The sequence below is a fragment of the Mytilus edulis genome, chromosome 6 (assembly GCF_963676685.1).
Source record: "Mytilus edulis chromosome 6, xbMytEdul2.2, whole genome shotgun sequence".
Lineage (NCBI taxonomy): Eukaryota > Metazoa > Mollusca > Bivalvia > Mytilida > Mytilidae > Mytilus > Mytilus edulis.
Window position 1 is genome coordinate 27,359,561 of NC_092349.1, and position 144,179 is coordinate 27,503,739.

General features: G+C 33.2%; 3 protein-coding genes across 8 annotated transcripts in view; 2 read left to right on the forward strand and 1 right to left on the reverse strand.

Annotated features, from left to right (window-relative positions):
- The window catches only part of LOC139527451 (actophorin-like), a 5,981-nt gene extending 3,875 nt beyond the window's left edge, over positions 1-2,106 (forward strand). The window contains exon 3 of the mRNA XM_071322919.1: positions 1-2,106. This exon is cut by the window's left edge and continues 215 nt beyond it. The gene's annotated coding sequence lies outside the window, so the exon portion shown is untranslated.
- A 1,224-nt stretch (positions 2,107-3,330) lies between these two features.
- Positions 3,331-112,485, reverse strand: LOC139527469 (dynein axonemal heavy chain 10-like). Of its 5 annotated transcripts, XM_071322945.1 has the most exons (71): positions 112,178-112,485; positions 110,218-110,376; positions 107,141-107,295; positions 103,173-103,403; positions 102,002-102,810; positions 101,454-101,652; positions 100,901-101,017; positions 99,981-100,229; positions 99,419-99,595; positions 98,640-98,799; positions 97,685-97,732; positions 95,046-95,167; positions 93,950-94,036; positions 92,394-92,507; positions 91,867-92,007; positions 90,854-91,042; positions 90,232-90,392; positions 88,939-89,425; positions 87,981-88,139; positions 86,531-86,647; positions 85,944-86,046; positions 84,036-84,214; positions 83,153-83,364; positions 82,346-82,502; positions 81,460-81,693; positions 80,642-80,764; positions 65,400-65,633; positions 64,674-64,900; positions 63,560-63,829; positions 62,643-62,826; positions 60,689-60,823; positions 59,872-60,024; positions 58,709-59,044; positions 58,068-58,259; positions 53,482-53,600; positions 52,478-52,772; positions 51,530-51,787; positions 50,834-51,041; positions 48,880-49,157; positions 46,998-47,150; positions 46,157-46,482; positions 45,307-45,514; positions 41,094-41,258; positions 39,570-39,891; positions 39,091-39,179; positions 38,054-38,204; positions 37,554-37,642; positions 37,090-37,287; positions 23,475-23,708; positions 22,991-23,088; positions 22,197-22,378; positions 21,462-21,604; positions 20,388-20,605; positions 19,204-19,425; positions 18,818-18,965; positions 18,273-18,408; positions 16,197-16,351; positions 15,438-15,656; positions 14,563-14,940; positions 14,148-14,303; positions 13,479-13,817; positions 12,930-13,130; positions 11,328-11,633; positions 10,557-10,728; positions 9,986-10,117; positions 9,135-9,346; positions 8,036-8,203; positions 7,355-7,535; positions 5,223-5,368; positions 3,892-4,045; positions 3,712-3,839 (listed from the first exon to the last, which is right to left on the reverse strand). In XM_071322945.1, exons 1-70 carry the CDS (start codon positions 112,392-112,394, stop codon positions 3,899-3,901), a joined length of 13,989 nt encoding a protein of 4,662 aa, XP_071179046.1. In that variant the 5' UTR covers positions 112,395-112,485; the 3' UTR covers positions 3,712-3,839; positions 3,892-3,898. The 5 variants fall into 5 exon arrangements, with proteins under 5 accessions (XP_071179045.1, XP_071179047.1, XP_071179048.1 ...); XM_071322944.1 differs by having other exon boundaries at positions 3,331-4,045; XM_071322946.1 differs by lacking the exon at positions 97,685-97,732 and adding an exon at positions 96,897-96,911 and having other exon boundaries at positions 3,331-4,045; positions 112,178-112,483.
- A 382-nt stretch (positions 112,486-112,867) lies between these two features.
- LOC139527452 (aspartate beta-hydroxylase domain-containing protein 2-like) lies at positions 112,868-114,808 on the forward strand. Of its 2 annotated transcripts, none has more exons than XM_071322922.1 (2): positions 112,868-113,402; positions 114,568-114,808. In XM_071322922.1, exons 1-2 carry the CDS (start codon positions 112,922-112,924, stop codon positions 114,789-114,791), a joined length of 705 nt encoding a protein of 234 aa, XP_071179023.1. In that variant the 5' UTR covers positions 112,868-112,921; the 3' UTR covers positions 114,792-114,808. The 2 variants fall into 2 exon arrangements, with proteins under 2 accessions (XP_071179023.1, XP_071179022.1); XM_071322921.1 differs by having other exon boundaries at positions 112,871-113,579.
- Positions 114,809-144,179: the final 29,371 nt, after the last annotated feature.

The window sequence follows — 144,179 nt, forward strand, 5'->3', positions numbered from 1 at the left end:
TTTACTGCTTAAACTTTGTGTCACTAACAAGTGGCAGTGCAGTTATTCAAATTGGTGCACTCAATGACTGTTGCCATGGAAATACCACGACCTTTTAAAGTACAGCAAGAACTATCAGCTTACAAGAAGAATTAAGACTTTATCTAAACATTGAATTATCTAATGTTTGTTATTTAAATATTGTTTTTTCCTATACTTTCTATTTTATACATGTATGTGTGTTGAGATTGTCATTTTAAGACATATCTGATATCAACAGTAATACGTCCTCCCAATGGAAATGTGTGGTATGATCAGATAGCCATGAACAATAGTAAATATAAACAATGAAGGAAATAGACGAGATTTTTTTCTACAAATTTTGTATAAATGCCAATTTACATATGTCAAAAGTATTATAAAATGCAGAACAAAGAATTAATTTTTCCTCTCTATTTTTTTCTAACATGTTTTTTTAATACATGCTTATATTTGCTGGTGTATTTTACGAATTTGAATGAGTTTTTTTTTAAATTTGCACAAAAGAATGATTTGAAATAACCATGATAACAACGTATAATGTAAATTGTATTTGGTTATAATTGTTTTGTTTGTACTTTGGCAACACTCAGATTCTGTTTCTGTCAGAAATAAATTATTGAGCAGGTCTTTTTAACTGAAGAGACAAGTTCCAGTATTGTGAATTATATAAAGTAGAAATGATAGGGCCTTCCACCTCATTAATCTTTGAATATTTGACTTAGTTTTGACAATAAAATTTTATGAGCCGGAATCAATTTGCAGGGTCGGTCGGGTTTGGGGAAACAAACAATATTTTATGTTGGGCCTAGTTTTAACATACATGCTAACTTTTCAGCATCTCCATAGTGATTTTAACTACAAGAGGACTTTTAAGATGAACCTCATAAGTATTTTAGGACCCTGTAGACGAAGTCAAAAACACGACTTTAGGCTCGCACTCTGTCCATCTGTTAGTCTTGACAAGTCAGTTCTCAAAATCTTTCATGCTTGAAGATGTTGATTTGATATTTTTTGTGTTGTTTTATCATGACAAGTTACATATCAAGTTTCAAATTTGGTCTGGTCTGAAGATTGATAGAGTCCACTATATATGGTGTATGCAAATATTTTAAGATATACATATCAGTGTGGTTTTATTTGTCCTTGACCTAACTTTCACAGTTTCATTGCTGATTGTTTTTATGTCTTGATCTGTTTTTCTTAAAACTTAACAATCAGATCAGCTATATTTGTTGTATGGGATGTTTGTAAGGTGTATATGTCTGTCTGGCAGGTATCATCTAATTACCTTGACCTCATTTTCATGATTCATTTGTCAATGTTAAGTTTTTATGGTTTAGTTTGTTTCTTGAATACTATAAGTAAAAAATGTCAACTATAGTGATAGTAAGGTGTACACGTCTTCTATCATGGTTCATTGGTCAATGATTTGTTTTCCTGTTTAAGACTGTTTTTAAGAAACTACAAGCAAAAGATCAACTATATTTGGCGTATTGAATGATTGTAAGGTGAACATGTACATGTAATTCCGGTTTGGTTAATTTCACCTTGACCTCATTTTCTCATGTTAGATTTTTGTGACAGATGAGCTAAAAAGGTGTCTTTATGGTATTCATTGTTAGATACTTTTAATTGTGATATACTGCAAGTATAATTATTAAAACTTTTATTTGTCATGAATAACTGATAGAGCATTGTGTTATATAGCTTCAACATATAGTTTCATGATTTTAAAGATTTAGACAGTAACACTATTTTCATTGTTCATAGAAGTAAAAATGTTATTACTTTATATTTTCCAGATACTATTTCGTAGGCTGAATAAGCATACTGTTACTGATATATATTACCAGGATAATACCAGGTCCCATACACAGGTTATCACATGTTCTTGTATTTGTCTTGTGTCATTTCAGATTTGAATGGATTGTTTGAATGGTTGTATTTTATGTAATTTTTCAAATACTTAGTTTCATAAGTAAGTACCAATCATATTGTGCAAAGATCATTTCGATAAGCAGCATGTATTTTTGTATACTTGATTTAGTGTATTGTATTGTATTTTATAAAAGTTTTGACATGTAATCTAGTCTGCTTTACCGCCCACTGTACCCTACTACAAATCCAGGGATTGCAATAACTCACATGGCCATATGAGCCTTTATGAAGTCAATACAAATTGACCCCTTCAGATCAAGTATGACTGCTTGTAAGTTTGAATTAACTTATTTAACCAAGAAAATGGGCACTAAAATCAGAGGCTCTAAGGAGCGTGGTCTATGTTCATATTAAACAAAGGACACAGATGGATTCGTAACAAAATTGTGTTGTGATGATGGTGATGTGATTGTAGATCTACTTCACTGAACATTCTTGGTACTTACAATTTTCTCTATCTAAAATAAACTTGGCCCTTTAGCTGTATAATTTTACAAAAATTTACCAATTAGTGAAAATTGTTAAAAATTGACTATAATGGGCAATAACTCCTTAAGGGGTCAACTGACCATTTTGATCATGTTGACTTATTTGTAGATCTTACTTTGCTGAACATTATTGCTGTTTACAGTTTATCTCTATTTATAATAGTATTCAGGATAACAACCAACAAGAGCTGTCAAAATGACAGTAAACCGGATTCTTTTTGTGTTCTGGCATTTATCAATATTACAAGGACCTCCTGAACGGTAAAAGTCAAAATCGTCATTATTGAACTTGACCTCGTGACCTCCATTTTGTTGTCAGTAACAACATATAAAAATTTTAAAAGATTTGGTAGAATGCTTCATGAGTAAATGCACAGACATCATTTGGTTGAAGCCCGCCCGACCTGACACCCGCCCGCCGTACATCCCCAAATCAATAACCAACATTTTTTTGGGCGGGCGGGCAGCAATCCAACAACCAGTTGTCCAATTCATCTGAAAATTTCAGGGCAGATAGATATTGACTTGATAAACAATGTCAACCTTTATCAGATTTGCTTTAAATGCTTTGCTTTCAGAATTATAAGCCAAAATCTACATTTTACCCCTATGTTTTATTTTTAGCTATGGTGGCCATCTTGGTTAGTTGGCTGGGTCACCAGACACATTTTTAAACTAGATATCCTAGTGAAGATTGTGGCAAAGTTTGGTTAAATTTAGTCCAGTAGTTTCAGAGGAGAAGAATTTTGTAAAAGTTAACGACGACAGACGCCAAGTGATGGGAAAAGCTCACTTGGCTCAAAGGGCCAGGTGAGCTTAAAACTGACTACATCTTAAAATCAAAAACCTTTTAAATCAGCGCTGCTAATAAACAAAACACATATTTTTATTATTAATTTTTATTTAACTTCAACTTTAAAATATTGGTTTTAAAGTAAATTGTAACAGATAACAACAGTATAAATATAAAAAAAATCACAAATTATCTCGCTTGAAATCAGTTTTTTTCTGGACGGATGACAGGTTTATATTGTATTTGTCACAAAACTGTACATATACATCATACATTAAACAATATTTGAATAGATATGTAACAAGTTATTCTATTGTCAGATATAAATATGGACGGATAATTCAGTAAATTCATCTTCTTTCACTAAACAAAAGGAAAAAAAAATGCAAATAAGTTAGAATGTAGTAAAAATGTATAAAATCTGTTAAAAATATATCACAAAAGCTCAAAATATATGTATAAAAATAAATATACACACTTATCATAAATAGTAACATTAACATTTTGAGTTTATGGACTTGATCATCTTAATTTGTCCAGCTTAATATATAGAATGATAAAGCACTTGTTGATTGTCTTAATGAATGAACATTAAATATGTCCAATAGCTATATCTCTCTTTCTTTATTGTTATTATGCAGCATTATAAAGTGTCTATTTAGTCTGTGTTTAGAGTAAGACACACTCCTTGCAGTGTCCAGTGACTTATATGTTCTGTTGTGGCCAGATCAGCTTCAAATACCAGACCAACACCCATTGCATTCCTTCTCTGTGATGTCACATAGACTGGGGTCTTAAAGGTATTCTGAAATAAAAACATTAAAATAAGAACTAAATAACTAAATAAATGAGAACAAGAATGTGTCCACAGTACACGGATGCCCCACTCACACTATCATTTTCTATGTTTAAAGGACTGTGAAATTGGAATAAATTCTCTAATTTGGCATTAAAATTAGAATGATCTTATCAAAGGGAACATGTATACTAAGTTTCAAGTTGATTGGACTTCTACTTTATCAAAAACTACCTTGACCAAAAACTTTAACCTGAAATTTGCACTATCATTTTCTATGTTCAGTGAACCGTAAAATTGGGGTCAAAACTCTAATTTGGCATTTAAATTAGAAAGATCATATCATAGGGCACATGTATACTAAGTTTCAAGTTGATTGGACTTCAACTTCATCAAAAACTACCTTGACCAAAAACTTTAACCTGAAATTTGCACTATCATTTTCTATGTTCAGTGAACCGTAAAATTGGGGTCAAAACTCTAATTTGGCATTTAAATTAGAAAGATCATATCATAGGGCACATGTATACTAAGTTTCAAGTTGATTGGACTTCAACTTCATCAAAAACTACCTTGACCAAAAACTTTAACCTGAAGCCAAAAACTTTAACCTGAAATTTGCACTATCATTTTCTATGTTCAGTGGACCGTGAAATTGGGGTCAAAACTTAAATTTGGAATTAAAATTAGAAAGATCATATCATAGGGCACATGTATACTAAGTTTCAAGTTGATTGGACTTCAACTTCATCAAAAACTACCTTGACCAAAAACTTTAACCTGAAGCCAAAAACTTTAACCTGAAATTTGCACTATCATTTTCTATCAGTGAACCGTAAAATTGGGGTCAAAACTCTAATTTGGCATTTAAATTAGAAAGATCATATCATAAGGAACATGTGTACTAAGTTTGAAGTCGATTGGACTTACACTTCATCAAAAACTACCTCGACCAAAAACTTTAACCTGAAGCGGGACAGACGGACGAACGAACGGACGAACGAACGGACGAACGGACGCACAGACCAGAACACATAATGCCCCTCTACTATCGTAGGTGGGGCATAAAAATGTAGGAAGTCATAATTAATATACAAATTTCAATTGTCTTTATAGATATTCTTTCAATGAGATCTCCCCTAAATTAAATAGAAATTTTAAGTTCACAAAGTTGAACTAATTTTACCTGTAGTTTGAGCCTGTGTGCCTCTATTGGTATGATCTTTAAGACAGGTAATTCCTCTATCAATTGTTTTGGATTTTGTCTTATTAAACAGCTGTTTTCGTTGTCCCATCCTGCACCTTCTAAGAACAAACCATCCACAAAGCAACCTAAAAAACAAATTGGAGTTATCAAATTAGTTTCAGTATGAAAATACACAAATATGTCTTTAAACATAAGATATTCAAATGATATTTGTACACCATTTGTTTTTCAAAATACAGAGAAAAATCAACCCAAACAGAGTAAAATTCCCAATTTTCTGCTTATTTTACAGTGGCGGATCTAGATATTTTCATAAATGGGGGCCCACTGGCAGCTGTTTGCGTCACAATTCAGCGATTTTCTATATAATAAACCAAATTTTTTTCTCAAAAAGGGGGCCCAGGGGACAGGCCCCCTAGCCCCCCTAAATCTGCCTCTGATTTAGGTTCATATTTAAAGGCTTAGCATTATCATCCTTATAAAATAGTAAAATATATAAATACATTGTTTAGCAGACATGCTAATGCTTTATTATTTAGTTGACAAGCCATCCAAGTACTTGTATAAAGTTAAAACAAGAATGTGTCCATAGTACACGGATGCCCCACTCGCACAATCATTTTCTATGTTCAGTGGACCGTGAAATTGGGGTCAAAACTTAAATTTGGAATTAAAATTAGAAAGATCATATCATAGGGAACATGTGTACTAAGTTTCAAGTTGATGTAACTTTCACTTCATCAAAAACTACCTTGACCAAAAACTTTAACCTGAACTTCGCAATATCATTTTCTTTGTTCAGTGGACCATGAAATTGGGGTAAAAACTATATTTTAGCATTAAAATTAGAAAGATCATATTATGGGGAACATGTGTACTAAGTTTCAAATTGATTGAACTTCAACTTCTTCAAAAACTACCTTGACCAAAAACTTTAACCTGAGGCGAACGGACGCACAGACGGACGAACGAACGAACGAACGAACGAACGAACGGAGGCACAGACCAGAAAACATAATGCCCCTCTACTATCGTAGGTGGGGCATAAAAATGAGTTACAGATGTTGACTTGAGGTTAATATAAAAGTTACATCATCAAACAATTGGTTCTTACTATGACATAAAAACATAAGCATTTTGACTTAGGAAATTTATTGGAAAGATTTCAATTTAGTAATACATAGAGTATACTACATGGCAAAATCCGTATCCTATGCCGTATCATCCTGAGATACCAATATCAGCCAGAGGGCCTTTAGGCCCGAGGGATGATATTGGTCGAGGGTGATAGGGCATGTGATACAGATTTTGCCATGTTTTATGGGCATTATCATATATTTCTACATGAGACTTATATATGAACTGCTTTCTGATCCTTAGCACCTGGGTTACCGTCAGTTCTACTTTTGTCTTGTTTTAAAAGCTTTAAAAAAACTGCTCAAATACTCATCCAAAGCACCTGGGTTACCTTACAATTTGTTTTAAAAATATTTTGTTTATTGTATTTTTGTGTGTTTTGTATGGTATTTAATGAGTTCTTTTTTATAGTTGCATTTCGTGTGTCAGAAATATGAAAACTCGACGTTTGTGACGTCACATTCCAAACACTGGCATCATTTAATAAATTGCCTCACACCCAAATAACTGTTCCCTAAGGACCCATTTTGAGGAAAAAAAATTCTGAAGAAGCATAAATTAGAACAACAAACTATTCTCTCTATCTTTCTCTTTCTATCTCTCTCTCTCTTTCTCTCTATGGTGTTCAAACTGCTTTACTCTTTATCTTATATTTGTATATTTGTATATAAAAAAAATGCTTCCTAATAGAAAAAGATGTATTGATTAGATAATATCTATAGATTTATATATTATATATTGCGATTATATTTGAGTATATTGTGTTGAAAATTGGAAGTTTAATAAATAATAAAAATTAAAAAATTAAAAAAGAAGAACAGAGTTTTTGTAAAAATGAAAAAAATAATTAGTAGGGGTGTGATAAAGGGTGCGCATCAAAGTTGCTCGATATGGATTAAACAGCAGTCTATATATCAAACATTCAAATCTACTGTATTTACTACTAAATGTATGATAAAGTAAGATATACTAACCTTGATGAGCTCTCTCTGTGACATCCTCCGCCTTCTTCCAGTGTGTAACTGATGTGTACAGTGTAGATTTATCTAGTGGCCACCCATTCTTACGACATGTGGCCTGTACTAAAGCTGTTAAATAGGATTCTGGGATATGTAACCCTGACAACCACATCACCTGGGGTTCACTTTCATTTACCTACAAAATTAGTGATATATTTATAGAAAAATCTTCCATTTTATACAATCTGTGGTATTACAGATAGAAACATACCCCATTTGGTACTATAACAAGTTTTCATGTTGTATGAAAACAAGTTATATAATTTGTTTTTAACATTGTTGGGTTGCTGTTTCATTGACCTATTACCCATATATCATTTGAATAGCTCTCAACGTCACAATAAATCAGAGTTCTTATCTAATGGCAAGTTTTAGGGAGAATATCTTTACATAGATAAATGTTTAAGTCTATCTTTATGTTATACATGTACTTCAAATAGTACCAATGCAGGATCAATTTAGTCTCATTACATGACTCAATTACAGGCTAGACATCAAAACACAGATTTACTATAACTATAGACTTTTATGCAGAATATGTAAAAAAATACTATTTTTTCAAGCTATAACTAATTCAATTTTGTGATTGAAAGATTACTGGATACCACAATGTGAGCCATTGGTTTATATACTTACCCAGCCGTAATACTGCTTATATCTTCTTTCAAAATGGATCATCCAGTTACCAAGAGACTTAAGTGTATCTGGAGCCAGTCTTCTCCAAATGAATGGAATGAGACCATTAAACAATGCTCTAGCTACATCATCTAACTCACTACTCATACCAACTTCACCAATCAGGGCCTGAAAAATAGTCACATGACAAATAAAACATCATCTAACTCACTACTCATACCAACTTCACCAATCAATGCCTGAAAAATAGTCAATCAAATATCAAAATCTCCTTAATTTGAAAATGAACATACATGTTCAAACTTAATGGAATAAAAAATCTATTTATTTTATAAATTATCAGTTACCCTGTACTCATGTGTATACCTAAACCTGTGTGTACATTATAGTAAAGTTTTTTTTTATTTCAGAATTTTTTAGTGTAATTTTTAATCTAATGACATGCAACAGCTTTTACAGCATTTCAGGCTTCAATAATTATTTTTAAAAAGGAGGCCCCATGTCATATATCTTAAAAGGTCACCCCCATGTCTTATCTTATAGTTACAATCTTTCAGAGTAGCTATAAGGCATGTCTTGAAAATATCATAACAAGACTTTCATGAATCAACTTGCTTAAGTATAAAATGGATGTTTGTATAATTTATGAAAATAATGTTTACGTTTAAAGAGAAGGATTCAATCAGGTTTCCATCTAACTTTTGGTATTGCAGATATTGACAGACCTTCAAATATTTATCAATTAAATGAGATTGTGTTAAATATCTTATCTATGTTGAAGAAAAGAAGAAAAATGAACAATTACAGTTTTTTTCTGCAAATCCCAGCCACAAAGAAAAGTCACTGGAAATGGGATTGTCACTGAATTACAAGGGTATGTTTAAAGGAGCAGTAATTTTGCAATGCAACAGGTCACCTTGCAGCCTTGATAAGAATTGTAAGTGTTCTTTCACATTCAGAGAACACATCCTATTTCTAGGTATTTACAGTGGAGGATCCAGATGGGGTTCTGGGGGTTGGAACCCCCCTTTTTATTTGGGGGGGGGGGGGGGGGGGGGGGGGGGTCTGTATCTGCCACTGTATTTATATTGACACCTACCTTTTGTAGAGTGTTGAGTGACTTCCTCATTCTGTTCAGTAGGTTGTTAAACCTCTCAAGTTCCTGTAACAGTACCACGGTGGTCGGTGAGATCTCTAAGCCATACTTCTTTTTAATCTTGTCCAATTCAAACTCTTGTGGAATCTTGTTGAGTACTTCCTGTGCAACCTTGCCAATAAATTCCTCTCTACTAATTCCACCAGTATCACCTCCTGTTAGTATTAAAATCAAATATAACGTAAATCTAATGAAAACAAATTTAAATTTTGTCTAAATCTAAAATGTGACATTTGTTATAGACATTATCCTGGGCTCAGCAGTTAATCTATGTGCTAAAACCTGAGTACATGCAGAATTATTATTATAATGGTCAAATCATTACCTATTTTTGTTAATGAACTTGTTACTATAGCAAAGGAATTTAGTTCCGTGGAATATTATATACAGTTTATATCTAACGACTGTAAACCAACTTATTTTCACAGATACTTTATTTTGCATTTAGCCCTTTCTAGTACATTTCACAGCGTTATATTTTCATAATTTACTTGAAGTTGTGAAGTAAAGAAAAATCAAATTTCATATTCTCAACGAGGGATATTTTTCTACTCACAAAAGTCATGAAAATAAATTGCTAAGAAAATTAGAATTGAGAATGGAAATGGGGAATATGTCAAATAGACAACAACCCAACCAAAGAGCAGAAAAACATCCGAAGGCCAGCAATTGGTCTTCAATACAGTAAGAAAATCCTGCACCTGGAGTCATGTTTTAGCTAGCCCCTACACAAAAATGTGTAGTTTACAGTATAATAATATATATATATAATAAGTATATTGACTTTAACAAACCTGTTTGTGGTTGTAGTTCTATCAAGTTCATCCACATGTCTCTAGCAGCCTGAGTGTAGTAACCAATCTCAGCATTAGGATGGAGACCAAATACTTCTGGTGTGTTAGCATGGGGTAGTCCTTCAATGAAGTCTGAAAAAATCATATTATATTTTATTATTTCCATTAGGATGGAGATCTAGACCAAATACTTCTGGGGTTTTAGCATGGGGCAGTCCTTCAATGAAGTCTGAAAAAATCATATTATATTTTATTATTTCCATTAGGATGGAGACCAAATACTTCTGGTGTGTTAGCATGGGGTAGTCCTTCAATGAAGTCTGAAAAAATCATATTATATTTTATTATTTCCATTAGGATGGAGACCAAATACTTCTGGTGTGTTAGCATGGGGCAGTCCTTCAATGAAGTCTGAAAAAAAAATCATATTATATTTTATCATTATATGTTTGTTATTTGTTGTGGCACTAACAAGTTATTTAAGGAATGAATGCAACTCCAAAAAAAAAGGGTTGGGTTCCAACCCCCAGAACCCCGCCCCTGGATCAGCCACTGGGTTGTCTATACTCACCAACATAATTATCCCTAGGACCATCTTCTGGTATCCTGTAATCTACATTCTCATTGACGTAGAAATGGAACGGTTGGAACGTATCAAATATAAAGTCTCCCATGTACTCATCCATATAGGTCCTCAATACACGTCTGTCAAAATCATCAATAGCTCGACCTCCATACATTACCTACAACAAAAATATAAATATACATGAATGAGCTTTTGTGATAAAGAAAATTGAGAATGAAAATGGGGAATGTGTAAAATAGAGAACAATCAGACAAAATAGCAGACAACAGTTGAAGGCCACCAATTGGTCTTCAACGAAGCCAGAAAATCCTGCACCTAGAGTTGGACTACAGCTGGCCCTTATATATTTTTTTAAACCTAATAATTACTTAAAATTCTAACTATTTTAAAGTTTATAGAAACAGAAATTTGGAGCTCTAAAATTCTTGACCGATGAAAGCACATAAAAATATACTTAGAATATTCAGTATTTTCTATCAGATTGATAACTAAAATTTTGAGAACAATAGTAATGGCATAGACATTTATTCTTGGAGTCTTTACATCTCCTATGAGGTATGTCAACCTGTTCCTTCTTTCCCCTCCCCATGAGTTATTCTGTGCTATTCCTCACTTCTCCTATGAGGTATGTCAACCTGTTCCTTCTTTCCCCCTCCCCCTGAGTTATTCTGTGCTATTCCTCACTTCTCCTATAAAATATTTCAAGCTGTTCCTTCTACCCCCTCTCCCCATGAGTTATTTGTTGCTATTCCTTACCTCTCCTATAAGATATTTCAAGCTGTTCCATGGTATCTTGACTTCAGCCTGTTCGTGAGCCTTGGTCAGATAAGTGTTGAGAATCTGCATACAGACACGGTGGTCAGATTCATTGAAGTCATAACCAATGTTCCATCCAATCTTTCCATACTTCCTCCTCTCCTGGACGACAGCGTGGAAGAATCCCAGTACAAATACCAGTGCTGGGAAGGCTGGATGTGGACATTCTGATAGGGCGGTAGCTGATATCTTGTGGTATGTTCCTCTCAGGTTTAACTTCAAACCATTAGGTGGTTCTGTCACAACCTATAATAAATAATATTCTTTATTTATGATCATCTGCAAATTAGAAAAAACAAGAGGCTGTCACAATGACAGCAAACCGGATTTATTAACATTTATTTGTGTCCTGGCAATATCACAAGAACCATTACTGATGAATGGTGAAAGTGAAAATCGTCAATATCAAATTTGACCTCCATTTTGTCATCAGTATCAACATATTAAAATTTGAAAAGCTTAGATTGAATGGTTCATGAGTAAATGCAATAAAGTGAATGGAAAAGCCATTTTAGGTTCTTTCAAGAACCATAACTCCTGAACGGTAAAAGTCAAAATCGTCATTATTAAACTTGACCTCTATTTTGTCATCAGTAACAACATATAAAAATTTAAAAAGCTTTGGTTGAATGGTTCATGAGAAAATGCAAGGACACGACTGGAAACACCATTTTTCAATCTTTCAAGAACCATAACTCCTGAACGGTAAAAGTCAAAATCGTCATTATTGAACTTGACCTCCATTTTGTCATCAGTAACAACATATTAAAATTTGGGAAGCTTTGGTAGAACAGTTCATGTGTAAATACACGGACACGACTGGAAACTCCATTTTTCAATCTTTCAAGAACCATAACTCCTGAACGGTAAAAGTCAAAATCGTCATTATTGAACTTGACCTCCATTTTGTCATCAGTAACAACATATTAAAATTTGGAAAGCTTTGGTAAAACAGTTCATGCGTAAATGCACGGACACGACTGGAAAAACCATTTTTCATTCTTTCAAGAACCATAACTCCTGAACGGTAAAAGTCAAAATCACCATTATTGAACTTGACCTTCATTTAGTTGTCAGTAACAACATATTAAAATTTTAAAAGCTTTGGTTCAACGGTTCATGAGTTAATGCACGGACAACATTTGATTGCCGCCCGCCCGCCGTACATCCCCAAATCAATAACAGACATTTTTGTCACAAAAATCCGGTTAAAAATTGGGAAAATTCTGTACAAGACAAAATAAGAATGAACTTTCTTAGCATAACCCAACTCTTTTTTTTCGGATTATTGAAAAACAGGAAGTTTGAGTCTGACATATCCACAAAAAATACACAACTCCTTATTGCACTCAGTGCATGTTACAAATCAGCAATGTCAACATTGTATGAGGTTTGGGTGTGTTTGCTTTCTCCCCCTATGTATAGTTCACATCCTGGGTGTTATCTGTAACACTCCTATAGGGGTATGTGTTGTTGTTTAATAGTAAGGTATACATATAGTCTTGGTATTGTTTGTTTACTCCTCTTTGTTATAAACCTTACCTTCAGTGATCTTTGGAGGATTCCTATAGGGAAGCTTGGTGTTGGTTCTGTGGTCAACCAAAGTCTGAAGTCTGGATGAGGTTTGGTCAGTTTCTCAAGTTGTTTCTCCAAATCCCTTAACCATTTCACCAACAAGTGACAGTTCTGTAACATCAACCACTGTCCTCTAGCAACAGCTGTTTCTAGGTATTGTAGTGCAAGCTTAAATTATAAAATTATAAAGATAATCAAAATTTTTCAAATTATTCATATAAATTGTTATAAAGGTTTCTACTTATTTAGCCATGTGGTTTAGATAATTTCCATTTGATTTTATGTTTACATTATCATTTTACCTTTTACAAATACCCTTTTTTAATTTTGATGTTTTGCACAGTATGCATACATTCCTTAAGAAAATTTGTTATTTGTTGAACACTAAAATTCGTGGTTCTCTGGTACCCACGAAATTGCTATCCATTGAATGATAATGAATCTGCAGTATTGGCCTGTAGAAGTATTTACAGGCCCTATAGTAATTTTACAGGTTGTTGGTCAAAAGTGTTTTACCTTTTCTTGACCTTGTCCCATAGACAAAAACTTCAATTTGTTAGATCCAAATTCAATTCTTTCGGCCAGTTTGACCAAGTCACTTGCAGGATCGGAACCAGGACTCAATATAAACACGATTGGTGATGTCGGCATACTCTGTTCAAAGACTGTCTCAAAACTAATGATTGGGGGTGTGACATATTTCTCTCCCATAGATTTAGTGACATACTCCTCTACAGCTCTGTAAATACGGTCAATTCTGAAACATCTTAGGAGTACAAGTCTCTGGAAATGAGTGAGGGAGTCCTCATACTTCAGTGGGTATTTTTGGGACTCGGGTGTATCATGGTCAAACCACTGTCAATAGAAAACATTTTATTCATTTAAAATCTCCCATGAAAAAATGTAGGGCTAAAAGATAGAAAATACAAAAAACTTTGAAAAAAGTGAATGATGAATGAATTAATGCACTTTTCTTCAATCTTTCAACTAATTCCTAATTTTAAGTTTAATAACTTTATTCCATTGTCAACCAGGAGTGCAGTTTGAGAAAGTATTAAATCATCATGGTTATTTTACTAGTTGTTTTAACAAATTCAGAATTTTATTTGTTATTGAGCATTTTTTCCATTTCAATTTTACATATTTTGATCACTAAGGATTAATTATTTTCCGTGTGTTTCTTACCTTTTTCCATAATTTTTCATTCCTTTCTATATCTTCTAGCAGTGATCCAAACCTGTCAGGTAAAACCTCCACTAGCCTGATACAGTCTTCCCAACCTTCTTCTGGGAACCAGGTAAATGGCTTCTTCCTTTTACTCTTCTCTAGAGCAATGTTACCCTGAAATATGTAAAAATATATTAGGTTTAATTCATAATTGATTTTACAAATATTTTGTATTGGTTATATAAATAAGAATGAAGGGATTTGTCTACATTAAAATCTAATATGACGGCATATCAAAATAACTCTTACTCAAATAACTTTAATGTAAACTTTATTACAGTAACATAATGAGGCAGTTTGTGATTTGAATATATATGGGAAAGCTACGATGTGAAACTGATCTCAAATGGGAGACAACTTTTCTAAAACGAACCTTTATAAAGAAGTCGAGTTCCTCCTGTGTGACATTTCCCTGATCCTGCTCCAACTTGATGGCAATTTGGAAGGAGAAAAGTAGCTTGTGTTTCTCAAAAATACCAGTACATCCATAGTTATACATGTTATGTGTTAGTGTGTCCATGATGTTACGTAAACGTTTCTGTAACATGGCGTCCGGTAATGATTTCTTCAGTGAGAATTGGAACACTTCCAAATAAGATGAGAGAGAATATTGGTACATAGTGTTTATAGAGGACATCTCCGCCAGGATGAAAAACAAGATGGCTCCTCTCCTAGCAGCTGGACGATAACCATCACGAAGTTTGTCAATGTCCAAAGCTGTCTTCGCTCCAAGTTTTAATTTTTCTGAAACCTAAAAAAGAAAGCAACATCAATCTTAATCGTCTGTGTATGCCTTTGAAAGATATAAAAAATCCACAAAAAACTGTGAATGTTCACAATTATATAAAAGCTAGTCATAATCTTCAATATTGTGGTTGTCCTGAACATGCATGAAATATATTCCACTGGATGTTAAGCAACCAACAATTAATCAATCAATATTGTGAGGATCTCGATTTTAAATTACTATTTCTTCTTTATTAGTTTTTTTTCTACTAATACAGCCATTTTAAATGGAATTTTCCTATGTGCAATTAAGTTTCCTATTACATATTTGAAAAAAATAGGGTAGGTAGTAAAAAGTTATTTTAATTTTTACAACTTTTTTTTTACATTTTTATGGAGAGAAATTCTGACTTAAACAGTGCTGATTGAAAATGACAAAATACTATTAGGTAGGCCATTTCTAAGCTTAAATATAAAGCAGTTAGGGAAATAGGAATCACACATTTTTTTATTTGGCCTTACCTCTGTAGCCTTAGTTTTAGTCTCTTCTAGAGTCTGAATCAGTTCTGAGTTGTCCAACATGTTGCCTTGAGACTGTGCTAATTCTCTCAACAAAGCATCTTCTAAATCCTTCAGTAATTTTTTATTATCGCTGGTTTCCTGAATGAGACGTTCTCTTTGTTCCTCCAACTCTCGTCTTTCAAATTTCACAATAACACTCAACAATTGATCTTCAAGTCCCTGAAATGTGACAACTATATAATTATCAAATTCCTAAAATCATGAAAATAGCATTCTGTAAATCAATATTTTATAGTTAATTACATCACAGTTCTCTTTAGTTCAAAATAAAAGTTTAATTTCAAAATTAGAATTCAATGGTCATTATCACAACGTATCATAGCTATTACAATAACTATATAGGAAAATAGGTCTTTATGTTGAAAATTTTACAAAGCTGGGTTCTTAATATGACATCAAAATTAGTACATTGTATCAACATGCTAAATTTGAAATTGAAATTTGAAAAAATATAGCCCATGGAAGTTATCTCCCTTAGAAACACATTCGGTGTATATTTAGGATTGGCCAGTTTAGTGTTTAGATACAAACAGAAGTTATCTCCCTTAGAAACACATTTGGTGTATATTTAGGATTGGCCAGTTTATTGTTTAGATACAAACAGAAATTATCTCCCTTAGAAACACATTCGGTGTATATTTAGGATTGGCCAGTTTAGTGTTTAGATACAGTCAGAAGTTACCTCCCTTAGAAACATACCTTCAATGTGACAGTATAGTTGATGACCATAGATTTACCAAACACATTTGGTGTATATTTAGGATTAGCCAGTTTGGTGTTCAGATACAGCCTGAAGTTAGGATCATAGTCTACTTCTTTATCTCCAAGGATCACAAATTCTTTGCCTTGACCTCCTGCAATAAAAAAGACAATATTATTATAAAATTTTAACATATAATATGATGACAAGCTATTTCAGAGTAACTTTAGGTTTGTCACCAAATTTTGATGATCACTATCGATAGGTTAATAAGGTGTTAACTAGTAAACACTAGATGTCTCTGGAACTGAACTTTAAACTAATGTACATCTATTCTTATAAGGAATAAAAAAATATTATAAAATGACAGTTGGAAGAAAGACAACTCTGATTAGAAATTTTTTGAGAGATTGATTTTCTACAAGGGTATTTTACAGAGGTCCTTTGAATATATGTTAGGGAAACTTTCTCCATCTATAATGTAACCATCAAGTTTTTTTTCTCTTTTGTTTAACTATTTTTTCAATTTTCAACTTAAGAAATAACTTTTTTTCTGTAATAAAGTTGTCTTATTTTGAAACTTTAAAGAATGAAAATTATATGTTAGATAATAAGCATCTTAAGTAAATGATCCATAGCAATAAAGAAAATTAGACTTCATATAATTAATGTATGATCTATTCATGTTTCATTGACATGTAGTTCTTATCGATACACAATTCATGCATATTCAAAGCTTATTCATGCAGATTGGAAAGAAAACAATAGGTTCTTTCAAAATAGAAAATAATTTTTCAAGTGCAAGTTTTTATTTCATAGAATCTTATAAATTCCAATTTTTTTTTTAAATTCAGTATTATCATGATTATATATCTTCAAATCTTTTTTTCTTCTATCAAAGGACAAAAATATCAGTTTAATATTTGCATTCAAACTTCTTGTCTGAAAAGTTTCTTGCAGAACAAATATACCAAACATTTTCATAATGAGATTACTTTTGAGCATTTCTGGGGTTTTTTTTTTCTAAACTTACACTTGTTAAAATTATTTCCAAAAAAGAATAACCAACAAAACATGGAATGACTTAAACGAAAAAAATAAATTAAAGTACAAAATATAAAATAACTCCATCAAGGTGTGAATACCCTCTGAAATAAAAGACAGAAATGTATGTACTGGTATAAACATAAAGTGGATTTGATGTGAAAACAATGGACTAGTATTGGTATATACTAAAAGTGGATTTGTAAACATTTGGACTTTGTGACACCAATCTTACCTTTCTTAACTTCAAAAAGATAATGGAAATAATATGTCTCAATTTATAGTACATGTTATCATTTCCTTCCAATCAAAAACATCACTGTTCCATAAATGAAGAATATTTACAATATTTTTCATATTTTTACTGTTTGGTTATTTTTACATATATTTATGCATCATATGTTTAAAATATTTAAGCATTTTTTTTTTTTTAACTTTTCCTAGAATAAGCATTGACAAAAATTGCTTAGTTTAATATTTCAAAATTTGTTTTTCTGCATTCCTAAATTTAGTAACTATTACAATTGAGGTCCAAACCTCCCCAGACAAAGTTGACATTAGCTTTGTCTTTAAGGTCCCTTTACACATGTTAAAGTATCTATGTATTAATTTTTAGGGTTTCAACTTTCCTGATAAAGTGATTAAGCCAGGTTAGTTTTTGGACATACCAATATTTCAAATGCATCTCTTTAACAAGCAAGCATCATATTTCATAATTTTCAAGCATTACAAAATATCTGTATATTTATGACAATGCTGTTATTATGAATAACTGCAGTGAACATCCGTAACTGTGTTTTAAAGAACTTTTTTTAAACGTTTAAAAATAACCCATTAGACAAGAAATTGGATGTAACTTATGAATGTGTGACTTTGATATTTTCCTTTTCGTTCAGTTTTAAAGCACATGATACTCATATATAAACATTTAAAAGTTTTTACCACTTGATCTATATATCTGATAAGTTTAAGGGTCAATATCGATTTTAATATTAACACAACTATATCCATATTTGGACATATATATTTACCTTTAATATTTTTTTCCAGTACATTATCTATAACGGGATCAATGTACTCATCTACATCTTTAAACAGGAAAGGAAATCCATACTTAATGGCCAGCTCTAACTGCTTCAGGAAATCACTGTCGTTAAAAGTACAAATCTGAAAGCAGGAAGAAAGAGTTCAATGTACAAGTGTGGATACATATAAATGTCTTCAATACATGTATGAGAAAATCTAGAAACTTCAAACTTTTATTTTGTCAAGACCCCATTAGGGGTAAAATCAGAATCTTTCAGAAGATCTGGTAACCAAAAAAATATATATAAAAGTATGGTTAAGATATGTACACTGTAAATTCTAATGTTTTTGTTGTTTACAATTTCATGAAAAGCTACACACAAATAATGTTGTCAAAATCAATAAAACAAAAAAATCATAAAATTTCCTGAAATTACAGTATGACATAAGAAGTATAGCTATACATGAATTTTTTGGTGAGATCTCGCCAAAACCCTAGCCTTATAATTCAATTTCAGATACTGAATCTTTTACATGAATGAACTGTTACCTTAAGGTTGTTAGCTTCTTCTTTCTTTTTGATCCAGTTGAGAGCTTGCTGTTGGGGATCAATACACATAGGGAATCTGCTGGCTTGTGTTGTTAATATACCATTCTGTATGGACAGTTCATCTGGTGGTAATCCCTCAGATGTCCATCTGAAATATACAGAACAATGCATGTGTTGTCATGCTAAGCACACGTCCCACTTAAAAAATTGGAAAATAGGAATAAAATGTCTTACAGTTTGAAAGAGAGCACACATGTTATAATTCATTTTATGAGACTACAACTTCATTGATCCTTGATCCAAAAATTTAACGGTACATAGAACCTACAAACCCCAAAACATATGGCCCTTCCTATTATAAATATGCTACTTGAACAATTACTTACTTGCTAATTTCTACATCATTAGTAAGAAGGTCCTCCAGCTTAAATGGGTCACTCATTGGCACATCTCTGCTTCTTAAGTCTGTTACCCAGTCTTTAAACACCATATCCATACGGAACTCCCAGCTGAATGCTCCAACATAACTAAGGAAGGCAGAACTTACAAGACAATCACCCAATAGTTTAACTCGCTTCTTTTTTAATTCCTCCAAGTCAACAGTCCACCTGAAATGCAAGTTATTACATAAATATAACTGCTTTAATTTTTAAGTGGGAGGTTTAGTTGGCTACAAAACCAGGTTTAACCTATCAATCTTTCTACTCAGTCAGGAATATGACAGCTGTTTTTCATTTGTACTGTTGATTGATAAAATTAGATTTTGTTAGTTTTTATGGAATTCCCCTTTCTAAATTTACCCTGGAGTTCAGTATTTATCTTATCTTATCCTTAGTCTTTATTGGAGAAATTTACTATGGAGTTCAGTATTTATCTTATCTTAGCCTTAGTCTTTATTGGAGAAATTTACCCTGGAGTTCAGTATTTATCTTATCGTACACTTAGTCTTTATTGGAGAAATTTACCCTGGAGTTCAGTATTTATCTTATCTTATCCTTATTCTTTATCGAAGAAAGGAGTAGGTTCAGTAAGACCCCTTTTTGGCCCCAAAATAAAGCAGTTTTACAAAATGGTGAAAATGTAATCTTTTAGCTATTTACTGGAAAGTAGAATGCTTCATGCTACATAAATATGGGCCGTTTTTTACAAAACAATGCACATATATCTGGTATTAGCATCATTAAGTCATGCTAAATTACTGAAATCTTCTCAATTTAAGCATTTTAGTTAAATTTTAGACTGTTTCTGTCAGAAATGAAAGTGGATGCATGAAGCTTGAATCGGAGTGTTTTTAATGACTAAATTAGTCAAAATCTTTCACATAACCGAAATTGAATCAATTGAAATAGACACTTAAGTGTTTAAAAAGAGTCCAAAACCTTTCGTTAGATAAAATTTGAGACCAAAATCAACCCTTACTGGAGTTACCAGACTTACTCCTTTACCTTTTTTGTGACTGAAAAAGTTTACCTTATTCTTAACTGAAGAAGTTTACCCTATTCTTTACTTAAGAAGTTTACATTATTCTTTAGTGAAGAAGCTTACCCTATTCTTTATTGAAGAACCTTACCTGACATTTTCTGAACTCAAACCAGATATAAGTTTATCTGCAGCAATCAATCTTCGTTCCATGATTTCTGTTTCCTCTTGTAGTTTCTGCTTCTCAGCCATGGCTTCCTCATATTTCTTTCCTAGGTCGTTCAACTGCTTTTCTAATGAACCCACTTCATTTGTTATTTTCTCTAAATCTCTCTTGGCTTGATGGAAACTTCTCTCCAATTTTGCTACCTGAAAACAACGAATAAGAGGATAGCGAATGCTTTTTAAAATTTTTGATTTGATTTTATATCAAATACTCACATATTCATATGTTCCATTTTATTCATGTTATACACCAGGCCTCACGGTCATAAAACTTTCGAGCATGATTTTTGTACTCAGACTCGAAAATCAACCAATCAAATTGCTGGATTTCATGTTTCGAGCAATATTTTTGAGCCAGAGCAAAGTTTTATGCCTTCTAGGCCTGGGAAGATATTAAATAAGTGCCAATTTGAGCTTAGTTTTAGTGATTTTCCATCAAAATTGAAAATGTGTCGATGGAGGCAATTTGAATAGAGAATCCAATGTAAGATTTCAAAATAGATTTTGACCAGTAACAAATAAGAATTTTGAAAATCTTGATGGCTAATCAATTAATTGTGAGAAATAGTGATTTTTATTAGCTAACTATGTTAGTCTCCCTTGGGAAAAGTCGAAATCAGAAAACATTTTCTTCTTTTAGAATTTCATAAATCATATTATAGAGCCTTTTTCAAGATCAAAATCGTGTACATGAACGAGGCTCCCGCAGGGTCAAAAACAACCTCCAACCTCTGGGCTTTTTAGAGGTGAATTCCAACCTAAGGGCCTTCTAAAGACGACCTGCGACCTGTAAAATTTGGATAAAAAGAACTCCGACCGACTTCAGTCCTCTGTGTTGGGAAAAATGACCTGTGGCCTGTACATTTCCCTTAAAAACGACCTCTCAACGAATTTAAAAGCGACCTTGCGACCTGAGGGGGGTACCCTGTGGGAGCCACATGAACATCCATTAGGTTTGTGAAAACTTTGGTGGATGTAGTTACATCGTAAGATTACTGACCTTGTCTCTCTTGGGTTTGATTTCTCTGGCTACCACACAGTATCCCATCACGGCTTCTACAAACTTCAGCAGTCCAGTTCCGGCTTTACTGATGTTCTTCATTACTTCTACACTCATGGCACATGATTTATCAGACAACATGGCTAAAATAAAAAATATTTTTGGGGTGTAAACCTAAAAATTTTACAATTTTTTTTTTATTCAATATCATTACAAACTTAATTAAATTGCTATATGGACATTGTGAATTGCCAGAAATTACTAATTTTTTTGCTCGGCTAAATGCAGTATGCTTATACTCAATCAGGTTTCTTCTGTCATTTAAGTTATTTCATTCCATAGGGAACAACATTCATTGTTATCATGGTAGAATATGATTCTCTAAACATTTTAGGACGATATAAAGACAAACTTTTTTTCTTTTTCAATGATCTACAAAAAGATGTGTGCTTTATATGTGACGCCATCAGGCATTATTTATTATTTTTTTCTTATTATGGTACACATGTTTTTAAAGATATATCTGTTTGGATATCTTATTAAACAAAAACAGGTAAAACTTTATACATGGGAATTTTCTGTTAGTAGTTTAAGTGTTTCAAGCAATTGGAGTCAAGTGCTTGATATAAATACAACTAGCTACTCCTGTTGTAGACTTTGGAATTAGTTGGACAAATATTTAATGTTCAGTCAAGTTTACAAATGATAACAAATAAATATATGACAGCAGTATACCTTTTACAGCATTAGTTTGTCTTTGGCTAATGCCGTCTACGTCCATCTCCGTTAGAGATTTAAGGAAGTTAGCCTCGGACATCATGGCCTTTGCAGATTTCCATGATACTTCTTTTATTCCCTTGAATATTACAATACATTCACATACACGCTGTACCTCAGCTGGTGGTTTGGCAAATGATCTACAATCATATAACATTGCTATACAATATACTGTGTGTTTGTATTGTTCACACATCATTGTCAATGTAAGGGAATTTTTGGTGACTGCCATACAAGTGAGAGGTTTAGCTAGCTATAAAACCAGTTTTAATCCATCATTTCATACATATGCCTGTACAAAGTCGGGACTATGACATTTGTTATCAATACATTTGATGTGATTGAGCTTTTGATTTTGCCATTTGATTAAGGACTTTCTGTTTTGAATTTTCCTCACAATTCAGTGTTTTAGTGATTTTACTTTTCACTGCTGGAAACACAATATCATGAATAATCAGATGGTTGTCCTCAATTTTATGATCAACTGTCAAATCTGTCAAAGCTGAACAAATTCTACAGTGCTGATGATGTTGGGTTTAAATAGATTTTACTGTATACTGAACAACCCAAGTTTTATAGCAAAGAGCCCTGATGCTATCATAAAACCCTATTCGTGGCTTCGGACTTATTTCATGTACAAGTTTAAAAATCCCACTTTTTCTGTTCCCTTCCTTAGATACCTATATCCCACATTCTTACAGGGATATCATTCCCCTCCTCATGGTATAGCACGGTAGTTATATTGTACTGACCTGATTTCAGTGACATCCCCCTTATCCAGATCTTCCAAAGCTATTCTAGCTGCCTCCAATGCTGGTAAAGCTTCTGCTAAGGAATCCTCAGCATCTTTCTACAATAAAAAATTACAAAAAGTGTAACATGGATTCATTGGTTGATGTTGGTAAATGTCTGACATATTTGTTTTTCATAAATTTTATTGTTACAAATAAGGATGTTGGATCTATTCATATAAAGCTGCAATGCATAAATTGAGAGGAATACAAATAACAAATTGCCATCTGATGTTTTTGGTCAGGCTAACTTTTTGTCAGTCAGATGAATCATTGAAGTTAGTCTGACCAAATATTCAACATTCTTTAGATGACATTTGGAAAGTCTGGTCTTTATTATCCCTCTTTGTGAGCTCATGATTTTCATTTTATTTACAAGCATGTTGAGATATCTCTTTAAAACTTCTAATAACTCACATCAACTGTATAATTCACACCATCATACCTTTTCTACTGCAATGACTTTACTCTGTTCAGCTATTTCTGTCGCTTTTTCCTCTGCCATTTTTTTCTTTTCTGTGGCCATTACTGTACCAGACGAGATTTCCCCTAACATTTTCTCACAAGCTTCTGTAGATTCTGCGACGGCTACTTTTTGTACAGCCAATCTGTCATTCAATACAGTTAACTGTTCACTGGCCTCAAAGATCTTCTGTAAACCTCCAGTTAAACGGTCACACTGTAAATCAGAAAAAAACAACATTAATTAATTACACAAGATAGTATATACATGTACTCTGATAACTCAAAGTATCAGTGCAGTTGTATGACATATTCCAAAGGCTTTGACATGTTACAACTCACCCCTGTTAAGGTGGTAATCATATATGAAGTCATTATGACTGTGAAGTCCTGAGGAGAGTGTGACAAGAAATATTGTTGGAAGTCAAGGTGATAACATATGTGAGGGGGGATAGGAGGGGTCCTGATCCCTAAATCCCGGGCTTAAAAACACGAAATCCTGAGGTTTCAAATTTAAATAAAGTAAATCCTGACGTCCTGAAATTCCAAAAAAAAGAATTCCCGGATCCCGAAAGGGTCAATCCAGAAATCCCGAGCTTAAAAACACCCGATCCAGTAGTCCCGATAAAGGTCCTATCCCCCCTAATATGTATATGCAAAAACTATATACTGAAGAGATATTTAGACAATAATAGTGCATTGACTTGATACTACATACTTAAAAAAAACATTTTCAATTGTTGTTTAATGTGTTAATTTTATCATTTGATTTAATGATTGGGAAACTTCCCCCTTTTATAAAAAGGCCTCATATTATGCATTTGGAGAAATAAGCAACATGATGAAATGTACATTACCTGTCGAAGTTTGCAATTGATGGTAAACAAATTTATTGGAAAATGAACCAAATTATCAACAATAAGCATAAAACATAATGATTTATAGTTTGCAGACCAAAAATATTAATAAGTGAAATATGTTTTTTTTTTTATATAAATTGCAAAAGAAATAAGTTTAAGTAGTTGTATTCATTGAAAACATGAACAGGTTGAATAGGTCGTATGAATAATCAATTAAAATTTCGGCAATTTCTATTTAAATATTCATGAGGAAAAGTGATATCATGTCAGTGACTGTATATGACACAGAAATATATAGTACTGCAACCAGAGTTCATTTTTTAAAACTTTAATGGTCCGGAAGAACACACACCTAAATTATATATCAATGGAAAGAGGACAACGTGTACAATAAGAAAAGTTGGGTCGTAAAAATCCAGAGTGGTCACAATTTTGTGAAATTGAGGTCAAAGGTCAGACCTAAAAATATCAATATTTCAAACACAAGAACAAAAAGGAGAAATATTCTGATATTTATTCAATAGAATGCTACAAAAACGATTCAATCATAAGCATATGCTATAAACGATGTTAAAACGACAAGTTTGACTAATTATATGAAGAGCTGCCATTACAAAATGGCGTTGATTTGGAACCTTCTGATTTTTTTCCATTTAAGACATAGCAAAAAAAGAAGTGGCGTTGACCTTTTCACATCCATAAACTTTCATATTGTGTTTAGTATTTCCCTATAGTATATTACAGAATTATTTTCTAAAGTATAAAACACCAGTTTATCAAATTATTTCAATATTTTTTCTATCTTTGAAAAAAACAAAATTCAAGCGCTGAAACAGTGTTTTTAATTTTGCATCTTAAAGGTTGTGTATTTTGTGAAAATTAGTATCTAGTTATAGATAAATACATATTGTGTATTTGCAAAGTCTGGACAGAGCAGTAATAACACAAAATATACTATAGTCACCCGAGGCGAATGCGAGGTTTAAAAAAAAATTGAGTGTAAAACAAAGTCAGTTTGGTGCATGAACATTTTTTTAGTAGGATAATCCTGGTAAAAAAGTTAACTCATTGATTTTTTAAGGGAAGGATGAAAAATTATACAATGCAATGCCAATTTTCTAATGTTGTAATTCAAATTCAGTCATGATCCTTATATTACTTTTAAAAGCGACACACAATAGCTCAAGTATTCATAAAATAGGGACATGAATCAATCTCTTAGTCATCATATGCGGATTCAGTACGTGTATTAGCATTACAAGACACTTCCCTTTTTTATAAGAACAAGTTCGGCGCAGGACAGAGTTTGTTCAAAGCAAACACAGTTTTTTTTAAGTACAAATGCTATCTGGAGCGTAAATACCGTCATGATTTGGTCAAACTCGTCAGATATAGTCTTCCCTTTGCATAGGAAACACAAAGGAAATGTGAGTACAAAGTTTCGATCAATGTTCGTGACCCATATTCCCATATGCATATGCATGATGTATCTGCACTGCCAGTCCCAAATGTAAAGGGGCGAAATTGCTACAGAAACGATTGATTTTGTAATAGCCATACATTTACGAATTTTTGTTATCTTTAGGGACAATATACGGTTCAGAAGCACCTTTGTGTTATTTTTCATCGATTAACTATCAAATGAACTTTTGAGCCTAGGCTCTGTGTTGAAGACCAGACCGTGACCTATAATGGTTTACTTTTATAAATTGTGACTTGGATGGTGTGTTGTATCATTGGCACTCATACCACTTCTTCCTATATCTATTAACAAGCTATGCGGGCATCATTTCCATAGAAATACCAAAACGAGGACATAGCTCATAAGACCACTGGTGGCAGGATGAAGTAATCTTTTTCTTTTAATGTATCCTTGATATTTTCAGACACACCTTGGTGTAATTCTGAAAATCTTAATATAGACTTCAATTTTCCTGCAGCAGATATGGCATCCCCTAAATTGAGTTCAGAGCTAAACTCTAAAATTCATATCCCTTGGCCCCACTGTGTCTGAATTGCAAGGTGTCACAATATCTAGTTAGTTCTAGAGTTTGGCAGTTTGGTAAGCATCAGAGACAATCTTGGGTAAAATTGATCGGTATATATAGAGGATGTGCTACATGAGAAAGGCTTTTTCTTATGGAAAAACAAATCACATCACTAACAATCGTTATTAATGAACTGACAGCAAGTTCAAATTCTATTTTTTCAGTGACTGTTTTACTTAATTGCACAGGTGTTGACTTCATTAAGTACTTGGTTATGCATGGATAAACGATTACTCACATTAATAAGCACAACTTTAAAGACTGTTATCACGTTTAGAGGACTCAGTTTTGCGTAGTTTTCTGTTTTTACACAAAAACCCTGTTTTCATATCCAAACTACAAGGAAGAAACTGAGCGCGAGATCGTATAAAAGTGTCAGGTTGTGAGGTTACATGTCTATCAGTTTGATCACATATATGGATTTCTGTTGTTTCTAATTTAAAGTTCCCCAATGGTGACTGGGGAAACGAAATAAGGTCACTTGGTCTTCCCCCGACCGGCAGTAAAACGAAGTTTAGCGTCCGTTTGGCTGTGCGGGATGTATCAAGTTCGCAGTCACGTCCGGTCAGAATGGGGACGTTAAATCCGCTGCCTCGTGTAAAGGGAGTGTCACATTTGCACATTAAAAACCTTTGCATCAACTCTTTAAGGGGTCCGTAGGTGGCATGTTGCAATGGAAAATTTCTGTCCCAATCTAAAATCCCATCATTTTCCAGTGGCAGTCTAAATTTTCCCGATCATCATCCCGAATGGCCTCTATTATGACAAAACCTACCTACTGTTTTTATTGTTAGCTTGTTCTCGTCCTGAACATGCATGAAATATTTGCCACTGGACTTTAAGCAACCAACACTCAATCAATCAATTTAATTTAAAGACGCACCAATTTTGCCTTCTGGTGCAAGTCTAATAACATCACTGATGATTCGCCCACGGAAAGCAGAATATCAAGAGAAGTTGGTTTTAGCATTACCTTGTCACACACCCAATTTCTGCGAAACTTCAATAGTACTTTTCCCCCGACCACTTGCATGCATATTAATTGCTCTGAGGTTAAACATTGACATACAATGTATTTTCACACAATGTCAACTATAGTCATTATCTGGAAAAACCTCTTATCCGAAGGATTTGGTTAACTTTTATATAAAGTCAAAATTTTATTAACAAAAATATAACTTATTTACAGAAAATACACGAAAAATTACTATATATATTCAAATCACTCAAAAATAAATTAACTTCTCCTACAAAATCTACATAATCACATCGAAACTATCAAATTGATTGTGAATGAAAAAATAAATGGTGGAGCTGATTGACGGATAGGAAATTTCCGTAATTAAAAAAGGTACAAATGATGTTTTTATTTTTGAGTTCTTGACAAAATTGTTTGGAATTTGCCCAACAAAATTTGCATGCAGTATCGCAATAATATGTTGTGTCCTCTCAAATGTCAAATACTGTTTTTGAATCATATGTTTTCTCGTTTTCAAAGAAAAACACGTTAAATTTCTATCTAAAAAACAGCCAACTTTAAGTTTGAAAGTTTTACTTGGAGATGGTATAATATTTATGTCTTCATCATTCCGATGATCCTTGATGATCTGTGCATAGAAAATATTTACGAAAATAGCGGGAAATTTAACCAAAAAATAAATTTTTGGATTTTAAGGTAACTACCCAAAACCGTAAATTGAGGGGTACCCCCATTAAAGGGATAAAATACAAAAATGTGACCATAGAAACTTTTTACGACCCGACGAAATTTAAAATATAGATATTATTCTATCATTTAAAACAATTTGCAGCCATGTGTTATTCCGGACCATTAAACTCGTTAACTAAGCGTCTTTTTCGATGTCAGTTGCAGTACTAATATGGTCAATGCATTTTGACTGATCAAATAGAACGAGTGCAGTAAAGCCAGTATAAATCCTGTTAAGGAGGGGTATTTGAGAAAAATACCAGTCGAGAGAACGTTAAATTTGCGAGCTGTAAGTCGAGGGAAATTCATTCTCAAGACTGGTATTTTTCGCAAATATACCCCTCAAGAACATGCTATATCTGTTTAATTACACCGAATGTTAACGTAAAAAACACATTGATGATTGTGACGTTACAAGCATCCAGTCGGATAGAGTATTTTTTGGCAATTACCACGGCAGAGAGGGTAAAAAAGACATATCCTTTTTGCATATACCCCGTCGTGGTTAAAAAATGAATGATATTCATTTGATAACAGTAAATTGGTGAAAAATACACAGGCTACCAACCAATAAAAACCCAGGATTCTTACAAAAGGTATTGTTGTGAATTAGTTTTAGTTTCAGTTTAGCACTTTATCACTTTTATTTGTTTAACGTTTTACCGCCATTTACGTAACAATAGGCCCGCAACGTCGTCACTTGGCGACGTCTCTCTTGTATATTATACTCTAGTAAAGCATACGAAACATTGAAGACGCTTTTGTGTTTACTCGCCTTTATTATCGATACGTCCAAAACATTGGTGCCGTGACAAAAACAGAAGAATACGAATTTAAAAGATGAGTACCGCGAAGATGAAGACCAGACGAGCTGGACATCGGGGAGTTCTTACAAAGTTACTGAAGAAAGTGGAACCGAGTTCCGAGGAACTTTTGCAGGAATATGACGTTAGTGAACTTTCAACCATTCGAGGACTTATTGTGAAGAAGCAGGAAACGATCGATCAACTGAACGAGAAGATTGTGGAGGAACTATCGGAAGAGGAAGTGAGCGAAGAAATAGAGGAAGCCGACAGATACACATATGACATAGAAATGAGTGTAACTAAACTTTCAAAAATCATTAAGGAATCGGAAATCACAGTCAAACAGTCAAGTAAGTCATTGCTAAACCCAAATGCACACGAGTTTATTAATTACACAAATCATCAAGAAAGTCAGCCACAACCCAGTTTCATGCACGCAAATACATCAGCGTCCGTTTTTTCAAACTCCAGCATGTACCACAAACTTCCCAAATTAAATTTACCAACGTTCGGTGGGAATATGTTAGAATGGCAACCCTTTTGGGATTCGTTTAGTGCTGCCGTACACGATAACCTGTCTTTAAACGATGTACAGAAATTTAATTACTTGAAATCTCAACTGTTCGGAGAAGCCACCCAATGCATAGCAGGTCTACAAATAACTAACACAAATTACGGACAAGCATTACATGTACTGAAACAAAGATTCGGTCAACCACATAAGATAGTACAGACATACATGCAGAGTTTAATCAGCCTTCCTAGTCCAACGTCAAATATTACAAATTTGAAAAAATTCTACGACAGTATGGAAAACTACATCCGTGGCCTTGAAAGTATAGGGGAATCTCACGAGTCGTTCGGAAGCCTTTTAGTGCCCATAATATTAAATAAATTACCTGGGAATATACGAGAAAACATGGTACGTGCCCACGGAGGCGACCACTGGAACTTGCCGTCGTTACGGCAAGCTATTCAACATGAGATAACGATTAAGGAAGCGGGTCAGTCGGTAAACGGTGATGATATGGAGCCAAATTACACACCCACATCAGCATTCTTTACGGGTACAAATCGCAACTACGCAAATCAGAAAGGGAAAAGAGACATAACCAAGAAGCCGTGCATCTTTTGTCAAGGAGTTCACGCCCCATTAGCTTGTAAAACTGTTACGGAAATTGAAGCTCGAAAGCGCATTGTTAAGGAGAAACAGGCATGTTTCAATTGCTTAGGAAATCACAGAGTTGCAGATTGCAGATCCGATAAAACTTGTAAAAATTGTAATAAACGACACCATACCAGTATTTGTTCAAAGAATGAATCACACCTGTATACCAAGTCTAAAGATAGCAGTACATCAAAACCAGATACCGATGCCGCAGTCGCAAGTATGCATTCATCCACATCATCAGTTAGATCGCAGGTATTGTTGAAAACCGCGATAGCGCCTATCACGTATGACAAGACACATTTTAACACCGCCAATATACTATTCGACGAAGGAGCCCAGCGAAGCTTTATCACTCAAGAGATAGCCGATTTATTGAACCTGAGACCACATAGGAAAGAAGCGATAACGATATCCGGTTTCGGTGAATCCAACAAGAAGGTTAGAAATTTACAAATTGCTACTATATATATCAAAGGTCTAACGAATACGCTTATCCCTATTGAAGTTCTTATAGTACCACAGATTGCTTATCCAATACATACTTACGCAAGGAACCAGTCGAGCTTTCAGCATTTAAATGGATTGAAGTTAGCCCACCCAGCTTTACGGGACGAGGATTTTGAGATATCAGTCTTAGTTGGCGCAGATTATTATTGGGATATAGTTGGAGACAGAGTAATTAGAGGTTCCGGACCAACCGCTGTACAGTCCAAAGTTGGATACTTGCTATCAGGACCTATACAATTGAACACTAACAGTAATAATCAATCAACGTCATCGATTATGAACATTTTGATCCCACACAGACTAGAAGAATGTGAAATACATAAATTTTGGGAAATCGAATCCATAGGAACAGAAACAGACAGCGAAGTGAAAGCGAAAACGGACTTACAAGAAATGACCACTTACCAAGAGAATAACATTCATTTGAAAGACAATAGGTACATCGCCAAGTTTCCATGGAAACCAGAACATCCGGAGTTGCCTAGCAACGAGATGATCGCCAGAAAGAGAGCATACAACGTGATAAACCGACTTGCTAAAGAACCAGAGATGCTTAAGATATACGGTAACATTATCAACGACCAAGAAAATCGAGGTTTTATAGAGAAGGTTGAGACCCCGGATGAGACTACTAATCGAGTACACTATATTCCGCACCACCCAGTGAAAAAAGATTCATCGACTACACCGATACGTATAGTATATGATTGCAGTTGTCGTCAAGATTCAGAATCACCCAGCTTAAATGATTGCCTTTCTTCTACACCGCCGCAGCTTAATAAGCTAACAGATATACTTACAAGATTCCGCTACGGGAAATACGCCTTAACAACTGATATTGAGAAAGCATTCCTCCAGATTGGACTAGACGAAGAAGACCGCGATTCCACCCGATTTTTCTGGCTTAGAGACCCAAGCAACCCCAAGAGTGAACTTGAGACTTACAGATTCAAGGTAATTTTATTCGGAGCGACATGTTCGCCATTTATTCTAAACGCTACATTATTGAAACATTTGTCAACGGTTACAAGTGCTACAGCTGAGATACTCAAGCGAGATTTGTATGTAGACAACGTACTTACAAGTGTTAATACGGAAGAAGCCGCCTTAAATTTCTTTGAAGAATCTAGAGAACTCATGACAAATGCAGGATTTAATTTGAGAACATGGAAGTCAAATAGCAAGCAACTTAGCAACGAAGCTACAAAGGCAAACGTACTTGATACGGATAGCGAGACGAAAATTCTTGGGATGCGTTGGGATGCGAAGTCAGACATATTGACATTTGCGAAATTAAATGAAGATCGTATAGATATTGATAATTCACAAGCGACAAAGAGAGAAATATTGAGTAAATCATCGTCAATTTACGACCCACTCGGAATTCTTGGACCAGTGACCGTAAGAGCTAAGCTACTGGTACAAACATTATGGAAAGAAGGATACGATTGGGACCAGGTGTTGCCTAGCAACATAGTTAAATCATGGTATGAAATTTTAGATGACATCCGAGATGTAACAGTTAATACGAAAATCGCACGACATTATTTCAACGATCAAAATGAGAACGAAAGTAACGAGAAAATCACATTACATGTCTTTGTTGATGCCAGCCAACGCGCTTATGGAGCCAGTGCCTACTTGTGTAAAGGAAACACTTCTTCTCTCGTAATTGCTAAAAACCGGATCGCTCCGCTCGCCAAAATGACATTACCAAAGCTAGAATTGATGGCTGCAGTAATAGGAGCTCGAATGGCTAAAAACCTCACGAAAACCCTAAAACCACAACGCACAGTACTATGGAGTGACAGTCAGATCGTTCTGCACTGGATTTCGTCTTTAAAATCATTTGGAAGATTTGTTCAGAATCGTGTGATAGAAATTAAAGAAGCGACACAAAACTACGACTGGAAATACGTACCAACAGACTCAAATCCAGCCGACCTTCAAACTAGAGGAATATCATCAACGCAATTCAAAGAATCGACTTTGTGGATGCAAGGACCGTCGTGGATATCAGATGAGAACAGTTGGCCTACATGGACCCCACAAATTAAACAAGAGACTCTTTTGTTAACGACAACAGATGACAGTGAAAAGACAAAACCGTGTGCTTTAAATGGAATTTCGAAAATAATCGATCTATCAAGATTCTCGTTATTGAAGAAGTTACTACGAGTTACATGCTACGTGTTTAAATTCGTTAATATATGTAAAAGTAAGCGACCGTATAACTTGAGGAAATATGCTAGATACGGAAAAGATATTACGAAAGATGAAATTGACCGCGCAACTCGTACATGGATTACAGATATTCAAAATGAAAAATTCAGTAATGAAAAGCAGCAACTCGCAAACCCGTCACATGACAAGAATCTACCGTTAGTAAGACAACTGCGCTTGTTCATAGATACAGAAGGTGTCATTCGATGCGCCGGGCGCATACACAATTCACAGTTAGACGACTCCGCGAAGTTCCCAGTGTTACTACCGAAGAAAAATCAATTTACGGACTTAGTTATATTGAACGCGCACCTGCAGATGTTACATTCTGGTGCTGGACAGACAATTACGCAAATCCGCCAATCATATTGGATACCTTCCATTAGACAATGCGTTAACCACATCGTACAGAAATGTGTAAAGTGCCGAAAAGTGACCGGAAAAGCATTTCCACAGCAAATTTCGCCTCCGCTACCAAAGGATAGAGTCACCGATATGATACCGTTTACGACAACTGGTGTTGATTTCGCTGGACCACTATTCGTTAAAGATAATGGACTTGTTGCAAAATCGTATATTTGCCTATTCACATGTGCTTGTATTCGTGCCGTACACCTAGAACTTGTTACAGATATGACAATTGAATCATTCAAATTAGCGTTTAGACGATTCGTTAGTAGGAGAGGAATTCCGAGCACTGTGTATTCCGATAATGCACCAACCTTTGTTTCCGCCTCACATGACATTCCGAAGGAAATGAACATTCAAATTAATTGGAAATTTATTCCGAAAGCAGCACCGTGGTACGGTGGATGGTGGGAGAGACTAGTTGGAATTACGAAAACGACATTAAAAAAAGTGCTCGGAAAATCACAAGTAAATTCTGACCTATTACGAACAACTTTGATAGAAATCGAACGGGTAATCAACGATCGTCCGATTACGTATGTGTCGTCCGACATTCGAGATTTAGAGCCGCTAACACCGTCACATCTACTGCAGGGAAGAAGATTATCGCAAGACAACAATTCTGATTCAGAGGACAATAATTTAAATGTAGATTTCACAGAAGCAAACAAACGTTACAACCATAAAGTAACTTTAATTGAACACTTTGCAAAACGATGGAAAATGGAATACCTCACCGGATTAAGAGAATTTCATCGCGTCGCCGGAGACCAAAGCGCACATGTGAAAATCGGTTCCGTCGTACAAATCATGGACAATTCACCGAGAATGATGTGGAAACTAGCTGTTATAGAAGATTTGATCACCGGGAAAGATGAAGTCGTAAGAGCAGTCAAACTTCGGACATCAAATGGACTGATTACCACGAGACCAATTGTGAAACTGGTGCCACTGGAAATATGAACTTTAATTGTTAAAAGTGTTTTTTCAATACCCTTCTTATGACCAATACATGAACAGTAATTGCATTTTGCGGCCCCCAGAATGTTGTGAATTAGTTTTAGTTTCAGTTTAGCACTTTATCACTTTTATTTGTTTAACGTTTTACCGCCATTTACGTAACAATAGGCCCGCAACGTCGTCACTTGGCGACGTCTCTCTTGTATATTATACTCTAGTAAAGCATACGAAACATTGAAGACGCTTTTGTGTTTACTCGCCTTTATTATCGATACGTCCAAAACAGGTATTATCAATTCTGAAATACTAATAATTATAGAAGACAAGAGTGCACACGCTAAAATGTCTCGCCTTCTTTACTAAAAATTGATATTATGTTGATAGTCCTAAATATAAAGCTTTATTACAACTGTCACATAAACTTAACATTAACTAAGAAACTAAACATTGACCAATGAACCATGAAAAATAAGGTCAAGGTCAGATGAACCATGCCAGGCACACATATACAGCTAACAATTCTTCCATACAACATATTTAGTTGACCTATTGCTTATAGTTTAAGAAAAACAGACCAAACCACAAAAACTTTACACTGAGCAATGAACCGTGAAAATCAGGTCATGGTCAAATAAAACCTGTGCGACTGACATATAAATCATAAAATATTTCCATAAACCAAATATAGTTGACCTATTGCATATAGTTTTAGAAAATACAAGTACACACCCGTGATATCACGGGTCTGTGACTGAATTTAAGTATTTAACTATGCCTAAGCCTTATTTTAGTAATTGTATTGTCATCTGATAAAGTCATGTCGATTATAAGATACACAGTTTTCTCTGCTTTCAAATCTTTCTGTTTGAACCCGTCGACCTAGAACTTATTAATTATTGGTAATATTAATTATTTGGAAAACAAAAGGTCCTGGCTACCCAGGAATGGAGTATTTTTAATCAACAGCACTGTCCTATATTAGTTATCTTAGAAAGTCTTGCTGATTGCTGAATAAAACTACAATAGAGAACAATTTGACAATGATTGAATTTAGTAGTGTCAGCCCTTTGATTATGACCCGTGCATATAGCAAAATCCTAAATACACCGTTTGGTGGTGCGCCTGTCAAATGCGGAATTTAGTAGTGTCAGCCCTTTGGTTATGACCCGTGTATATAGCAAAATCCTAAATACACCGTTTGGTGGTGCGCCTGTCAAATGCGGAATGTACAGATAAGGTATTAGCTAACAGGTGAATATACTATTAATTGGTATCGGTATCAGATTCGACCCGGAACTTGTTAATTATTGGCAATATTAATTATGTGGAAAACAAAAGGGTCTGGAGTGGTGTAATTTTTAATCTATACCATTGTCCTATATTAGTTATATATAGAGTTGAATTCCTTGATTTGTCGTTATTACCCGATGACGGCTGACAAATTGGACCTCGTAATTTTAGTATTATAGATGACCAAAACTCAAAAACTTAACTTTGACAACTGAACCATGAAAATGAGGTCAAGGGTTAGATGACACCTGCATGCTAGACCTGTACACCTTGCAATCATTCCATACACCAAATATATAAGACCTATTGCATAAAGTATAAGAAAAACAGACCAAAACACAAAAACTTAAAGTCATAAGAAACCTTAAATCAAAACAAATAATGCATGTTTTTTTATAACTCAATGGATAGTTTTCATTATGAAACTTATGTACATATACTTTTTTCTGAAGAAAATTCTTTAATTTATTCATATTTAGAAGAAGTTTACTTTATTTTAATGCTTCCTTCCAGGAAGCAATTCCCCCGACATATTTTCCGTATGCAAAGTGACCTCAATGTGACCCATCTTGTAAAAATCTGGTGATCACAATACACATGGATGTCCTTAAAATAGACTATTATCTGAATTTACATGTTAAACATGTGCTCAATTTCCATGCTTTTTTGTTGATTGTTGACAAACAGGTGACAATCGTTAAACTTCAGCTTCAAAACACAAACTTTAATTACCTGCCATATTTTGACATCAACACTGATCGATTGAAAAAAAAATTGACGATTGTACGAAATTTACACGAAAAAAATGATAAATTCGTGCACAGAAGACTAAGATTATGATGTTTGTATGCATTGGTTCAAGAATTGGAAGAACATTATTTTTCACCGGTCACTAGTTTCTTATGACTTTAACTATAACCACTGAACTATGAAAATGAGGTCAAGGTCAGATGGCACCTGCCAGTTGGACATGTACACCTTACAGTCCTTTCATACACCGAATATACTAGACCTATTGCTTATATAGTATCTGAGATATGGACTTGACCACCAAAACTTAACCTTGTTAACTGATCTATGAAATGAGGTCGAGGTCAAGTGAAAACTGTTTCACAGGCATGAGAACCTTGCAAGGTACGCACATTCCAAATATAGTTATCATATTACTTATAATAAGAGAGAATTTAACATTACAAAAAATCTTAACTTTTTTTCAAGTAGTCACTGAACCATGAAAATGAGGTCAAGGACATTGGACATGTGACTGACCGAAACTTTGTAAGATTAGGCATCTATATACAAATTATGAAGCATCCAGGTCTTCTACCTTCTAAGTGACCATGAAAATGAGGTCAAGGACATTGGACATGTGACTGTCGAAAACTTTGTAAGATGAAGCATCTATATACAAAGTATGAAGCATCCAGGTCTTTTACCTTCTAAAATATAAAGCTTTGAAGCAATCTAATCCCGCTCGACGGATCACTATCCATTTGACAAGCTTTCTGCAACAAAAATTGCAGGCTCGACAAAACTATATACATTCTGAAATACTGATAATTATGAAAGAAAACTATAAACATTCTGAAATACTGTTAATTGAGGATGAATGATTACCTGTGACAGAATATATTTATCTTGACTCTCCAGAAGTTTGAGATAGGAATTGACGAAATCTAGATAATTCTTTGGTGTGACGTAATTATTTCTTCTGAGTCTTTGAAGGAAAAGTTTACTATAGCTGCCAACAGCTTGATGTACCATTACAATATGACTGACAACAGCGCTACGGTGTTCATCTGGTATCAACTGGTTCTAAAAAATAATTCATATACATAATAGTGAAAATATAAAAAAGATGTGGTGATTGCCTATACAAGATACCAAATGACACAGAAATTAATGACTATAGGTCACAATACGACCTTCAACAATTAGCAAAGCTCATATCGCATAGTCAGCTATAAAAGGCAATAGTAAAATGAAGATAATTACTTCCTTAAGGTGAGATAAATATTTTCAATGACTAATTTCAGGGGAGATAAATATGTAAGCAGCAGTAAAAAAAGACAATAACTTACTTCAGGTGAGATAAATACACTGGCAACAGCATACAAAGCTTGTTCTGGCCATGGGAAGAACCAATCAATGTTAGCATTGTTCACCAAACCTAGAAAACACACAAATATTTTACACTTATGTATAATAATATTTCAGTGATTTTACAAATTACTTTTTTTCAACAAAGAATACTGTTTTGAAATTGGTACACTGTACCCAAGTAATGGTGGTTTAATTCTGTTGTCTCAAATTTTTGGCATTAAACATATTGTTCAACTAAATTTATTCGTAAATATGCAATATGTTAAATTCATTTGTTTTGACATCTGAAATTGGACAAAATACAAAATCATCAGAGAAACTTCATTTTCATAAAAAGTAGAGTAAGTTGATTATGATATTTTTACATATGGGCTGAAGGCAGAAAAATTGATTTCTAAATAACATTATTTCAAGTGTCGAGTATTAAAAAATTATACCAGATTCATATAAAATTGAGAAGCTGCATTAAAAACCTTACCTGGGAAGTTTCTACATCTTGTCCTCAGAGCATCACCAACAGGTGACATGGCTAGGACTACATGAAGATTGTTTGAACATTTCTGGACAAAATACCCCCAGATCATTTCCCTGGCATGGGGAGTTCCTGCTTTTACAGCTTCATCCCTGATCTGAAAAAACAAATAACATAAACTGTTAACCAAATTTAAACGTTTATTATCTTTCATTTAAATAATTTTTTCTGCAGTGAGATTGCTAGAAATGGTTATATTACAATGATTCCTCCCTTCATATAGTAAGATGCATCTTAATAATGTTTCTGAGTGAACATTCAACATAGCTTTACATAGTTACTAACAATATTCATAATGTGTGATTAACTTAGGGACAACATCAAAAATGTAGGATAAAAAAACTTAATTCACATAGTTTTTTCACTGACCCCCCCCCCCCCCCCCCCCCCCTCTCTCCCTCCCTCTTAACTAAATTTGGGAAAAATGGATTAACATATATTGATATATGTAAAATTTATTTTGGATAAATAAAACTAGCAATCTTTTTTAAACCCCACACTCAAACTATTTGATTAAAGTTTTTTTTATCCTACATTGATCTTTTGAAGTCGTCCCTTAGTACCTTAGCAATAACTGTAACATGTGTAAATTGCTTTATTTTTTCAGAATTGATATTTCGTTATTTACTAGGGACAAATTTATTTACTATTTTCTGTTCTGTTGTATCACTGATTCATAACTTTCTTTAAGATCAAATTTACAAGACGGTATCTAAAAGAATTTATCTTGATTGCAAAAAAAGAAAAATAGACCCCTCATGAAAATTTCACATTTTTCAGTAATTTGGTAGATATCTGATTTTGTTGTCTTTGTAAGTCTAAATACAAGCCTGTTGAAAATGTGAACTTTGTTGAACATTATTTGTGGTATAGCTTTACCCACAAAGTTCATGCAAATTTGTATTAAACAAATAAGAATCAATCCACACTAAACCTCAATGGCAACACCATTATGTGTTTATAAACCAATGTAAAAGACTTACCCCACTAAGTATTGCCTCTTTCTCATCATCAGCATACAAAGCTGGTACCATTCCTGATGTTAGCATGTTGTTTATTAACTCAAGGAAACCTGATAAAAAATACAATCTCTTAATTAGAAAACTTTGTCCTGATTCTATGTAAGATGGCATATACAATCAAACGGTTGACTTCTTTCATGCAGTTTTCAAGAAATTGTGAATAAAATGACACAGAAAACAACAATGTGACACAATGGTAGTAATTTGTATATATATTGTCGACCCAGATGTCAAGTAACATAGTAATGGCTCTAGTCTACTGCATCACAAATCTTTTCATGTAACAACGTGTTAAAACAGAACTTTGTCAGACCAAAATAAATACTTTGACTTTACAACTATCTGATCTGGTGCTGTTTAGTTTTTAAATGAGTAAAATTGGTCCAATTAGTTAGAAACAATTAAATAAGTAACTGATGTAATGTAATCCTTGGACCTACCTTCTTCAGCTACATGTTGATCAGTAAACAGGAACACCACTTTCTTATTCTCTATTCCCAGTTTATTATACAGAACTTTCAGGTCGTCCCTGAAGGAGCTCTCGTTGTAACCTCTACTCAGCTGAATCTCAAATACTTCACAGCCGGCAGTGAATGATGCTAATTTACATAATGACTGTTTACCACTCCCTCCTACACCCACCAAGAGGGCGTGACCTTGGTCCATACGGATAACACGATGTATACGTGTCAAATGTTCTAATGCATCGTCAAACAGGACGAGGTTCATAGGGGTATTACTTTCGTTATATTCTTCTAAAATCTGTAAACAGAGGAAAAGTAGACAAGTAATTTATTATAAGGATTATTATTTCATACCTATCATATTGACTGTTTAACTGATGGCGGCTTTATGTCAAGTAGCATACATAACATGGATATACTACTTAATACTGAACTAAAGCACTAAGGCATGTTCGGAACATGCTAGCTCACAAGGTAGGAAGACATATATTAAACTACTTATATATTTTTCTTACTTCTAAACATGGAAAATCATCAAATACATGTACCAATTGTAAAGTCTTTGGTTTGATCCTCTAAGGGTATTACCAATGTAATTTCAACTGATCGGGCGGAGCTTACGTTTTCATTTGCATAAGGACAGTCGATTTGAAGATGTGTGTGATAAGGTTGATTGCCATTATAATCATTATTGATTTCTAATCACCTATCAGTGACCTCAAAGGAATTTACAAAAGAATGACTGGACACTTCATTGATGAGTATATCCTAAAACACCTATCTTTAGATGGACTGGTTTATTATGATAGAACTGGATAAACTCCGCCCAGTCAAGTGAAATAAATCAAGTAATATCATAACCATGAACCTCCCATCTTTGGTTGTTGAACTTATCCGAACAAAATTCATTTTTCACCCAATAGGAAATATTGATAGCAATCAAACAACAGTGTGATAACAGTCATGATTAAACACCTATACACAGATATAGAGGGCCTTCGGCTGTTGTCTGCTCTTTGGTCTGGTTTTGTCTCTTTGACATATTTCCCCATTTCTATTCTTAATTTTATTTTACAGATATAGATGAAGCTGATTATTTATCTTATGGAAGTTGGGAAAGATATCTATATAATGTTAATTCACAAATTATTGTGAGGTTTTTATTACAGTGAGTTGACTGTTAGTGTTGCTCTCTACCAATTACAACAATTTGATTTTATAAAACAAATTGCAATTTGGTCAAAATTTTGAATGAATTGCAATTGGTGGAGAGCAACACTACCAGTCAACTCACTGTAATGCGAATAATGCGACAGAGTGAGTATCGCAATAATAACTCCCATTCTTATGTCTGACACATATATCTATGCAGAGTTTCCTGACATCGCAATCATTAATCTTGCATATTTGTCCATTTTACAAAAATCGCAATAAATGCATGCAGTAATTTCTGAATTTACAGTAATACATTTACAAAGTGAAATCAAGTTAATCAAATACCTCTTGGAAGAGAGCTTTAGCAGCATCATAATCCTGTATGTCTTCGTACAGACGAGGTTCTGAGTCCTCCATGGCCGTTCGATAATCTCCAAATAAACAAGGGTCACGCATAGCTAGTTCTACATGTGGTTTGTAATTTTCCTCCAACAATGCTTTAATCAAACCCTACAATCAAATAAATAGATACAAGTTATTTAATCATATTTCAGATTGTGTTGTCTTTAAGCCTTTTTTTTTCATGGAAAAAAAACTTAGAAACTACTGCTATGTGTTGTTTGACTGTTTGTGGCCAATTTCAGAATAGTTCTAAAAACCATTGTGGTAACTTAAAATTTATTCCCTTTAATAAAGTTACATATTCCTGCAACCATAACAAGTGAAACTGCGAGCTACTGCTCACTGATGATACCCCCGCCGCAAGTGGATAATATTAATAGTGTAAAAATATGCAAGTGTTCGGTAAACAGGAAGTTGTCGAGTGATGAATCTGAAAACGCATCACACGGTATAGCTGACTTATAAAAATCCTGAAACCAAATTTCAGAAATCCTTGTATTGTAGTTCCTGAGAAAAATGTGACGAAAATTTTTAACTTGGTTATCATGTGTAAAATCATACAAGTGTTCGGTAAACAGGAAGTAGTCGAGTGATGAATCTGAAAACGCATCACACGGTATAGCTGACTTATATAAATCCTGAAACCAAATTTCAGAAATCCTTGTATTGTAGTTCCTGAGAAAAAAGTGACGAAAATTTTCAACTTGGCTATCATGTGTAAAATCATACAAGTGTTCGGGTAAACAGGAAGTTGTCGAGTGATGAATCTGAAAACGCATCACACGGTATAGCTGACTTATATAAATCCTGAAACCAAATTTCAGAAATCCTTGTATTGTAGTTCCTGAGAAAAATGTGACGAAAATTTTCAACTTGGCTATCATGTGTAAAATCAGACAAGTGTTCGGTAAACAGGAAGTTGTCAAGTGATGAATCTGAAAACGCATCACACGGTATGGCTGACATATATAAATGTTGATACCAAATTACAGAAAGGGTGGATGTGTAGTTCCTGAGAAAAATGTGACGAAAGTTTCATGACTGACGGACGGACTGATGGACAGACAGAGGTAAAACAGTATACCCCCCCCCCCCCCTTTTTTAAAGCGGGGGTATAATTAGTACAATCTGTACAAATGTATAACGTTCATATCACATGCATTTCTTTGTCAAACTGTTAATAAATAGAGCATTCCTGTCCGACCTAATCACAAACTTTAACAATTGTAAACATAGCCAGAAAAAAACCACTCTTAAGTCTAACTTCTGTGACACTTAAATTTATTGCAGGCAAGACAATAACTAGAGGGTCCAAGGACCCTGTGTCGCTCACCTGATATTTTTATTTACAATTGTTGCATGATAAATGCAACTGTTGTCCTGTTGTTTAGTTTCAGAGATATAATACTAAAGAGTGCATTTGAAACCTATGTTTTATTTCAGCCATGTGGGCAGGCAGGGTCATCATACACAGTGGTCCCTGGATATCCTAGTGGTGATTTAAACCAAGTTTGTTTAAATCCGACAGTTGTTCAGGGGAGAATTTTTGTAAAATTTATCTAACAAGAAATGCAAAGTAATGAGAAAGTTGTGAAGTAGTTTTGTTGTTGCGCAACCCCCCCCCCCCCCCCCCCCCCCCGCCTTTGCCAAAAAAAACAAAAAGGTAATAAAAAATTATCATATATGGGCAATCTATCCTATAAATGATTTCTGCAAAATTCAGTTGATTGTGCAACGGTTGTATAGCCAGCTGAGGTCGTTAAAAACTCTCTTTCTTTTGTTGTTGCAGATAGATCTTGACCTGATAAACAATTTTACCACATGTCAGATTTGCTCTAAATGCTTTGGTTTTTGAGTGATAAGCCAAAACTGCATTTTACCCCTATGTTCTATTTTTAGCCATGGCGGCCATCTTGGTTGGTTGGCCAGGTCACCGGACACAATTTTTAGACTAGATACCCTAATAATGATTTTGGCCATGTTTGGTTAAATCTGGTCCAGTAGTTTCAGAGGAGAAGATTTTTGTAAAAGATAACTAAGATCTACGAAAAATGGTTAAAAATTGACTATAAAGGGCAATAACTCCTAAAGGGGTCAACAGACCATTTTGGTCATGTTGACTTATTTGTAGATCATACTTAACTGAACATTTTTGCTGTTTACAGTTTATCTCTATCTATAATAATATTCAAGATAATAACCAAAAACAGCAAAATTTCCTTAAAATTACCAATTCAGGGGCAGCAACCTATCAACGAGTTGTCCGATACATCTCAAAATTTCAGGGCAGATAGATCTTGACCTGATACACAATTTTACTACATGTCAGATTTGCTCTATATGCTTCGGTTTTTGAGTGATAAGCCAAAAACTGCATTTTACCCCTATGTTCTATTTTTAGCCATGGCGGCCATCTTGGTTGGTTGGCCGGATCACCGGACACAATTTTTAAACTAGATACCCGAATGATGATTGTGGCCAAGTTTGGTTTAATTTGGCCCAGTAGTTTCAGAGGAGAAGATTTTTGTAAAAGATAATTAAGATTTACGAAAAATTGTTAAAAATTGACTATAAAGGGCAATAACTTCTAAAGGGGTCAACAGACCATTTTGGTCATGTTGACTTATTTGTAGATCTTACTTTGCTGAACATTTTTGCTGTTTACAGTTTATCTATATCTATAATAATATTCAAGATAATAACCAACAAGAGGCTGTCACAACGACAGCAAACCGGATTTATTTACATTTATTTGTGTCCTGGCAATATCAGATGATATCATTACTGATGAATGGTGAAAGTGAAAATCATCAATATCAAATTTGACCTCTATTTTGTCATCAGTATCAACATTTTGAAATAATAATATTTGAAAAGCTTAGAGTGAATGGTTCATGAGTAAATGCAACAACGTGAATGGAAACGCCATTTTACGATCTTTCAAGAAACCATAACTCCTGAACAGTAAAAGTCAAAATCGTCATGATGGAACTTGACCTCTATTTTGTCATCAGTAACAACATATTAAAATTTCAAAAGCTTTGGTTGAATGGTTCATGAGAAAATGCACGGACACGACGGGAAACACCATTTTTCAATCTTTCAAGAACCATAACTCCTGAACGGTAAAAGTCAAAATCGTCATTATTAAACTTGACCTCCATTCTGTCATCAGTAACAACATATTAAAATTTGGGAAGCTTTGGTAGAACAGTTCATGAGTAAATGCATGGACACGACTGAAAACTCCATTTTTCAATCTTTCAAGAACCATAACTCCTGAACGGTAAAAGTCAAAATCGCAATTATTGAACTTGACCTCCGTATAGTTGTCAGTAATAACATATTAAAATTTTAAAAGCTTTGGTTGAACGGTTCATCAGTTAATGCACGGACAACATTTGATTGCCGCCCGCCCGCCCGCCCGACCGCCCGACCGCCCGGCCGCCCGGCCGCCCGGCCGCCCGCCGTACATCCCCAAATCAATAACCGACATTTTTGTCACAAAAATCCGGTTAAAAACAGCAAAATTTTCTCAAAATTACCAATTCAGGGGCAGCAACCTATAAACGGGTTGTTCGATTCATCTGAAAATTTCAGGGCAGATAGATCTTGACCTGATAAACAATTTTACCCCATGTCAGATTTGCTCTAAATGCTTTGGTTTTTGAGTTATAAGCCAAAAACTGCATTTTACCCCTATGTTCTATTTTTAGCCATGGCGGCCATCTTGGTTGGTTGGCCGTGTCACCGGACACAATTTTTAAACTAGATACCCTAATAATGATTTTGGCCATGTTTGGTTAAATTTGGCCCAGCAGTTTCAGAGGAGAAGATTTTTGTAAAAGTTAACGACGACGGACGCAGGACGACGGACGACGACGACGGACGACGCCGGACGCCGGACGCCAAGTGATGAGAAAAGCTCACTTGGCCCTTCGGGCCAGGTGAGCTAAAAAGGCCATTTCACTTTTTAATGCTTTCTTCAATCTTTTCCAAATTGTAAGTGCTTTTTATATAAATTTCTACTTCAATACATGGCCACCATAACACCTAACACCGAAGTTTCATTTGGCTCAAAAGGTGGCAATAAAACAAAGGTTAACCTGTCTGGGAAGAAAGAACAAAGTGGCAACTATTTTAGAGGTGAACTTACAGTGACGTGTGTCTTATCCTCCTCGTTGATCAATCTATCACAGATAACGCGAGAGCATTCATTTCTCCACACTCTTACAAATATTTCAGGTTTAGAGAATCTGTCTGGTGTAGTGAGTGATAGACCATGGTAAATCCTTGACAGATCTCTCAAGTTAAAGATATAATGAAACTTGGATGGTGTGGGTGGTAGATCCTTTACGATAGTGCTGCAAAATAAAGATATAATGAAACTTGGATGGTGTGGACTGTAGATCCTATACAATAGTGCTGCAAAATAAATCATTTGTCACAAGTTTGTTAACATATTCTTCACAATACAGGAAATAAATGACATGATTTGTCCATATATTTTAGTTCATTTATTTGTTTTGGAGTTTAGTATGATGTCCATTTTCACTGAACTAGTACCCATTTTTATTTAGGGGCCAGCTGAGGCCCATCTCCAGGTGGGGAATTTCTCAATTCCCAATTTCCATTCTCAATTCTAAGTTAATGATTCTTAAGATCAGGGTGGTGGATGATATACTGAGTAAGCTCTTTTAACTGTCAGTGTAAATTTTTGTGGATTGCCCAATATTCTTTTTTAAAAAGTTGAAAAAATTTTAAATTCCAATTTGCGAGAAAAACAAGAATTCAACTCAATTTAATTTCAAAACTGATCAAAACTGAAACATCAAATCTTAATAGAAAAATATGTTGTCTGCCTTGACAGTATAAACCATGATAATAAAATGCCTTATTTCCAGACTACCAATAATTTTGTTTTCATGTTTAAAGAGTTATCTCCCTTATATGTTATGTAGTCAATAAAACATCACATGTGTTCAATCTGACACAAATAAACATACCTGTATAGAGACATTGTCATGTTGGTGATTGTTTTAGCTAGATCTTGAATATCTTTACTAAATGGCTGTAAATGTCCGACCAGAATGGAATTGTAAATCAGAAACAATGACTCATCAGATGGGAATGTCATGTTAAACACGGAGAATAATGACACAAATCTTGGATCGGTTTCGTTACGACCACCTCCAGCTTTACCCATGGCAGCAATATAACCGATATCCTTCATGTTCTTCCAGTTCAGATCTTTACCTCTGTCGTAACAACCTCCCCGTTCTAATAGAAGTTTTAATAGAGCAATAGGTTGCTGTGTTCCATAAGTGTCAACCTGTAGGGAAAAAAACAGAACAATTAACAAATATAACAAAAAATAATTTTACAAATTTTAAAAGTAAACTTTGTTCTAATTTTCTTGTAGAAACTATTGCTTAATATATCTATCAATTTTTTTTCTGCAGTTTCATTATTGAGAGTGATTTGTGGTGTTGATAAAAAAATCACTGTTATTTGTTTACCTGAGGCATGTTCATATCATCAATAAAGATAAATAATCACCTGCCTGGGGGAGGACCCAAAGTGTTTCTAATATTTGTTTACCTGAGGCATGTTCATGTCATCAATAAAGATAAATAGTCACCTGCCTGGGGGAGGACCCAAAGTGTTTCTAATATTTGTTTACCTGAGGCATGTTCATGTCATCAATAAAGATAAGTAGTCACCTGCCTGGAGGAGGACCCTAAGTGTTTGTAATATTTGTTTACCTGCGGCATGTTCATGTCATCAATAAAGATAAGTAGTCTCCTGCCTGGAGGAGGACCCTAAGTGTTTGTAATATTTGTTTACCTGCGGCATGTTCATGTCATCAATAAAGATAAGTAGTCTCCTGCCTGGGGGAGGACCATATGTGTCTTTGGTCCTTTTCTCAACGTTGGCCTCCAAGTTACGCTGTACATCCAGTGATGTGGTCCTACTGGAGAAGTTCATGTTCAACAACAACTACAAATATAAACAGTCATATTTACAAACTTTGACGATCCTGTTTTCAACAATTTCTAAATAGTAACCTATTGGGCATTTTCATCATGTTAAAAAAAATAGAACCAGTTTACCTTATTTTTTTCTATAAAAGATTAATTTAGCAAACTATTTTGTAAATCTTGATTGATATCTTAGATTTCTACAGTTATTTTCAATGTATTTTTTTGTTGATTAAAGTGCATTTTCGCATCAACTTATTCATATCTAAATTTACCTGTACCCCATAAATCCACGAAAAATAAAATTGGTATCCCACGGATAACAATGAATCCAGTAGATCGTTATTAACATTAAATTGTATCAAACATCTTCATCTTTATATTAAAACTATAATTATTTATCTAAAATTAAGCTATACCTCTATTCCCACTACAATACTACTTTTAAAATATATCACCACCTAAATTTTTACATTTCTCCAGATGCAGCTTTTATCTAACTTTAACAGATTATCAAGTAGACCAAAATAAAACAATAGGTTGGTTGCCATAGACTACCACCCTATCAACAAAAACCATGATCTTTTTATAACTCCAACCTAGTTGATGGGGGTTTATAGCATTATTATGTAAGATGCACAATTTTCTGGAATGAAATGGTTGTTCAATGTATGTTTACTTGTTGCTATGTTTATATGTCTTTTGATTGAGTTAAGTCATTTCAATTGATATGTTATAGCATGTTATAGTGTGTCTTTATATGTTGAAATGTTACACAATTGTTTCAGGTAAGGGTGAAGGTTGGTACCACATTTTCTTATATCTACTTAGCTGTGTACTAGTAAAAGGATCAAATTAAGTATTACTGTGACAGACCAACTCTTAATTCACATGAGTGGTTAAGCTATAATAACCAAACAAATAAAGTTTAGCCTTTTTACACAACCACATGACCAACTAAAATCTGAATACCCTCTACAAATTACTAACATATCCTGAGATCAGTTTGTCACTGTCTTTTTCAATTATTTCCTGTTTAAAAAATGATGAAGGCAAATGACTATACAAGGTTCTGGTCAAATATGCAAATGACTATACAAAATTCTTGTCATATAGGCAAATGACTATACAAGGTTCTGGTCAAATATGTAAATGACTATACAAAATTCTTGTCAAATAAGCAAATGACTATACAAAAATTCTTGTCAAATATGCAAACGACTATACAAAATTCTTGTAATAAGCAAATACCTATACGAAATTCTTATCATAAGCAAAAAGCACAAAATTCTTAACATAAGCAAATGACTGTACAAAATTTTTTTCCAATATAACGACTATACAAAATTCTTGTCATTAGCAAATACCTATACAAAATTCTTGTCATAAGCAAATACCTATACAAAATTCTTATCATAAGCAAAAAGTACAAAATTCTTAACATAAGCAAATGACTGTACACAATTCTTGTTATAAGCAAATTACTTAACAAAATTCTTGTCATAAGCAAATTACTATACAAAATTTTGTCATAAGCAAATGACTACAAAATTATTGTCATATATAGTCCTGTTCAATAAATAAAGTAATACATCTGAGCATCAATTATTTGTCTTCTCTTTTCAAATAAAAACCTATCTCTTATATTTCACATGTTACTTTAAGTCCATTACATAAAAAATTTCTTTCAGACAAGAATTCTCAAAATTAATGATAAATAAAACAACTTAAGGTAATATCAAACTTACGTGTGTTTCCGAGTCCAGCGTTCTGAGGAAGTTAGCTGTTGTTGCTGTTTTAGATGTTCCAGTTTCACCGACTAACACAACTGGTTGTTTGATTCCAACCATCAGCTCTAACAACCAAGTTGTACGGACAGTATCAACGGTGGGTACTAATATTTCGTTGTACTTCTTGACGGGATCATGTATATACTTTGGTACTTTCTGTGCCCATGGCATCCATTTTTTCTGTTCGCTATCCCAGAAGTACTCAAACAAAGATGGCTGAGTGGTAGGCAGTTCACCTGGTGGGAATAATTGTAAATTCATATTACTGTGGATTTATTTTTTTTGCGGGTACCTATTTTCGTAGATTGAGGAAAACTTGCATTTTTCATGGATTTTTGATTTTGTAGTTTGGCCAAGTCTGTTGACATTCTAATAGAAAATGTGCCTTTCTTTGAACAATTCATGGTTCACCTGTACCCACGAAAATTGGTATTTAACGAATAACAATGAATCTACAGTATGCTAATGTTTAAAACATGAGTTACAAGACTATCTAAGCTATAATATTGTATTGATTTCAGTGATTTTTTGTTGTTGAATCCTTTCTTGGTTCCCTGAATATGCCTTAATGTTTTACATTTATACATCTGAAAACTTTTCGTTGTCTAATTGATTTCTTTTTGTACTAAAACCATTTTTGGTTTTTATCTCTATAAAATTAGCCATATTCTGTGAACTGTTCTGAGAAAACACTTATAAAAATATTTTTAACAGTGACCAATATATAGTTGCAAACTTCTATGTCATCTGGTATCTTGCGGATAGTTGTCTCAAACGCAATCATTCCAAATCTTCTTATTTTCATATTGAAGTACAAAAAGCTCTGATTTTTTATGACCTTTTAAAGCCTTCACAAAAAAGTACTATTTAAACCAGAACAATATAATATGCTGCAAATATCAAACTGTGTATCCCTTATACAAAAATAAATGAATCAAAATTTGCAATGTGAGAAATTATGGTTCTGTGGCCATGTAAAAATTACCAATAAATTAGAAAAAAATAAAATAAAATAAAGCAGTTTAGAAATAAACATACAAGTATAATTCAATATGTGGTCTTATCTTTCTTTCCTTTTCCATAAATGTGAGGAACAAAAATGTTTGGATAAAAATATTGGGACTAAAAAAAAAGTGAAATATTGGAACATTGAGTGTCGAACATACCTAGATACTTATTACTGCGTTTCTTAGCTAAAATAACAATGCATATTCTACATTCACATCAATATGCAAATAAGTTTTCTAAAATTTTCTGTAAGATACATCATTATTGAACTTTCAGTTGTCAATTTATTACACATATACCTACAATATAGATCAATTCAAAAATCTAAATAGTTTTTTATATAGATTAGGCCGTTGGTTTTCCCATTTGAATGGTTTTACACTAGTAATTTTGAGGCCCTTTATATTTCTTGCTGTTCAGTGTGAGCCAAGGCTCTGTGTTGGAGGCCTTACCTTGACCTATAATGGTTTACGTTAATAAATTATGACTTGGTTTGAGAGTTGAACCTTTGGCACTCATATACTTCAGTCAAAAATCAGGAGTAGAGAAGACTGACCTTGAGAAGTGACCTTTGATTTGATTTGAGATTAAAAATGTATACTACATTTACTGCTACAGAGAATTAAGAAGAGAAAGACCTGAAATTACAGGTTTTTACTTTATGGAGGCTGCCTTTAAACCAGGTTTAACTATATTAAAATGAACTAATTATATAATCTCTTCAAGGGCACAATATATCTATTGTCAAACCAATGTTAATTTCAAAAGGGCTCTCGGTCATAAAAACTTTAATCAGTACTTGAAGTACACAATTTGTGTTAGAAACACCAAATCCAGTGTTTTGATTGGTCAATATTTAAGTGCAAGTACTCAAATGTTTACAACTGCAGGGGGTCTGACTTACCCATTCCTGCATAAGTTTTATCTTCATCTTTGACCTGTTGAAGTGCGGCCAAGGTTCTGACTTGTGCATCAAACTTCAATCGACCATCCTCCAGTAGTCCAGCGCCGATTGACCAGTACAATGCCTCGAGGAAATAACATTCCAGCTCGTCAGCTTCGGTCACTTCCTTAGTTACAAGAGCATCTAACATCTTACTCAGTTGTCTAACCTATATACAAAAACAAAAATATGTCAACACGTTTCCTGTCTCATAGCAGAAAAAATATGACATCGATAGAAAAATAAAATAATTTTATTTTTTCAAAAATTTCCCAAAGATTTAAAAGGGATATGCTCTGGACCTTAACAGAGCTTAACCACAAAAATGTCCATATAATGTGTTGAGGTAGGGATGAATATATAGGGTATGAAGGGAAGCAGAAACACAAAATGGTTATAAAAACTTATAATCTTTACATCAATCTCAACAAACTACATACTGTTTCTAATTAGTAATGATAAATATCGAAGTAGGGTGCCAGTATTTAACAACAGATTGCCTTGATAACCTTTGACCTACCATATTTTAAAGATTTGTGAGGGGTAATATTGTCTTCATCTTTTCTCCCTGTCGACCGTCAACCAGACCTTCAACCACCATGTCGATCAGACAGGGTACATATTTATCAATGAAAGTGTTATAGATTTTTGACCTACCATATTAAGATTTGTGAGTGGTATGATTGTCTTCATCTTTTCTCCCTGTCGACCATCCACCAGACCTTCAACCACCATGTCGATCAGACAGGGTACATATTTATCATAAAGTCTTTGAAACTCATCTTTCTCCAGCTTAGACTGTCGAGAGTTTATCCATTTGTACCAGAATGGATCATAGCCAAGATTCTTTGGATCCACGTAAACCATACCACATCTAGATACTGTAGCTGGAGAGGCATACTGGAGATCAAATACCTATAATCAAAATTGTCAATTTATATCTACTATGCTATTAGTGAATATTTTACATCATTTTTAGTTGGAGGTGAACTCAAATGCACTTCACTTCAAAATTAAACAGTCAAAAGATTAGCTGCTTTGGATAGATATCACTCGTATGCAAATGAATATCAATACATCTGGTAACTTATTTCTGGTTAAAAAATCTCTATGCGAAGTCTGCAACTGTTTGAAAATTGAGTTGGTATACTAAAAACCCTACAAAACATACTAAAGAGTTGTCTCATTGGCACTCATACCACATCTTCCTATACCTATAAAATTCATCTTTTATTCCGTATTTGAATCTTCCAAAGTCAATCAAAGTCTTAGTCATGTACATGTATATGTGCAATTGCATAAGGTGGATTTCTATTGGACCCAGCTCAGAAGATTGTTGTTTTTCCTTTTTCCTTTATTCATATTTTCATGCACATTTTAAAATCCATTGAACGGACAGAATATATTTTGCTCAATCCATAGTTTTGTGTACAGATGTTAGTTTTTTCTTTTCAATTAACGATTCTTTATCACCCTTTGGGATCTTTGATTTTTGTTTTCTTGGAAGAATCTTTTTAGCTTTAACAACATGACAAAACCTTATATATTCAACCCTAATCCCCTACCTAGAAAGTTCCCCCTCTTTTTCTTGAAGAATTATCTTACCTCAAACAACATAGCACAATGTTTCTGTAACCTGATACGTTCACCATTGGCTAAGGTCATCAACCTATTGTCGTCCATCACAGAGTTCATGTTCTCTACCCATAATGCATCAACATCTCCATCATATACGATGTACTTCCTTTCATTTTTGTCTGTGGGTCTGTTCATTTCTCTGAAGATGTTTGACAGCAGACCATCAGTCCAATCTCTGGTGATTGGGTCCAGTATACCATACAGGTCTATCACACTTCTGTCCTTAGGATTAATTACAAAGAGTTTTGTGGATGTTCCTAACCTAAAACAAGATAACAAAAATAATTAACAGAGGCACTAGTTATCAGGCATTTAATATGTACATAATTTTATCATCTTATTCATTGGTTAAAGGTATAGAGGGAGGTTTGAGATCTCACAAAACATGTTTAACCCTGAGCATTTTAGCGCCTGTCCCAAGTCAAGAGCTTATGGCCTTTTTAAGTCTTGTATGATTTTTAATTTTAGTTCATTTACTGTAAACCAACTTATTTTCGCGAGCGATTTATTTTCGCGACTTTCACGAGTAGAAAAATAACGCGAATATAAATAGTCGCGAATATGTAAACTTTGGATCTTTCCTTATTAAACTTCATCAAGTAAATCAGAAAATCGCGAAATTAAATATCCGCGAAGCGGTCAAGAAAGGGTAAAACGCGAAATAATGTATCCGCGAAAATAAGTTGGTTTACAGTATATATTTTTGGGTTTAAGTTTAGTATGATGTCCATTATCACTGAACTAGTACACATTTTTGTTTAGGCGCCAGCTTAAGCACGCCTCTGTGTTGGATTTTCTTGCTGTGTTGAAGACCCATTGGTGGCTTTCAGCTGTTTTCTGCTCTCCGGTCGGGTTGTTGTCCTTTACAGATAACTGATTTAATAACTCCCTCATGGTCTTGCCTCCAGTGCAAATGTTTTTTGGTTATATCGAAGTTCAAATGAAAGATGTGTGGCCCCTGATGAACTTACTTTGTTTGTGACTGTGCCAGTGTATTTATAACAACAGATTTTCCTCCTCCTGTCGGCCCAACAATCATGGTGGTGTGACGAGTCATCATGGTCTCGTACAACTGTACAACCTTGTCAACCTGTCAAATCAATACAAAGTAAAAATAAATATTTCTATTTCTTAATGCTGATTTGAATACAATTGGAGCAAAAAAATGTATATTTGTTTACAACTTCTTGGTTTGATGAAAGAAATCAGTATATAAATATTTAAGTTGGTTCAAAACTATCTTTTTTTTTAAAACACCTTTAAAAATCTACTACTAGCCTTTAAATTTTCAAAGTCAAAGAATCAGTAGAGTGGGGTGCTCATTTTCGCCACAAGTTTCCATGTATTCTGCACTTTATGTTTAGGTATTTATGTTTTTGAAGTATACTGATATTTCTATATGAAAATAACATCAAAAGCAAAATATTCTTAGCTTGAAAACGTGTTTCTTTTAAAAAACTAGAGGCTCTAAAGAGCCTGTGTCGCTCACCTTGGTCTTGTGCATATTAAACAATGGACACGGATAAATTCATGACATAATTGTGTTTTGGTGATAGTGATGTGTTTGTAGATCTTACTTTACTGAACATTCTTGTTGCTACAATTATCTCTATCTATAATGAACTTGGCCCAGTAATTACAGTGGAAAATATTTTCTAAAAATTAACAAAAATTTATGAAAAATGTTAAAAATTAACTTTAAAGGGCAATAACTCCTTAAGGGGTCAATTGACTATTTTGGTCATGTAAACTTATTTGTAGATCTTATTTTGCTGAACGTTATTGCTGTATACAGTTTTTCTCTATCTATAATAATATTCAAGATAATAACAAAAAACGGCAAAATTTCCTTAAAATTACCAATTCAGGACAGTAACCTAACAACGGGTTATCCGATCCATGTGAAAACATCAGGGCAGACAGATCTTGACCTGATAAACAATTAAACCCTGTCAGATTTTCTCTTAATGCTTCGATTTTTTAGTTATAAGCCAAAAACTGCATTTTACCCCTATGTTCTATTATTAGCCGTGGCAGCCATTTTGGTTTATTGGCCAGGTCACGCCACACATTTTTTAAACAAGTTACCCCAATGATGACTGTGGCTAAGTTTAGTTTAATTTGGCCCAGTAGTTTCAGAGAAGAAGATTTTTGTAAAAGATGACTAAGATTTACGAAAAAATGGTTAAAAATTGACTATAAAGGGCAATAACTCCTTCAGGGGTCAACTGACCATTTTGGTCATGTTGACTTATTTGTAAATCTTACTTTGCTGAACATTATTGCCGTTTACAGTTTATCTCTATCTATAATAATATTCAAGATAATAACCAAAAACAGCAAAATTTCCTTAAAATTATCAATTCAGGGGCAGCAACCCAACAACAGGTTGTCCGATTCATCTGAAAATTTCAGGACAGATAGATCTTGACCTGATAAACACTTTTACCGCATGTCAGATTTGCTCTAAATGCTTTGGTTTTTGAGTTATAAGCCAAAAACTGCATTTTACCCCAAGGATCCGGAAATTTTTTCACCTAATTTCGGTCATTTTTATATAACTTAAAAGTTGGTGCCCCTTTTCAAAAACAGATTGTCAAAATCTCATTACTGCATGAGTATGCTCCTACTCGTAGCATCAACGAACTTGTTTAACTGTTGCATCGCGTTTACTTCATGATTTATCCTACCATTTTCCTAAAATCGATCAAGAGCAATTAAGGGAAGGCAACAGATTAAGAATAAAATGACTTTAATGACTCAAAATCGTATTTTTTTCAGTCATCGCTTACGTTTCTTTCGATTCTGAAGTCGAAATTCAAACCGGATGTACTGCGACAATACTAAAACGAACAATTCCGGACTTATTCCCGGGATTAGTTTTGTTTATCAAATTCACAGGAAAACATCGTTTTTTTAATATTTTACCTTTAATAGTGTAAGAATATTAATGAAAATAGTTGCACTTGCTTTATTTAGCAAGAAATCATTTTAAATTTACAATTTAGTGTCAAATCTGCGGAAGAGAATTTTAGGCATGCGTATCATAGTAAACAAAGCACGTGTGTTAGCAGTGAAATAAACAGCTGCCCCATGAGCGCATGATACGCCCGACGTCTTGTGTGGAAGTTTTATGCAATAATCATAAATAGTTTCTGAGAAAGTTTTAAGCAATAAATATTTATTGCTTTTGAGACACGGCAGGACATGTGAAACCCCCCCCCCCCCCTGTTTTTTTTTACAAATATCACTAAAATAAAATTTTGAATCAAACCAAAAAGTATACAGATCTTTAGATTAATATAACAAAGAAGTGTGTACTGTTTCAAGCAATAATCATAAATTGTTTTTGAGATACGGCGTGACATGTAAAAAAAACCTCCCCTTTTTTACAAAATACTCAATAACTCAAAAATAAAATTTTGAGTCATCACCAAAAAGTATACAGATCTTTAGATTAATATAAAAAAAAAGTGTGTTAAGTTTTAAGCAATAATCATAAATCGTTTTTGAGATACAGCACGACATGTAAAAACCCCCTCCCCCTTTTTTACAAAATACTCAATAACTCAAAAATGAAATTTTGAATCATCACCAAAAAGTATACAGATCTTTAGATTAATATAACAAAGAAGTGTGTAAAGTTTTAAGCCATAATCATAAATCGTTTTTGAGATACGGCGCGACATGTGAAAAACCCTCCCCCTTTTTTACAAAATACTCAATAACTCAAAAATGAAATTTTGAATCATCACCAAAAAGTATACAGATATTAAGATTAATATAACTAAGAAGTATGTAAAGTTTTAAGCAATAATCAAGAATCGTTTTTGAGATACGGAGCGACATGTGAAAAAAACACACCCCTGTTTTAGTTACAAAGTGCAGTAACTCAAAAAGTTTAAATCTTATTTTCACCAAAAAGTATACAGATCATTTGACCATCATAAAGAACAACTATATTAAGTTTCATGAAATTAAGATAAGTCGTTCTCAAGTTACGGTGCGACATGTTTACGCCGGACAGACAGACGGACGGACGGACACCGGACATTTGTATACCATAATACGTCCCGTCAAAATTTTGACGGGCGTATAAAAAATCTTTGTTCTACGTAATTTAAATCAAGTTTTAATTTAATTTTAAATCATAATTGACAATTGTCTTAGCTGAAAAGTAATTAAATAATGAAGACAGTTGGTATGGAATTTTAATTTCTTGATAATATTAGTTCGGAGCTTGTGATTTATAGCCAGGTGTGAATAAAAAAACACAGGTAAAGAGATTAGCGATCATTAGCCAATAGCTCCCCGAGGCATTAATATAGCTATCAAGAGGGCCCTCAGGATTATAACACTTTACTGGAGTGGCAGTTTAATTACATAAAATAGATAACAAAACAAAAATATGTTTAAAATGGCGATTTGAAACTCAATCTCAACGAAATGACCGAAATTATTTCTGTTGAAAAATAAAATTTGACCTAAATTCCAATAAATGATTTAGGACTTTTGAGTTTCCAAATCAGTCATGTCTGGCATATATGACCGTTTCCGGACCCTTGTTTTACCCCTATGTTCTATTTTTAGCCATGGCGGCCATCTTGGTTGGTTGACCGGGTCACGCCACACATTTTTCAAACTAGATATCCCAAAGATGATTGTGGCCAAGTTTGGATTAATTTGGCCCAGTAGTTTCAGAGGAGAAGATTTTTGTAAAAGATTACTAAGATTTAGGAAAAATGGTTAAAAATTGACTATAAAGGTCAATAACTCCTAAAGGGGTCAACTGACCATTTTGGTCATGTTGACTTATTTGTAAATCTTACTTTGCTGAACATTATTGCTGTTTACAGTTTATCTCTATCTATAATAATATTCAAGATAATAGCCAAAAACAGCAAAAATTACCTAAAATTACCAGTTCAGGGGCAGCAACCCAATAAGGGTTGTCGGATTCATCTGAAAATTTGAGGGCAGATAAACAATTTCATATCAGATTTGCTCTAAATGCTTTGGTTTTTGAGTTATAAGCCAAAAACTGCATTTTACCCCTATGTTCTATTTTTAGCCATGGTGGCCATCTTGGTTGGTTGGCCGGGTCACGCCACACATTTTTTAAACTAGATACCCCAATGATGATTGTGGCCAAGTTTGGTTTAATTTGGCCCAGTAGTTTCAGAGGAGAAGATTTTTGTAAAAGTTAACGACGACGGACGACGACGACGACGGACGCCAAGTGATGGTTTTTCATGTTTTTCATTCAGGAAATTGTCTGAAAATCCTAGTCCGTTTATTGGTCCTTTGCAGTAAGTGCCGAAATTTTGTTTAAATTTTAAAAATAACCATATTTGTTATAAAAATATAAAAAAAAACGGCATATTCCTTCCATTTCAGCCATCCTTTGAAGTTTTTACACCTTAAAATCATAAAACGGCGTAATTGTGTCCCCGGCGAATATGAGCACCCCACTCTAACACTTAGATTTTAAATGCATATCAAATCAAATCCTGAATACACAAATTTGCAGCATATGGGCACAGTTTAAACTGGTTACCTGTATTGGTAATAACTGGTATCCATTGTCCTCCAAGACAGCCTCCACAGCATCATTAAAGTTAGGATATCTGACACGTGGGCAGTCTAAGCCAGGGAACAGATCACCAATCAATCCTAAGAATAGTGGCACATCCTCAAACACAAACTTAGGTAAGTTCATGTCTCTTAAAGCTCTCATCAACACTACATCCTATAAAATAATACATAAATCTTAATCATTCAAATTCTTTTATTTTAAAGAAAAGGAAAAAGTCAGAAGATATTATTTTGGTATTTTTTTTCTTTCTTCATTTTTCATTGTAGGTACAAAATATTGATGGTTTATTTGTCTTTATTTGAATTTTGGACATGCAACAAGCTGATATTTTTAGAATATTCTTCAGATGTTTGCTCCTTTTTTTTTTTTTAACTTTCTATCAGATATTTAGAATCCACTAGTTTTATACATGTTGTGCCAATAAAAAAAATGCCCTCAAACTCCTACTTTACTTTTCATAGTTGGATGCATATAGTTTGAAAAACCATTTTTGAAATCCGATAAAACCTTAAATTATGCTGTTTTTCATGTATGTCATTGTAATATTCCTGTGTCCATGGCCAAAATAATAATGGTCTTATACTACTCTTGGAATACTTTACCTCTGGGAGTTCAGCAGAGCCTCTCTTTAATTCACCAGCCATGACAAGCACAGACTTCAAAGCTCTCAGACCAAAATCATAATGGTACTGTTTAGACAATTGTTCTTTAGCCAGTTTGTATAACACTGTCATCTTCTTAGCCAGAACCTTAGCTAGAAGGAAACCTTCGGAGAACAACATGATTTCACAGATTTGCTGTAAATCGGGTACGATGACAACAACAGGACGGAACAATGCTTTTACCGACTCTGGTAATTCTGTACGTCCAGCGTATCCGGGGTTCATAGTGATGAAGATACCCACACGTAAATCAAGGCTAATCTCCTGTCCTTCAAACTATTTAAACAAAATAATCAAATATCAAGAAGTTATCAATAGGAGGGTTAAAATCTAAACTTAAAAGAACATTCAACAGGAAAAATAATTCATAAATGAAATAAATATTACCTAATCATAGAAAAGCAAAGATGAAATATAAAATTGGCCATCATATTCATACTTGGTATAAGATAACTTATCCATTTAATTTGCAACCTAATAATCATTCTTTTTTTAAAATTCTTTTTTATCAAAATAACTACTGATATATTGACAATAACACAAAAAAGTTTAGAATGAAAAGTCCTGCTGTGTTGTCAGATATTTAGCAGTTGCAGCATACTGTATTGAGTTATTAAGGTGGTACCTAACACTACAGGGTGATAACTCTGTAAAGTCAGCTAAACGTTTTAATTACGTTGTGTTGTAAAGGGAACATTAAGTTTCTCAATGATCAAAATTGGTATTTGTCAAACTGCTATATAACCAGTGTAATTTTTCTGATAAAATGGTTGGTTCAAAATTTTTGATATTTTTGATATTTTTGTAAAATAGTCAAAGTAAATACTTAGTCTAAATTTTATGAAAATTAAATGAGCCAAATTAATTTTAGTGAAAGTGTTAGGTACCACCTTAAACTATGCACTGCATGAAATGTGAAACCATTAAAATACATAACAATTACTGATACTCAATGTGTGTTATGCTATAAAAGTGACATAAGAAATATACTCTGCATTGTCATAATACTAAATATCATGAAAAGAAATAACTTCAACCATGTCATGATACACAATACTATGAAACATTTAATGCATTATAAACTAAGTGTGTACACTACTTACATGGAACCTCTTCAGTTTCATGATGAGACCATTTTGAATGGTTTTTAACTGTGTAGAGATGACAGACAGTACAGACACGTCAATACGATTAAACTCATCAAAACAACCCCAGGCACCACACTGGCACAGACCAGAGTAGATTTTACCAACAGCCTGAAAAATAGTTAATAATTTTATTTATTAAATCCTTTTAAGTCTTACAAAAATTGTAATTTCACAGCATAATATATTGTATATGGTCAATTTATTGTTTTATATCTTGTATACTGTCAAGTATTTTATCTAAAAACAATTGTCAATTTCTATTAAAAATGATTTGAACTAACAGATCTAGTTACTATTAACATGAACATTTTGCTAATTTGGTGATCACATAAATTATACTCCTCATCAGTATTTTGTATTTTGTAGAAAGCAATAATATATTGATGTAAAGTGAAAAGTATATTTTCTATGTTTGTCAAAATGTTATAGGGTTATTGCATGGATATTGGAGAATATTGTCCTGAGTAGAATTTTATATTGCACAATCTTGCGAGTGCAATATATGTTCTACTAGGGACAATATTCCCCAATATGCATGTAATTACCCTTTTATTGTATAGCAATATAATATTTGAAAGTAAAAATTGGTTTAAACCAAAGATTTTGTCGTTGATGACGTCATAAATTTTGAAGATTTATTGCACTAGTGCAATATTGGAATTTATTGCAAGCTAACTTTTGGTTACTTTCTGTGGGAAATATTATATTGCTATGGAATAATAAGCATTTCTTCAATGTCTGCTGAAAACTTCTTCCATTTTCAATGTCTCACCTTGTAGTCCATACCCTCTCCACAGTTTGTAACAACACAGAGTAAGCCTAAAGCTTTAGCCAGATCCTTGACAGTCTCAGTTTTACCTGTACCTGCTGGGCCAGCTGGGGCGCCACCTAGATTCATTGACAAAGCCTGCAAATATACATTGATAAAATGTCATTAATAAAAGTACTTAAGTTTTTCTGTGAGCAAAATTACTACAATGCTTAGTTTTTAATCAATGTCTTTTTTAATTAAACTATTTGCATTTTAAAATGTTGAATAATCAATTGTAAATGAAATTCTGACTTATTGATACTACTTTATCTTTTACATAGGTATAAAAATTTGTAAGGGTTCTCATACCCGTAGCCAGGGGGGGTTCCGGGGGTTCAGACGAACCCCCCTTTAAATCAAATTAGCACTGTTAAAGTCAACGTTTTGTTTAAATTGTGACTGTTAAAGTCGAGTTCATGAGTCCAACGAACCCCCCCTTGGAAATTCCTGGCTACAGGCCTGGTTCTCCAGAACCCAGTGTCTCGCCTACTTTTGCTGTTAATTGCAAAAACGATGAAAAAAATTTAATAACAAGAATGTCTCCCAAGTACATGGATGCCCCACTCGCACTATCATTTTCTATGTTCAGTGGACCGTGAAATTAGGGTCAAAGCTTTAATTTGGAATTAAAATTAAAAAGATCATATCATAGGGAACAAGTGTACTAAGTTTCAAGTTGATTAGACTTCAACTTCTTCAAAAACTACCTTGAACAAAAACTTTAACCTGAAGCGAACAGGCGCTCAGACGGACGGACGCACAGTTGGACGGACGCACAGACGGAAGAACAAACGGAGGCACAGACCAGAAAACATAATGCCCCTCTACTATCGTAGGTTGGGCATAAAAACATTCCTATCTATACTATCTTTTGACTGTAAGAAGCTTCTGTTCAAGTTTGGTAAAAATCCAGGATAGTTAATGAATCTAATAAATGTTTTAAAAACTTTAACTGCAGACTGCATGTTATGTTAACTGGAAGAAAAACTAAGTCCATTTATAAGTAAAATGCGGAAAACAAGAACAAAATTTCCTTCTAGATACTAGCTTTCAATCATAAACAAGCTTCTGTCCAAGTTTGGTACAAATCCAGGATAGTTTAAGAAAGTTATCAAAATTTTAAAAACTTTAACCACAGAGTGAATGTAATGTTAACTGGCAGAAAAACTAAGTCCATTTAAAAGTAAAATAAGGAAAAATAGTATTTTTTTTTTACAAAATTTACATCTGGATACTAGCTTATGATCATAAACAAGCTTCTGTCCAAGTTTGGTAGAAATCCAGCACAGAATGTAGGATCGCTTAGTCTCACTTTTTCGACAAAAGTCGACGGCTCAACAAAAACGAGAAAATGTTTTATGATTACCATTCTAATATGACCTTCTTCTTTAGCTTTGGATACAAAGCCATGTTCTAATTCCAATAAAACATGGGCTGCAAATGATTGACGTCACAATTGAATTTGCAACGTCAGATGGATTTTGAACAACAACGGAGATCAAAATGAACACTTTTTTTGGTGTTGCTCGCTAGGAAATTAAATAAAAATATTCTAAAAGTAAGTTTCATTATTTCTGTTTTTTTTTTTATAGTTAAAACTGTTGATTTTCTATAATGTTTTTGGTTCATCAAATCAAATTAAAATGGTGACATTTCGAGCATGAATTATATGTCCGCTTGAAATACAAAAGTTCTAATATTCCTATTAGAATCGAAATAATTCTATCATGCCATGCTCTATGCTCATTTTAGCATAGGTAGGCATTATATTTGTTAATATTAAAATACCGACGGTTAGCATAGCATGATATAATTATTTGTTAAATTTAGTCCAAAAATGACAGAATCGCAATAATTCATAAAATCAGGCAATAGTATCTGAATTTACAGTATATTTTCATGAAAGGTAAATTACCTGTGTGAGTGTAAGGTAAATTCTGTCGGTCAGTGGTGTGATGACCAGACGTCCATTCAAACCCATGTATTCATAACCGTAACCAAACTCTCCGGTACACTGTCTAACCAATAATTCATCTGGCTCTTTTTCCCAATAAAATCTTAGCTGACTCTCCCATTCAAACTCACGGGCATCAAGAATACTGAAATAAAACATAAAATACATTTTAATCTGAACTAAATTTCAAAATCTATAATACTTATAAACACAAAACACTATCAATTAAAATAAACTATTCAGTTCATTTATTTTCCTTGGTACCAATTTTCGTGGACTGAGGATTTTTTGTTTTATTTCATGGATATTTGATTACAAGGTTTTGCTAATCTCGGAATACATTGCCTTTAGAAACTTGTTGTTCATTTGAAATTTGAATACTGTAAACCAACTTATTTTCGCGGATACTTTTTTTCGCGTTTTACCCTTTCATGACCACTTCGTGGCTATTTAATTTCGCGATTTTCTGATTGACTTGATGAAGTTTAAAAAGGAAATGTCCAAGCTTTACATTTTCGCGATGATTTAAATTCGCGTTATATTTTTACTTGCGAAAGTCACGAAAATAAATCGCTCGCGAAAATAAGTCGGTTTACAGTACCAACAAACCCCATGAAAATTTGTATCCAACAAATTATAATGAATCCAAAGTACTAGTGAATCTAAAATTGTTATTTTTTTTGTACAAATTTTTCACTTATGTGCATTTCACTGATGACCAAGAGTGACAGTATACAATTTTCTTCAAATTTGAATATCTGGTTACAAAATAATTACATAAATATAACATGGGCTTTGAAACAATTTCACAGGAACCACTGGCCTTAAAAAATATTTTAAAATTGTAAAAAAAAGCGGAAGTATTATCTGTCACATACCTGTCTCTGACAAAATTATCAACAATATCTCTTGCATGTACATCTATAATTAGAACACTGTTGAACTTTGCCCTGTCATTCTTAGACAATGGAGATCTGACTTGTACTACTAATTCACCAATCTGTCCATGAAGTCTTTTGGCGTATTCTTTCATTGCTGTTTTTTCTGCTTTTTTAACTTTCCTAAATACGTCTTCAACCTCCCACGTCCACCAAACTTGGTTCCCTGCTAGACATATCATACCCTGGTATCCCAACATCCATTGTACTCTGTAATTACAAAGACATATCCATTAAAATGAATTCATCACATGAATATGTTATAGTTAAGCATATATATATATATATATATAATATATACAACTCGTCTAAACATCAACCCAACAATGTTAGATCTGTAAATTTGCTTTCGCAAATTTTTGGTTCTTCCCTCGCCGGGATTCGAACCCATGCTACTGTGATATCGTGACACCAAATCGCCTGCACTGCAGCCGTCCCGCTAGACCACACGACCACCTGGGCTCTCAAAAAAGAGCTTTCGGTGGGCATGTGTTACCTTTCCACGTCAGTTTTAATCTAGCGGCGTACTACAGTACATGATATATAAGGCATGAAGATGTTATTGTTACAGATCAGCTAAATTATCTATAGTAAAGGATTCTACAAATTAATGTAAGATACAATATATATATATAAAATATGATGGACATTGTAAGTTGTAAAATGTCCCATAACCAGTACACATATTTCAGAAGCACTTTGATTGTCTGGTTTGTTTATACGGATATTTGAATACAGCAAGAAATGAAAAAATCTTACAAAATATATCACAATGGAGAAAAAAATCTAACAAATACACTCACAACGAGAGAAAGTTCTTGCAAAATCCACTTTAAATAAAATATTCTCACAAAATTTACCAAAAACTAGATAAAATTCTCAAAATGAGATAAAATTCTTAAAAAAAAAACACTCTTACAAAATACATAGTACAAAAGATCTCATAAATATCTTTGGATACATTTGAATGTCTCTATTAGATATTAGTATAAATAAGAGGTTTGCAAGGACATGTCTTATCAGTAATCTTAATTTAACCCTTTGAGACAAATACCTATTTTTACCATCAGCACCATAGAAGAAGAGGGCCTCTTTGGTAATTAATCTGTTTGTACTCCTCATCTCCTCCAGTACGGCAGTCATCCAGTCCTCTACACGACCTTCAGCAGGGACGTGTTTTCTAAACTCCATCACTTCACCTTCAGCAGAGATCATAGCTGTTACCACAGTTTCACCATTAGGACCTTGTTGGAACTGTAGCTTGGCAATGTTGTCGTACATCTATAAATAGAAGTGGAATACATAGGTTTCAAATAGGGTTAACTACCACTAATGTCTTGAAGGATTGTTATAACTAAGGGATGTTTAAAAACCTTGATTTAATATGAGGGGCTTGCATGGTCAGCAACAGAATACATAGTGCATCATTTTCAAGCATGAAATATAATAAGGGTTGAATTTTATTTGAATTCACAAATATCAACCTTAAGCAAGAACCCACAATATAATAATCCATATTCGAGTTTAAGAAAACTACAACTTATATAAATGAATATTTGTGTTGCTCTTGCATGAGTTGAATATTGATTCATAAAATCAGATAAAAAAAAGGCAGTTTATTTGGTTCATTATTAAGGAATATTGAAATAGTTCCTTTTTTTAACTTAAAATATCATATAGAAAACTACTTCATTCATTTAGAACACTTTTTGCAATTTTTTTTCAAATAGTCATTTTGTGGGTATATTATTTTTTATCAATTCACAGAATCACTGCTTACCTTAATCATATGTTCCTGTACACAGGATGGATCACTGCTTCCTAAGATACTGAGAAGTTCATCGTCGGAAATAAAGAAGAATCGAGGGAAAGCATTACGTTTAGAGTCCAAGTAATCATTCAATGATTTCTGACACTTTTCAAGTCCCATACTTAGATTTTCTAAGTCAGCTAATCTGTTCTGTGCATGGCATGATGCCTTAATCAATGGAGTCTTGTGAGTTTCATTCATTATCTGAAATTAAACAGTAATGGTTCAGTAAACATATTCACATCAAATGTTCAATGCATTGTTCAAGAAAATTTGAGAGGGGTTTAAAACAAGAGGCTCTCAAGAGCCTGAATCGCTCACCTGGTAAACAATGCCTTATTGAACATATTGAACCATGCCAGGCAAACATGTACAGCTAACAATTCTTCAATATTACAAATATATATGACTTACTGTTTATAAATAAAGAAAATGAGACCAAAACACAAACACTTAAAACTTAGCAATGGACTGTGAAAATGAGGTCAAGTTCAAATAAAACCTGCGTAACTGACATATAGATCATAAAATATTTTCATACACCAAATATAGTTGACCTAATGCATAAAGTATTAAAAAAATAGACCAAAACTAAAAAAGTTAACTTTGACCACTGAATTATGAAAATGAGGTCAAGGTTAGATGACACCTGTCAGCTAGACATGTACACCTTACAATCATTCTATACACCAATTTTAGTAGACCTATTGCATATAGTATAAGAAAAACAGACCAAAACACAAAAACTTAACTATAACCACTGAACCATGAAAATGAGGTCAAGGTCAGATGACACCTGCCAGTTGGACATGTACACTTTACAGTTCTTCTATACACCAAATCTACTAGACTTATTGCTTATAGTATCTGAGATATGGACTTGACCACGAAAATTTAACGTTGTTCACTGATCCATGAAATGAGGTCGAGGTAAAGTGAAAACTGTCCGACAGGCAAAAGGACCTTGCAAGGAACGCACGTACCAAATATAGTTATTCAATTCTGTTGCCGGATCACTATCCCTATATCAAGCTAACTGCAACAAAAGTTGCAGGCTCGACAAAAATGATCAAGACAATTTTTTTAACTAATCATTTATTAAGAGAAAAAAATCACACTATTTTGCTTTTTACGTTTTATTTATATACATATCTAGTTGATTTCACAATAAATAACAATGCATTTATTTCCTTTATGGAGATAGAATGTGTCATGCTTCTATGGAGATACATTTATAAAACATTCTCTTCTCAGAAAGTCTATATATATATATATATATATATATACAATGTCAGCCTTACATCTCACTCAACTGTTGAATTAGTCCATGCTTCATGCATACTAGTCAATCATTATAGTAAATGTCCTTGTTAGATTTTATAACAGTGCAATATATATTGCTTACAATATTCTCTACACATCAACATATAAATTGAATCAAAAATACAGTTGAAAGTGTTTAGTACATAAGCAGTTATAAAAAAGAGTTCTTAAACAACAATATATACTCATGAAAAATTATAGAAACAAATAACAAACTATCATTTAAATCAGATCCATAAAGTTTATTATATGACCATAGATGACTTTTTTGTTTTGTCTGGCCCTGCGACACTGTCGCATATGCGAGTCTAGTGTCTGTATTGGGAGACTGATCTCCTGCATATGTATCAGGTTTTTATGCCACCACATTCTTGTTTGTTATTCGTGCATGGCACAGGACACCTGTTATCCTAGCATAGACCCTGACATTACATTATACCAGAACTTTTCTTCGAGATATTTCTTATAATATAAATGTTTTTAAAAAATTTGCTTGCTTTAAAAAAAAAAAGGTTATTGCTAACATTTAAACCTGTTTTATAACTGCTTATATACTAAATACTTTTAACTGTATTAAAACATGTATATCGTGAAGTGATTTATTTTTCTACAATTATTTTAACAACATGAAGATCATTCATCTTATTTGATACTTGTACTATTAAATTATCAAGATTATATCACAGCCATCACTATATGCTACAAATTGATCAATCAACTACAAATATCAAAGAATTTAAAAATAAAACACAAATGATACCTCAATTATTGTTCTTAAAACATTTCAAAATGTTTCAATAAAAATTATTCAACATTTATTCTAATGGACCAAAAAATATATCCTAGATTCTCATCCCCTTTATACATGTACCCAATTTTTCCAGCCTTCACAATAAATTATTTAGATTTTTTGTCACATTTTCTTATAAAACTTAAGTATGTTTGAAAGCAGTATTAATGGTAATGGTCCTTTTGGCTCCAGATGTAGCAAAATTTTGAAATGTGGATTATTTCTTTGTGTGATATATAATATTTGATATAAACATGTTTAACAAAATATAATAATCTTGGTTTTCAGAGGCCAATTATGCCCCTTACCATTCATACTCTTTTAACTGTATTGTCAGTTCCTTCCACAATTACACAGGCAAATTTTGTTCACGTGAATTTTATGTGAATTTAATTTTCACGTGAAATTCATGTGATGAATTGAGCTTATACATGAAATTCGTGTGAACTCATTTCATTTGAGTTTCACATGAATATCATTTACATGAATTTGTTTTGATGTGAAATTCACATGAATTTTTTCACGTGAATTTCACAATCATTTCATGTGAATTTCACATGAATTTGTGTGAAATTCACATGAACAAAATTTGTCTGTGACCCCAACCTTTATAAAATGGTGAGGGGAACCCATGAGCAAAAATAACCCCTCTTTGGACATTTAAGGTTGTTCTATTGAACAAACTTAAATGTCCAAAAAAATGTGGTGGGTTTTACACTTCTTACTTTAATATGTTTGATGTAACTGAACTGTAACATAAATAATCTGATGGTCGGACCAATAGGCATCAAGAATATCTGTCTCATAATGAAAAATTTTATCAATATTTAGGAAAATATGATCTAATAATGTTGTGTATAATCTGGTAGGCTTAGTAAGAATTTGGGAGCACATAAATGTGTCCAACATAAAGTTCAGGAAATTATCATGTCCAGATAGCAAATCAAAGTTAAAATCTCCCATTATAATTAAATTTGAGTGTTGTAAATCCAAAGTAGGAGCAAGATCATAGAGGAAAGCTGTCTTCAAATCTTTAAGGGAACATTCTGATGCTCTGTAGACAAACACTACTTGGAAGAGTCCTTTGTTAGGCACAATTATTTCCACTAGTAGAAATTCTAATGTAGGTGTTGAATAAGGCAATTGTCTTTGAAGTAAACAGCCATTTTTCAAGAATACAACAAGTCCATGTGGAGGTCTAGTATTTGGATGTTTTTGATTTTGATCAACTCGAATAGGTGTTTGAAATCCAGGAAATAAGTAATTTTCGTTGCAATCTGAAGGAATTAACCTTGATTCTGCGATACCAATGACATCAGCATCCATAATGCTGGGATCTGCTCTAATGTCTTCGTGATGCAAATGCATAGATCTCGAATTGTTAAAAACCACCTTGAAATTTTCACTTGGCAAAGAATACAGTGGTTTGAAACACAATGAAAGGACCGCCTCAGATTTCAATCTCTCAACTTCATCCTTGACACAGTCAGACACAGCAATATTTTTTCGATTCAAGTTAAGTATTTGCAATCCTGATAAAGTTGTTACTCTGCTTAAAGCAACATAATGAATATGAGGAATCTTCCCTTTGCATTTAGAATCAAGACTCACAACTACTTCTTTTAAAGTATCACCTTGTGACTTGTGGATTGTTTTTCCAGCAGCAGGTCGAAGAGGCATCTGGATTCGTTCAAAATTTTTGTATCTATAACTAAATGATCTCTTAATATCAAAAACTGGTGTCCATCTTTTGTCAATATTTTGACTGTACAAGTGGTTATACTTTTTTCTTGTATTTGTTCCAATTTTCTCATCATTAAATTTGACCCATACTATACTTGGTCTTTGCGATTTCGTCTTGTACTCAAATAATTTCACCTGACAAGATGAACCATTGGTGAGACCATCTGTTACTTCAATGTTAGCTGTTAGATCATATTTCATTCCAATAGCTAGCTCCACTTCTTTGGCTAAATTGGCTGTGTCAGACTGCTTTCCAGGTAAAGAACTGATCAATTTTGCTTTAATAGGAGGGGAAAAGTCTCCAACTACGGTGTCTACAGCTTTTACACTTACTTTCTCAGATGTCAAATTTGTTATAAACTTGTTGTTAAATTTATCAACAAGATCATTTTGTACAAATAAGTGTGTACTGTTTTTATTGTATGATTGATCTTCAATCCGGACAGTCCTTGTATCAAGAATAGCAAAATCATTGTCATTGAGATTATTAAGTCTCAACCTATTCAACAACTCTGCAAACTCTATATCATCTTTTTGTCTCATTATCTGTGTAAGTTCATGAACCTTAAATAACTCCTTCCACAAATTAGGAGAAAGAGCAGATATGCCTTTGTTAAGATCTTGAAAAATCCAACCATCAAATACTGGCTTCAGTTGAAAGAAGTCTCCAATTGCAATCACACTTACACCTCCAAATATCTGGTTGCTGCCTTTGATTTTCTTTAATCTAGCATCCAAAAGGGAGAACATTTTGTTTCCAACCATTGAGATTTCGTCAATCATTACAACTGATAAATTTCTATATTTCATTCTTAGAGTATTTAGAACATCACATGACAGAGATTGATTTAATCCTTTATTGGGCTGTATTTGAAAAGCATTATGTATGGTCAAACCATTAATATTATAGGCTGCTTTTCCCGTTGGAGCACATAACAGAATTCTTATATCATCAGGATCTTCACCTTCGGTGGAACACAAATGTCTATGCAGTGCTTGAAATAGAGCTTTGACTACTACAGATTTTCCTACACCTGCACCACCTGTCAAGAACAGATACAATGGGTCACATTTTCTTTTAATCCATGTGAGTACATGAAGGAAAAATTCTCTTTGTTTATTATTTAAAGACCGTATGAGCTTGTAATAGTCATCATCTTCAATGCGATTGGCATGACTTTTTACATCTATTGTTCTAGCTGCTACACCAACTTCTTCTGAAATATCATAATGTCTATGTTCTGTTGGTCTATCTGGGTTGAAATGTACATACTGATCTGCCTCTGTTGACCCTTCTTCAACATCTTCAAGCTCTACTTGCTGAGTTCCAGGAGCTATTTCATCATATTGATGGCAATCATTCTCTGCTTCCTCAATGGCTTTGTCAAGTTTTTCAACATTATGTTCATACTGTTTGGCTTTACTCTCTACTATTCTTCGAACAGAATTGTACATACTTTCATATGTTTCGTTTGTTCCCTTTAGATCAGATTGTTCATTTCTCCAAGGATAGAACAGTAGCAATCGTTCCCTGTAAAAATTTTCAGAATCTGTTTTTCTATTGTATCGGACATACCTAATCACTTTTTGTGATTTTCTTTGTCGAATGATTATGCCATTTTTAAGAGTAATTTTTATTTTTCTATGATTCTCATTTGACATTTCTAGCTCATCTTCAGTTTCAGACTCATTCTCTGACTCACTTTTGTTTTGTTCGTCATCTGAAGCAGGAAATTTCACTTCAAGTTGAGATATGTAGTCTGCAAGACACCAGTTTTGTAGAAGTGCTGGTCTTTTTGAATAACGTTTGATGTCATTGTTTGACTCTACATCAGTAGAATCAGGGGATAATTTTTCAAGCTCTGATGTTTGTTTTAGCAAGAAAGTTCTCTTGTCAGGTGGAGAAGTGTTTATGAATACTACATGTCTGGTAGCTTTTGTCAGAGGCATTTGTAGCAATAAATACACAGCTTCTTGAGCACAGGTTTCGACTGAATTTGTAAAATAATTTCCAATGTGCCTAACTTGTCGCTTGAGGTCCAAATTTCCTTCTCTAGCTTCCTTTGCAGCTTGGTCTAGCAATCCACTCATTCCCTTTTGAGACTTGCTTATATATGAAACAATGTATACAGCACATGCATATGGATCTAGGACAAACTGCAAATCATGATTTGCTTTCCATGCCGGTAATAATGCTTTCATGTATGGATTTACACGAACTTCACTTGGCTTTCTTTTAAGGAACACTTTTGCACTAGATAGATTGCTTCTGATTGCTTTAATATAATCCTCTCGACTTAACTGTAATACATTGTTAAGAAGCTCATCAAAAGTAATATCTTCAACATTATCCATTGTATAAAGTGAATCGACCTTGGTTTGGACTTCTTTATAAATTGCCTTGTATTTATCAATATCTTTATCTAATGGTTCTAAAATTACTGTCTCATCCAAAGGTGGCAAAGGAAACCCAAAGCGACATATTGGCCGACCTTTAGTTCTGCAAGTCTTTGAATGTTTGTGAACTTGTAAACTAACCAAATCAGATGGAGCAGATGATAATGAACAACTTACATATTTGTCAATAAACTGAACGAGGTCTTCATTTGAATCCTGTTCATAAATTGGAGCATTTTCAATCCATATCAACATGTGAATGTGGGGTGACCCTCTTTGTTGAAATTCAACACGATAGAAATAATCAATCACTTTCCCAATAGGGTCATGATCACTCTGTAAAACTGTCTTGATGAATTGTTGGACACGATAATCAAAAAACCTAGAGCATGTGACAGGATCTTTCTGTACTAGTCTGGACTTTGTATTCCAGTCCATTTGATCCAATTCATCATCAGAATAATATTTACCATCATTCAACTTTCCAAGAATTCTAAGTAAATCCTTCCAATTTGTATCTGCTGAAGAAAAGGAACCAAACCATGTCGGTAAACCTAACTGTCTGATCATTGCAAATACATCTTTCTTTCTCTTCTCAAGGTAAACAGGAGAGTTTCTAAGTGATCTGAAAATGTAATATCCTTCATCTAACTTTACTATATCATTCACAGTTGAAGGATTCAAAAAGTCTCTTACTGTCCATTTTTTCCCTTCTGATTTGCATCTACGTAAGGCAAGATTTACTCTATCATTTATATGTTTCATTTGTATTTTCTTTAATTTAAAAAACAAATTTGGTACTGACTGTGCAACTCTTCTGTCTACAGATCTCAGTTCCCACTTTACAATATCTGAATAATGCACAGAAACTAATCTTTCTTTGCTATCTGGTCTGCGTTGTCCACAAAATATACTTGGGAATGCTAAATACTCAGCATCTGTGTCATTGTACAAACTCAATGGTCTCTGCCCTTCACCAGGAGCAAAAACATACTGAGAACTGCCTGTGTTACTGGTCTCATCGAACACTTCGTCTAAAAGCGTGTCAGTATTTCCTGCATGGAGTTCCTCCTCATTGATTTCATCAAATTTATCACCTGTGCTTGTTTCTTCATCTTCATTGCTGGTATTATTAGCTACTTCACTTTCATCATTGTTTTGTACAGCAGTGATTTCTCGTATCCAGTTTTGATCTATTTGTACACCAGAGGTTTTGTACAAGTCACTATTCTGCATAAGATAATGCAATGCACAAAGTACAGCAAATGGCCTAACATTCTCACTGAAATCACATTTGTTATATGACAGTTTTTTTTTCAGTTTTATTGGTATTGTACCTGATTTCTCCAGAGTATGAGGAAGGGAATTAATTGTAGGTTGTACATCGACAGGTACATTTACTACATTTCCTTTGACTGAAAGTTGACCTCCTCGTGGTAACAACCGAATTTGCATAAATGGTATTCTTAATGACAATAACCTTTCTTCTAATGGATACAGATTCAATTCTATTGGTTTTACTGGAAATCCCATTTTATTTGCAACAGAAAGCCTTGGTATTTTATTTTGTCTTATAGATTGTAAACATGTATTGCAAATCCATTCAATATTGTTGACAGATTTTCTATCAGTAAAACATTGCTTCAAATCACCCTTAACTGTCTGCTTTATTCTACAAGCATTAACAACTGAATTACTAAACCATGTCTGAGTACATGATGTGCACAGGTAAGTCGGACCTTCAATAATGTTTTTAGAAAATATATCAATGCATTGTTCAAGAGAAGAGCCTTGCTGTTTTTGTTTCTTTAATTTTGATTCATGACAGGCAAATTCTTCTGCCTTCCTCTTTTGACTCTTAACTGATCTATCATAGTTTCTAATCTTGGATCGATCTCTATTTCTAGAAGCTTGTTTACATAATCTTTCTTTTTCATTCACTTGGTCATCCTTTCTAGCTTTTCGCTTGGCATCTAATTCTTTCTGTCTGACTTCATCATCCCTTCTCATTTTTCGCTTGGCATCTAGTTCTTTCTGTCTGACTTCATCATCCCTTCTCGTTTTTCGCTTGGCATCTAGTTCTTTCTGTCTGACTTCATCATCCCTTCTCGTTTTTCGCTTAGCATCTAGTTCTTTCTGTCTGACTTCATCATCTCTTCTCGTTTTTCGCTTGGCATCTACTGCTTTCTGTCTGACTTCATCATCCTTTCTCGTTTTTCGCTTGGCATCTAGTTCTTTTTGTCTGACTTCATCATCCCTTCTCGTGTTTCGCTTGGCATCTAGTTCTTTCTGTCTGACTTCATCATCCCTTCTCGTTTTTCGCTTGGCATCTAGTTCTTTCTGTCTGACTTCATCATCCCTTCTCGTTTTTCGCTTAGCATCTAGTTCTTTCTGTCTGACTTCATCATCTCTTCTCGTTTTTCGCTTGGCATCTACTGCTTTCTGTCTGACTTCATCATCCTTTCTCGTTTTTCGCTTGGCATCTAGTTCTTTTTGTCTGACTTCATCATCCCTTCTCGTGTTTCGCTTGGCATCTAGTTCTTTCTGTCTGACTTCATCATCCCTTCTCGTTTTTCGCTTGGCATCTAGTTCTTTCTGTCTGACTTCATCATCTTCTCTAGCCTTTTGTTTAGCATTAAGCTCTCTTTGGTGTATGTATGGATCTTCCCTTCTTCTTTGCATGTATGTTTTCATATATACCTTACGTTTATCACATTCGTCTGTCAGGGCTTTGGTCGAAATTTGAATTATATTTCTACGATTTTGATCTTTAAAATAACTATTAATCTGCCTCTGAAGTACTAATGAGTTGTCCATGTCAATTAACTTCACTGGAAGAATTTCATACTGTGACTGTAAATCAATATGCATGCTTGTGTAGTGAGAGTACATATAATTCACCAGACTTTGGATGTCTCTGAATCCTATGAGTATTGACATGCCTTTAGACTCTCGTGGCTCATATAAACCAGACTTGTCATGTGAATGAGAGTCAAAGAAAAAATAAGTATCGTTGTCAAAATAAACACCAGAACATATAGCGCCTATCATAACTAAAGCAGCCTTAGCCTTTTCAAATGCTTCTACAAGGGCTTCTTGTAATGTAAGGAAGTCATTTGTTGAATCAAATTGAACAGCAGTACCAAACAAGACATTTTTTCTTTCCACTATAATTTTTTGTCCTCTAATTTCAAAGACATTTGGAATTTCGTTTAAAGTCAATAACATGTTTCTAAATCTACCTTCCTGTTTGAGATTCTGCACAGTTTTGAGATAAACTTGATCTCCTATTTCCAAAATATCATCTAAGTTATACTGTTGGTCATCTATATTCTTAGTTGCAAAGGCCAAATAAATTAAACAATTGCACGTGCATTGATTTCCTCTAGTAAAATTGGAAAAACGACCATCAAATTGATCAAAACTTCCAAAAGTCAACGTAACATTATCAAAAATATGAAGAGCATTTATTACTGAGTAGTTCATAGGTGTATCATTCGCATATTCTTTAGTATTTTTACTTTTAGTATCAGTAAGAATAGTTCTTGTTTTCCCACAAGGGGCATAATTTGCAATCTGTTCAGTTTTCCTACAAGAGGTGAAATGTACAATCTGCTCAGTTTTTCTGTTTTTAGGGAGGACAGACTCCTCAGGCTCATTTTCAATAGTATTCCCACAAGGGGCATTTGTTTTTCTGTTTTTATAAATGAGGGCAGACTCCTCCTCTCTGTCATCTACTGAGTGTTGGTCACCAGTCTTCGTCATTGGATTGGCAGCCCCCATGATGGCTTTGGAACGTTTCCAGTTCTTTCTTCTAGGCATCTTGAATGACTGCGAAATCACAAAAGAATGTGTAAAAATCATCAAATGAACAAGAGAACTTTCGAACATAGGCATCCTCAAGTTGGAACTCTGTTGCATGTGGGGACAAGAAACTGATTTGTTATTTATTGCTTTCATGAACTCTGTTTTTGTTGAAGCGAGGAGCATCTGTAACTTTGACACTAACAGTGTACATGTAATCAATCATCATGCACCTAAGACTTCTAATACAGACTGAAATAATACTCACATGTGTATTTCATGTTGGTAAATATTTTTTGTATAAATTACAATTTTTTCTTTGAGCAAACGTTATTTTTTTCGAAATGCACTCTTGTTTCAGTTTAATAAAATATTTAGGATTATCCTTTAATGTTATGAACTTGAAGTGTTTCATATATATATATAAAAATAGAAGACACTTACGGCACTGAATTATCTACTTTTTACATTTACACATTATAATAAACTCTGGCCAAAGTCGTTTCTTACTTAATCAGATGTTCATTCTGATTCTTTCAACAAGATCATTAATGTGCCTTAGTAATCGTTATCAGGCATATACAAGAGCTTGGAAAAATATCAAATGCAAATGTTTCTTTTGGGTTAAATTTGTACAACACTGAATATTGTATTCATTCAGTCTATAAAACTTTTAAAGACCTAGAATAAATAGATTATCTAATAACCAACAAGATTTTGCAATGGACGAAATGACGAATTCCTGTGAACAGTATGATTTCTATCATATCTTATATACAACAACTTTACATCACTATATCATGTATACAAACAATTGGCAAGGTCTTTTAGCCACTCTAGATTTCAAGTGCTGTACCTAAAACAACCCTAATACACATGAAATCTCGAGTTGATTTTGACCAGTCGGAACTACTATTTTTGTAATGTTGCACTACAAATAACTAAGTTATTGTGTTCTGATTACATTTTGGAACTTTTTATTGCAAAATGCAGCTTTATCAAACAATTTAAAAATGAAACATAACACAGTTTGTTTTATAAGACTTGGTTGCAATTAATTAAAATTAAAAACAATGCATATAACATTCAGAAGTAGGATAATTTGCCTTAACTCATTATACCCCCCATGAAGCAAACAAAATCGCTGGAGTCTAGATACCATTAAAGGAAAGCTGCCTTTAAAAACATGCACTACATTGTAAATGTACATGAACTGCATAAAAATACAGATATACTGCATATTGGTCTTATTTCTATTTCTTGTAAATGTACACGAACTGCATAAAAATACAGATATACTCCATATTGCTCTTATTTCTATTTCTAGAGAAATCCAAAAACTAACATACATGCATAGTGCATTGTGTAATATAATTTTGGCATAAAATTTTGAATTGTGGTGATTTTATTCTTATCAATTCAATTTATGTATGGATAATCATTCACTATAGCGCTTGTATTTGTGAAAAAACAAAAATGTGTCCAAAGTACACGGATGCCCCACTCGCACTTTCATTTTCCATGTTCAATGGACCGTGGAATTGGATAAAAAAATATAATTAGGCCTTAAAATTAGAAAGATAATATTATAGGGAACATGTGTACTTATTTTCAAGTTGATTGGACTTCAACTTAACCAAAAACTACCTTGACCAAAAACTTTAACCTGAAACATGCACTTTCATTTTCTATGTTCAGTGGACCGTGAAATTGTGGTCAAAAGTTTAATTTGGCTTTAATATAAGAAAGATCATATCATAACGAACATGTGCACTAAGTTTCAAGTTGATTGGACTTCAACTTCATCAAAAACTACCTTGACCAAAAACTTTAACCTAAAGCGGGACAGACGGACGAACGAACAGACGGACGGACAGAGGAACGGACGCACAGACCAGAAAACATAATGCCCCTCTACTATCGTAGGTGGGGCATAAAGATTGAACATTTGATCTTGTTTATTATGCTCAGGGGACAAAGAAAATATATCTGGACACTTCAACTTCACCAAAAACTACCTTGACCAAAAACTTTAACCTGAAGCGGGACAGACAGACGAACGAACAGACAGACAAAGGAACGGACGCACAGACCAGAAAACATAATGCCCCTCTACTATCGTAGGTGGGGCCTAAAAATTGAAGATTTGATCTTGTTTATTATGCTTAGGGGACAAAGAACATATATAGGAACAATGGTACCACAGCCGTTTTTTCTAAGGGGCTGCATAAGCCAATTTCCAAACCGTTGTTTGGTGTCTATTTACATCTGATTTTTTCTTTTATATATATTTTTGTTTGTAAGTACATCTTGTGGCAGTTTGCTATGCATTCTAACCAAAATAAAATAGTAAAAATTTGCATTTGTTTTCTCCTCGTCAGAAAATGAAAATGAGTGATTAAAATTATGACTAAACAAACAATAAAACTTGAAACATTTTTACATCTTTTGGTGTTTATTTTATAAAAATCGGTCTTGTAGTTACTTGGCAATATTTTTTTTAAAAACATCGATTTTGGTTGAAATGATAGGACATTTTTTGAGTGGGAACTCAATCTTGTCCAATTACTGTATAGTCTAAGCACTTGTTTCATGAGCTTGAGTACGCTTATTTTATCAAGAACAATTATTGTTCTTAATAAAATAATATTTGCGAACGTCTTGTCCAGGAAATGCAAACCAAATGACATCTGACAGAGATATACAAAAAATAACGTACACGCGTGCTTCCAATGTTTTAATTATTTTTCCTGAATATAAGAGAACTAGCGGTGAAAATCGAAACAAAAAGTCTTTATATATCGATGGAGAAACAATACCAACAATGCTGGATGAACAACAACACTAAGATTTACTAATATTAAGGAAAATATTTTCAAAAGGCTGAATGCAGTAATATTTCTTACCATCAAGTTACGGAAAGACTGTTTCCGGTCGGTCACACTAAAAACAACCCGGACGCGTCCGAGAGCGCCGGAGAGAAATACAAGTTCTACCATGTATACACGTTTCCTTCTAATATAATATGCATACAAGAAGAGCGGCAGGACGTTATTTTTATTACATTATAGTTACAATAAAAGAATTTTAACAATAAAATTGTTATTGTTACATTATAAAATTGTTATTCTTTCGAATTTCTTCATTCATGATTTGGATTTATTCCACTGCTGAGAAGGGGCAAGAGGCTCCAATAACAGCAAAACAGTTAAATGATTTCATTAATAACAGTTAGGCATGGACCATTTAACTTGTAGGGGGGCATGGTTTTTTTTCTGGTCAGAATATTTTCTATTTTTTGGAAGTAACACAACAAATTATTTTTTTTGCAAATTGCAAATTGAAAATTTCAGGACAGGTAGACCTTGACCTAATAAATATTTTAACTTCTAGTCTTATTTGCTCTAAATGCTGGAGTTTTTTTAGATATAAGCCAAAAACTGCATTTTACCCTGTGTTCTATTTTTAGCCATGACGGCCATGTTTTTAGACAAAATAGAAAATAAAACACAAACTTTATTTTATACACCCTACTGATCATTCAGTTGAAGTTTGGTTGAATTTGGTTGAGTAGTTTTAGAGGAGAAGATTTTTTAAAGTTAGCAAATATGATGAACAAATTGTGAAAAAATTGTCATTAAAGGACAATAACCCCTTAAGGGGTCAATTGACAATTTTGGTCATAATTAACTTATTTGTAGATCTTACTTTGCTGATCATTTTTGCTGTTTACAGTTTTTCTTTATCTATAATGATATTCAAGATAATGACCAAAAACTGCAAAATTTCCTTAAAATTACCAATTAAGTGGCAGCAACCCAACAATGTTTTGTTTGATTCGTCTGAAAATTTCAGGGCTGATAGATCTTGACCTAATGAACATTTTTACCCCAATCAGATTTGCTCTAAATGCTTTCGTTTTTGAGATATAAGCCAAAAACTGCATTTGACCCCTATGTTCTATTTAAAGTAAGGGCGGCCATGTTTTTGGATGGATCAAAAATCGAAGCACACACTTTGTGCAGGATAATCTAAGGAACTATCATGCTAAGTTTCATCCAAATCCATTAAGTAGTTTCAGAGGAGAAGATTTTTTAAAGTTAGCAAATATGATGAACAAATTGTGAAAAATTGTCATTAAAGGACATTTACCCCTTAAGGGGTCAATTGACAATTTTGGTCATATTAACCTATTTGTAGATCTTACTTTGCTGATCATTTTTGCTGTTTACAGTTTATCTTCATCTATAATAATATTCAAGATAATGACCAAAAACTGCAAAATTTTCTTAAAATTACCAATTAAGTGGCAGCAACCCAACAATGGTTTGTTTGATTCATCTGAAAATTTCTGGGCTGATAGATCTTGACCTAATGAACATTTTTACCCCATGTCAGATTTGCTCTAAATGCTTCCGTTTTTGAGATATAAGCCAAAAACTGCATTTGACCCCTATGTTCTATTTTAAGTAACGGCGGCCATGTTTTTTGACGGATCAAAAATCGAAGCACACACTTTGTGCAGGATAATCTAAGGAACAATCATTTTAAGTTTCATTCAAATCCATTCAGTAGTTTCAGAGGAGAAGATGTTTGAAAAATTGTTAACGACGACGACGACGTCGACGACGACGACGTCGACGACGACGACGACGGACGCCAAGTGATGAGAAAAGCTCACATGGCCTTTTAGGCCAGGTGAGCTAAAAAGAGAAAATACAAAATATGAATATTAAGATTTTAATAAAATACCTTTAGCTTAATTGCTAGTGTACTCAACTACTGATTGAAATCATTCTTTTATTCTTCAAGAAAAAGGAAGATTTGTAGGAAAATAACCCTACCACATGATTTTAAAAGGAGGAAATTTATAATTCACATAAAAAAAAGTGATTGTCAGTGTTTGTAATTTGTTCAAAATATGTGGAGTGTGGAGATTAATAATTAATGTAAATCATGAAAAAGCCAGATTTTTACATATAAATATAATTGATGTGATTCTAATGCTGTCATGTTGACGAACCTTTAATATATATCCTCCATCAATATTCAATATCTCTTAATGATGACTTGACAGACCCCGTACATAACCTCTGTCAATATGGTTTATTTATAACCCTCTAATCAACCAATGAATTATTTTAATTTTTTATACCTTTTTGAAAGTTTTATCTATACTGTCAAACTTCTTGGCCTCCTCTGGCAGCTGTGATCTGATGTCTCCTCCTATAAAGATTCCCTCTAAGTACATCCACTTTCTCTGTACAACCATCCAAACCTGTAATGTAACAGATAAGTATACAGTAAAACCTGTGTATAAAGATCACCCTGAGAACCAATGAAACATTACCTTATATGAGAGGTGACCTTTGAATTGAGGTTCAAAATACATAGATATTACTAGTCAGAAAAGAAGAATGTAAACTGACCAGACAGCTTTTAGTTTAATAATGGTCACCTTGCCTTGGTGGCAGGTTTGAATATACATTCTTTTTCACAATTGATTATTTTATAACAAAAGCAGATTTTTTTAAAACAGTTTGAATAATAATGAATATAAGTTTTTTTTACATCCCAATTTACCTTGATTATTAAGAATAGTTGAAGAATTTATTGTTGGTGGCATATCTTTGGTTGCCTCTGTTTGATTCATTCACCAAAGGCAATTTAAAGTTTTAGATAGGCACTTGTCAATAACTGAGTGAAGTGATTTTTTTGTAGTCTTGTTTAGGGCTATTCCATTAAAATGTATGTGGGAGGGTAGGAATAGAAGTTTAATTATTGAATGTAGGTCATGGGTCTTTTTTTCAGTATGCTTTTATTACCATTATGCAAAATTATCTAAAGAAAATTCTGAGTTTTAGGGATATTTTATAGGCCCTTCCTACCTTCCCACATGTATTTTAATGAATGGAATAGCCCGTAATAACTGTATACTCTTGCTGTGGAAAAATGAATTATGTGAAAACTTACATCTAAGACTTCTGAGATGAGTGAGAGACTTTTCTCCCAGTTTTGTACAGTGTTAAGGAATGGTCCTATGAATCTTGAGGCTGACATACTCTGTAAGTTCATGGCGCTATCATCAAGGATCTGTAATACTTCATCGATGGTACCCAGTATAAAGCCACGATTAGATGTTCCCTTCATGTAACTGTACACATGGAACTTCATGTTATTCCACGTCTCCTCTACTTCTTTCACACCCTGAAAACAAAATAATGAAATTATAATGAAATTTGTTTGTAACAGCAATTTTGATTGGATGATGTCATATGATTTAATGGGATAAAATTCACAGTTAACGTGCAAGAATTAATGCTCGCTCTGTGTAATCCCAGATGATATTACCAATAATCTACGAATAGATTAAACAAGCATGATTAAAAACAAATAGAAACAGCCATATACTTATGTATTTGATGACATTAATTTGAGAATTCACAGTCACAAATATCCATTTTCTTTAAATCTAAATAATGAATCTGACAATTTTTTTTCCATTTTTCAACAATCACTATAATTCTGGATTATCGTTGGTCAACTCATTAAAATTGATTTTCTCCCTTGAGCCATCACGGTGAAAACGAGAAAAGCAATCGAGTTGAAATGACCAATGATAATCTGTTTATCCCTATTTTACAAATGATGATGTTGTTAATTTCCTTAACAACAGCATGTGTGCCCTTAGTTTCTAGCAATCATTTTTCATATCACTCTACTGTGGTGAGAAGGCAAATTATCAGTTGACAGTAAAATCAAAGGAAAATTGTATAAAATAGAAATAATGAATGCTATCGAAATGTTTTAAACTTTCAGTACTGAAATGCTGTCTATAATGTTAACAAGAACAACCCACCTTTTCAATGCTCATTTCTTTACTGGCTTTGGTGACAATCTCGCCGATCGTCTCTTGATATCTATGTAACTCCATAGAAAACACATTGGCCAGTGTAAACGTCTCAGGGTTTATATCAAACTTCTGTCCAGTCTTTTCCATTAATTCTTTCCAATGTCTGTTCAAAAAACGTTCATAAAATAATTTTCAAAAGATTTAAATATCTAAATGAAATAAATGATAATCCATGCAAGTGCTGAAGCATAAATATCCCCCATTTCACTAACGCAATATCTCTTTGATGCAGATATTTAACACAAGACTTATTTTAATTTCATTGTGTCAGTGATGATTTTTATCACAGAGATTAAAAAGGAATGATCTGAACTGCCAATTATGGAAATCTTTTAAAACAGTAGATTTTGCCTCCGAATTGGTTTATTCTAATGCCACTTATGAGTCTTTTATACCCAAAAAATGTAAAATATGCAAAATTATAAGCCTAGTATCTTGGATGAGTTTGGTTTTTTATAACATACAACAAATTTCTGACAACTATTATTTTTGACTTTAATGATTGATAAGTGTTTCTTGTTTTTTATATAGATTAGACCGTTGGTTTTCCTGTTTGAATAGTTTTACACTAGTATTTTTTGGGCCCTTTATAGGTTGCTGTTAGGTGTGAGCCTAGGCTCTGTGTTGAAGACTGTACCTTGACCTATTATGGTTTACTTTTATAAATTTTGAATTGTATGGAGAGTTGTCTCATTGGCACTCATACAACATCTTCCTATATCTATGAGAACACAAAAAGAACAAATTATTTACCTTTCTCTAAGAGCATCATGTTTAAGATCAACAAACAATGGTAAGGCATCTCTGAACTCTTTCATCTTAGATTCTAGCGCTCTGGCTGTCTGTGATGATTTCACCTCTCGTGGCATCTTTCTGATGTTCTTAAGGAACAACTCTATACCATCTTGTAACACTTGTACATTAAGATTGGACCATAAGGTTTCTGCCCATTGTTCTCTGGCAGCCTGCAAATATAGGTGTACTATTATATATGTGTATTATCATGATTATGTGTATTATGATTATGTGCACACGTATTATCATGATTATGTGTATAATAGTATGTGTATTAGATCGTGTGTATTATGTCATATGTGTATAACATAAACATGTGATTTATGACAATTCAATCATTTCAACAGAAGTCATTCACAATTCATCATGACTGTATGTACCATTTTGCTATTAAATGCATGACAGCATTTTTACAAGCCTAGCATGTTGAGCCTGTCGCTGAGAACTCAGACTGAAGAAACTAATGCATTTTGTATGGTTAAAAATTATATGTAACATCAAGTCTCAATTGAAATACATGCATGTTTCGATCAGTTTACATCAGTCTACTTTCAAAGTTTTAATATTTCCATGACAACATAAGATCAATCTTTGAGCTAGAAGTGTCAATTTAAGTAACTAATCACATTTGAAAAAAATAGTAAATACGAAACCAAGCGCGGTAGGGTAGACGGAGAAATGTAATGGAAAGTAAATATGAACCAAGCGCGGTAGGCAGAGAAATGTAATGGAAGTTCAGTGAAAGCGTCCTTTTTCAAAAATTCAGTAAAATTATTGGTATAGTTTATAACAATTAATTCTTCAATCTTTCTGCATAGTTTCTGCGCTAATGTGTACATACCATTTGTTCTTCATACAGTCCATAGACCATTTCAAGTCCCTTCATTTGTTTTTGGACCTCTAACAGATCAGGGTACATTGTGATGGCTAGATCAAACAACTTTTCAGCATTGGCCAGTTCCTGTCTTACAGTCTCTAAATCACCAACCTCTTTTCTGAATGTTTTCATTAGCTCCAGACCTGAAAAAAACCAACAGATCATACATATTAATTGTAAACCATTGTTTTTCATTCATTTTTTGTACATATATTAGGCCATTAGTTTTCTAGTTTGAATTGTTTTACATTGTCACATCGGGGCCTTTTATAGCTAACTATGTGTTATGAACTTGCTCATTGTTGAAGGCCGTACGGTGACCTATAGTTATAAATTTCTATGTCATTTGGTTTCTTGTGGAGAGTTGTCTCATTGGCAATCATACCAGATCTTCTTTTTTATATCACAATATCTCTAGGGGTAAACAGTCTTAGAGTGGTTGAAGTAGATCATCTACTAAATCACTAGCCTTTCAACACCATGAACATTGGGGTTGCGAGTTCTAACACATAAATGGGAGTAACATTAGATTCAAATCTTGATACAAAAGTTGTGCTTCAGCTTTGGCTTGTTTAGATATGTACTTTAGTAGTGCTTTGCATGTATTTCAATATGGCTGTGCTGTTATATATCTTGTCTGCATGCTGTGTGTTTTAATGTTGTGCTTATGTTATTTTATATTCAGTAAAAAGCTTTTAAGAGCTTATGTTTGTATTGTTATATATATGTTAACCAATTAAAATAAAACTTTCGTATTCGTATTCATATTCGTATCTATATTGACTGTGGATTCCAGTTTTCAGTCATAGGTCAGTTCTCTACAGCCTTCATCCGCTAAAAGCGACTAGCAGCCACAATATGGTCAATTATTAAATTGAAAATGGTCAGTCACAGTATCTTTTATAAACCATCCTTTTTAAGGTAGCACAATACAAAGATTTTGTTACTTCCAATCACTAACCTTTGAAATGCTGTAACTTTCTTATGAATGCATAGAAAATAATAAAAGATGTATACATAGATAGATAAAAGATTAATCTTTTAAATGAATGCAATATTTTTATTATGCAATCATTATGTAATCAATTATTATGTAATAAGTGGCAAAACCTGGGTAAGTTCACTTAAATGAATTCAGCTCTATCATCTCTTTAACTATACAGAAAGTTTTAACAAAATCTTAATCAACACATCATGGGCTTCAAAAGGGTGTCTCAGAGTGTCTCTATGGTATTCCATTCTCTCATAAACCTCTAATTAGTGTAAACATCCTAACCACATAAAAGAAGATTATGTTTAATTAGGTGTAAAATTTGTTCTATACATTCTATCTGAAATCTGAGACACCCTTTTGTAGATAATGGCCATATAGGAACAACATATAATATAATCAACCCTCTAGGGATACCTATGCAGAAGCTAATTTCATTTGAAAGTGGAAATTTGGTTAAAAATATTTTAGACACAGTTAACATTATAATTGGTTACATAATTGTTGCATAATACTAACATTGCATTAATTTGAAAGAGTAATTTGTTAGCTATCCAAAACTACCACTTATATAAATTTTCAAGCATTAATAAGAAGGTTACAGCATTTTAAAACTTGGGAGTTGGAGTTATAAAATCTTTGTATTGTGCTACCTTAACTGTTTGATAAATTGTAGAACATGACTCTTACATATAAAGAGCATGTTAGTTGTTCAAGGTTAGAAAAGGGGGGGGGGGGTCTATTTATCTTTTAAATCTAAGGAAAGGCATGATAGTCTAAACATTTTGAAAAAATTGATCACAAAAAATTATAGCTTTTGACATCCTAGTATTATATTAGTATGAAGCCATTACACTTAACCATTAAACAATTCAACTGACCTTTATCTAAATCTGTTCCAACAGCTCCTGGGCCAGATTCATAGAACTTGGTCAAGAAAGTCGTAATATCCTTCTTAAATTCCTTGATCTGGTCTGTTGTATACTGTTAATATAAATTATGATGTAGTTACAATTAATAAATGTCCAGTGGCAAAAATAAATGTATATTCAAGATGAGAACATGCACATTATGAACCCAGATTTGTAACAGACGAAGTTATGATTAGCCAAGTTTAAACATGCTAGTTCACAAGGTAACAAACAGTCTCCAGGAAGTCATATCACTAATCCTGCAAGGACACAATGGTGTAACTCTAGATTTACCAGTATTTGCTCTTACTCTTAAATGCCATTGCTATTTTGGCATACTCGGGTGTCTTCCTCCATCTTATATCTTGGAGTAGCAGATAACACGGGTCTAGATCTTTGATGAAATGTGCAAATTTTTGTAGCAGCATGTAATTTATGTGTTAGACTTTTGATGCAAATATAGAAAATTGTGTATTTTATAATAATTACGGCTGTCTCAAAATGAATGCATGAAGCTCAAACTTTGTATAAAAAGACAATGACATTAAATAATATACCTCAGTGAACTTCTTCTTGACATTAAAGAGGCCAGCATCTGTATTTTTAGACTTGTACACAAGTTCATCCCAAATCTGCCACATCTTCCATTGTAACTCTTTCTCCTCGTCAGTTACCTAGAAACATTAAAAATCATTAAATCACTTTCATGTAAACATCGTCTGTTACCTAGATACACATTCAAAATTTATTTAACTTTCAATAAAGCACATGCAACAGCACAAAGTCATTTTTAAACAAGAATGTGTCCACAGTACACGGATGCCCCACTCACACTATCATTTTCTATGTTTAAAGGACTGTGAAATTGGAATAAATTCTCTAATTTGGCATTAAAATTAGAATGATCTTATCAAAGGGAACATGTATACTAAGTTTCAAGTTGATTGGACTTCTACTTTATCAAAAACTACCTTGACCAAAAACTTTAACCTGAAATTTGCACTATCATTTTCTATGTTCAGTGAACCGTAAAATTGGGGTCAAAACTCTAATTTGGCATTTAAATTAGAAAGATCATATCATAGGGCACATGTATACTAAGTTTCAAGTTGATTGGACTTCAACTTCATCAAAAACTACCTTGACCAAAAACTTTAACCTGAAGCCAAAAACTTTAACCTGAAATTTGCACTATCATTTTCTATGTTCAGTGAACCGTAAAATTGGGGTCAAAACTCTAATTTGGCATTTAAATTAGAAAGATCATATCATAGGGCACATGTATACTAAGTTTCAAGTTGATTGGACTTCAACTTCATCAAAAACTACCTTGACCAAAAACTTTAACCTGAAGCCAAAAACTTTAACCTGAAATTTGCACTATCATTTTCTATGTTCAGTGAACCGTAAAATTGGGGTCAAAACTCTAATTTGGCATTTAAATTAGAAAGATCATATCATAGGGCACATGTATACTAAGTTTCAAGTTGATTGGACTTCAACTTCATCAAAAACTACCTTGACCAAAAACTTTAACCTGAAGCCAAAAACTTTAACCTGAAATTTGCACTATCATTTTCTATCAGTGAACCGTAAAATTGGGGTCAAAACTCTAATTTGGCATTTAAATTAGAAAGATCATATCATAAGGAACATGTGTACTAAGTTTCAAGTTGATTGGACTTCAACTTCATCATAAACTACCTCGACCAAAAACTTTAACCTGACATGGGACAGACGGACGAACGGACGAACGAACAGAAGAACGAACAGACGGACGAACGGACGCACAGACCAGAAAACATAATGCCCCTACTACTATCGTAGACGGGGCATAAAAACTTTTTCAAAAATTTTGTTTTGTAGCAAGAATTCTTGACAACATGAGCTACCACCTATGTTCAAAAATGTAATACTTATAACTAACGTCTGAAAATTCTTAGCTGCTTTTAATTTTGTTCTGTACATTTCCTCAATATTTGGTCAATATAAATATGATATACAAACCTTTATATCATACATAGCTAGTGTCCTATATCTTTCTTGTATGTCTCTGATCTTATTTTCTACATCAAGGGACATAGCTTTGATATCAGAGATTGTTGTTAGAACAAACTTAAGGTCTTCTAATGAGTTAGGTGACTGTTCTAAATCGTCAGATTTGTCCTGAAAAAAATAATTTACATATTCATCATAATGTGCTCAATCTTACTGAACAGAGTTTTTATACTCCTTATTAGAGAGCTACTGTGGAAAAAATAGTAATTTTTTTGTTACATAATTGAAGTTCAGCAAGAATATCTCTATGAAATGATCTATATATTAGTTTTTAATTTCTGTGTCATTTTAGTCTCTTGTGGAGAATTGTCTATTTGGCAATAATACCACATCTTCTTTTTTTTATATATATGTTTTTCCATACAGTATTTGGTTCCATTGTTTGAACCCAAATGGATATATCATCTGCTTTTAAATGTTGTTCCTTTGGATTCATAATGATTCGTGGGAACTAATTTGAAAGCACTTCATGGGTTCAGGGGAACCTCATATTTAAATGATCAACAAAAAACAATTTTTTTATTGGATTGTATGCAGAATATTGAAAAACCATGATATCAAATGTCCACAAAAATCGGTTAACACAGAAAATAGGAATCCATAGTTTTTCGTAAAAATAAGTCAATGTAATAGAAAAAGTTAAAAAGATTACCCCCTCTTATATATAGTTCTTGTTGAATTGAAACAAAATTAAAAAAACCCTGGCATTTAAAATTAAGTAGCTTTGAGGTTTTCAATATGAATACGGTCATTAATTTTGTACATGTATGGGTCTTATCTTTAAAAATAAGAGTGGACAAACTCTATATATTACTTTGGAAACAATATATCCAGTTTTCTCCACCTATTTTTCAGCAGCAGATTCCTATAAATTATAACCCAATAATATTCCCGAATAAAAACTTACATCTAGGTCATCTCTGATTTTGAAGAGACTTTCTTTAGCGGAGTCTCTGAGTATTTTACCAAGACAAGCTATCCACTGTTTAGCATTGTCCTTGACAGATGATGCCAATGGTCCCATGTGTAAACGTACACATTCTTGATCTTTGACTAGAGGCTGGAGATCTATCTCATCAATTGTCTTATAATAATATTGTAATTTATCGTCGAAAGCCACGACTGTCGGACCCTTCTGGAACCATTTATCGGCAATTCCTTGTTTATCCACTTTCCAGATACTTTTATATTTCTTCCACCTATTAAGGTACCTTGTCATGTTAGTAAGAGTACCCTTTATATTGTTCTGAATTGTCTGTACAAAGTCTATAACCACAGGGTTAACTGAGATATCGGAGAAGAAACTGAACACGAAAGCCTCGTCCTCGCCCTCTACTTTCTGGGGAGGTGTCTCAATACAGGTGCTGTTCATCCATCTTACAAATAACTTGGTCCTGTAATACAATCAAATTGAGAATGGAAATGTGGAATATTTGAAAGAGACAACAACATGACCAAAGAGCAGACAACAGCTGAAGGTCAGTAATGGGTCTTCAATATTAATGCAGCGAGAAAGTCCTGCATCTGGTAAAATTCGTTTATAATTTTTTTTTGTATCCCAAAAATTATTGGTTTGTGTGGATTCCACAGCATATATGTATAATAAAAGTTATTTGTCACTTGAGATTGACATCGTTGTTTAAATAAATTGTCATTATTTTGTTTTGGAGAATAATATAGCTGTATTAAGTAAGTCAATGGAAATATCTGAAAAAGCTTCGCATATTTACCAAAAAAAAGTTCATGACTTTTTGAAAGACTAGCCCTGAATACTGAAGCAGTCTTCACGCTGAGTGGCAGCCCAGGCTGGTAAAATTGCTCTCGGGCCTGTAAAAATCATATCTACAGGCCAACAGAATCTAACTAAAAATTTTCAAAAATTGAGCTCCGGGCCTGTAGATTTTGCAGTTCATCGTGAAGACTGCAGTGAAGCAGAAAAGATCCGTTAGTTTTGCAGAATATCATTTTACAGTTCCTACTTCTTTCTCTCTCTCTATTTGTATTTCAAATGATTTAAACACATTTTTTTGTTGCTTTGTCATAAAAAGCAAAACATCATGTGTTGATTTCTAGCACATTTCACATTTTGTGAAACCCCTTTATATACCAAACCTTTTATATAATCACTGCAGTGTCTGTTTGATACCCCTACCCTTTTACAAATCTCTTGACATGCTGCAATAATAGTTTAAAAACCTACCCCTCTACACAATCTCGGACACACTGTAATGTGAGTTTATACACTTCATTTGCTTGTGGATGAAGGACAACATCAGGGGCAGCCAAGAGAGTCTCCACTTGGAACAGAGGTTTGTCTGTACGTAAAGCAAGTTCAAATTTTCTCAGGTTGTTGAGGATCAACTGAAAACAATCAAAATTGTATGATATAAATAATTGTATAAGGAATTAAATTTTTGTTGTAATTGAAAAAATCTGTAAAATTCTAATATAAAAATCTATAGTTTCATTGCTTTTAAATATCACAACAAATGACATTATACATTATATTTTCACACATTAGATTTAAATAGAAAAAGATTACTTTGAAATAATTTCCCTAGATAAATTGCTGTGACCTTATATATGTTTCAGCTATTGTCAGATTTAGAGATCTACTAGATCCTTATCTGATTAAAAATAGCATGTTGTAAAATAATTATGCCCTCTGCCATCGTCCTCTGTCAATATTGATTTATTGGTCCTCTAAAACTCATTATCAGCATTTAATTGTTATTTTACATATCAATTGCTTAAGCACGTACTATAATTAGTATATAACCTGAAAAGCTCTAGATAGATAGTTGCATTTAAAACAAACTAACCTTATTTAATGAATCAAAGACTTTTCTTTCCCAATGAGAGTAATAAGCTGATAGTTTGGCAGATCTTCCAGAGTTTGTATGGACAACTAAGCCTTCCATCTTTGTTAGTAAAGGACCAATAGCTCGGTATTTTCTGGCTAAAATCTCAAAATCTTTGGCTCGCTCCTGCTCAACGTTTTCAAAGTATTCCTAAAATAGACAAACAAATGTTAGAAAAATCTGCCTCATTGTAGAAGACCATGGTGACCTCAAAATCACTTTTAATGTTTAAACACTGGTTCAGTTTAATACTGATTATGATTGGATTTTATTATAAAAGTCTTTAAGAGAAAGTTTTCCTACATGTATAACATTTACTTAATATTTAATTTGTTCCTTTGAAAGTAAAGTCAAGGTCCGATGAACCAAGCCAGCTGAACATGATAATCTAACAATTATTCTATTCTATACATCTGGGTGCAATACTTTCTCTCTGCCTTGAAGACCCATTGGTGGACTTCAGCTGTTATCTGATCTTATGTCTGTTTGTTGCATCTTTGACATTTTCCCAATTCCATTCTCAATTCTCCACACTTCCGCAGCCACATTATCATTTTTGTTTTGTTTTGCATGTTTCAAAAGACTAGACTTAAAATGCTGCCCAGTTGTGTCTCATTCTTTAATATGACTAATTTTTCTTTTTTTGTTTATTGATCTAAGCTTAACTTATCATCACAAATATAGCACACATAGAACCTTACAGAGGCCTAAGTGGCTGAGTGGTCTTTGTAAGTTACTACTGAAATCATTAGCCAGTCAACAATAAGGTTTTGAGTTCGAACCCTGCTCATGCCGGTGCACCCATCTCCAATCTCTAAATGACTAGGATTGTCAGTTTTCCTTTTGAAGGTTGCTGCTTTTCTTTGCTCTAGCTTCTTCAAACAATAAAAACTCGACACCACGAAATAGCCCCAAAGCAGTGCTAAAAAGTGGCGTTAAAACACAGAAAATCAAATCAAATCATAGAACCTTACCTTACAACTTGGTAACGTGTCTGGATATTTCTGTGCCGGTGCTTTAAACAGGTTGGCATTCTCTATCATAACTAATCTCTGATTTATATCTTTGGCATTCTTCTTAATTTGGTTCACCAGAGATTCAAATTTAGCAATAGCCTGAAAAAAATAATGTTCCTCTTTACAATTAGTTATTGTTGCATGTGACTGATATCTAGTAACAGGGGGTTCAAACAATGTTTTTGCTAAAGGAAATATCTCAGACCTTCTAATTTTTATGTTTTGGTGTTTTATTCATAAAATGTTCCATGGAATAAATCTAATGCTAAAAAGAATTCTGTTTCATATGTTCATTCAACTATTCAATTTATAACAATCTTAGGGCCTTTTTTAAAGCTAAGTTGAACACATTTAATTGCAAAAATTGATAGAATCATACCAAAAATTTACATGACATAGTGTTTTCACATAAAAAAGAAAGAAAAAACACTTTATATATGAGGAAAACACCTTTCAGTACATAAAGAATAGTAATTAAAACATACTGCACTACTTTTCTGTACAAAATCACTGATACCCAGGGAACTCCAGTTAAGTAACTTAGATCCAGGTCTGATTACTCTTCTTAACTGTCTCATATGATCTTGTAATAATTCAGTCTGAAATTAACAAACAATATTATAATAAAAGCTATGACTTGTATAATCTACTGTTAATTCTGAAATACAGAACATATTGTAAACCTGCATTATATATGATCTACAAATAATGTAGTCTTAAATACAGCATGTAAAGACAATTGTCTGAATTCATCCTTTCAGAATCTAGGTTATAACTTTCCAAATGCTTTAACCAAAGTATTGCGATTGGTTAACAACCTCCTATGCAATGAAAATACAATAGACCTGCATTATTCATGATTATTAAATAATTCAGTCTGAAATACAGAAAGTTAAAAAAATTGTATGAATTCATCTAGGTAATAACTTTCCAAATGCTTTAACCAAAATATTGTGATTAGTTAACCTCAATGGATACCCCAGTAATGTTATAATAATTGTGATTTATCATATACTTAGCATTAATATAATAGCTTTTGCATATGTGTAATGGGCGGAAGTGCACAAGCCATATCTTCCCACCCGGGCTGATAACCCATATCAAGTGCCTCTCGTGCAAAAAACCCATATCAGTGCCTCTCGTGCAAGTTACTTCCGGTGTTTCCGGTATCGGTTGTTTACTTTTCCATTGTGACGTCAGATGTTTTTTATGACGGGAACTTTTGTGGGGATAGTTTAATACTTGCTAACAAACGCCATTGACAATTATGAATCATTTTATAGTACAACAAACATGGATTAGTAATGATCGTAAAACTCTTCCAAATTTTCAATGTTTCAAAATGCCTCTATAGGATATGTTACCATAAATATATAAGGAGTTAATGATGCTGTTGGACAACTATAGTATATTTGATTCATAATTTTAATTTTCTTTATAAAATGTTTGACTGTTTTAGTTATTGCATTAGTTTATTTGCCTTACATAAAACTATTGTCGGAAGTATATGATAAAGCGATTAATACATGGCCTTTTCCATATCAGCCTGGGTATCATCCCTCGACCCATATCAGCACCTCGACTCCGTCTCGGGCTGATATGGAGGTCTCGGGATGATACCCAGGCTGATATATAAAAAAGGCCATGTATTAATCTCTATGTACAACCAATGAAATAACCCACAATCCACCAGATTCTTCATCCACTTATTCTGAATTTCTTATTGCTCATATTAAACTAAAACATTAAAGTCTTTTTCGGAATTTAATTGATAAGGAATGCAAAGAGCCAAATGTTTTGATATAGATATTGTTGTAAATTAATTTCTTTTATTATAGACATTTTCTTGTAGTTGGTAAACATTCTTACATCATTTACTGCGGTAATTACGTCACAGTATATTCGACATCGCTACTTAGCGACAATATTGTGATCATATGTTATTCAGATAAAGATTTTGTTATGTGAAGACGTTCTTAATTATTTCTTTAGAATATATGTCAAAGGTATACTTAATTGATTTTCATTATTTAAAACCTACCTCAGCCTGGTCGAGTGATCCTAACAAATTATGGTAGCTGTCCAGCATGTGCTGTAGTCCATCTACATACTTTATGTATTTCTCCTCCTAAAAAATTATAAACAGTTTTTGATAAAAACAATATTTCATTTAAAAGTTTAATAAATAATAGCTTTTGTCCTGGATATATGCTACTGAATTTCAGAATATTAACCCTTTCACTGATAGCTGCCCAGACAGAAGCTACTCTGAGACGATGGCTTCCCTGGCTACTATTACTTAAGTGGGAGATCTTCATAATAAATGTCAATAAAAACTTGTTTGTAGTTATTTGTGTATTAATTTCATTCAATAACACCATGTTCACAGTTTTGTTCATGTTTTGATAATTTTTTCTTCATAAAATATTCAAATTTTCCAATTTTTGGCATTATCTAGGTGAAATTCTCAAAATTCTGCTCTTTGACCCCAAATCGTAATTTTTAACCCAAAACGGCAAAATTTTTAAAAATTTTACAAGGCTGTATACATTCCTCACACTGAACAATGTCCATTCCAAGTGTTTTGTACATAAAACAACATTTTATGTAAAAAAAGTATACTAGTTTGGCTTCAATTCTTCCATATTCTTTCAAAAAAAATGTTCCCTCATTTCAAATTCTCGTAAATTCTATAAATTTCCTCTGATTTTGACACGGTTTTCAACAAACGGAAGCGCCATGTTTACACTTTCATCCGGGTATTCATCAAAGAAAGATAACTCATGTTTGCACTGTTTTGAGCGGGAAATATAAAAGAGGTATTCCTATCCCTGTAAAACAGGACTCATCGTCAGCTGTCTGAAGCGTGAATCCCGGTAAACCGGGACTCATCGGCGAAAGGGTTAAAATAGTTTCCTAAATGTAGTCGTTTTCAATACACAATACATTACACATACAAATTAGAGAACAATACTGATATATATTTTTTCTTGTAACATACTTATTTTAACCTTTGAGGACCTATAATATATTAGATTTCAAGTCAACACATATATCTGTCTTTGGAGAAGTAGTTCCATATACCCATACAATATTTTACTAAGCTTAAATTAACATTCACATAAAATAGTACCTACCTGTAATGCCACATTTCTACACTGTTCAGGGACGAGATAACCAAGTTGTTCCATGTAACGTGTCTCAGCAATAATTTCACCTAGTTTGGGGTCAAAGTCTACCACATACTTGATTTCTAATCCTACAAATACAATATTCACTTTAAAGGCTGCAAATGTTAACAGTCCAAATCTATCATGACTTGTGAAATTCAAACCTGTCAACAATGAATTGTATAAATCAAAATATTAATTGAACTGTTCAAACCATTTCTAGTTAACAAGTATCAGATACACAACAGTAATGTCTGTATAATGATAATTGTGGATGACAGTGTCAGTAATTATAATAAAATATGTTCTGGTTATTTTTATCAAAAGGTGGCCAATGGAAATTTCACCAAATGAGCAGAATTCTCAGTAATAAGTTCCTGTCAAGTTAAGTCATTCTGATTTGTTCCGTTCTGCAATCATACATTAATAATAGAATTTCAGAAATTTCTCAGCATATTTATTTGGTTTTATTACATTCAGTTCAGAGATAAATATAATTTCATTCTATGATAATTCATTTTGCTTAACATAAGCAGGATATTGATGGCCTGATTCACCTAGACACATATACTAGCTTAACTACCTGATTGTTGTTTTTTTATAACATAAATCAGGTCATAAGTTTTTCTTGTTTGAATAGTTTCTCATTTGTCATTTTGGGGCCTTATATAAATGACTATGTATTGTATGGGTTTTGCTCATTGTTGAAGGTAGTACAGTGACACATATTATTTCAATATTTAAACTTTGTGTGGCACTTGTTATTGTAACTTGTATGAGACATATTAATGTGAGATTGGAATATTATTGTTTTTAAAGGAAAATGAAATAAGGAGTAATCAGAAAGGAGGAGGCTGTAGAATTCTGTTTAAAGCAATATAGTGTAAAGCCAGTGCAGACTGTTGCAAAACTCCAATGTACCATTGCAGATTAATTAAGCGAAACTTTGGACACTATAGTTCAAGGGAATCGTCAATACCTAGTTAAATATGTAACTATTTCAGAAACAAAATTAGTAAAGCCCATTTACCAAGAAAAAAATGTTTTTACAGTGACTTGACTGTTAGTGTTGCTATTCACCAATTGCAACTCATTCAAAATTTTGCCCCAATTGCAATTTGTTTTATTAAATCAAATTGTTCAACTGGCCAAAAATTTGAACAAATTGTTCAGCCAAAAAGTGATAAAATAAATCATACTTACAATCACATTATGTGAATAAAAAAATTTCATATTCAGTAAAATATTTGAAATTGCAATATGTTTGTAGGAAGGGGAGATAATTGCTTTTTGGTTTCAAAAAGTCTTTATTCAAAAGAATAGTATTTTAGGTTATCTCCCCAAGGAAGCATATTGTTATTTCATACATATTTTACTGAATATGAAATGTTTTTATTCACATAATGTGTGATTCTTATAAATATAGAATACTTTTCGAAAGAAAAACTCTATAAAAGCTTAGTTTTGACATTTTTATAGCAATTCAAAATAAAACAGTTCACCTTTAGTATGGTAATGGCTGTAATATAACTATGCAGATTGATAGACTGATTTAGGACTTACATCAATACAGTGGAGTTACAGACTTATAGGATTGTAAGTATGATATATTTTATCACTTTGAACTTTCACATTTTGGCTGAACAGTTTGTTCAAATTTTTGACCAGTTGAACAATTTGATTTAATAAAACAAATTGCAATTGGGTCAAAATTTTGAATGAGTTGCAGTTGGTGAATAGCAACACTAACAGTCAAGTCACTGTAAATAGGATATATTAAAGATACAGAACAATTTCTGAATAAAATTTTTGCTTTACCTCCATGAGAATGATCTGAAATAGGAGCAATGGCTAATGACTAACGGTTTCTATGACAAAGAATAATCTGAAATAGGAGTATGGCTAGCACCTAATGCTTTCTATGGCGAGAAGAATCTGAAATAGGAACATGGCTAGCACCTAATGCTTTCTATGGCGAGAAGAATCTGAAATAGGAACATAACTAGCACCTAGTGCTTTCTATGGCGAGAAGAATCTGAAATAGGAGCATGGCTAGCACCTAATGCTTTCTATGACAAAAATAATCTAAAATTGGAACATGGCTATGACTAACACTTTCTATGATGAGAATGGTCAAACATAGGAGCATGGCTAATGCCTAACGCTTTTTATCTTGTACATACCTAAGTTATTGTTGGTTGTTGTTGATAAAAAATTTAAACAAAATTCTTTTCAAAAATTACTAAAAAATATTCTTCTGTTTCACTTTTAAACCAGGGAACTACAGTTTTTAAATTCCAAAGTTCATGTTTTTCTCTTTAACTTGAATTCCATTGCAAATTTTAACAACCAAAAATAATTTTAATATTTCAACTGGCTTGCAAACAATCAATAAACTTCTCTTGTTTTTTCTTCTTTTGTGAAATAAAAAGTAACAAGTTACAAGTAACCAAACTTTAATAAAAGATGAAAAAAATTTCAGTAAATATTTAAGTCAAACAAGAGAAATTTGTATCTTTGTGAAGGACTAGCACATCGCACACAGTGTATATCTTTGTGAAGGACTAGCACATTACACACAGTGTATGGGATAATCGGTTTTTTACCCTGCTTGTTAACTGGTTCAAGGGCACCAGATTCAGCACTATCTGTGGCTAAAACACCATCACATATTTTAAACAATATAGAAAAACAAAATGAGGACAAAATCTGTCTGACACAGGGGGCAATATAAAGAACAGATGTGTTTTCATATTTATAACATTAAACATTGTTAAACAAAAGACAGATAAAATTATAATAAATGTGGACGATGTTGCATATCATGATTTTAAATGGGGCCAAGAAGAAATTGAATTCAACTAACTTTAAAAATATAGTTCACCACAGGCCATTCAATTTCAATTAACCTAATGTTTTGGGTTAAGGTCTCATCCATATCTACACAACATTATTGAAGTTTCTTTAAAAGATAGTGTGAAAACGTTCTTTCGATATCAAGTGATAAATGCACAGAGAAAATCATCTTGACATTATTGTAAATTTATTAAGTTATGAAATAGTGTAATGAAAAAATATATTTCTATTTCCCTTCATCAAAATGGCTAAAACTAATTTTTTTTAAGGTTACATAAAACAAGATTTTGGATTGCATTCTCTCTTGGTATTAACCACTCTTTCACAGTTTCATCCAGTACATTTTTAAACATAATTCTACAAGAATATCATGGCATTAAAAGATAAACAAAGATGTGTCCCCAGTACACGAATGCCTCACTCGCACTATCATTTTCTATGTTCAGTGGACCGTGAAATTGGGGTAAACCCTCTAATTTGGCATTAAAATTAAAAAGATCATATCATAGGGAACATGTGTACTAAGTTTGAAGTCGATTGGACTTCAACTTCATCAAAAACTACCTTGACCAAAAACTTTAACCTGAAGCTGGACAGACGGACGGACGCACAGACGAGAAAACATAATGCCCCTCTACTATCGTAGGTGGGGCATAAAAATTGCAAAAAACTTGACAAAATATCATTTATCCCAATCAGCGTTACCTTCTGTGTCAGCTTCTTTAGGTTGATGGGATGGTTTAATCAACAAGTTACGTTTGATCAGCTGTTTAAGTTTAGGTTCAGATTCCTCAACCCATCTAGCAAACTTGTATTTCTCATAACTCCACATTTCTCTTCCTATTCTGGCATATTTCTCCTTTGCCTGTAGTAAAATAAAAACTTTAAAATCAACCCCTACTTCTCTTTGCTTATAAAACCTCTAAGTATCTTTGTTAATTAAAATTGAGAATAGAAATGGGGAATGTGTCAAAGAGACAACAACCCGACCCAATAAAAAACAACAGCAGAGTTATTCGTTTAATGTGTTTGAGCTTTTGATTTTGCCATTTGATTACGGACTGTCCGTTTTCAATTTTTCTCACAGTTAATTATTTAATTTAATAAAAATATGAATGTACAATTATGTATGGATGCCAGTTTTTGTTGTTTGTGGATAGTCTATGGTTCTATTAATATTGAGATTTAAGCCAAAATGTTACAGTCGAATATAAGTTTTTGTGATCCATGCAATATGTGAAAAATGAAAACCAAAATATATAAATACATCCACAGTTAACAATTACCAATTCGTTGTTTCAGAATCTAATGCATTCTAGGTAATATTTCCAAAAGCGTTCACCAAAATGTTGTGACTGGTTTAAAACGAGATAAAAAATAGAAGTTTAACCAATGACGTAAAGTTATTTTCATTTTGGTGTACTTAAACAAGATTACCCATAGTCCTCTAAATTCTGAAAAGGCGAATTTATCAAAAATCTTACGTCTACTCCTTCTTTCCCTTCCATCATTTCGTCCATTGTAAGGAATCGTACAATTGTGTGCTTCATACGATGAAACAATGATCTCTCCCAGAATATAGATCCTGCCACAGGGGGGTGGTTCTTATACAGAGCAGGGACATCTGTTCCATCGTGAAACAAATCCTCCATTGTTGCCACCTAAAAACATAAACAAATTAATTGCCCATAGATATCAGAAGATGTGGCATGATTGCCAATGAGACAACTCTCCATCAGGGACAATTTGTAAAAGTATACCATTATAAATAAAAGTATGTCTTCAACACAGTCTTGTATTGCAAACTCAAATAGACCTGTCCTTCATAATAAAATTAGTACAGATATTACGAAAATGGAATAAAATAGGAATTTCACATATTTTCTTTAATAGGCATACAAAAAGGCCTGGGGTCATTTTCTTGTATCTTACAATCGAATTTAAACACAATTATCTGGAAAATTAATCAATTTAGATTAATATTGTATAGTACCTCTAACAATATGACATTAAAAAAATTGATTAAATAATTTGAATTTTACACACCTCCTTTTCAAACTGTTTGAGAATGTCTTCAAACTTCTGCATGAGTCTGGCATTAATGGCTGCTCTTGATCTAATGTGTTTAAACTTCAACAACATATCAAAAGCTCCCTCAGCGGACCTCAATGATCTGAAGGAATCATCGATGAAATTGTTGGCTTCATTGTCAATGGCCTTGACATCCATGTTGAACTGAGCCATCACATTGTTCCAAGCACTCTTATGCTTGTCAACAAATGGGTCAAAGGTCACCTAGAAAATAAAAAACTTGATGAAATTACAACAGATTACTTATTTGAACAATTTAAAAAAAAAATGTATACAATGATTTTATTTGGTGGCATTTTGACTTGCTGCCATAAAAATATAGGTTTTTAATAATATAATGTCGGTTTAAATCGTCATAAACATACCAAGCTGATAGAACAGCTAAATGTTTGCTTTATAGATATTTCAGAAAGAATCTGCACATTCAAAACAGTTTGTTTGGTGTGGTTCCATCCTTTCAGAGTCCATTGTTTCTTTGTCTTTGTTTCTGACCTTGATCTGTATCTTCTTAACATAGTAATAATGTTTAAACATGGCTAATTTACTCTTGTCTCAAGATTCCTATTTACCTTTAAATAATTCATTGAAGGTCAGTGTTATATGAGAACGAATGTGTACAGCACTAATCATAACCGATCTCTGATAAAAATCAATCTCTTATTTGTATTTTGATGCATTCTTACATCCATTTTTAAGTTTATTTTGAATATCAATACATTTTTGAGACCGGAACCAAATATTTAATTTTCTTACATTAAATAAAAAGTGTACTTTGTTATTGACTTCATTGATGCCTTCTATGTTATTTTTTTGCTAATCTTCCCGAGTATAAAGACTATTTTTTCCCCGATAATTTGACAGTTTGATCAACTCACATCTTCCAATGGTTTGACTAGGTTACCAACTCTGACTAACACTTCCTCTATTCTCTTTGGATCACCAGTAACAGCTTCTAATTCAGGTCCAAAAATATTCTTAAATTCCTCTATCACCTGATCAAAAAAAAAAAAAAAAGATTGATTAAAAAATTGTGCAGAAAATTTCTCATAAAAAAATTCTCTCTCAAAAAAGCATATGATGAGTCATCAGAAAGATGTATAAATGTAGGCTTTTTCATTTTTCTAACCCTGCATTACAAAATGAAGTCATCCTCTGCAGAATCATTCTTCTATATTTCATAAAAAGAGAATTAAATCATAGAAATAAGTTTCCTGTCAGCTTACTGTAAATTTAGAATTATTGCGTGCATTTATTATTGAGATTTTGTCATTTTACACTAAAATGGGTTTTAATTTTTGTGATAGAGAAAAATCCTGTTCAATTCATAAAAAAATAATCAAATGTGAGTTTAAACTATTGCAATTATAACCCTGTTGCATTTCCCCCAATAATTTATGAATTTACAGTAATTAGAACTGAATGCTTTACCTGAGCTACATCGTACAAGTTCTGACATATCTCTGCCATATGTTTTGTATCTTTAAACAGATCATTTTTGTTGAACTCCCATCTCTGATCTCTGCCTGATGCCTCTATTTTTGCACGGACCTCCATGTATGACGATTCCCATTGTTGTAACATTTGTTTGGCTTCAGCTGTCTTTCTTTTAACTTCTTCTGTCCCTTCTCTGGAAATGAAATAAACAAGTTACATCATCTTGAAATTTATTTCAATTACCAATATTTCAAAGAATTCTAAAATTGGCTGCTATTTTTCATCCCCTACATACAGATACAATTAGTGGTGATGAAATAGTAATAAGTTTTTTAACATCCAGAAAAACAACTTTGCATTTCCCTTCGGTTAATATAGCTTCTTCATATTTATTGAGGAATGGGTTTTGCATATCAATTATTGTAAAATTGAACAATCTTTTTTTATATAAAATCATATGCAACTTCATGATGCTATAAAATAATCTGAAAGTTGATAGAAAAATATTGAATGAATGAACTTATTGAATGAAACAAACATACTTAAATATAGTTTTGATGTTGATTACTTTAGCCACACGATCCCGTAATTCATTTGCAATTCTTTTCATTAATGGCACCATGCGGTCATCTTTATTATAATGTCTGGATATAATCCAAACCATTCTAAGAGCATTCATCATTGACGGAATGGTTTCTATGACAACTTGGAATGTAGCACCATGGGTAATATTTTTGAAATGTCTTTCTAAGGTTGATAAAAATCTGACGTTGTCTTTAGCTTCTATATAATGTTTGTTCAGATCGGCTCTAGTGTCATCAAAGTTATTATCCCATGTTGAATATATATCAATCATCTGTTTTACTTTGGGAATTTTAAGCTGTTCTGTTAGTGCACTTAGAGCAGCATTTCTTTCCCGCCAAAAGTCAATTTCTGCTAAAGGTCCTTTTCCTTGTGGAATTTTTTTAAGTTGAGCCTCCAAAGCTGTTCGCACTTTCTTGGCCCATTCTGAACATGTGTCATTAATTAATTGTTTAAGAGTGGGATCACGTAGGACTTCCTCAACAGTCTCTGGTAAATCAATCTCAGGTATTTCTAACTTTACTTCACCGTCAATCTGTTGAATTGTTCTATTAATACTGGCAGCAAATTTCTCCATGTTAATAAGGAACTCATCTCTAAGCATGGCTTTAGCTCTACTCTCAGCAACACTGGTTTTATTCTCGTTGTCCCCCTCTGATTTTACAGATACATCTGTCACTTGTGTATCTGTTCGACTTACAGCTCTTTCAATAGGTTTAGGTCCTTCACCATTTTTGTGTTGGTTATATGACAGTAATGGCATGTATACCTACAATCAATTCAGAAAAAAAAGTTAAAAGATATAAAAAAGTGATCTCATAGCTATAAGCAGATGTGGTATGAGTGCCAATGAGACAACTCTCCATCCAAGTCACAAATTATAAAAGTAAAACATTGTAGATCAAGGTACGGTCTTCAACACAGAGCCTAGGCTCACACCAAACAGCAAACTATAAAGAGCCCTAAAAATTAAAAAAAGGTTATTGTTTATAACTGTTAATGTTATTTATATTTATGTATTTGTATCTTCTAATCAAATTATATTTCAACTATTCAGAGATGGATTATTTAACAATAACCTTGAATTTTTCTGAGGCAAAGTTGAATACAGATGGTATTAGCTGATTTTACCTGTGAAATAACCTGTTCTAACATGACCAACACAGAGTTACTGTTAATTGTTCCCATCTCAAAATAGGCAGGTAGTGTCTCATTAGCCTCTTCCATACTGTTAGGTAATGGTACCATACCGGGCGTATTACGTAGGAAGTATACACAGTCTACCTGATCAGCAACTTCCTCAGGTAAATGGAGGTAACACATAAACAAGTACGTTCTCAGTACTTTCTGTTTTATTATTTGCTAAAATGTAAAAAAAAAATTTTTTTTATATCTAGATGATATAGAATATAGAAAAAAATTGACACAAATGGCAGGTTATTATTTTCTCCTGTTTTGGAGAGATAAAAGGGGTGTGTATTATACACAACTGCATACTATACACAGCTAAATACGGTACATGTACTATCTTTCAATGTTGTATCTGATTGAATTTGAACAGTTACTTATATTTTATCAATGTGAATCAATTTTGCATAAATAAGGTTAAAAAGATTCAAATTTTGTATAAACCTTTCTTCCATCTATGAAATGTACGACAAACAGCTCATTAATAAACACAAAATTAAACTTATACCACTTTTGTTGGACCAGACCTTCTTCTGACACTTCTATTAAACTAGAGGCTCTCAAGAGCCTGTATCGCTCACCTGATTCTACTTGGGTTTTTGAAATCATATGAAAAAATATAAAATTTGGCTAAAAGTGACAACACAACCTCATTGATAAGGAAAGGAACATGTTTAATTTCATTCAAAAGTCCCCCACTGGCAGCCATCTTGGATTGCGGATCGGCTACAAAGTAACAACACTTGGTCAGCACCTCATAAGGAACATTCATGCCATGTTTGGTTTTATTCCATTCAGTGGTTCTCTAAAAGAAGTCATTTGTATGCATTTTCCATAGGGTCCTATGTTAAACTAAGTCCCATGCTGGCGGCCATCTTGGATAATGGATGGGCTACAAAGAAACAACACATGGTCAGCACGGCATAAGGAACATTCATGCAATGTTTGGTTTCATTCCATTCAGTTGTTCTCTAAAAGAAGTCATTTGTATGCATTTCCCATAGGGTCCTTTGTTAAACTAAGTCCCCCGCTGGCGTCCATCTTGGATAATGGATCGGCTACAAAGTAACAACACTTGGTCAGCACCACATTAGGAACATTCATGCCATGTTTGATTTCATTCCATTCAGTGGTTCTCTAAAAGAAGTCATTTGTATGCATTTCCCATAGGGTCCTATGTAACTCGAACAATTCAAGCCCTTTCCGTGTCCGATTTTCTCCCACACGAGGGCTTGAACTCCTCATGATCATTGGCCGCGTCGCGTCGCCTGCTCTCTGTGAGAGAGAGCCAATCAGCGGCGATCAGGAGAATGAGTCTGCGCAACTCTCTTGTAATTGTCTTACCAAACACGTGTGTTCAATTAACACACATCCGATAATAATTAATTAACATCAATTAACATCAGTTTACATCATTTAACATCAATTAGCTCCGGAACTCCTCCTTCTTTAGCTGTCAATTTAACTCAAAATTCCCATATTGCAAAGCGGTGTGAAAATTCCGGTTGACGGTCTTGATCGAGGAAGACGTTCAGGCGTTAATGTAGCCTTCGTAGATCAGCGGAATATAACGACTGAATTATTCGGGTTAGGTCCTATGTTAAACTAAGTTCCCGGCTGGCGGCCATCTTGGATGATGGATCGGCAACAAAGTAACAACACTTGGTCAGCACCTCATAAGGAACATTCATGCCATGTTTGGTTTCATTCCATTCAGTGGTTCTCTAGAGGAAGTCATTTGTATGCATTTCCCATAGGGTCCTATGTTAAACTAAGTCCGCCGCTGGCGGCCATCTTGGATGATGGATCGGCAACAAAGTAACAACACTTGGTCAGCACCTCATAAGGAACATTCATGCCATGTTTGGTTTCATTCAATTCAGTGGTTCTCTAAAAGCAGTCATTTGTATGCATTTCCCATAGGGTCCTATGTTAAACTAAGTCCCCTGCTGGCGGCCATCTTGGATGATGGATCGGCTACAAAGTAACAACACTTAGTCAGCACCTCATAAGGAACATTCATGCAATGTTTAGTTTTATTCCATTCAGTGGTTCTCTAAAAGAAGTCATTTGTATGCATTTCTAATAGGGTCCTATGTTAAACTAAGTCCCTGCTGGCGGCCATCTTGGATAATGGATCGGCAACAAAGTAACAACACTTGGTCAGCACCACATTAGGAACATTCATGCCATGTTTGATTTCATTCCATTCAGTGGTTCTCTAAAAGAAGTCATTTGTATGCATTTCCCATAGGGTCCTATGTTAAACTAAGTCCCATGCTGGCGGCCATCTTGGATAATGGATGGGCTACAAAGAAACAACACATGGTCAGCACGGCATAAGGAACATTCATGCAATGTTTGGTTTCATTCCATTCAGTTGTTCTCTAAAAGAAGTCATTTGTATGCATTTCCCATAGGGTCCTATGTTAAACTAAGTCCCCCGCTGGCGTCCATCTTGGATAATGGATCGGCTACAAAGTAACAACACTTGGTCAGCACCACATTAGGAACATTCATGCCATGTTTGATTTCATTCCATTTAGTGGTTCTCTAAAAGGAGTCATTTGTATGCATTTCCCATAGGGTCCTATGTTAAACTAAGTCCCCCGCTGGCGGCCATCTTGGATGATGGATTGGCTACAAAGTAACAACACTTGGTCAGCACTCCATAAGGAACATTCATGCTATGTTTGGTTTCATTCCATTTAGTGGTTCTCTAGAAGAAGTCATTTGTATGCATTTCCCATAGGGTCCTATGTTAAACTAAGTCCCCCGCTGGCGGCCATCTTGGATGATGGATCGGCAACAAAGTAACAACACTTGGTCAGCACCTCATAAGGAACATTCATGCCATGTTTGGTTTCATTCAATTCAGTGGTTCTCTAAAAGAAGTCATTTGTATGCATTTCCCATAGGGTCCTATGTTAAACTAAGTCCCCTGCTGACGGCCATCTTGGATGATAGATCGGCTACAAAGTAACAACACTTGGTCAGCACCCCATAAGAAACATTCATGCTATGTTTGGTTTTATTCCATTCAGTGGTTCTCTAAAAGAAGTCATTTGTATGCATTTCCCATAGGGTCCTATGTTAAACTAAGTCCCCGGCTAGCAGCCATCTTGGATGATGGATCGGCAACAAAGTAACAACACTTGGTCAGTACCTCATAAGGAACATTCATGCCATGTTTGGTTTCATTCCATTCAGTGGTTCTCTAAAAGAAGTCATTTGTATGCATTTCCCATAGGGTCCTATGTTAAACTAAGTCCCCCGCTGGCGGCCATCTTGGATGATGGATCGGCTACAAAGTAACAACACTTGGTCAGCACCTCATAAGGAACATTCATGCCATGTTTGGTTCCATTCCATTCAGTGGTTCTCTAGAAGAAGTTCAAAATGTAAATTGTTAACGACGACGACGACGGACGACGACGGACGACGGACGCCAAGTGGTGAGAAAAGCTCACTTGGCCCTTCGGGCCAGGTGAGCTAAAAAGAGGGACAGTCAAACTCATAGATTGAAAATAAAATGATAACGCCATGGCTGAAATAAAAAAAGACAAACAGACAAATAATAGTACAGAAGACCCAACATAGAAAACTAAAGACTTAGCAACACGAACCCATATTAAACATTAGTCCAATACATGAAAACATAATTCGAGTATGATTTGTAGTATTTTGATATGAACTAGACTTGAATGCAAACTTAAATGCATCAACAGTCAATCTAGCTACATATCTAGATGACCACTGATTTACACGGATCTTCCAGTATTTAACCAGTTATAATTCATGCATGTAATGAGTGGTGAAACAATTCATTGAAGAAATCAATGAACCACCATATTTTTTTGGGGTAAAATTTCATCATATTTTAGTTCCAAGATAATTGTTCCTTTTCTTACTGTTTTAGGGACTTTTTCTTCTTCTTTATCCTCATCCTTGTCATCTTCTGTTTCTCCAGCCTCAGTGGCAGCCTCACTTTCAGGCAGTGGAGTTTTAGCTTCATCTTCTTTTTTCTCATCGCCTGCACCATCTTTACCTTTCTTTTTCCGTTTTCCTATTTAAAAAAAATTAAATTCAATAGCGGACTCTTTAACAAGGTTTAAGGTAGATTCATGGTATACAGCCATCTTGGATTGTACAATCACAGTACAAAACCAGTCTAGTTATTTGTCTAAATCTGCAAATTTGGAGACAGATTTGCAATTAAATGGTTAGACTGTTTTTTCTAAATAAAGAAAACTTAATTTATTGTATTATTCAAAATATTTTAACAAATATCAACTTTTTTGGTTTTAGAAAACCTTTTTTTCAAATGAGTCATTTAAAGGGAGATAACTCTTATAGTACAACATTTATACTGGACAAATAGGGAAAATATTTATTTTTACTTGTAGCAAGAAAACAAGTTCGGTGACACCATGTTTTCTTTTTATTTTCTTAAAACATATTGTGAAACCTATCTTCTCACAGTTTATTTCAAAATTCTATCTCATAGAATTTTTTTTATGCACACTAATGTGTTTTTTCATAAACATACTAACCAAATTTTGGCAATTTTCAACGACTCATGGCTTGAAAAATAGCACGGTGACCCATACTTTTCATTAAATTTTTGAAAAGAGCATAGTTAAATCTTCCTTTTAGCAAATTATATTTTTTTCATTGGACACTGAGAATATAAAATTGAGAATGGAAATGGGGAATGTGTCAAAGAGACAACAGCGGAAGGCCACCAATGAGGGGGCTTCAATGTATCAAGAAACTCCCGCATCCAGAGGAGTCCTTCAGCTGGCCTTATACATAGCTCTATGCCAATATATTCTGCATGTTCCTTACTTTAAAAACACTTTTTTAAATTACAACTTAATAACATAATCTTTTAAAAAATTACCTAAACTGTTTGTTCAATTATATATATGTATATAATCTAAAATTAAATAATACTAGCTACATACTACCCTGGTTTATGTTAATACTTAGGATTAAATAAACTATTCAAGTTAAACTGATTAAAGATACTAATATTTTACTTTGAAGGGGGTCTCATTGGGGGGTTCTGATCCCGCTTACTGTTTTGTCAGATTCTCGTATCCCGCTTATACTATGTACCTAAGCAATTCTCATTTTTTTTGTAATTTCCCATGTCCCGCTAGACCTTAATTCCGTTTTCACAGCACAATAATTTAACTTTCCCGTGTCACGCTTACGAAAAATCGGCAATCCCCCGTCACGCTTAGACCCCAATGAGACTCACTTTGAATGCAGAAATGGTTAAAGAAATCTGAGTCATCTATTGAAATGCTGCCAATTTATAACCTAATTGAGCGCTGGCAAAAAATCAGAAATTTTAAATTCAATACAAGTGTTTAATCTGTATTGTATAAATTTCTGTTTTCTGTCATAACGCTTATAATCTTACTTTAAAATCTCTTTATAAAACATTAATATGCATATAAAATTAATGATAAGATGCATAACATTTGCCAATGAGACAAAATTATCAATCACATATAGTTTTGTTTGATTTGTAAAGTACAGCTCTTTATAAGAACCAGACAGAGTCCCATATACGATGTGATTTATGAGGGTTTCAGATTTTATCTATAAATGGCAACATATATTGACATATTATAAGTTTTATTGTCTGTTAAATTACCTTTACATAAAAAAAAAATAGCAAATATCTTGATAATGAAAAAGTATTGTGTTTTGTCATGTTTATGAATTTTACCAATTTTTGTTGCCATGGTTACAAAAAATTACAAAAAAAACCCTGTTTTTCCTGTTTTTAATAATTCAATATATGAACCCTTAGATGCAATCATAGTTTATAATGAACTTGTCTTCCAAATGTCAATTTTTCTTGATTTAAACTATGATATTTAAGCTTTTTTGAGAAAATGTCAAAATACAGATTTTTGCACCTTTTTAAATACCATTTTAGCCTTATATCAAATTTTTTTTCACAAACTCAACATCAAAATTTAAACTTCAAATAATGCTAAATTATGTACATGTTAAAATTTTTTTCTCTCTTGAAATTGTCATTTAATCATAAAATTGTTGCAACTAAAAAGTAGACATTTTCCAATTTTCATGTCTGATTTCATCATAAATTCCTCAAAAAATGGCTGGATGTTTCCATAGCAACCATTCAACAAAATTAATAAATAATAGCTTGCAAACTCTATTTCAATCTTAGCTGCCTATTATGTAAAAAATAAAGCAGTTCTGAGACATACATGAATCACCCCCTGCCTGGATCTTACAAATAGCTGGACTTAATTTCTCTTAGTTGTAATTTTTAAATAGAATAAATAACAAGGATAATTATACCTCAGTATGTACTTTCATTATAAAAAATTATATGATAGTCAAACAAATTTACTATTTTTACAAAATTTGCCTGAAAGTGACTATTATGTATATATATAATTTACCAGTAAACAGCTGTTTCAAAAGATATGAAGAATTAAGTGGAAGCAGTGTTCTCCCTAGGACCTTTAAGCATCATGGTTTTGTGATGCTACTATTTCTGAATGTGATGATATCTGAATTTGTTTTTTTATAGATTGTGTTAAGGCATGTATGGATGTGATGTTATAATTTTCAAGAACATATGATGGTATTTCAAATTTCCCTTTTTACCAGGATGCTATATCAAATACACGGGGAGAACAATGGGAAGCAAAAATGTTCCTGTAACAAAAACTATTGACCCTAATGCAGTTAAAGCTGGAATGCCAGTAACTGCTAGTAGTTTTTTGTAAATTATGTATCATTTCTGCTCTCTGGTTGAGTTGTCGGCTCTTTGACACATTCCACGTTGCCATTATCAATTTCAATAGTCTGTTTACGGGAAATACTGACAGGAAATATTTTCCTATACGTTCTATTATAATTGAGTTATTTATGCTGCATCTTTTTTTTATCAAAATTTAAATCTGATCCCATTAAACATGTTAAACAATTTTACCTGTACTTTTCCGTGATGTATTCTCGTCATCTCCTGTAGGTGATGATGTAGGCAAAGCAACAGGAAGTGCTTCTCCCTCTTCTTCGTCCTCAGCTTTTTGTTGCTCTGTATCTCCTTCTGCTCCTTCTTCCTCTTCTTGTATGTCAGGAATTTCTGGTTCTACAAATAAATAATTATATATAATACTAACATGACTAAGTGATTATTGCATCAAGTTAAAACAGGGCATTGATTCATCAGTGAAATCTTAACTGTACCCTGATAAGGCTGTCGTCTAACACTGTCTAAATTAAGGTGCATAGTTTTTCTGAAAAGTTAAATCATTATAAGAGGGACATCATTCTTTGGACATTAAGTGAATAATGAAAAAAGTTTTATCATAGAAATATGTACAATAATTTCAGGGTGACTTCCACTATTTGGAATAGGGAAATAAGAAGATCAGGAATTTGTGTCTTTTGGACACAATGCTCAGCTCACACTAAACATGTATGCTAAAGATTTAACCTGATATGGGACTGGTAAACTGTATGATCCCCTGCTACAGTAGAAGTTTGGAGAATTAAAATTGACTATCTGGGTTTCAAGACTTACCCACAAAAAGTTTAATTTATAAAAGACGGAAGATTTCCAGTTTAATTATCTCCAGTTCTTGAACAAACCCATTACAATAAGTTTATTTCCCTTTTTTCACAATTTGTAAGATGTCAAGTGAAAGGAATAGACTGCAGATATTCACAAACTATTTAGAATTTTCTTGTTTCATAGATAATCTTTTTTTACTCGTTCATTGCATTTGGACATCAAAAATGGGAACACATGATTAACCTAATGTCAATCTTTCAGTTTCACATAAATGTACATATTTCTTTCAGAGACAAGATCTTCAAGATTTTTTTCATTTTTTTTTGTTATTTTTACTTTCCATAGTTTTTTAAATTGAATTATCTCATTTGATTTAGACCTGACGTAAGCAAATGGTTTTCTTAAAAGATAATATAGCAGACACATAAATTTTCGGATACAAAAGTAAAGGGCGGAGTTACCAGACATGACTGTATATATATTTTATATCGTCTTGCACTAAAACATCATTTGGCAACATTTCTGAACACAGATAAAAAAATGAAATATTTTGAATGCAGATTTCCCCCAATACCTAATCATAGTGTTAAATTATGAAAAAATAAGTTGATTGAAATCGTGGAATAACCTAATAAATTTGTTTGCACTTAAATGACCGGAAAAAAATACCCCCCCCCCCCCCCCCCCCTTGAACTTGAATTAAATGATTTCTGCCTGAGCTCTGTTTAAATACACCTTATCGCTATTTTTCCGCCATTACTAGACATCACACAGGTTCCTGTAAAATTTTGACGTCATAATACATGTATAATATCTGACGCCACAATGAAAAAATGATTGTTGTATGACGTCAATAATTGAAGCAGGACCGATTCTCAGGTCAGACTGGACAAGTGATAAGCATGATAAGGTTTATACTAATCAGGGCGAACTGAAACAGGGTGAACAGGGGATCGTTACATGGACGAACATCAATCTGGGAAAACAGACGAAGACCAGCAGACTGCAATGTGCCTAGTCCAAAAAGTACAAGTGAGTTGTTTACCAGAGTGAAATAATATACACGCGAGACTTGAAATTACAAGGGAGACAATCCAGTGTCAACAGCGACACCTACAGAATACAGAATACCTAGTCCAAATAATTATGACGTCTTGGAAGGCTATTTTAAATTTTTTATTTGACGCCTTCTGTTGATATAAGGTGTCAAAGAAAAAAATATAATAGCCTTTCAAGATGTCATAATTATTTGGACTGCAATGTGCCAATATGAATTTATGTGCATGATCTTAATGTGGGTACTTTGAGCTATAAATCCATAAATCCAGGCTGTTACAGTTATCATTACACTTCTACAGTAATACACTTTATTTACCACATTCAACAACTACATCCTCTTCTTCTTCACGGATAACTTTGTAAAATATTATTGAATTTTCATTTTCTTCTGGAGTGTCATTCAAAAATTTGCTAAGTTGACGTTCATACAATCCGTCTTCCCGCTCTAAAAAGTCATCAAAAACGTCCTTTTCTGAAATTCCAAGTGCTAAATTAACTTGCTTCGCAATCCATTCAAACCGAGGATCATCCATGGTGTATATGTTCTTCTAAAGCTTCATTTTATAAAATATGTTTTGAAACTTGCGGGCGCCTGTTTGTTTCTGTTTACTTGGAGAATGTTAAGTCAAAAATATAGTGCGTACTTACTGAGGTAGTTTTTATTAAATGATAATGTGACTCAGTTATAAAGATATAGCAAAAGCCTTGTTTATTCAAATTTTCGAATCGCTATTAGTCTAGCAGGTAATTGACACTTATTTAATATTAAAAGTTGATATATTCGTAACTAGCGTATAAATATGTTCTATGTCGGACTACTTTCTTTCGTCCATATTGTTTAACGACGTTACGGTGGCAACGGTGGCTATATCGTATTTTTTTAATTCTTATTTTTAAAAAAAAAAATTTCACTTAATCTTATGATAATTATAAATTTATACATATAGAGATAAATATTAGTTGGCATACCAAGAATTTTATGTTTGTATCTTCGTAGAAGTTCGCCAACAGTCGCTACTTTCCTTTTCGAAAACAAAAGTAAACCGTCAACAACATAAAAATGGAAATTTTTATTGTATTTTCAACTGGTATTGTTGGGCTTGTATTAGCTTTTGCTGTTTACATGTATCTTTTTATATTCAACGTGAGACCAAATAGAAAAATAACCGAATGTGACGACAAAGACTGTGTGAGATGTAAGAAGTATACAGAAATAAAAGAAAAAGCAGTTGTTTTGTACAGGAACTACATTGACGATTATGATAGTGACTTGTTAAGGATACAATCTTCAGTGACTGACATAAACAAAACCAGACACAATAGAAAACAATGCCCTAATGTCTTTTTCATGGAAAGTCTTAAAAGCCAGCCTTGGCCACCAGAGACAAATAGTGACATTGAACAAGATGTGCACACCTTGGAGAAAAATATAGCAATGATTCAGTCAGATTTTGTTCGGATAATGGAATCTTCTGAGGATCACTGGCTGATTAATAACACACCCAATGGCTTCTGGGAAGTGTTTCATTTAGTTAACCAAGGTAACGTTGTTGAAAAGAACACACAGCTTGTGCCAAAGACATACGATCTCATTATAAATTTAAAATCAGCTATGCTAAATACTGTTTTTGGAAATGTGGCGTTTTCTGTTGTTTATCCAGGAACAACTATTTCTGACCATTATGGCCCTACCAACATCAGACTTCGTTGTCACCTAGGTAAATAAATTTGCTTTAAAACTAATTTGATATGTTATGTATCATGATTAATTTTGTATATATGATTGATGGGACCAGATTGATTTATATTTGGTTGTTAAAATTTATTTTTAAGTTGAACATATATCATGCATGTCCCGTAGCCTTTGTTTAAAGAAGTGATTATTAAAATAAGCAGTTAACAAATAAAGTACAGGACAGTAGATTTTGGCTGTCTCAGTAAAACGACGTTTGAACTGGGACAAATATTATACAATCTTTTAGATTTTAAGGGGTTCGTTTTGCTCAGTTCTTAGTTTTCTGTGAAGTGAGTTGCAGAATGTTTAGTGTTATTGAATTTCCCTCATGCGCAGAGCTCCCGATGGTAAGAAACTTGTGGTGATGAGTCTCATTCGACGATCTAATTAACATGATCAACAGGACAGGGTTGTGGTTTCAACAATTAGACGTCTGCGACACAGATGTTAATCCATAACGGCATTTCAACTCGTGATGGCGTCTGTAAAACTTACTTTCAAAGGGATCACTCCATCACTAGAAATAATTGGTTCAATACGATCATAGAAAAAAAGCTGTATCAAAGAATTCATGATAGACATGATAGAACACACACAAACTCTTGAGTATAATATCAGCTGGAAGATATATATTCAATATACAGGCGCTACTGGGATGCTGCTTCATAGAAATTCAATATTCACAGTTTGGAAGTTGAAATCATCTCTTTTGTCACTTTTCTCGTATGAATTGTCAATTTCTAAATCATATAGATGTAAGGCAGAATTAACTGCATTTGTGGTATACTTTAACAATGTTAGTCAAGGTTTAAAGGGATGGATGCGTTCAACAGTCACCAAACATGTGGTATCACATTCTGTTCTTATCCAGGTAAGGCAATATTCTTGATAATGACTTTATATGATGTTAACAGTCACATGCAGTAATTTTAATGTTAACAATCGTTAAATGTATGATAAATATATTTTAGGCCTACAGACATCCCCATTTTGTTCCATAGTTGTGAATGGACAGAAAAAATCATGGAGAAACGGGAAAGTGATTTTATTTGATGATTCCTATTTGCATGGTGTAGAATACACACATGATGTCAAAGATGAGAATAAATACAGAGCTGTCTTGATGATGGACATGTGGCATCCAGATATCACAAAAGAGGAACAAAAAATACTAAGTTACATGTTTCCTCCATAATAAATTATAGCAAAGTACATGGCATTCAATAGGATAATGAATTATGAAGTGACTTATTTTACACATGACAGTTAGGTACTAACAGTAATATAAAATGTGATCTATTTCCATGAATGAGGATGTAAACTATAGGTCAACATTAAGCCTAACAATAAGAAAAACATACAATATCAAAAAGAAGATGTGGTATGATTGCCATTGAGGCAACTCTCCACAAGAGACCAAATGACACAGAAAATAACAACAATAGGTCACCGTACAGCTTTCATCAGTGAGAAAACCCCATACCGCAAAGTCAACTATAAAAGGCCCCAAAATGACAAATGCAAAACAATTCAAACGTGAAAACTAACGACCTCATTTAATTATAAATTAACTGTTAACAAAACTTTGAATTTTTGAAAAACTAAGGCTTTTCCACCTCAGGAATAGATTACCTTAGCTGTATTTGGCAAAACTTTTAGGAATTTTTTGTCCTCAATGCTCTTCAACTTTGTACTTTATTTTGCCTTTTTAACATATTTTTTTTATTCGAGCGTCATTTATGAGTCTTTTGTAGACGAAACGCGCGTCTGCCGTATAAATATATATATATAACATTTCAATCCTGAAATCTGTGATGAGTTTATTTGTAACCACTGGGTCGATGCCACTGCTGTTGCAGTTTTTATTCCCCGAGGGTATCACCAGCCCAGTAGTCAGCACTTCTGTGTTTACTTGAGTTATCATTGATATGTTCATAACTATAAATTAACTGTTAACAAAGCTTTGAATTTTTTAAATTCGAAGGCTTTTCCACCTCAGGAACAGATTCGCTTAGGTGTATTTTGCAAAACTTTTAGGAATTTTTAGTCCTCAATGCTCTTCAAAAAGAGGGACGACAGATAGCAGATGGACAGTCAAACTCATAAATCGAAAATAAACAACGCCATGGCTGAAAACGAAAAAAACAAACAGACAAACAAAAGACATGACACAACATAGTAATCTAAAGAATAAGCAACACGAACCCCACCAAAAACTAGGAGTGATTACAGCCCTTATATGAAATTTAAAATGTTGCTGCAACATTGCCGCAGCGTTGCGGCTTTAAAGCTGCAACCTAATCAGGTTGCCAGAGGATTGTTGCCGGAGTAGTGCCGGATGATGCTGCTAGCGGCATTGTTCTGGCATCATTGCGACACTAATTCCTTTCAAAATTAATGAGCACCACAATATAGCCAGAAAATTTGATGATGTCATTTCCTGCGTTTTTAGCTATTCCCTGTACTAGTGTGTTAGAAATCTACCATGTTGCTTGTGATTATAATTATATTGAAGAATTTGGTGTTCTAGCTGGTTTTTTTGGAAGATTTGAAGACTTGTAAGTAAAGTCATATCAAGTAATTGCATGTATAGAAAATATCAGTCTTGCATTGTGTATTTCAATAACATGGCCTCATCTGAGTTCACTATACATGTATCTGTGAAGTTTGTGTTGGTTTTTTTTGCAGCAGTTTAATTGCATACTTGTAGTTTGGTAAATAAAACAATATTATTTGCTAAACTTAGGGCACATTTAAAATTTTCATTATTTTTTTATGCAGATACCGCTGACATTTATTTTATGTGCCTGTGCATACAAATTTATAATGCATGAATGCATGTCATATATATGCATTGACAACTTGTTTTTGCCAGCACAATACATTTTATACAAAGCACGGCCTATTCGCATGTTTTGTCACTAAAATGATGCAAGAATATAGCCGTATTAGCGCCGCAATCATAATGCCAGAAAACTAATTTGCATACGAAATACGCTATAGCCGCATCAGTGCCGCAACATGATGCCAGAATATTGCCGCAACGGTGCCAGAATATAGCCGCAATTTTGGTGCCAGAAAACTAATTTACACACGAAATATGCTATCGCTGCATCGAAACCGCAACAGTTTGCAGCAACAAAGCCGCAGCATATCCATACTGCTGCCGCAACTATGTGCCAGAGGGCTTATATTTCCATAAGGGAGGTGCTCCGGAGTGGTAAGCAGATACTGCTCCACATGTGGCACCCATCGTGTTGCTCATGTTATAATAAATCCGGTAAATAGTATAATTCGGTAGGTCACATTCTTTAAAGGGAAGGGGATTGCAGTTACAACTTCGTGCTTTATTTAGGAATTTTGGTCTTAATGGTCGTCAACGTCGTACTTTATTTGGCCTTTTTACCATGTAAATGTATCGTTATTTGTCTCTTCTTCGTTACTTTTTGAGATTAAAACTATAGTTTACTACTGGTTCCTTAATTTAGAAGATTGCAAAGACCAAGGAATTTCTATGCGGCAGTATGTCATATAATATTTTCTTTTTAATGAAACTCATATACTTATATATGTGGATCACAACCAAAAACAGACGTTGTATGGCGAACCCCATGCTATAGAAGGGTATATTTTGGATGTGGATGCATAAGTTATCATTATGTCTGGATTGGGACATATATTGCCGCATGTTAGTACAGTGCAACACCCTTAAGTTATTAACACAATGACCATTCTACAGTTGGAATGTTCTGTCCCTGTCCAAAATACCTTCATTTCAATTGCAAGCGGCTGTTGAAATTCCTATTCTTTACCAAGATCAATCCACTGCAGAAATAACAAAAATGAATTATAACCAAATTGTTCTCGTCTCAAAAAGGCCTTAGATATTTGCTGCTGAAAGCAAACAAACATCAATCAGACAAAAAAAAAGAACGTTTTCTCTGCTTCATATGTTTCACTTGATGAGTTTATTTACATCCAATGGTGGGGTTTTAATTCCCCGAGGTTATCACAAGCCCAGTAGTCACCACTTCTGTGCTAAGATGAATTATCATTGATATAGTCATATTTATAAATTAACTGTTTCAAAACTTTCTTCTTTTTTTTTAAATACTGACGCTTTTCTTTCTCAGAAATAGATTACCTAAGCTGTATTTGGCAAAACTTTTTGGAATTTTAGTCGTCAATGCTCTTCAACTTCGCAGGTTTTTTTTTGGCCTTTTTAACGTTTTTGGATTCGAGCGTCACTGATGCGCCTTTTGTAGACGAAACGCGAGTCTGTCGTAAATACAAAATGTAATCCTGGTATCTATGAGGAGTTTATATACAACCACTGGGTCGATGCCACTACTGGTAGAGTTTTAATTCCCCGAGGATATCACAAGCCAAGTAGTCAGCACTTCTGTGTTGACAAGAATTATCATTGGTTTTGTCATATTTATAACTTAACTACTTCCAAAACTTTTCATTTTTTTGAAATACTAAGGCCTTTCTACCTCAGGAATTGATTACCTTAGCTGTATTTGAAAAACGTTTAGGAATTTTTGTCCACGATGCTCTTCAAATTCGTACTTTATTTGGCCTTTTCAACGTTTTTGTATTCGAGCGTCACTGATGAGTCTTTTGTAGACGAAACGTGCGTTTGGCGTTAATACAAAATTTAATACTGGTATCTATGATGAGTTTAATCACTATTTTAAATCTAGATTTTCCGAATATTCGTTTGAACATTTGGTTCTATTGAACAAATTATTTGTCTTTCTTCCGTTTTGACAAAATAATAATAAATGTTCTGGTAGTCACCGAATACAGAGTGAGTACATAATTAATTTTGTTTCACTAAAATGACATATCTTATGACATACAAACCTTCCAAGCTAGTATTTGCAGATTAAATAAATTCACGAATAATTACTTATCATGGTTATCTTATTTCGAAGAGTTTGAGTCTTTGTCAACGTTTTGTGATATGCATTTCAACGATATCTTTTTTTTTCTACAAATTGCCTGAAACTGGACAGGTAACTTTATAAATTTTGTTTCAATTTCACAAGTTAGGTATGTTTAGTCATTTTGTATAAAGCCTCTCAATATAAGAAATTTTATAACCTGCCTGAAAATGAAGTCATTTTACAAAATGCCAAAATTTAGAAATGTCCTGTAACATTTATATCATTTATATGGTCATTATTATAAATTTCCTGTTACAAAATTTTGAATTTTTCGAACAACTAAGGATTTTCTTATCCCAGGAATACATTACCTAAGTCGTATTTGGCAAAATCTATTTGGGATTTTTGGTTTTCAAAGCTCTTTAACTTTGTACTGGTTTGGCTTTATAACTTTTTTGATCTGAGCATCACGGATGAGTCTTATGTAGACGCGTCTGGCGTATTAAATCATAATCCTATTATATATTATAAATTAAGTGCTGTTTACACAACTGGGTATATTCGAGTTTATTTGTTAAATGAACACCATAGGAAAACGGAACGTGTATTTGTTTTTTCAATCAGAGATTGAGAAACAGTATTCATGCTTGTGTGAAGTTTTCCATTTTTTTGGGCAACGTTAAAGCTTTTACTAATAACTTGTTGATCAAAGTTGTAATGAAATATGTACCCGAAATGCTGTACTCTTAACTATAGTTGCGTTGTGTATATATATAGTTACAATATTTGTATTGTGTTAATTTCTGGATTTATAACAGCTGTCTAGTAAGGTTGCCAGTTTTCAATATCAACAACGCCTCATGTGTATAATGAAGACTAAGTTGTTAATTTCTGTGTGATTTCGTCTCTTGTTGAGAGTTGTTTTATTTCTGTGTCATTTGGTCTCTTGTTGAGAGTTGTTTTATTTCTGTGTCATTTGGTCTCTTGTTGAGAGTTGTTTTATTTCTGTGGCATTTGGTCTCTTGTCGAGAGTTGTTTTATTTCTGTGCCATTTGTTTTCTTGTTGAGAGTTATTTTATTTCTGTTTCATTTGGTCTCTTGTTGAGAGTTGTTTTATTTCTGTGTCATTTAGTCTCATGTTGAGAGTTGTTTTATTTCTGTGGCATTTGGTCTCTTGTCGAAAGTTGTTTTATTTCTGTGCCATTTGTTCTCTTGTTGAGAGTTGTTTTATTTCTGTGTCATTTGGTCTCTTGTCGAGAGTTGTTTTATTTCTGTGCCATTTGTTTTCTTGTTGAGAGTTATTTTATTTCTGTGTCATTTGGTCTCTTGTTGAGAGTTGTTTTATTTCTGTGTCATTTGGTCTCTTGTTGAGAGTTGTTTTATTTCTGTGTCATTTGGTCTTTTGTTGAGAGTTGTTTTATTTCTGTGGCATTTGGTCTCTTGTTGAGAGTTGTTTTATTTCTGTGTCATTTGGTCTCTTGTTGAGAGTTGTTTTATTTCTGTGTCATTTGGTCTCTTGTTGAGAATTGTTTTATTTCTGTGGCATTTGGTCTCTTGTCGAGAGTTGTTTTATTTCTGTGCTATTTGTTTTCTTGTTGAGAGTTATTTTATTTCTGTTTCATTTGGTCTCTTGTTGAGAGTTGTTTTATTTCTGTGTCATTTAGTCTCATGTTGAGAGTTGTTTTATTTCTGTGGCATTTGGTCTCTTGTCGAAAGTTGTTTTATTTCTGTGCCATTTGTTCTCTTGTTGAGAGTTGTTTTATTTCTGTGTCATTTGGTCTCTTGTTGAGAGTTGTTTTATTTTTGTGTCATTTTGTCTCTTGTTGAAAGTTGTTGTATTTCTGTGTCATTTGTTCTCTTGTTGAGAGTTGTTTTATTTTTGTGTCATTTGGTCTCTTGTTGAAAGTTGTTGTATTTCTGTGTCATTTGTTCTCTTGTTGAGAGTTGTTTTATTTCTGTGTCATTTGGTCTCTTGTTGAGAGTTGTTTTATTTCTGTGTCATTTGGTCTCTTGTTGAGAGTTGTTTTATTTTTGTGTCATTTGGTCTCTTGTTGAGAGTTGTTTTATTTTTGTGTCATTTGTTCTCTTGTTGAGAGTTGTTTTATTTTTGTGTCATTTGGTCTCTTGTTGAAAGTTGTTGTATTTCTATGTCATTTGGTCCCTTGTTGAGAGTTGTTATATTGTTTCATACCACATCGTCTTGTTCATATATAAGACTAATTTATTCAAATGTAAGTATGCCTTTATAGAACAGAATTATAATAGATACTAATAACAAGATAAGGTACAACCTGTACAACATCATATTTACAATTGAATAACACCTGTATATTAAGTAAAGCCAAACGCATACTGCTTAAATCACTTAATATGTAAACTTAAAGTACCGATTACAATCCAAAGGCGAAAAAGCACGAAACTGTATTATGTTCATAATGCATTGTATTCTTTCATCAGTCAAACTGATCTATATTAATTATTTTTCAAATCATGTCCGCTATCTTAGATGAAAGAACATAATCGGTAAAGTTGTGACGAGTGCTAAAAACTGCTATGAAAAACACCGGATGCACAAATTTCAAGCTTCATAACTTTGAAGAACTTAGTAAAAATAAAGGCAATAGTAGTATACCGGTGTTCAATAGTCATAAATCGGTTGCTAAAATATAAATTCTAGTTACCAATTAAAACCGAAGGAAACACAGCAACAGTATGAGGAAAACAAAGGAATACCAGCAACACTGAAGTGTAACAAAAACAAACACCGACATGCATAGAAATAAACTATTTGATAACAACAGCCAAATACCTGACTTGGTACAGTACATTTTAAGAAACAAAATGGTGGGTTGAACCTGGTCTATTGGCGTGCCAATCCTTCCACTTTATGACAATGTTAAAAACAATTATAACGCTAAAATGACAACACTACGTGAAAGAAATACGACACAAACACACGCAAGAACATTCATCACAAAAAAAGACACACAAACAAATAATATATAAAATGACATGCAAACAGCAGAATGACAAAGAACATATTCCATCAACGACAAACACCACAGGATATTTAAAACAGTGACGCGTATTCTGTTACCACAGAAACAAACATGCACACATAAAAACATATACAAACACAGATATATAAGTATTTGGTATACTATATAAATAATTGATCCCTTTCTTCACTGTGTAACTATGCATCAACATTTACAAAACAATTTTGACAATGTACTTCTTGCAGCCCTTATTCTTAAACAAAAAATATATGGATTCAAAGAACAAACAATGACTAAATAAATGTATCAATCATTACTCTGTACTGATCATCAGTACACACGTTCTTTAGACCAATTGGTGCATATTGAATTGGAATAAAAAGTAATATATAAGTGATGACAAAGACAGAGGCCATTCGGGACTGTGCTTGCTGCTTTGCAGTCTGTAGAAGATTTTTAGATATTGCTCTTCTAATGACTGATGCGACCATTGCAGACATAAGAAAAACATTGAATAAAATATTGAAAAATATCAAATCAATGTGTGATAAAACAAACACCTGAAATGTTTTAAAATACTCTTTTTGTACACAAGATCGAAGGTCTTAGAAACTCTATACGACTTCCAATAAAACACAAATAAAATATACGATTAACAACGCAATACGTATATTCTTCTTTGTATTGTACAGTCTAGCTTTAAGGGAACACACCGTGAATAGAAGACGTTGACAAGCCAAAAGGCATAAATGAAGTGAAATAAAATTTTCAATAAATGCACTAAATTTTTGCATAACACATCCGAAGTTTGGGACATTAATGTTAATGATTTGAGGACAATTTGACATACTTTCAATAAATAAGACCAATTCTTTAAACAAAGATACGAATGCAAACAAACGAATGGTTATAAAAACTGGTACTTGAAAGTGCTGGTTCATAAAAGGAAGGATTATATCTAGACAATTTCCAACCAGTATAGAGGCAACACCTGCGCCTATTACACTGATATAGATAACCTTACTTAACGTAGTGTAAAATATATTAGTAATAGGACAGATAACAATAATATCTCCTTCTAGATACGTCATATTCGTCACATTGGGCATTGACGAGACATTTTCAATTAATTCTAGGAACTCGCCGTTATTATCCACGTTATCATTGTCAAATATTACAGTTTCATCTATAAATGCATTAAAGCCTTGAAGGTTATCTAAATGCATTAGCATATAAACTATATAGCAGTGGGCACGTCTCGCCTATCTTCGTCTTATCGATAACCTGCAAAATAAAAACTATCATATCTGATGTCAGGATAATAATCAAACATAGCAATCATGATTTTAGTTTAACTAAGTACGCTAATATCGTTTTGGTGTGGCTCTACACAACAATAATAATCTTAGAATAACTAAGTGCGGTAATATCGTTTTGTCATGGCTCTTCATTACAATCATGAATTTAGTATAACTAAGTGCGGTAATATCTTTTTGGTTTGGCTCTACATAACAATCATGATTTTAGAATAACTAAGTACGGTAATATCGTTTTGGTGTGACTCTACATTACAATCATGATTTTAGTATAACTAAGTACGGTAATATTGTTTAGGTGTGACTCTACATAACAATCATGATTTTAGTATAACTAAGTACGGTAATATCGTTTTGGTGTTGCTCTACATTACAATCATGATTTTAGTATAACTAAGTACGGTAATATCGTTTTGGTGTGACTCTACCTAACAATCATGATTTTAGTATAACTAAGTACGGATATATCGTTTTGGTGTGACTCTACATAACAATCATGATTTTAGTATAACTAAGTACTGTAATATCGTTTTGGTGTGGCTCTACATAACAATCATGATTTTAGTATAACTAAGTACGGTAATATCGTTTTGGTGTGGCTCTACATTACAATCATGATTTTAGTATAACTAAGTATGGTAATATTGTTTTGGTGTGACTCTACATTACAATCATGATTTTAGTATAACTAAGTACGGCAATATCGTTTTGGTGTGACTCTACATTACAATCATGATTTTAATATAACTAAGTACGGTAATATCGTTTTGGTGTGACTCTACATTACAATCATGATTTTAATATAACTAAGTACGGTAATATCGTTTTGGTTTGACTCTACATAACAATCATCATTTTAGTATAACTAAGTACGGTACATCGTTTTGGTGTGGCTCTACATAACAATCATGATTTTAGTATAACTAAGTACGGTAATATCGTTTTGGTTTGGCTCTACATAACAATCATGATTTTAGTATAACTAAGTACTGTAATATCGTTTTGGCGTGGCTCTTCATAACAATCATGATTTTAGTATAACTAAGTACTGTTATATCGTTTTGGTTTCGCTCTACACAACAATAATAATCTTTGTACAACTAAGTATGGTGATATCGTTTTGGCGTGACTCTACATTACAATCATGATTTTAGTATATCTAAGTACGGTAATATCGTTTTGGTGTGACTCTACATAACAATCATGATTTTAGTATAACTAAGTACGGTAATATCGTTTTGGTGTGGCTGTACATAACAATCATGATTTTAGTATAACTAAGTACGGTAATATCGTTTTGGTTTGGCTCGACATAACAATCATGATTTTAATATAACTAAGTACGGTAATATCGTTTTGGTTTGGCTCTACATAACAATCATGATTTTTGTATAACTTAGTACGGTAATATCGTTTTGGTGTGACTCTACATTACAATCATGTTTTTAGTATAACTAAGTACGGTAATATCGTTTTGGTGTGGCTCTACATTACAATCATGATTTTAGTATAACTAAGTACAGTAATATCGTTTTGGTGTGGCTCTACATAACAATCATGATTTTAGTATAACTAAGTACGGTAATATCGTTTTGGCGTGGCTCTACATAACAATGATGATTTTAGTATAACTAAGTACGGTAATATCATTTTGTCATGGCTCTACATTACAATCATGATTTTAGTATAACTAAGTGCGGTAATATCGTTTTGGTTTGGCTCTACATAAAAATCATGATTTTAGTATAACTAAGTGCTGTAATATCGTTTTGGTGTGGTTCTACATAACAATCATGATTTTAGTATAACTAAGTGCGGTAATATCGTTTTGGTGTAACTCTACATTACAATCATGATTTTAGTATAACTAAGTACGGTAATATCGTTTTGGTGTGGCTCTACATAACAATCATGATTTTAGTATAACTAAGTACGGTAATATCGTTTTGGTGTGGCTCTACATAACAATCATGATTTTAGTATAACTAAGTGCTGTAATATCGTTTTGGTGTGGTTCTTCATAACAATCATGATTTTAGTATAACTAAGTACGGTAATATCGTTTTGGTGTGGCTCTACATAACAATCATGATTTTAGTATAACTAAGTGCGGTAATATCGTTTTGGTGTGGCTCTACATTACAATCATGATTTTAGTATAACTAAGTACTGTAATATCGTTTTGGTATGGCTCTACATAACAATCATGAATTTAATATACCTAAGTACGGTAATATCATTTTGTTGTGGCTCTACATTACAATCATGGTCTTAGTATAACTAAGTACGGAGATATCGTTTTGGTTTTGCTCTACATAACAATCATGATTTTAGTATAACTAAGTACGGTAATATCGTTTTGGCGTGGCTCTACATAACAATCATGATTTTGGTATAACTAAGTACGGTAATATCGTTTTGGTGTGGCTCTACATTACAATCATGATCTTAGTATAACTAAGTATGGTGATATCGTTTTGGTGTGGCTCTACATTACAACCATGATTTTAGTATAACTAAGTACTGTAATATCGTTTTGGTATGGCTCTACATAACAATCATGATTTTAGTATAACTAAGTACGGTAATATCGTGTTGGCGTGGCTCTACATTACAATCATGATTTTAGTATAACTAAGTACGGTGATATCGTTTTGTCATGGCTCTTCATTACAATCATGAATTTAGTATAACTAAGTGCGGTAATATCTTTTTGGTTTGGCTCTACATAACAATTATGATTTTAGTATAACTAAGTATGGTGATATCGTTTTGGTGTGGCTCTACATTACAATCATGATTTTAGTATAACTAAGTACGGTAATATCGTTTTGGTGTGGCTCTACATAACAATCATGATTTTAGTATAACTAAGTGCGGTAATATCGTTTTGGTGTGGCTCTACATTACAATTATGGTTTTAGTATAACTAAGTACGGTAATATCGTTTTGGTGTGGCTCTACATTACAATCATGATTTTAGTATAACTAAGTACGGTAATATCGTTTTGGTGTGGCTCTACATAACAATCATGATTTTAGTATAACTAAGTACGGTGATATCGTTTTGGTGTGGCTCTATATAACAATCATGATTTTAGTATAACTAAGTACGGTAATATTGTTTTAGCGTGGCTCTACATTACAATCATGATTTTAGTATAACTAAGTACGGTAATATCGTTTTGGTGTGGCTCTACATTACAATCATCATCTTAGTATAACTAAGTATGGTGATATCGTTTTGGTGTGCCTCTACATTACAATCATGATTTTAGTATAACTAAGTACTGTAATATCGTTTTGGTATGGCGCTACATAACAATCATGATTTTAGTATAACTAAGTACGGTAATATCGTGTTGGTGTGGCTCTTCATAACAATCATGATTTTAGTATAACTAAGTGCTGTAATATCGTTTTGGTGTGGTTCTACATAACAATCATGATTTTAGTATAACTAAGTACGGTAATATCGTTTTGGTGTGGCTCTACATAACAATCATGATTTTAGTATAACTAAGTACTGTAATATCATTTTGGTGTGGCTCTACATTACAATCATGATTTTAGTATAACTAAGTATGGTAATATCGTTTTGGTTTGGCTCTACATTACAATCATCATTTTAGTATAACTAAGTACGGTAATATCGTTTTGGTGTGGCTCTACATAACAATCATGATTTTAGTATAACTAAGTGCGGTAATATCGTTTTGGTGTGGCTCTACATTACAATCATGATTTTAGTATAACTAAGTACTGTAATATCGTTTTGGTATGGCTCTACATAACAATCATGATTTTAATATACCTAAGTACGGTAATATCATTTTGTTGTGGCTCTACATTACAATCATGATCTTAGTATAACTAAGTATGGTGATATCGTTTTGGTGTGGCTCTACATTACAACCATAATTTTAGTATAACTAAGTACTGTAATATCGTTTTGGTATGGCTCTACATAACAATCATGATTTTAGTATAACTAAGTAAAATAAAATCGTGTTGGCGTGGCTCTACATTACAATCATGATTTTAGTATAACTAAGTACGATGATATCGTTTTGTCATGGCTCTTCATTACAATCATGAATTTAGTATAACTAAGTGCGGTAATATCGTTTTGGTGTGGCTCTACATTACAATTATGGTTTTAGTATAACTAAGTACGGTAATATCGTTTTGGTGTGGCTCTACATTACAATCATGATTTTAGTATAACTAAGTATGGTGATATCTTTTTGGTGTGGCTCTACATAACAATCATGATTTTAGTATAACTAAGTGCGGTAATATCGTTTTGGTGTGGCTCTACATTACAATCATGATCTTAGTATAACTAAGTATGGTGATATCGTTTTGGTGTGCCTCTACATTACAATCATGATTTTAGTATAACTAAGTACTGTAATATCGTTTTGGTATGGCGCTACATAACAATCATGATTTTAGTATAACTAAGTACGGTAATATCGTGTTGTCAAGGCTCTACATTACAATCATGATTTTAGTATAACTAAGTGCGGATATATCGTTTGGTTTAGCTCTACATAGCAATCATGATTTTAGTATAACTAAGTACTGTAATATCGTTTTGGCGTGGATCTACATAACAATCATGATTTTAGTATAACTAAGTACTGTTATATCGTTTTGGTTTCGCTCTACACAACAATAATAATCTTAGTATAACTTAGCATGGTTAGATCGTTTTGGTGTGACTCTACATTACAATCATGATCTTAGTATAACTAAGTACGGTAATATCGTTTTGGTGTGGCTCTACATTACAATCATGATTTTAGTATAACTAAGTACGGTAATATCGTTTTAGTGTGACTCTATCTAACAATCATGATTTTAGTATAACTAAGTACGGATATATCGTTTTGGTGTGACTCTACATTACAATAATAATCTTAGAATAACTAAGTACGGTAATATTGTTTTGGTGTGGCTCTACATTACAATCATGATTTTAGTATAACTAAGTATGGTAATATTGTTTTGGTGTGACTCTACATTACAATCATGATTTTAGTATAACTAAGTACGGCAATATCGTTTTGGTGTGACTCTTCATTACAATCATGATTTTAATATAACTAAGTACGGTAATATCGTTTTGGTGTGACTCTAAATTACAATCATGATTTTAATATAACTAAGTACGGTAATATCGTTTTGGTGTGACTCTACATAATAGTTATCAAAAGTACCAGGATTATAATTTTATACGCCAGACGCGCGTTTCGTCTACATAAGACTCATCAGTGACGCTCATATCAAAATAGTTAAAAAAGCCAAATAAATACAAAGTTGAAGAGCATTGAGGACCTAAAATTCCAAAAAGTTGTGCCAAATACGGCTAAGGTGATCTACTCCTGGGGTAAGAAAATCCTTAGTATAACAATCATAATTTTAGTATAACTAAGTACGGTAACATCGTTTTGGTGTGGCTCTACATAACAATCATGATTTTAGTATAACTAAGTTCGGTAATATCGTTTTGGTTTGGCTCTACATAACAATCATGATTTTAGTATAACTAAGTACTGTAATATCGTTTTGGCGTGGCTCTTCATAACAATCATGATTTTAGTATAACTAAGTACTGTTATATCGTTTTGGTTTCGCTCTACACAACAATAATAATCTTTGTATAACTAAGTATGGTGATATCGTTTTGGCGTGACTCTACATAACAATCATGATTTTAGTATAACTAAGTACGGTAATATCGTTTTGGTGTGGCTGTACATATCAATCATGATTTTAGTATAACTAAGAACGGTAATATCGTTTTGGTTTGGCTCGACATAACAATCATGATTTTAATATAACTAAGTACGCTAATATCGTTTTGGTTTGGCTCTACATAACAATCATGATTTTTGTATAACTTAGTACGGTAATATCGTTTTGGTGTGACTCTACATTACAATCATGTTTTTAGTATAACTAAGTACGGTAATATCGTTTTGGTGTGGCTCTGCATTACAATCATGATTTTAGTATAACTAAGTACAGTAATATCGTTTTGGTGGTGTGGCTCTATATAACAATCATGATTTTAGTATAACTAAGTACGGTAATATCGTTTTGGCGTGGCTCTACATAACAATCATGATTTTAGTATAACTAAGTACGGTAATATCGTTTTGTCATGGCTCTACATTACAATCATGATTTTAGTATAACTAAGTGCTGTAATATCGTTTTGGTGTGGTTCTACATAACAATCATGATTTTAGTATAATTAAGTGCGGTAATATCGTTTTGGTGTGGCTCTACATTACAATCATGATTTTAGAATAACAAAGTACGGTAATATCGTTTTGGTGTGGCTCTACATAACAATCATGATTTTAGTACAACTAAGTGCTGTAATATCGTTTTGGTGTGGTTCTTCATAACAATCATGATTTTAGTATAACTAAGTACGGTAATATCGTTTTGGTGTGGCTCTACATAACAATCATGATTTTAGTATAACTAAGTGCGGTAATATCGTTTTGGTGTGGCCCTACATTACAATCATGATTTTAGTATAACTAAGTACTGTAATATCGTTTTGGTATGGCTCTACATAACAATCATGATTTTAATATACCTAAGTACGGTAATATCATTTTGTTGTGGCTCTACATTACAATCATGATCTTAGTATAACTAAGTACGGAGATATCGTTTTGGTTTTGCTCTACATAACAATCATGATTTTAGTATAACTAAGTACGGTAATATCGTTTTGGCGTGGCTCTACATAACAATCATGATTTTGGTATAACTAAGTACGGTAATATCGTTTTGGTGTGGCTCTACATTACAATCATGATTTTAGTATAACTAAGTACGGAGATATCGTTTTGGTTTTGCTCTAGATAACAATCATGATTTTAGTATAACTAAGTACGGTAATATCGTTTTGGCGTGGCTCTACATAACAATCATGATTTTGGTATAACTAAGTACGGTAATATCGTTTTGGTGTGGCTCTACATAACAATCATGATTTTGGTATAACTAAGTACGGTAATATCGTTTTGGCGTGGCTCTACATAACAATCATGATTTTGGTATAACTAAGTACGGTAATATCGTTTTGGCGTGGCTCTACATTACAATCATGATTTTAGTATAACTAAGTACGGTGATATCGTTTTGTCATGGCTCTTCATTACAATCATGAATTTAGTATAACTAAGTGCGGTAATATCTTTTTGGCTTGGCTCTACATAACAATCATGATTTTAGTATAACTAAGTATGGAGATATCGTTTTGGTGTGGCTCTACATTACAATCATGATTTTAGTATAACTAAGTACGGTAATATCGTTTTGGTGTGGCTCTACATAACAGTCATGATTTTAGTAAAACTAAGTGCGGTAATATCGTTTTGGTGTGGCTCTACATTACAATTATGGTTTTAGTATAACTAAGTACGGTAATATCGTTTTGGTGTGGCTCTACATTACAATCATGATTTTAGTATAACTAAGTATGGTGATATCTTTTTGGTGTGGCTCTACATAACAATCATGATTTTAGTATAACTAAGTGCGGTAATATCGTTTTGGTGTGGCTCTACATAACAATCATGATTTTAGTATAACTAAGTACGGTGATATCGTTTTGGTGTGGCTCAACATAACAATCATGATTTTAGTATAACTAAGTACGGTAATATCGTTTTAGCGTGGCTCTACATTACAATCATGATTTTTGTATAACTAAGTACGGTAATATCGTTTTGGTGTGCTCTACATAACAATCATGATTTTAGTATAACTAAGTACGGTAATATCGTTTTGGTGTGGCTCTACATTACAATCATGATCTTAGTATAGCTAAGTGCGGTAATATCGTTTTGGTGTGGCTCTACATAACAATCATGATTTTAGTATAACTAAGTGCGGTAATATCGTTTTGGTGTGGCTCTACATAACAATCATGATTTTAGTATAACTAAATACGGTAATATCGTTTTGGTGTGGCTCTACATTACAATCATGATCTTAGTATAACTAAGTATGGTGATATCGTTTTGGTGTGCCTCTACATTACAATCATGATTTTAGTATAACTAAGTACTGTAACATCGTTTTGGTATGGCGCTACATAACAATCATAATTTTAGTATAACTAAGTACGGTAATATCGTGTTGGCGTGACTCTACATTACAATCATGATTTAAGTATAACTAAGTACGGTAATATCGTTTTGTCATGGCTCTACATTACAATCATGATTTTAGTATAACTAAGTGCGGATATATCGTTTTGGTTTAGCTCTACATAGCAATCATGATTTAAGTATTACTAAGTATGGTGATATCGTTTTGGTGTGGCTCTACGTTACAATCATGATTTTAGTATAACTAAGTACGGTAATATCGTTTTGGTGTGACTCTACATAACAATCATGATTTTTGTATAACTAAGTACGGATATATCGTTTTGGTGTGACTCTACATTACAATCATGATTTTAGTATAACTAAGTACTGTAATATCGTTTTGGCGTGGCTCTACATAACAATCATGATTTTAGTATAACTAAGTACTGTTATATCGTTTTGGTTTCGCTCTACACAACAATAATAATCTTAGTATAACTTAGCATGGTTAGATCGTTTTGGCGTGACTCTACATTACAATCATTATTTTAGTATAACTAAGTACGGTAATATCGTTTTGGTGTGACTCTACATAACAATCATGATTTTAGTATAACTAAGTACGGTAATATCGTTTTGGTGTGGCTGTACATAACAATCATGATTTTAGTATAACAAAGTACGGTAATATCGTTTTGGTTTGGCTCGACATAACAATCATGATTTTAATATAACTAAGTACGGTAATATCGTTTTGGTTTGGCTCTACATAACAATTATGATTTTAGTATAACTTAGTACGGTAATATTGTTTTCGTGTGACTCTACATTATAATCATGATTTTAGTATAACTAAGTGCGGTAATATCGTTTTGGTGTGGCTCTACATTACAATCATGATTTTGATATAACTAAGTACTGTAATATCGTTTTGGCGTGGCTCTACATAACAATCATAATTTTAGTATAACTAAGTACGGTAATATCGTTTTGGTTTGGCTCTACATAACAATCATGATTTAGTATAACTAAGTACGGTAATATTGTTTTGGTGTGACTCTACATTACAATCATGATTTTAGTATAACTAAGTACTGTAATATCGTTTTGGCGTGGCTCTACATAACAATCATGATTTTAGTATAACTAAGTACTGTTATATCGTTTTGGTTTCGCTCTACACAACAATAATAATCTTAATATAACTAAGCATGGTGATATCGTTTTGGCGTGACTCTACATTACAATCATGATTTTAGTATAACTAAGTACGGTAATATTGTTTTGGTGTGGCTCTACATTACAATCATGATTTTAGAATAACTAAGTACGGTAATATCGTTTTGGTGTGGCTCTACATAACAATCATGATTTTAGTATAACTAAGTGCTGTAATATCGTTTTGGTGTGGTTCTACATAACAATCATGATTTTAGTATAACTAAGTACGGTAATATCGTTTTGGTGTGGCTCTACATAACAATCATGATTTTAGTATAACTAAGTGCGGTAATATCGTTTTGGTGTGGCTCTACATTACAATCATGATTTTAGTATAACTAAGTACTGTAATATCGTTTTGGTATGGCTCTACATAACAATCATGATTTTAATATACCTAAGTACGGTAATATCATTTTGTTGTGGCTCTACATTACAATCATGATCTTAGTATAACTAAGTACGGAGATATCGTTTTTGTTTTGCTCTACATAACAATCATGATTTTAGTATAACTAAGTACGGTAATATCGTTTTGGCGTGGCTCTACATAACAATCATGATTTTGGTATAACTAAGTACGGTAATATCGTTTTGGTGTGGCTCTACATTACAATCATGATTTTAGTATAACTAAGTACGGAGATATCGTTTTGGTTTTGCTCTACATAACAATCATGATTTTGGTATAACTAAGTACGGTAATATCGTTTTGGCGTGGCTCTACATAACAATCATGATTTTGGTATAACTAAGTACGGTAATATCGTGTTGGCGTGGCTCTACATTACAATCATGATTTTAGTATAACTAAGTACGGTGATATCGTTTTGTCATGGCTCTTCATTACAATCATGAATTTAGTATAACTAAGTGCGGTAATATCTTTTTGGTTTGGCTCTACATAACAATCATGATTTTAGTATAATAAGTATGGTGATATCGTTTTGGTGTGGCTCTAGATTACAATCATGATTTTAGTATAACTAAGTGCGGTAATATCGTTTTGGTGTGGCTCTACATTACAATCATGATTTTAGTATAACTAAGTATGGTGATATCGTTTTGGTGTGGCTCTACATTACAATCATGATTTTAGTATAACTAAGTACGGTAATATCGTTTTGGTGTGGCTCTACATTACAATCATGATTTTAGTATAACTAAGTACTGTAATATCGTTTTGGTATGGCTCTACATAACAATCATGATTTTAATATACCTAAGTACGGTAATATCATTTTGTTGTGGCTCTACATTACAATCATGATCTTAGTATAACTAAGTACGGAGATATCGTTTTTGTTTTGCTCTACATAACAATCATGATTTTAGTATAACTAAGTACGGTAATATCGTTTTGGCGTGGCTCTACATAACAATCATGATTTTGGTATAACTAAGTACGGTAATATCGTTTTGGTGTGGCTCTACATTACAATCATGATTTTAGTATAACTAAGTACGGAGATATCGTTTTGGTTTTGCTCTACATAACAATCATGATTTTGGTATAACTAAGTACGGTAATATCGTTTTGGCGTGGCTCTACATAACAATCATGATTTTGGTATAACTAAGTACGGTAATATCGTGTTGGCGTGGCTCTACATTACAATCATGATTTTAGTATAACTAAGTACGGTGATATCGTTTTGTCATGGCTCTTCATTACAATCATGAATTTAGTATAACTAAGTGCGGTAATATCTTTTTGGTTTGGCTCTACATAACAATCATGATTTTAGTATAATAAGTATGGTGATATCGTTTTGGTGTGGCTCTAGATTACAATCATGATTTTAGTATAACTAAGTGCGGTAATATCGTTTTGGTGTGGCTCTACATTACAATCATGATTTTAGTATAACTAAGTATGGTGATATCGTTTTGGTGTGGCTCTACATTACAATCATGATTTTAGTATAACTAAGTGCGGTAATATCGTTTTGGTGTGGCTCTACATTACAATCATGATTTTAGTACAACTAAGTCCGGTAATATCGTTTTGGTGTGGCTCTACATAACAATCATGATTTTAGTATAACTAAGTATGGTGATATCTTTTTGGTGTGGCTCTACATAACAATCATGATTTTAGTATAACTAAGTGCGGTAATATCGTTTTGGTGTGGCTCTACATAACAATCATGATTTTAGTATAACTAAGTATGGTGATATCTTTTTGGTGTGGCTCTACATAACAATCATGATTTTAGTATAACTAAGTGCGGTAATATCGTTTTGGTGTGGCTCTACATAACAATCATGATTTTAGTATAACTAAGTACGGTGATATCGTTTTGGTGTGGCTCAACATAACAATCATGATTTTAGTATAACTAAGTACGGTAATATCGTTTTAGCGTGGCTCTACATTACAATCATGATTTTAGTATAACTAAGTACGGTAATATCGTTTTGGTGTGGCTCTACATTACAATCATGATCTTAGTATAACTAAGTATGGTGATATCGTTTTGGTGTGGCTCTACATAACAATCATGATTTTAGTATAACTAAGTGCGGTAATATCGTTTTGGTGTGGCTCTACATAACAATCATGATTTTAGTATAACTAAGTATGGTGATATCTTTTTGGTGTGGCTCTACATAACAATCATGATTTTAGTATAACTAAGTGCGGTCATATCGTTTTGGTGTGGCTCTACATAACAATCATGATTTTAGTATAACTAAGTATGGTGATATCTTTTTGGTGTGGCTCTACATAACAATCATGATTTTAGTATAACTAAGTGCGGTAATATCGTTTTGGTGTGGCTCTACATAACAATCATGATTTTAGTATAACTAAGTACGGTGATATCGTTTTGGTGTGGCTCAACATAACAATCATGATATTAGTATAACTAAGTACGGTAATATCGTTTTAGCGTGGCTCTACATTACAATCATGATTTTAGTATAACTAAGTACGGTAATATCGTTTTGGTGTGGCTCTGCATTACAATCATGATCTTAGTATAACTAAGTATGGTGATATCGTTTTGGTGTGCCTCTACATTACAATCATGATTTTAGTATAACTAAGTACTGTAACATCGTTTTGGTATGGCGCTACATAACAATCATAATTTTAGTATAACTAAGTACGGTAATATCGTGTTGGCGTGACTCTACATTACAATCATGATTTTAGTATAACTAAGTACGGTAATATCGTTTTGTCATGGCTCTACATTACAATCATGATTTTAGTATAACTAAGTGCGGATATATCGTTTTGGTTTAGCTCTACATAGCAATCATGATTTTAGTATTACTAAGTATGGTGATATCGTTTTGGTGTGGCTCTACGTTACAATCATGATTTTAGTATAACTAAGTACGGTAATATCGTTTTGGTGTGGCTCTACATAACAATCATGATTTTTGTATAACTAAGTACGGATATATCGTTTTGGTGTGACTCTACATTACAATCATGATTTTAGTATAACTAAGTACTGTAATATCGTTTAGGCGGGGCTCTACATAACAATCATGATTTTAGTATAACGAAGTACTGTTATATCGTTTTGGTTTCGCTCTACAAAACAATAATAATCTTAGTATAACTTAGCATGGTTAGATCGTTTTGGCGTGACTCTACATTACAATCATGATTTTAGTATAACTAAGTACGGTAATATCGTTTTGGTGTGACTCTACATAACAATCATGATTTTAGTATAACTAAGTACGGTAATATCGTTTTGATGTGGCTGTACATAACAATCATGATTTTAGTATAACAAAGTACGGTAATATCGTTTTGGTTTGGCTCGACATAACAATCATGATTTTAATATAACTAAGTACGGTAATATCGTTTTGGTTTGGCTCTACATAACAATTATGATTTTAGTAAAACTTAGTACGGTAATATTGTTTTGGTGTGACTCTACATTACAATCATGATTTAAGTATAACTAAGTGCGGTAATATCGTTTTGGTGTGGCTCTACATTACAATCATGATTTTGATATAACTAAGTACTGTAATATCGTTTTGGTGTGGCTCTACATAACAATCATAATTTTAGTATAACTAAGTACGGTAATATCGTTTTGGTTTGGCTCTACATAACAATCATGATTTAGTATAACTAAGTACGGTAATATTGTTTTGGTGTGACTCTACATTACAATCATGATTTTAGTATAACTAAGTACTGTAATATCGTTTTGGCGTGGCTCTACATAACAATCATGATTTTAGTATAACTAAGTACTGTTATATCGTTTTGGTTTCGCTCTACACAACAATAATAATCTTAATATAACTAAGCATGGTGATATCGTTTTGGCGTGACTCTACATTACAATCATGATTTTAGTATAACTAAGTACGGTAATATTGTTTTGGTGTGACTCTACATAACAATCATGATTTTAGTAGAACTAAGTACGGTAATATCGTTTTGGTGTGGCTGTACATAACAATCATGATTTTAGTATAACTAAGTATGGTGATATCGTTTTGGTGTGGCTCTACATTACAATCATGATTTTAGTATAACTAAGTACGGTAATATCGTTTTGGTGTGGCTGTACATAACAATCATGATTTTAGTATAACTAAGTACGGTAATATCTTTTTGGTGTGGCTCTACATAACAATCATAATTTTAGTATAACTAAGTGCGGTAATATCGTTTTGGTGTGGCTCTACGTAACAAACATGATTTTAGAATAACTAAGTACGGTAATATCTTTTTGGTGTGGCTCTACATAACAATCATGATTTTAGTATAACTAAGTGCGGTAATATCGTTTTGGTGTGGCTCTACATAACAATCATGATTTTAGTATAACTAAGTACGGTGATATCGTTTTGGTGTGGCTCTATATAACAATCATGATTTTAGTATAACTAAGTACGGTAATATCGTTTTAACGTGGCTCTACATTACAATCATGATCTTAGTATAACTAAGTACGGTAATATCGTTTTGGTGTGGCTCTACATTACAATCATGATCTTAGTATAACTAAGTATGGTGATATCGTTTTGGTGTGCCTCTACATTACAATCATGATTTTAGTATAACTAAGTACTGTAACATCGTTTTGGTATGGCGCTACATAACAATCATAATTTTAGTATAACTAAGTACGGTAATATCGTGTTGGCGTGACTCTACATTACAATCATGATTTTAGTATAACTAAGTACGGTAATATCGTTTTGTCATGGCTCTACATTACAATCATGATTTTAGTATAACTAAGTGCGGATATATCGTTTTGGTTTAGCTCTACATAGCAATCATGATTTTAGTATTACTAAGTATGGTGATATCGTTTTGGTGTGGCTCTACGTTACAATCATGATTTTAGTATAACTAAGTACGGTAATATCGTTTTAACGTGGCTCTACATTACAATCATGATCTTAGTATAACTTAGCATGGTGATATCGTTTTGGTGTGGCTCTACATAACAATCATGATTTTAGTATAACTTAGCATGGTTATATCGTTTTGGCGTGACTCTACATTACAATCATGATTTTAGTATTACTAAGTACGGTAATATCGTTTTGGTGTGGCTCTACATAACAATCATGATTTTAGTATAACTTAGCATGGTTATATCGTTTTGGCGTGACTCTACATTACAATCATGATTTTAGTATAACTAAGTACGGTAATATCGTTTTGGTGTGACTCTACATAACAATCATGATTTTAGTATAACTAAGTACGGTAATATCGTTTTGGTGTGGCTGTACATAACAATCATGATTTTAGTATAACAAAGTACGGTAATATCGTTTTGGTTTGGGTCGACATAACAATCATGATTTTAATATAACTAAGTACGGTAATATCGTTTTGGTTTGGCTCTACATAACAAGCATGATTTTAGTATAACTTAGTACGGTAATATTGTTTTGGTGTGACTCTACATTACAATCATGATTTTAGTATAACTAAGTACGGTAATATCGTTTTGGTGTGGCTCTACTTTACAATCATGATTTTAGTATAACTAAGTACGGTATTATCGTTTTGGTTTCGCTCTACACAACAATAATAATCTTAGTATAACTGAGCATGGTGATATCGTTTTGGCGTGACTCTACATTACAATCATGATTTTAGTATAACTAAGTACGGTAATATTGTTTTGGTGTGACTCTACATAACAATCATGATTTTAGTATAACTAAGTACGGTAATATCGTTTTGGTGTGGCTGTACATAACAATCATGATTTTAGTATAACTAAGTACGGTAATATCGTTTTGTCATGGCTCTACATTACAATCATGATTTTAGTATAACTAAGTGCGGATATATCGTTTTGGTTTAGCTCTACATAGCAATCATGATTTTAGTATTACTAAGTATGGTGATATCGTTTTGGTGTGGCTCTACGTTACAATCATGATTTTAGTATAACTAAGTACGGTAATATCGTTTTGGTGTGGCTCTACATAACAATCATGATTTTTGTATAACTAAGTACGGATATATCGTTTTGGTGTGACTCTACATTACAATCATGATTTTAGTATAACTAAGTACTGTAATATCGTTTAGGCGGGGCTCTACATAACAATCATGATTTTAGTATAACGAAGTACTGTTATATCGTTTTGGTTTCGCTCTACAAAACAATAATAATCTTAGTATAACTTAGCATGGTTAGATCGTTTTGGCGTGACTCTACATTACAATCATGATTTTAGTATAACTAAGTACGGTAATATCGTTTTGGTGTGACTCTACATAACAATCATGATTTTAGTATAACTAAGTACGGTAATATCGTTTTGATGTGGCTGTACATAACAATCATGATTTTAGTATAACAAAGTACGGTAATATCGTTTTGGTTTGGCTCGACATAACAATCATGATTTTAATATAACTAAGTACGGTAATATCGTTTTGGTTTGGCTCTACATAACAATTATGATTTTAGTAAAACTTAGTACGGTAATATTGTTTTGGTGTGACTCTACATTACAATCATGATTTTAGTATAACTAAGTGCGGTAATATCGTTTTGGTGTGGCTCTACATTACAATCATGATTTTGATATAACTAAGTACTGTAATATCGTTTTGGTGTGGCTCTACATAACAATCATAATTTTAGTATAACTAAGTACGGTAATATCGTTTTGGTTTGGCTCTACATAACAATCATGATTTAGTATAACTAAGTACGGTAATATTGTTTTGGTGTGACTCTACATTACAATCATGATTTTAGTATAACTAAGTACTGTAATATCGTTTTGGCGTGGCTCTACATAACAATCATGATTTTAGTATAACTAAGTACTGTTATATCGTTTTGGTTTCGCTCTACACAACAATAATAATCTTAATATAACTAAGCATGGTGATATCGTTTTGGCGTGACTCTACATTACAATCATGATTTTAGTATAACTAAGTACGGTAATATTGTTTTGGTGTGACTCTACATAACAATCATGATTTTAGTAGAACTAAGTACGGTAATATCGTTTTGGTGTGGCTGTACATAACAATCATGATTTTAGTATAACTAAGTATGGTGATATCGTTTTGGTGTGGCTCTACATTACAATCATGATTTAAGTATAACTAAGTACGGTAATATCGTTTTGGTGTGGCTGTACATAACAATCATGATTTTAGTATAACTAAGTACGGTAATATCTTTTTGGTGTGGCTCTACATAACAATCATAATTTTAGTATAACTAAGTGCGGTAATATCGTTTTGGTGTGGCTCTACGTAACAAACATGATTTTAGAATAACTAAGTACGGTAATATCTTTTTGGTGTGGCTCTACATAACAATCATGATTTTAGTATAACTAAGTGCGGTAATATCGTTTTGGTGTGGCTCTACATAACAATCATGATTTTAGTATAACTAAGTACGGTGATATCGTTTTGGTGTGGCTCTATATAACAATCATGATTTTAGTATAACTAAGTACGGTAATATCGTTTTAACGTGGCTCTACATTACAATCATGATCTTAGTATAACTAAGTACGGTAATATCGTTTTGGTGTGGCTCTACATTACAATCATGATCTTAGTATAACTAAGTATGGTGATATCGTTTTGGTGTGCCTCTACATTACAATCATGATTTTAGTATAACTAAGTACTGTAACATCGTTTTGGTATGGCGCTACATAACAATCATAATTTTAGTATAACTAAGTACGGTAATATCGTGTTGGCGTGACTCTACATTACAATCATGATTTTAGTATAACTAAGTACGGTAATATCGTTTTGTCATGGCTCTACATTACAATCATGATTTTAGTATAACTAAGTGCGGATATATCGTTTTGGTTTAGCTCTACATAGCAATCATGATTTTAGTATTACTAAGTATGGTGATATCGTTTTGGTGTGGCTCTACGTTACAATCATGATTTTAGTATAACTAAGTACGGTAATATCGTTTTAACGTGGCTCTACATTACAATCATGATCTTAGTATAACTTAGCATGGTGATATCGTTTTGGTGTGGCTCTACATAACAATCATGATTTTAGTATAACTTAGCATGGTTATATCGTTTTGGCGTGACTCTACATTACAATCATGATTTTAGTATTACTAAGTACGGTAATATCGTTTTGGTGTGGCTCTACATAACAATCATGATTTTAGTATAACTTAGCATGGTTATATCGTTTTGGCGTGACTCTACATTACAATCATGATTTTAGTATAACTAAGTACGGTAATATCGTTTTGGTGTGACTCTACATAACAATCATGATTTTAGTATAACTAAGTACGGTAATATCGTTTTGGTGTGGCTGTACATAACAATCATGATTTTAGTATAACAAAGTACGGTAATATCGTTTTGGTTTGGGTCGACATAACAATCATGATTTTAATATAACTAAGTACGGTAATATCGTTTTGGTTTGGCTCTACATAACAAGCATGATTTTAGTATAACTTAGTACGGTAATATTGTTTTGGTGTGACTCTACATTACAATCATGATTTTAGTATAACTAAGTACGGTAATATCGTTTTGGTGTGGCTCTACTTTACAATCATGATTTTAGTATAACTAAGTACGGTATTATCGTTTTGGTTTCGCTCTACACAACAATAATAATCTTAGTATAACTGAGCATGGTGATATCGTTTTGGCGTGACTCTACATTACAATCATGATTTTAGTATAACTAAGTACGGTAATATTGTTTTGGTGTGACTCTACATAACAATCATGATTTTAGTATAACTAAGTACGGTAATATCGTTTTGGTGTGGCTGTACATAACAATCATGATTTTAGTATAACTAAGTACGGTAATATCGTTTTGGTGTGGCTCTACATAACAATCATGATTTTAGTATAACTAAGTACGGTAATATCGTTTTGGTTTGGCTCTACATAACAATCATGATTTTAGTATAACTAAGTACGGTAATATTGTTTTGGTGTGACTCTACATTACAATCATGATTTTGGTATAACTAAGTACTGTAATATCGTTTTGGCGTGGCTCTACATAACAATCATGATTTTAGTATAACTAAGTACTGTTATATCGTTTTGGTTTCGCTCTACACAACAATAATAATCTAAGTATAACTTAGCATGGTTATATCGTTTTGGCGTGACTCTACATTACAATCATGATTTTAGTATAACTAAGTACGGTAATATCGTTTTCGTGTGACTCTACATAACAATCCTGATTTTAGTATAACTAAGTACGGTAATATCGTTTTGGTGTGGCTGTACATAACAATCATGATTTTCGTATAACAAAGTACGGTAATATCGTTTTGATTTGGCTCGACATAACAATCATGATTTTAATATAACTAAGTACGGTAATATCGTTTTGGTTTGGCTCTACATAACAATCATGATTTTAGTATAACTTAGTACGGTAATATTGTTTAGGTGTGACTCTACATAACCATCATAATTTTAGTATAACTAAGTACGGTAATATCGTTTTGGTTTGGCTCTACATTACAATCATCATTTTAATATAACTAAGTACGGTAATATCGTTTTGTTGTGGCTCTACATAACAATCATGATTTTAGTATAACTAAGTGCTGTAATATCGTTTTGGTGTGGCTCTACATAACAATCATGATTTTAGTATAACTAAGTACGGTAATATCGTTTTGGTGTGGCTCTACATAACAATCATGATTTTAGTATAACTAAGTACGGTAATATTGTTTTGGTATGGCTCTACATATCACCATACTTAGTTATACTACATTACAATCATGATTTTAGTATAACTAAGTGCTGTAATATCGTTTTGGTTTGGGTCTACATAACAATCATGATTTTAGTATAACTAAGTGCTGTAATATCGTTTTGGTGTAGTTCTACATAACAATCATGATTTTAGTATAACTAAGTACGGTAATATCGTTTTGGTTTGGCCCTACATTACAATCATGATTTTAGTATAACTAAGTACGGTAATATCATTTTGTTGTGGCTCTACATTACAATCATGATCTTAGTATAACTAAGTATGGTGATATCGTTTTGGTGTGACTCTACATCACAATCATGATTTTAGTATAACTAAGTACTGTAATATCGTTTAGGTGTGGCTCAACATAACAATCATGATTTTAGTATAACTAAGTACGGAATTGTCGTTTTGATTTTGCTCTACATAACAATCATGATTTTAGTATAACTAAGTACGGTAATATCGTTTTTTCGTGGCTCTACATAACTATCATGATTTTGGTATAACTAAGTACGGTAATATCGTTTTGGTGTGGCTCTACATTACAATCATGATTTTAGTATAACTAAGTACTGTAATATCGTTTAGGTGTGGCTCTACCTTACAATCATGATTTTAGTATAACTAAGTACGTTAATATAGTTTTGGCGTGGCTCTACATTACATTCATGATTTTAGTATAACAAAGTACGGTAATATCGTTTTGTCATGGCTCTACATTACAATCATGATTTTAGTATAACTAAGTGCGGTAATATCGTATTGGTTTGGCTGTACATTACAGTCATGATTTTAGTATAACTAAGTATGGTGATATCGTTTTGGTGTGGCTCTACATTACAATCATGATTTTAGTATAACTAAGTACTGTAATATCGTTTTGATATGGCTCTACATAACAATCATGATTTTAGTATAACTAAGTACGGTAATATCGTTTTGGCGTGGGTCTACATTACAATCATGATTTTAGTATAACTAAGTACGGTGATATCGTTTTGTCATGGCTCTTCATTACAATCATGAATTAAGTATAACTAAGTGCGGTCATATCGTTTTGGTGTGGCTCTACATAACAAACATGATTTTAGTATAACTAAGTATGGTGATATCGTTTTGGTGTGGCTCTGCATTACAATCATGATTTTAGTATAACTAAGTGCGGTAATATCGTTTTGGTGTGGCTCTACATTACAATCATGATTTTAGTATAACTAAGTGCGGTAATATCGTTTTGGTGTGGCTCTACATTACAATCATGATTTTAGTATAACTAAGTATGGTGATATCTTTTTGGTGTGTCTCTACATAACAATCATGATTTTAGTATAGCTAAGTGCGGTAATATCGTTTGGTGTGGCTCTACATAACAATCATGATTTTAGTATAACTAAGTGCGGTAATATCGTTTTGGTGTGGCTCTACATAACAATCATGATTTTAGTATAACTAAGTACGGTAATATCGTTTTGGTGTGGCTCTACATAACAATCATGATTTTAGTATAACTAAGTACGGTAATATCGTTTTGGTTTAGCGCTACATAACAATCATGATTTTAGTATAATTAAGTACGGTAATATCGTTTTAGTTTGGCTCTACATAACAATCATGATTTTAGTATAACTAAGTACGGTAATATCGTTTTGGTGTGGCTCTACATAACAATCATGATTTTAGTATAACTAAGTACGGTATTCTAACATGACGTCCTTCAAACGCTTTGAGTACACACCCGTGGTAAAATATGAATATATTGCCAGTGCTGTTCCGATTGTACTCCCACGTCATA

Excerpts from the sequence above, each read along its gene's own strand:
- LOC139527469 (XM_071322944.1), bottom strand. The coding sequence starts at position 112,394 with ATGGATGATCCTCGGTTTGAATGGATTGCGAAGCAAGTTAATTTAGCA. Across the intron at positions 81,694-82,345 it reads AAGAAATGAGCATTGAAAAG|GGTGTGAAAGAAGTAGAGGA; the intron begins GTGGGTTGTTCT and ends TTTTGTTTTCAG. Across the intron at positions 59,045-59,871 it reads TGAAACTGAAGAGGTTCCAT|TTTGAAGGACAGGAGATTAG; the intron begins GTAAGTAGTGTA and ends TTGTTTAAATAG.
- LOC139527452 (XM_071322921.1), top strand. The coding sequence starts at position 112,922 with ATGGAAATTTTTATTGTATTTTCAACTGGTATTGTTGGGCTTGTATTA. Across the intron at positions 113,580-114,567 it reads CAGACTTCGTTGTCACCTAG|GCCTACAGACATCCCCATTT; the intron begins GTAAATAAATTT and ends AATATATTTTAG.